General features: G+C 42.8%; 3 protein-coding genes and 3 long non-coding RNA genes across 8 annotated transcripts; 3 read left to right on the forward strand and 3 right to left on the reverse strand.

The window, feature by feature from the left end:
• Positions 1-1,615: 1,615 nt before the first annotated feature.
• Positions 1,616-5,003, reverse strand: LOC116730711 (uncharacterized). Its single transcript, XR_004341395.1, has 2 exons — positions 4,595-5,003; positions 1,616-2,664 (listed from the first exon to the last, which is right to left on the reverse strand). It is a non-coding gene; the product is annotated as an uncharacterized LOC116730711 (long non-coding RNA).
• A 14,805-nt stretch (positions 5,004-19,808) lies between these two features.
• tmem170b (transmembrane protein 170B) lies at positions 19,809-25,500 on the forward strand. The gene is made up of 3 exons (XM_032581679.1): positions 19,809-20,222; positions 22,157-22,327; positions 23,221-25,500. The coding sequence occupies exons 1-3, from the start codon at positions 20,060-20,062 to the stop codon at positions 23,349-23,351; spliced, it is 465 nt and encodes a 154-aa protein (XP_032437570.1). The 5' UTR covers positions 19,809-20,059; the 3' UTR covers positions 23,352-25,500.
• Positions 25,501-40,974: 15,474 nt separating this feature from the next.
• LOC116731762 (uncharacterized) lies at positions 40,975-42,014 on the reverse strand. Its single transcript, XR_004341623.1, has 2 exons — positions 41,897-42,014; positions 40,975-41,818 (listed from the first exon to the last, which is right to left on the reverse strand). It is a non-coding gene; the product is annotated as an uncharacterized LOC116731762 (long non-coding RNA).
• On the forward strand, positions 41,804-80,930 carry hivep1 (HIVEP zinc finger 1). Of its 3 annotated transcripts, none has more exons than XM_032581595.1 (9): positions 41,804-41,916; positions 42,773-42,880; positions 66,541-66,594; positions 68,142-73,771; positions 74,514-74,647; positions 74,728-74,903; positions 77,070-77,171; positions 78,381-78,838; positions 79,707-80,930. In XM_032581595.1, the coding sequence occupies exons 2-9, from the start codon at positions 42,841-42,843 to the stop codon at positions 80,472-80,474; spliced, it is 7,362 nt and encodes a 2,453-aa protein (XP_032437486.1). In that variant the 5' UTR covers positions 41,804-41,916; positions 42,773-42,840; the 3' UTR covers positions 80,475-80,930. The 3 variants fall into 3 exon arrangements, with proteins under 3 accessions (XP_032437486.1, XP_032437487.1, XP_032437488.1); XM_032581596.1 differs by lacking the exon at positions 41,804-41,916 and adding an exon at positions 42,325-42,432 and having other exon boundaries at positions 79,707-80,926; XM_032581597.1 differs by lacking the exon at positions 41,804-41,916 and adding an exon at positions 42,461-42,674.
• LOC116731761 (uncharacterized) lies at positions 60,590-66,123 on the reverse strand. Its single transcript, XR_004341622.1, has 2 exons — positions 65,458-66,123; positions 60,590-62,712 (listed from the first exon to the last, which is right to left on the reverse strand). It is a non-coding gene; the product is annotated as an uncharacterized LOC116731761 (long non-coding RNA).
• A 647-nt stretch (positions 80,931-81,577) lies between the features above and the next one.
• Positions 81,578-88,887, forward strand: edn1 (endothelin 1). The gene is made up of 7 exons (XM_032581411.1): positions 81,578-81,582; positions 83,205-83,315; positions 84,928-85,172; positions 85,292-85,442; positions 86,241-86,375; positions 86,474-86,548; positions 87,767-88,887. The coding sequence occupies exons 1-7, from the start codon at positions 81,578-81,580 to the stop codon at positions 87,876-87,878; spliced, it is 834 nt and encodes a 277-aa protein (XP_032437302.1). The 3' UTR covers positions 87,879-88,887.
• Positions 88,888-127,882: the final 38,995 nt, after the last annotated feature.

The raw sequence follows: 127,882 nt of genomic DNA on the forward strand, positions 1-127,882 counted from the left end.
ATGCTACACATGTGGTGGATGGGAAGGATGGTAAAATGCTGATCCAGTCAGACTGCAGCTGTAGTCAGATGTTTGGCTCAGACACAGAGAAAAGAACCATCACAGCTAAAGCTAACCATGTTTACAGCAAGGAGCTGATTTCACTGACTGTCCAGGGTCTCCACCCTGTGGGACGATCCCAGAAAACCTGCAGGCGGAGGCATCCAGGGTCATGGGGTCATGATAGGGTTTTTCATTCACACGTTTATGCTTCTGTTCTCTTAAAAAAAAGAGTTTAAATTTATCAAACAAGACTAATTTGGGCTTCTATTAACATATTTTTCAGATATTATTTAGCTAAAGTTTGTTGACCTTTGAACCATGAAGTGCTTGTGTACAAAACAAGTCTTCATAGAGTCAAGTATTCCTCCAGCATTAAGCTCGGTGATAAAAATGTCTTAGCTGCACGTTTCTGTTTAATTAGTGGGATTAGTTCTCCCACGCTCCAAACGGGAGGTGTGTGGGAGGCAGACGGTCGGGAAAGGTCGAGGATTAAACGATTTGAGCTGGAGATCCTCCTACAGAACCTCACAGGCCTGAACCTGGAGCGAGCCGCCTTCAGGTGCAGCTGAAAGACGATCTCCCTGCGTGAACCGATGTCTCTGATCCAGGCTGAAGGACAGAGGAGTGTCCGGTTTCTCCGCTCCAGGGTTCTGTGAGAAAACAGGGAACAAAGTGCAGCAGCCGAGAGGAAACCTGAGATTTACCCACTTAAATCACAACAGAGATCAGGTGTCCCCCTCCCAGCTTGTTAAAAGACGTCCTCAGGGACACCAGTGGGGACAGAGTGGGACATCTGCCACCGTCTACCTCACAGAGGTAATGACTCACCTGGCCGAAGAGGAGAAACACTCGTCCTTTAGCCGGTAAAAGGATGACTGCATCCTTTATGACTCACTTACCCATGAAGCATCGCAATCTTTGACATATTACTGGACAAGCACCAGACTGGGCCCCACCGGGTCTGGGCCCCACCAGGTCTGGGCCCCACCGGGTCTGGGCCCCACCAGACTGGGCCCCACCGGGTCTGGGCCCCACCAGGCTTGGGCCCCACCAGATAGACTGGTTTTTGTCATGACTGACAAAAATAAAATGACCAAAATGAAAAAAACCCAACATATTTTAAAACATCAACAGATTCAAAAATATTTTAAAATGCACTAAACTAATGTCACACTTAAAAATGTCACAAAATACCTAGAAAACTTACAAAAAACAGAAACAATGTGCAAAACAAAAAGTAACAACAAAATAACCAAAATGGAAACAATGAAGTTTGACCTCAGTTTCAACTTTCAGGTGAAAAACAAATTTTTCTGTTGCTGCTTTGAAACGTTTTGCAATCAGATTCACAACCAACGATTTTAAATCTGCGACTGACTCATAAGCTGCTATTTTATGACAGAAATAATCATATCTCCCTGCAGGAGGTCACTCTGAGTTGTTTTGGTTAATACATCGGTCTTATAAAGCTGACTCATGGAGATCAAAATCATCATCAAACAGGAACCGGGTCAAATAAGAGGTCCGGCTGGAGTCAGAAATGTGTTGGTATAATGTACGAGGTTGGGTCACAAACTGCAAAACAATGAACTTTATTGTACTTAAAAAACATTTAAATCCATCAGAGTTATAAGCTAACTTATTAACTGATTAGCCAGAACTTTCTGGACACATTTCAGTTATTAAAAGTCTCTCTGCCTCCAAACCCGGCTGCTGCTGGACCGCATTGGACCGCTGAAGGCACGCTGTGGGTTCTGGCTCTGGAAGTTGGGAAGTGGAGCCTCCATGATTAATTCTGGAGAACTTGAAGGCCAAATCAAACCACTTCTGAGGCATTTCTGCAGCAGTTGGTAGGGAGCGTTATCCCACCGGAACGTCTCCATGGAGACCTGGACTGGGTCAGCTACCATGTTCGAATTGGCGCCGCCATTGAAAGTATCATCCACAGGAATGTTGGGCCTTTGGTCCAGCATTGTCCCGATGCCCCTGGTGCCTCTTCTTCTGCCTGTAATAGATCCTGAACTACGACTTGTTTCAGTTTTTCGTCTGATCACCTGGTTCTGGTTAAAGTCGCCTCATTTTTACCGTTTTTTCTGCCTCCACCAAATCTCAACGCTTCCTTTTCCCTTTCCTCTCGACCTCTGCTGTCAGCTCCATGTTGTTTCTGAAGAAGCACCAGAACCTCCCACACTCCGAAGGCTTCATCTGTGGAGCAAACAGTGTCGGTATGCAGCGGTCCCCACTGGGAACACCTCACCCTGCTGTGGAGACCTTGCAGACCCCTTTGACCTCTGACCTCTGCTCTCGACACATATCTGAGTCTGATGCGGTCTTCCGGACCCTCCCAGGAGGCTCTGCCTCAGACGGACTGACAGCGCTGCGTGTTCTCAGAGCTGACAGTGTGCACAGGGAGCGTGTTTTCTCAAGGCCTCGTCTCCTGTTAGAAAAACACTCCATTTGTTGTGCGAGCCGCTGGGGAGTTCAGTCTGTGCTGCTGAAGGTCGGTCAGACCGCTATGAAAGCTGCAGCGGCACGCAGATGTTAAATCTGACACAGATCTGTTGATCGTGAGAGCAGTTTCTGTTTTTCACCGTCCTGCTGAGACGTCCTGCAACAATTTCCCTGGAGAGTTACACAAAGAGAGAGGACTAAATAAGGCAGAATTATGGTTTAGAAAATAAACCTAAGCCCTTAGAATCCTACAAAACATCTGACAGCACATTTACCATCAACAAACATCACCGCAATGCTCTAATCTGAGGATTTACTCAGATTCTTTGGCAGTTGTGAAACATAGAAGACCTGCTTAAGCTCCTGAGATGATTGCATCAATTATCTTCCTCCAACTGTCTGCAGAAGGCGGCTTTACCTCTGCAGAGGAGCAGATGCATGAGTTGGTGTTGACTGCAGAGATGGAGCAGGTTCTGGGAGAAAACAGGATTTTGGAAGTTTCTGAATTCAACTTTTATTTTTCAGTTGTACTCCAGATTGTAGTTTCTTCTTGTATTGATTCACACTTTGTTTCCCCTGCTGGTCCGAACCCGTTGTGCAGGTGTGAGTACACTCAACACACAACCAGATCGAGACCCACTTCATGAGGCCGTCCGCTACCAAACGAACTCTGGTAGGATTTGTTCTGGTGTGAATACAGAACGGCCTTGATCCAAACCAACTACAGGAAATTTATGTGTTTTTGGACTTTACAAGTCTCTGTTGCTGCATCATAGCAAAGACCCTGAACCCTTTAGTGTTGCTGGTACTGGGAGTACTCAGTCTGTTGCGGGTCCGGGGCGCCGAGCTTCGAGTTTCATTCAGCTGCATCACCGTGGTCTCAGACTTGGAGGTTCTGATTCTCATTCCAAATGCTTCCCGCTCAGCAGCGAACTGATTCACTGCAGGTGAACATTCTTCCACTCTGAAGTCATTCCCACGTTGAGGCGCCGGGCAGAGTGCTATCCCACCACAGGAGGATCACACTCTTCAGGTCCATTCGTGGTTCTGGAGAGGAGAATCTGCCAAATGGGCAAGCTTCAGATTCAGGGACAACAGTGTGGTTCTGGTTCTGGTTGTGGAAGACTGGACCAGCTCTGCACCCTCAGCAAGGTCCCGTAGGGTCTATGGGAGTTCACCCAACCGTTGCTTTATGGAGTTGGTGTTCGGCCCGTCCGTCAGGAACTGGGGCCAGGGTCCCTGTGGGGGGCGCTTCAGGAATACGGGTCGTTTTGTTCGACCGGTGTCAGAGTCTGGTCCGCATTGTAGGCAGTAAGTTGGGCATGTTTCTGGTGACAGTTGGACTCCCCAAGTTGCCCTTTGTCACTGAATTTGATCATGACCTTCATGAACAGAGTTTCCAGGTGCAGTTGAGCGGATCCGATTAGGTAGCTTCAGGATCGGGTCTCTGCTTTTTGCAGGTGGTTCTGTTGGCTTCACTACACCATAATCTCCAGCGTTCAGCGGAGCAGAGACCTGAAACAGATAGAGGTAAATCACAGAGCTCCTGGCTGAGATAGTTTATCTGATCTGCCATAACTAAACATCCATCAGTAAATCTGACTCCCACATTCCTCCAGTTATTCGTTGCTGTGGAAACTGTAGAGTCGACGTGTTTTGGTCCTTTATTGTTCACGTTTGTTAGTTTTCCGTTCTCTAAGTAGTGAAATATTTGAGGTGGGTCAGAATTCAGTCAGAATAAAACCGTTTCATTGCTCAAATTCAGATGAGAAGTTTGTTTTTTAATGTCACAGAATCTTTCAAACTCCACCCAGATCTGTTTTCATCCTAATGAGGACAAGAAACTACCAGGAATATCAATATAATTCTGAGATAAAGCCAGAACAAGACAACAGCTTGTACTTTCAGGCAGATTAGCATAGAAAGATTTCAGCTGACCCATTTTAATTACAGATACCTTTTGATACCATCTGACACGACGCTTAAAAAATGTTGAATAGCAGCTGATGAACCATAAAATAAGATGCCATCTTTATTTAATGCTGTTCACATTTTTGCTGCCTGATGTTTTGTGAGTGAAATAAGTTCAGGCATGCGTTACCTCAACATTTTCTCAGTATTTTGTCTTCTGTTTGGAGACGGTGCTGTCATCCAGCAGACGTTACACAAAGACAGTTTATCATTTGACACGAGGCGAGCCGCTGCCTCATCCAGAGCTCTAATGGATGCGTGTTGAAGCCATCGGGGATCTGACACAAAGGCTGCTGAGAGGAGGCGGCAGAGAACTGGGAGAAATATCCAGAGCTGCGGTGTCGGCACCTGTCAGGAGCAGAAAAATGATCTGGAGATGAAAGCAGAGCCTCTTTTCTGTTTCTGCATCATCAGAAATTCCTTTTTCTATTTTAAAGGGGCAGTACTGTGTCTCTTCCAGCCACATATTGTCATTGTATAGCATGATCAAGTTACTATGTTACCTTTAATTGTTAAAAATACTGTATATATAAAATTTTATTTAAAAAACAATTTACTTCCTGATTTAATTCCTTGAAATTGGGTCTCTGTCTCTTTAAGAAGCTCCTGTTCTTTCTGAAGCTCCGCCTCCAGGAAGTCATCCCAACATGGCTCCTCTATTAACCCTTTAACGTTTTTACCAGCGTTGCTCTGAGCAGCAGCTCCACCAGCTGTTTGCTAATTGCTACTGGTTAGTCTGAAGGAGCTGAGTGGGGGAGGAGCTATGTCTCGAAGGCAGGGCTAGGTTCATCCAGGCGTTTTGCAGCTGAATGGTTGCCATGGAGATGAGAGGATTTCTTAAACATGCATGAAAGAATCAAGGCAACCCTCAAGGAAAAAACATGAACACAATAGAAAGCTAAAAAAAGTTAATTTTATATGATACTGCCCCTTTAAATAAATGGCAGTATAGTTCATTCTGACTGGATTTGACTGAATTGTCTATTAAATGGTTGTCAGTTTAATTTGTTGTCTGGCTGTTTCCCCACCTGATGGTCCGGTAGACCTGGTTCTACTGGAACCAGAACTCCATCATCTGCTGTGGTTCTGAGTCAAACCAACCTGTTCCCCTCCTGGCCTGTGGGGGCGCTGCACCAAGAACCACTGAAGGAAACGACACAAAAACCTCTGAAGACACTGAGAGCAACTTCCTGTTTCACCAGATGGAAACAAGATGGAGGCGTCAGATTTTAGTGTTGGAGGATTTCTCTTTAGTCTTTGGCTGAAGACCAGGAGCCATTTCTGGGTGGAGAAATGGAAGCTGGTCAGGTGGGAAGATGGACGGTGCTAAATTCATGTCCGTCCTGGAAGGAAACCTGACAGTCTGTTCCCACGTCCCACAGAAACTTTGAGTCTAGCAGGAGATTCTCTTTGGTTAAGATACTGCCTGCCCATCAGCTCCCTGAAGAACCCTACCTGATGTCATTCCACCGATGGAGAACTCCACCTTCAGACCACCTGCAGGATGATGTCATCAGGCTTACCTGCAGCGTCTGGCTAGGTAGCCATTATTCTGTCTGTTATTACTGCAGAAACCCGACGGGTCGGTCCGAACAGCAGCTCCTCCGTCTGTTTTTTATCCGTGAAAACAGAAAGTGACAAACAGACAGCAAGTCTAAAAATGGACCTGAAATGATAGTTATTTAATTTGTCAGCAGCTCAGTCCTCACTGAGCTCTGCTGGCGTCTCGGTTTGTCCCAAACACAGTGACTCGTTCCTCGTTAGTGATCATGCTAATTAATTAATCACAGTTAATCACATTGTAATCAAAAACCACATAACAACAGAATAAGCAACATTTTAATTCAAAAACCTTGAAAATAAAAAAAACATGAGATTTCTCGTTTTGCACATAATCACTTTGTAAACTCGCTGCTGAACTGCTGCATTTAGTGAAACCTGAATAACAGTACATTTGGATCTCTATCTGCTGATTAACATCATAATTAAAATTTTTCTTCTCTGTATTTAAACCAAGACTTTAAATCGTTTGAGGTCAAAGTTCAATAAACGTCCTTTCCTTTAAGCTTTTTTATGAATATTATCCACCATCTGACCAGATTTTTTGGGCCAGAACCTTTAATGTTTTCATGACTGACTGCAATCCGGTGAAAACGTCGTGCAGGCTTTGCTCGTTGCTGCAGCGGCAGCATCTGTTGGGGTGCAATCTGAATTTAATTTCACACCCGTCTGTGAAGAAGCAACGCTCCGACTCGCAATCAGCGAAGCTTTACTTTGGCACGGATCGGTTAATGAGTTGTCCTCTCGGGGTAAATATTGTTGTCTGGGAGAGAAACTCAGAAATGAAACCAAAAAAAAAAACAAAGAATCTCCAAAGTATTTATTCTGCATCAGCAAAGCTGTGCTGTAATTATTTCCACAATTTGCATTTTTAATTTGTGTCGTGGTGCGGATGGAGGGATTGCTATCTGGTCTGTTTTCTTCCCACCAGAGGATAATCCCAGTTTGTCTCACGCAGAGCAGCATAATGTTATGCAAATGAGTTCATCAGGCTGGGAGACGGAAATGAACTTGATGAGGAGCAGATAGCTGGAATTTCATTCTCAGCGCTTCGACTCATTTAGGAGACGGATGAGTTTTTATTTCAGAGACGATTCCAAATCAGACTCAAACATCGGCTGGTAAATATAGAAATCTGCTGTCAGTGTTTCTGCTCTTCGAGATCAAATTTAATAGAAAGTTTCTTTATAGTTTGATGGAATAATCCAATCACAGAAAGTTAAGAACCACAAATACCTGAGATCTGCTTTTAAAATACTTATAACCGCCTATTTTAATAGTTCAAACACCAAATATGAATCGAAATGCATTAATATTCCAGTGGAAACCGTCTTAACGCTAATGCAGGAGCTAACATCTAACGTGACATAAATACTCCTTTAAAACAAACGTTTTATGCATTTTTTATTCTAACTGTACAACAATATACTAAAAATTTACAATTTTATTTAAATAAACAAAATGCTTTTATAAATCATTGAATATAATTTATAAAAGTCTGATTGTGTCAGCTAGCTGGAACTGATAGCGTTCTTATATGCGTCGATGTTTGTGATTCTGGAAGAAAAATGCAGAAACGTTGTTAATTATTGAGAATCTATTCTTCATGCCTCTTTTGTAATCAAGATCTCATTGATCTATAAAAAAGCTTCCTCAACCAGAAAGTGTCGATCTGCAGCAGCCGCCTGCGTATCGGATTTACTCCATGTGAGACCTGAGGTGGGGCCGCACAGGCTCCTTCAGAGGGCCGCGAATGGCCCCCGAGCCGTACCCTGGACATCCTGCTGTTGTAGCGCTCCTCCAGCTGCGGCGGAGCTGAAGTGACTCGTTCTCTGCTGGACGTCTCATCGACCTCAGGAAGGCAGAGATCAGACGACGAGCCGGCAGAACGCGGTCGGTCTGAAGGTCCGTGACCGCGGAGTCCTCGGCCCACTTTGCTTAGACAAGCGCCACCTGCTGCTTTCAGAACCAAAATAACTCTGGTTCCTGATAAACAGCGACTCAAGGTGTCTCTGCTGTGAGTCCGTCTGGTGTCAACCAGAAACCCGACCAGAACCGGATCCAAACCTCCGGCTTTCATCGTGTCATGCCAGGCGTTCGGTTGGACCTTCCTCCCCATGGTTATCCAATCGCCATCCTGCCACGACCACACGGTCCAGTCAAAGTTTTCCATGGCCCGGGCTGGTCAGAGTGCTGTGGTTTGGGGTTCAGGAGTTGAGAGGTTCTGCTGGGTTGGTGGATCCATGTGGGACGGGTTAGCCTGTTATTACGGCCATCTGGGAAGAGACTTACCGCCGCTGTTCTGGATCAAACACGGATTCTGTTGTCAACCTGGGATCTGTGCAGCTCAGACTCATCAGAGTTAAAGTTTCTGATGAAGAAACGGTCGGTGAGCCCGAACATCTTCTGGTCCTCCAGGTTGAGCCTATGTGCTGCCAAACCAGGAAATACTTACCACTCCTTTAAATTCCTGGATTTTGTCTTTTATTTGCATCCAGGGGTTTGAGGGTAAGAGGAAATATCAGGCCCAGACTAACTCCTGTTAGCACGGCAATAGTTCCTTCCTGCGTCCAATCAGATCGCAGAAGCAGAAATTAACCCCCAATGGGCCGAGAGAAGCGACATTACCAGCTTGTTTTCTTCATCACCATTACATTTTCTTAAACATTATTTCACAAACTGCCATGGTCTTTGGGAATCTGACGCCTTTTCTGGCTCAGATCCTTCGGTTTGCACGTCCAACCATCTTTGTGAGTTTCTCTGTCTGGTTGTCAGAAGGGAAACGTGAGGAGAATCGGTAGATTGGGTTTCTGTCCCTCAGTCTGACTCAGGCCCGCGCGCTGAAGACGACGGCCTCCCTGTGAGTCAGCTGAGCCCAGATCGGGCCTGCATGCCTTCCCCTTGAGCTCAGCACGGATCCAGAACGCACCGAGGTTCTGCTAAATATACCACATGTTGGCGCAGAGAGCCGCTTCCTGGTATGCTGCGCCGCGGCCAAGCCGGCCCGCCGTGCCCACAGCGTGTTGCCGATACTCTCACAGGGAGGCTGGAAAAACTCGGCCTGATCCGGTCGTCTCCGGTCCGGTTTCAGGTTCAGGCTCGACCCGAAGCATCCGGGAGAACTTTGTGCTGTTTAATCATCAAAGACAGAATGAGCCGAGCCGAATGGACCAGACGCCATATTTATATCAAGAAATGGACAAGGAGACAAACAGAGCCTGTTTCAGAGAAAGTTTCACTGTGGAAGTGGAGGGAAAATGTTTCACAGTGAAGTCCGACAGCCTAAATCTGGGCCGTCCAAAGCTCACCTGGAGACTTACTTTGATTCTTTACATGTTTGAGAAATCTTTTAATCTCCATGGCAACCCTTCAGCTATGCAGAACACCTGGGTGGACGTAGCTCCGCCTTCGAGGCGCAGCTCCTCCTCACAGAGCAGCCCTTCCCACTCAGCTCCTTCAGACTAGCCAGCAGCAATTAGCAAACACCTGGTGGAGCTGCATTACATAAAAATGTTGTTAAAGGGTCAATAGAGGAGCCAAGTTGGGATGACTTCCTGAAGGCGGAGTTTCAGAAAGAGCAGGAGCTTCTTAAAGAGACAGAGGCCCAATTTAAAAGAGTTAAATCAGGAAGTAAATTTTCTTTTAAGTCCTTTGATATATACGGCATTTTTTTGATAACTGAAGTTAAGACAGCTACTTGATTGTGCAATAAAATGATATGTGCCTGGAAGATATATGATACTGCCGTTTTCCAAAACTAAAAATCTGTATTAATTAGATCAGGCTTTAGAAGATCTGTGATCCGCCAGGAAACTGCAATCAGTTCAGTGCTTTCAAAAAGCTCCTCATCACTTGTTTGATGACGCGCAGTGGATCAGTGCTGCAGAGGATGTTTTGTTGCATTTTGATGAAGTTCCCTCTGGGTTAATGAAAGGGCAGAAAAAATCGTGTCTTTCTCCAATAAAGTCCTGATGTGTGAGTTTTAATTTACAGCCTTTAGGAAAACTATGCATGACAGATATCCAGGGTTTTAACATCAACCCTGATTTTATTTCATGTTGATGAAGAGACAAAGTTGAAAACATGGAGCTCATAACGCCTCTCTGGGTGTGAACTCTCAGAAAACCCGGTTTTGAGACATGCTGGATCCAAGCTGCTGCTTCTCTGTTTGCGTAGCTTTTGGCTAAATGCTGGCTTGTGCAACGGATCAGTTGTAACTGCCTTAAAAGGAGTCACCTCATGGGGAAGGCTGTCCTGTTAATACTTGCCTCCTGAGGCCTCAAACTCAGCTGAAAGGAGAGGAGATGGATGTGGAAATTTACCCCAGAAGAAGAAAGCAAAAATACCACAAAGACACCAACAGCATCAGATCTCTGAGGTTCTGGGATGTCAGGTGGATCTCAGTCGGTGGATTCTTACCTACGTCCACAGCTGCTTTCTTCCCCTGTTGGTAAATAATTAATCTGAGTTCTTTCTCCATTCTTGCTGGAGTAAATTCCCGGCTCACCTGGAATGACTCCCTGCTTGCACCTGTTAAACTGTCCAGGCATGAAACGAAAGGCGATCAGAGCTCCGCTCAGGAAATGAAATCACTCAGAGGAATGATTTACTGAAACGCCTTCAGCTTTCAGTCACTGCTAAATGGTTTGTTACCAAGGAATTTCTCCACTTTTAGGGGATGAGTCCAGGAAAACATTGTGACACAATGCAGAAGTATTCAAACCTTTTGGATTTTTCCACATTTTGACACTTGAAGCCCAGATTTCAGTGGAAACGCGTGACGTTTTTCAGAACCCAGAAACCCATCGGATCATCGTGGAAAAGTGGATTTCAGGATGACGGCCAGTGTTCAAGATGGCCGTCGTTTTTTTATCCTTTTAAGCCAATCATTGCCATAAAGTGTTTTCTATTTTCATGACTTGGACTTGAACTTTGTGTCACATTATTAGGTTTTGACTTTGGTCATTTTGTTTGTATCACTTCAGGTCCTGAGGAGCCTGAAGAGGTCAGGCTCTGACCTCTGACCTTTGATTGGAGTACAATCAAACTCGAACTCAGATTTGGAGTTTGATTGTAGAGACACCATTTTTTATCAACGCAGAAACTGTTTATTCCCAAACAGATAAAAAGACATCACTAAAAGTCGACTTGTCCACCCAGCCTTTCCTGTTCGAACCACAAAACGTTGCACAACATGAATGAACAAATCTTGTACGTAAGACCTAAACATAGTTAGCGGCTTAGCTAACGCTACCACCAAGAACATCACTGAATGGATTTGGATTATGTGTTCCCAAACACAAAATCTTCCTCCAGGAGCTAACAGGTCACGCGCAGTGCTAACACGAGTTAAACAGCAGCCAGGACGTCGCGTCAACGAACAGGAATACACACCTAGAATAACGCTGGTTGTCACCGTTTTCATCCCTGAACTTTGACTACAAAATCTCTGCAGCAAAAATGTTACGTAACAGTAAAAAAAAGCATAAGGTATAGAGAAAACTGAACGGATTTAAAAATAAAAAGATAACTACACAGGACCAGGAGAGACTGAATTCATCTTTTGTGCAGTCAAAGACAAGATGCCCATGACTCCTTAAAATGTCTTAAATTAATTTTAAATATTGAGTTGTCCTTTAACATGTTGACAAAAAGTCTTAAATTTGTCTTGACAGAACAAATTAACCTCATATATTCTACGTAGTTTTGTTTTTTATCGTGGGATTTTTCTGTCGTGAAAAAGTTTGAGCCACATTTAGACATCTTCATCTGTGAAGGTTGAAGCTACGGCTAACTCACTGCTAACATACCCTTTCTAGCTAGCTGCTAGCTGTTAGCTAGCTGCTAGCTGTTAGCTAGCTGTTAGCTAGCGTTTCACACCTGAGTTCAGCCTCCCAAACAAATGTTACAACTCTGGAAACTTTGGATGCTTTCTCAGCTCGTTTCTTTTTTTTCTCAAGGCATATTTCTTGATTTTGGTCATGGAAATAAAAGTAACTAAGTCAGAGTACAGTGGAAAAGACAAAGTTGTAAACTGGTGTTATATATAGCCTTAATGTGAAAACGTTAATGGTGAGTAAGCAGCAGTGTGTGTGTGTGTTTTCAAGATTTTATGGGTAAAGTCCAGAAGTGTTTGTGTAGGTGACTGATTGTGTCCATGTGTGGTGCAGGAATGAGGAGGCCACATTATGGGAAGAGTGAACAGAAATAGCTCTGCGGGATTCGGGCCTCCGATGACCTCAGCGCTCTGAGTACTACGAGTTCTGTTTAGTCTAAACGCTGCTGCATTTCAGCGTGACTCACACCAGCTTCACCGATTCACAGGAAAACCTCAGCGTGGGTTTGGGGATGATCTTTGCATCGACTCGTACGTTTTGCTCCAGTTAAGGATGAGTGGATGTTGTCTGAGGGCAGGTTCTGTTTCCGGCCCGTTTATCTGTAAGGATTCCTTTTATCCAGGAATGACTCAGGTTGACTAAACACACAAATGATTTACGTTACCTCAAACTGACCTGAGTTCAGCCTGAAGCGAAAGCATTTATCCACTCCTGACAACAGAGAGCGGTCATTTTTATGTACAATAAAGTCTAGATTTCATATTCTGGTAAACAAATATGCTAACCGTTAGAGCTGTGAGATCAGGAAGATGTTGCTCGTTCCTTTTCCAGTCAGCAGTCGGTTGTTTTCTGGGATCTTAATGTTTTCCGTGTGTTTAAACTCCAACATGAAGCGGGATTACGTGAAAATGTCAGTTGTGTTTTGGTTGCTATGCCAGAGGTTTTCCTGTGGGTGGCTTTGTTTGTTTTCTGCTATATTTCTTCCAAAATAAAGTATAAAAATAAACTCAGAGGGCTTGTTTCATAAATTGCATTTGGTCTGTCACGTCTTACCGCGGCACATAACAACGAGGCAAACAACATTCTTTCTGTTGCTAAAATAGCTTCTCGCCACAGATTTTTCTGTTCTGTTGTTTTTTGCAACCAGATCTATATTTTTTTAGTTTTCATTTCAATGTTTCTGTGCATTTATCCAAGAAACTGTCAACTGCACCAAAACGCTGAGCACATTTCTCAGCAGGAGCTGCCATGCAGCCTGCAACACAGAGCTCATTTTATTGCTTCTCGTTCAAAAGAAAGTGAAGAGATTCAGATGTTATGCTAAGCTTGAATAAAAACAATGCTTTTAACGGTTCCTGATGTGAAAATGATGCTAAATTTACTTAAAACGTCTCTTAGTTTATAGAATATTCAACCTTATTTGAAAGTTTGTGAATTTAGTGCTACGTTTACTCAAAACATCTGATTTTATGGAATATTCATACTTATTTTAATGTTTTGAGGCAGAGAAAAAGACAAATGTACGGCTAACTTTAGCCATAGCAGTGGTTTCTAAATTCTAATTTCTAAATCAGAAAACTCAGATCCTGGATGTACAGACGGTTCACGGTGCCAGTCTGTCTCTGTCTGCAGTTTATGGACTCAGTGAGGAGATAAGATGGACAGATTGGAGTTCCTCAGGTGTGTGTCCTCGGTCCCGTCTGAAGCCTCCTTATCTGCAGCTGTTTGGTCAGGATAAGGATCTGGCATCAGCTCATCTGGAGCTGAACGGCAGAGCAGTGTGATGTAAACGTTTGGATCAGGACGAGCAGATCCAGACACCGATAGTTCTGTCAGGACGGACAGCTGTGGCTGCTCCACTGACTCAAAACGTTTCCGTGTTGGACTGGTCTGCATCGGCCGCATAGCGTTGGCGTCTGCTCCTCTGGTTCCCAACTTCCAGACAAATTACCGCAGCGCTGAGATGGATACGGGTCTCCTGGGGGAGCCGGCTGGAATAAGCGAAGTTTCAGATTAGGACCCTTCCACTGGCTGCATTCACTTTCTGCGTTTCTGCTTCTTGCAGCTATGCAACCATTTTGCAGATTTCCTTCATGCTTACTGGAAGCTGGGAGGCCAGAACTTTATCTGTTCTGTTGCTGATTTAATTCAGACTAAAGACTTTTTTCATCCAGTTCAGAAAAATGATAAATTATGCAAATGGAAATTATTGAGCTCGTTTTAATTTATCGTGTGATTAATTGTTTATTAACTGATTTATTGCGACAGGCCTGCCTGTCTGGTTGACATTTGTAGATGCTGTTGCAGTGATCAGTGCAACTAAAGATGGATGAGCTTCTCTAGATCTTGTGGGAAATTCGTCCTTTAATCTTGGAAATGTTCTTCAGGTGATAGAAGGCCGACTTTGCAACCGTCTTTATGTGGCTCTGCAGGTTCAGATCCATCACTAAACCCAGATTTAAGGTTGTTTATAGGATAAAACTCCATCAGAACATCCATGGTCAGGACTGGGTTTACCTCTTAAAGGGTTGAAGAAACAATAAGAACAGGATTTGGGTTATTCTCTTTAAAAATGCTTAAACATATAAAATGTGTTTTAATAAATGAAATAAAAGCAGATTTGGGTTCTTTAAAGTTTGTCTCAAAGTAGAAGTCAGTTGATAAATAAATTTAAGAGATGTTTGTTGAAATACTTTGTGTTATGCTCAATATTTTCCATCGTAGAAACTTTTATTTAGTCAGCAGTAATTTTGTCTCCATCTGCATCACCCACCTGCTGTAGCAGGCCACAAACAATCAGTCAATGGGCCGAAAATGGCCCCCAGCCCACACTTTGGACACCCTTACTGTGGGCCATAATATATCATTTTTAAAACATTTATGCCTTTTAATTGATCTTATGTAAAACATTTTGAGTGGTACTTGTGTGTAAATCTTTGATAAATACAAACTTTAAACCTTCTTGCAGCTGTTTGTTGGATGATCAGGAAAACGTTTGGTTCATATAAATCATTAAAGTCCAGGATAAACAGGAACTTTCTGCCAGCGATGAGGGAATGTAAACTTGTCAGGCATTCGTTTCTGGCCGCATCTGAGCAGCAGCCGCTCATTTCGTTACCACAACATTCTGGTTCTGCTGCTGCCTTCCAATAAAAACCCATCAGAGTAGAACGTTATTAACGAGGACAAGTAAATTACCCGACACAGACCAAAACAGAAACTCTGGGCCCTCAGGGAGCCGCTTTCCTCAATGAGAGAGAGCCGACATGAATCAGCTCGTCCTCTCCTGACTGGAGGAGCTGAAGCTCATCATCATCATCATCATCGGTCACTTCTTCAAAGAGACGTCTTCCCTTTAATCAGGCAACTGCTCGCTGCAGCAGATTACCGCCTCCACTCGCTGCTTCCCAGAGAAACTGGGACGGTTTTCCAGGCGAGCAGCTCCAGATCAACCTGCTGGTTGTGGTCGGGCCCTGCCCTGGTTTTTTACCTCCGTTTGCTTCAAATGGAGCCGGGTTTGTTATGAACACCTGCCGTTAGAGAAGCCTTCAAAGCGAGCAGAAACCCCCGGCGTGTGATCCTGCAGCCGCTCAAAGGAAACCGCAGACTCCGCCCCGCTGAACCCCAGCAGCAAACCTCCTCTGTTCACCTGTCAGTCAGAGCAAAAGCATTCATAGAACCAGCCTCTAGCGTCCCAGTCCGCTCCAACTGGGATTCCAGGGATAGAAACTGGTTAATAATCTAAAGTGAGCACCAATAGCTGGTTTCAACCCAGATTAAACAAAATGTCACAGAGCAACATTCTTCATGTCTCTGTTTCATCACACCTGATCACCTGTTTAACACCTGCTGAACCAAACCAGCGGTTTTGTCCTGTGGGTTTTAGATGTTTTCTGGTTCTGACCCACCTGAATGTAATGAATGGTTCAGTACTGGACCTCCGCAGAACTTCATGGCTGTTGAGGAGGTGATTGGCCATGAACATCAGGGACATGTCTAAAGCATGAAGGACAAATACCATGTTAATGCAGCACATTGACTTGGCTTCCGCTAAATACCACGTTAATATAGTGCTTTAGCATTAGCTTCCGCTAAATACCACACTGATATAGCGCTTTAGCATTAGCTTCTGCTAAATACCACGTTAATATAGTGCTTTAGCATTAGCTTCCGCTAAATACCACGTTAATATAGTGCTTTAGCATTAGCTTCCGCTAAATACCACACTGATATAGCGCTTTAGCATTAGCTTCTGCTAAATACCACGTTAATATAGTGCTTTAGCATTAGCTTCCGCTAAATACCACACTGATATAGCACTTTAGCATTAGCTTCTGCTAAATACCACATTAATATAAAGCATTACCTTCCGCATTAGCTTCCGCTAAATACCACACTGATATAGCGCTTTAGCATTAGCTTCTGCTAAATACCATGTTAATATAAAGCATTAGCTTCTGCTATTGTAGGATAGCATTTTAGCATTAGCTTCTGCTAAATACCATGTTAGCATAGTGCACTTGTGTCAAACTGAAGGCCCGCGGGCCAAATCCGACCCACTACACGTTTTTATGTGGCCCTGCAGACTCTAGTTTACAACATATATAGAACTGTAAAGATAAAGGTTGCGTGCTTAAATATTATTAATAATATTATTATTAATCAGTTTTTATCTGTAAACTGCCAAATTACAACAATGTGAAAACATGTTCAATATTATTTAACTTCAGAAAGTATTAATCAAAAGCAGAGAGAGAAATTTATTAATATGTGATCATTTTTTAATGTTTGGTTTTATCGGCCTCCTGCTCCACAGGAGTTCTGGTCACCGTGGCAACCGCTGGACTGAAGGGAACCAGTTCAAGACGCCAGTTTGAGGCAATCAGAGATGTTCTGACCCGGTCAGATCATATTGTTGCTGCTGTGATGATTCTGATGACTCACCTGAGAGGAGACACACCTGTCTGAGGGGGGAGGGGGCGGGGCATCAGGGAGACAAAGAGGAAGACGTCAGGGGCAGGGGGGGACGAGAGGGCGGGGCATCCGGGGGGCAAGAGGGGAGGGGGCGGGGCATCAGGGAGACAAAGAGGAAGACGTCAGGGGCAGGGGAGACGAGAGGGCGGGGCATCCGGGGGGCAAGAGGGGAGGGGGTGGGGCATCAGGGAGACAAAGAGGAAGACGTCAGGGGCAGGGGGGGACGAGAGGGCGGGGCATCCGGGGGGCAAGAGGGGAGGGGGTGGGGCATCAGGGAGACAAAGAGGAAGACGTCAGGACTCTCTGATGTTCCTCTCAGCTCAGATTCAGTTACAGAAAAAAAGAAACACAAAAAGATGAAAATATGTGAGCTGAAGAGAAAAGCTTTGTGAACCGGTTCCAAAGAGCCGCAGGTCCGAACAGAACCTGACTGATTCCCGCTGGGATCCGGTTACCACTAAAATCCCCACGACCCAGAGCCACACAGAACCAGAACCAGTTTTCCTCTGTGGAAACGTTTCCTTGGAAAACAAGGAGAAGGAATCCACCTGCTGGCCGAGCCGGGGAATCGCTCCGACCCGAGGAGTGGGACGGAGAACCCATCAGAACCACGGATACTTCTGGGCTTTCATTACAGTTTAGTTTTATTTCATTGGGACTTTTTGTCTAATTCAGTGAGTTTTTTAGAGTTTTTGCTCATTTTATTAGTTAGTATAAGTTAAATATTGTTTAGGTTTTATTGGTTATAGCAGTTTTAGTTTTTTCATATTTGGTAAATTTTAGGTTCAGATTTCAAGGATATTTGACTTGGTTGGTAAACAACAGTCAGCAGCAGATCCCATTCTTAAAATATGGATTCAGTTATTGTTCACTATTGTGATAAACTATAATGTTGCTGTTTTGACACAATTTTCCAGTATTATAATGGTAATTATGGCATAATAATGCAAGAACACATTCTGAAATTCATAAACTTTAAATTGTAATGAATACTTAACACTGAAAGACATTTTAAATATCCAAAATAAATCAACAAAACGACAGAAACGAGTCATAAAGTCTGTAAACAAAATTATCCTTAAAAAACGAAGCCAGTTGAGACCAAAACACCAAACTGAAAACTTTTATCACCCAGTTTTTGGTAGAAAGAGAGAAATGAGAAAAACAGTAAATCATGCAAATTGAACTTATCGGGCGATTAATTGATTTATTGATTATTGTGACAGGCCTCATCATTTCTGGCTGCACTGTAAGGAACGTACCAAAGAAAGACAAGGAAGAAACTTAAAAATGAAGAAACGAAGGAGGAAAGGAGCCTAGGAAAGAAGAAAGGAACAAGGAAAGGAAGGAAGTAACCTTCCTGTTTTCAGGTCACCAGGTGTTAAAGGTCATGGGGTCAGCAGATGTGAGCTGGAGGTCAATCTGGTTTGAAACAGGAGTAAATTTTCTCTGCAAAGCGAAGTGCTGCCGGTTTCCCAGAATCCTCCCCGTCCTCAGAAACATCCAGCTGGTTTCCTGCAGTGAAAACCGAACTCACAGTTTTCCTCGTTAAAGACTCGCCTGTAAACTCAGGACGGTTCTTTCTGTGATCCTGAATAATCTATCATCTAAAACAGGTTCTGGATTCTGACTGGGTTTTTCCAGACGCTGACTCCGGAGCAGCAGAACCTGAAGCTGAACTCTGCCGTGTCGATCTAAACGGTGTCGGGTGTCAGACGTTTCTTTGTACCCGTACGTCTGAACTGGGTCAGCTCTTCTTAAAATACTCGTCGCTCCTCAGAGAAATGTTCCAGAACATCACCGATCTACGTAGCAGCCAGGTTTCCTCTCCGCTTCCCACCGGCTGCAGGAGAAACAGCAGAACGCTGTGAAACTCTGTTCTACAGCAGGACTCTTCACCGGTCCGGTCCGGTCCAGTCCGGTCCGGTCCGGTCCGGTCTGCCTCATTCATCTGTTTATTCAAATAACATATTATTATTTACATCCATCTGCAAAACTGGGTAGAACCTAAAAGTTCAAAATGTGGAAGATGTGTAGGTTGAATCTTTTATTAAATGTTTTAATTTTCTGAATTGACAGAATCGCTTTGGTAAAACAAACTAAAGAAAGAAAAAGAAAACAAAACTGCAGCATCTCCTCGTCTCCAGCTGCTGTGGTTTCTCTGTTAAACCAACCAAACCCTTGGAGCAACCTGTTCACATTTACCATTCTTTATAGATAATATATCTTAGATATTCCTATCTAATTACTAAAACACATGAAGTATAAGAAATTGGTATAACTATAATTAATAGCAAAATATATAAACCAAAGAACAGCTACATAAATAAAATAAACCAGGGTTTATTCTGAGCTAAGAAAGATTACAGTGGCTGTATTATTATTATTATTGTTATTATTATTTCTTTTTAAGATTTACAGAGTATTGAAAATTCATTTTTAATGCCTTTGTGAAACAGCATTTATGAAGGTAAAATTTGGCAAACAATGTAATATTATTTATCAACTATTGAACTTTTTTATTCCTTATTTAAATTCCATATTTGATCCGTTTCAAAATAAAAAATCCCTTCCAAACATTAACTTCACACTCAAAAACCAAATGATCTGTTGATTCCAACGATAATTTACAAAAATTACATTTATTCATTTCTGTTCTGAATGACGTCATCAGATCTAAAAGAACCGTAAAATGGTGACTCAGCAGCCAATCAGGGAGCGCCTGCATCTACCTGTCGTCAAGGGCAACGCTAAAGCGGCAGCTAACGCGAAATGTTAATCAGAAAAGATCAAATAAACGCAGATTTACAGAGTCTGTGTGGGATTTAGCTCATTATTTATTGTACACTTTGACCCTCTGATATGTTTTGATTAATATTTGTCAGATACGTCGCTTTTTACGTCCTTGCGTCGCGCTTGCACACCGAGTCCCATTCACAGAGCGGTTTACGGCAGCGCGGATGTTAGAGCGGAAGCCCGGATCCGTCAGAGGGCTGCTGGCCCTTTAAGGATGATGCAGCGGGACCAGCCGATGTAGGACGAGCTGACCGTCGGTGCGCCCGCCCGCCTGCCGCCGCTGCTCCGCATCATGGCCTCCGCACCGCCGAGGACCAACCGACCACCCCGCGGCCCTGCCCTTCCCGCAGCGGAGACGGACGTCAAGCCGAAGCAGCGGCACCGGTAGAGGCGAGCCGCTCCGCCCCCCCTCCGCCCCGGTCTCCTCCATGCCTCCGTCCAAAGCCAAGTTCAGCTATCCGATAAAGAGGGCTGCGAACCCGGGCGACGGCGGCGGCGGCGGAACCATGAGCCGGGATTATTCCGTGAACCTGTCGGTGCAGCAGGTGCTGAGCCTCTGGGTCCACGGCGCCACCCTGAAAGACTTCACAGGTAGGACCCGCGGGGAGGCGGGCGGCTGGCCGGAGGGGGCAGCGAGCGCCGCGGCCGCCGCCTGCTGCCGCCTGCCGCGCCGCCGCGAGCGGCACCGCGTCCATTTTAAAGCAGAAAATAAACCAGGGAACGGTGAGCCAGGAGGAGTCTGTAAAAACCAGGGATGCAAAACCTCCTGATCCTCCCTTTGTCTGCAGAGTCCGACAGGAACCTGAGCTCCGGGTCACATGAGGCCATTAGAGTCAAATCATTTTTTATTTCGCATTAAGTCAAACGACGCAGACTCCCATCTGCATGAATCCGCTGCTGCAGAAGCATCAGCGATTTTATCTGCAGGAAGGCCGGCTCTCCATCTGCAGCGCGGAGTCATGGTTGGTGTGTCATGTAAACAGAAGATTGCAGCAGCAGAAGCGGAAATGTGCTCACACCATCTCCATCCTGAGTGGAGAAACACTCAAAGCGTGCGACGCTGACTCAGCAACAAGCGCATCTCAGAAGTTTGCAGTCCCGCTGCTGCACGCATGCATGATCCGCTCCGGCCGACCAGCCGCAGCGGCCCGCTGGGAGCAGAGGCACGGCATGCGGCCAGCGAAGAACAAGAAGCAGCAGCTTATTGAGCTGCAGGCCTTCAGCTTAAACAAATCAGTTTCCTGTTTATGAGATGTGCGGTGGAGCAGTTTCACTTCAGCAAACCATGAATAGAATAAATGTAAATACTGAGACTTCCGGAGCTCAGACGGTCCAGTAAGGTCTGGAGGAAACATGGCGCGTTTGGAGATTTTTAGAAATCAATTCTCCAAGAAAGAGAAAATAAATAGTCATTTAAGTGACTAACTCCCACCTGTAGGTGGCAGTATTCTCACTTTCACTCCATTGCTGTCTCAGGTTTACTTGATGTCAAGAAACAAAAAGTCACATTTACCGTCATACTTTAAGCACAAATACTGAAAATTTCTTACAATATTTCCAAATTAGCGCCACAAAATCACGGCTTTTGGTCACAGAAACAATCGCAGACGCTGGAGGGACCGATAAAGGAAAACATATTTAATATTTAATGTCAAGAAGTTTTCACTGAATCCAGAGATTTATTTACCATATTAATATTTTAACAGTTTGTTCATCAGTTTTATCAATACATAGTTCCCATGAGTCTGAACAGGAAGTGAACCGCCATCTTGGTAGGCAATCGCAGCGCAAAGCGTAGATGAACAAACAGGAAGTACACTGACCCTCTTGACACATGAACAAAATCTCTGCTGCTGGGATCTACTCATATGAGACAGAGAATATGGATTGTTTATTGTTGCTATAGCAACTGCCATGAGTTAGTTACAGATACCTACCAAGATGGCTGTCTGCTACAAAGTTCCCTGAAGTGTGACATCACAGAAAACTGTATTTATAAAAAAATATTGTTCTAGATTTTATTCCTCATTTTTAAAAGTTCGTTCCTTTATTCCTTTACTTTCCTTCTTTCTTTGATTTCCTTCCTTCATTTTTGTTTTCCTTCCTTTCCTCCTTGTGGTTCTAAAGTAACCAGTATAATAATATTTCTGCTCCTTGACATTAGAAACAGGTTAATGTTAGATGGTGTTGTTTTGGTTCTGACCCGTTCTTCCTCTCCGTTCTTCCTCTCCGTTCTTCCTCTCCGTTCTTCCTCTCCGTTCTCCCTCTCCGTTCTCCCTCTCCGTTCTTCCTCTCCGTTCTCCCTCTCCGTTCTCCCTCTCCGTTCTCCCTCTCCGTTCTTCCTCTCCGTTCTTCCTCTCCGTTCTCCCTCTCCGTTCTTCCTCTCCGTTCTTCCTCTCCGTTCTCCCTCTCCGTTCTCCCTCTCCGTTCTTCCTCTCCGTTCTTCCTCTCCGTTCTCCCTCTCCGTTCTTCCTCTCCGTTCTTCCTCTCCGTTCTCCCTCTCCGTTCTTCCTCTCCTCCTCCAGAGATGTGGTACTGGGTCTTCCTGTGGTGTCTGTTCTCCTCGCTGTTCGTCCACGGCGCCGGCGGTCTGCTGATGTTGGTCATGCTGCAGCGCCACAGGTGGGGCCGCCTCATCACGCTGGTTCTGGTCAGCGTCGGCTTCCTGGCCTCCCTCTCTGGAGCCGTCATCACAAGTAAGTGAAGCACGGTGGGGGCAGCATGGGGCTGCGGGCTGCAGGAGGCCCTTCCTGTGTGATTCAGTTCAGGGCCCCGTGTTGCTATGGAGACCAGAAGACTCTAGAGTTCAGTCTAGAGAAAGAATTTAATCATCATTTTCTAAGAGTTGGTTCCTTGTTCCCTCCTTTCCTTTTTCCTTCCTTCCTTCCATCCCAGAATATTCAGCCTCTTCATTATTAATGTGCAGGGGGGGTGATGAAGAGGAGGAAGATGAAGGAAATGTCAGTGTGGAGGGAAAAGGTCAGAGATCCGGGTTTCAGTTTCCTGAGGATGACCTTGTTCTGATCCAAACAGAACGGTTCAGATGGCCTTCAGAACTTCAGGATTTTAAACCTTCAGGTCCAGTTTCTCCAGAACCAGAGAGTGGGCATGTCTCTCTGCTCTCTGATTGGTCAGAAAACAGGAAGTCCTGTAGCAGCAGGAGACGGAAACATCTCTGATTGGATGGAGAACCTGGTAGAATCCAGAAGGTCCTGAAGATTGCACCGGGTCAGAACCATCATGACGCTCTGAGCTGATGGTTCCCTGAGAAAAACCCTCAAAGATAAACTGGGATTGTTGGAAAAACTGGAAACAGGATCAGAATTTTAACTGGGTCGGAAAAAGTCCAACTTCCTGTGACCCGATTAGAGTCTGAGCGTCGGTTCTGATGGGAAGGAAACCGAGTCAGATGAATCCACCAAAGATTTTTCAGAAAGCAGGAAAAATAAGGATCCAGGAATAGTAATGAAAAGTTGAGTGGAGGGAAAAAGTAGAAAATCTTTTAAAAGCTACATTTGTTTTTATGTGAGATCATCAGCATCCTGACTGAGTTGGATCAGAACTTCGTGTGTGTGTGTGTGCGCTGCAGGTGCGGCGGTGGCCGGTGTGTACCGCGTGGCGGGGAAGGGCATGGCGCCGCTGGAGGCTCTGGTGTTCGGCGCGGGCCAGACCTCGCTCTCCATCATCATCTCCTTCTCCCGCATCCTGGCCACGCTGTGAGGACAAGGGGCGGAGCCCAGCGCCGACCCGAAGGCGAGGAGGAGGAGCGCTCATGCTGGCCGCAGCACAGGGCGCCCCCTGCTGACTCTGGAGCGCTACTGCAGCCATCCCTGGTCCAGATGGAGACTTATCAGGGAGCCATGGTTCTGAGGTTCTGGTGCCAAAATCCAGCTGCTGCTGCTGCTGATCAGAGAAGAAGAGGAAGAAGTTTCAGCACTTTTATGTTCATGAGGAGGAGCAGAAACCAGCAAACACTGGATCAGACTGAAGGTTCGTCAGCAGGAGTTTCTTTTTCTGGACCAGTTCTCCCGTTCTGGTCCCAGTTCTCCCAGTTCTGGTCCCAGTTCTCCCGTTCTGGTCCCAGTTCTCCCAGTTCTGGTCCCAGTTCTCCCAGTTCTTAGTCCCAGGTCATGGAGATGTGGACAGACATTCCTGGAGTTCAAGGACCACAGTGACCAATCAGAAACACATCCTGATACGATGCAACATGACATTGATACGTCAGGATGTCGGCCATGTTGTGAGGGGCAAGTCTGCTGTGAAACTGGCTCTACATGAACAGCTGAGATGATCGTCGTTGATGGTAATGAAACAAAACCTGCTGAATAAATACAAAAAAAAATCTAGATTTAAAGAACCTCTGAAGAACAGAAAACCAGCAGCACTCCATGTCAGGGGTTTTGCACGTCTATGCTACAAGGTTTTCAAAGCTTTTTTTAATGTTTGTTTTTAATCTTCAAACTGTCTTATTTATTATTCATTTGAACAGTGGAGGATTTATTACTGAATACAGAAGGAAAGATGTTTATAAATTATTCATCTTTGCAGATTTTTACTGATTTAATGTGAAACTGATGAGCTGCTGCCCATTTCTTGTACGTCTCAACAAACGCCCCTCACAATATGGCGGCGCATCACATGACCAGAAGCTTCTTCAGCATTAAACCCATTTCTGCAGTTAATAAGCAAACAGCGCCCCCTGGTGGAAGCAGGAACCGATCGCCCAATAGAAGGAAAGTCGTCTGTTGGTGTTCAGTGTTTTAATGAATGTAGAAATCTAAAAAGTGCGGCATGCTTTTTTTGTTAGGGTCTTCTGGAGGTTTTGTTCCAGAACCGTTCTGGGTTTGGCTCCATCCAGCCTCCTCGTCCCACAGCATGATGCTGCCAGCACCGTTTCTCATTACAGTCTATAATTTATTAATGATAATTAATAAATATTAATTATCATTTATGTGCAGCTGATTCTCCCGCCTGACCTGGACTGCTGTTATTTAGGGGCATCAGAGTAAAGGGGGATGGATACATTTGATTGCAACAGATTTTTATGTGCAGAGAAACTTTTTCTTCTTCTTGGTTTGTCAAATAAAATCCTGTCAAGTTTTATGGTTTCAAGCAGGAAGTTTAAGGAGCCGTTGCCGTGGAAACGTGTGAATGAATCCCAGATTTTCCAGACATCCCATTGTTCAGGTCACCCAGGCCATCTGAACACGGTTCCGTTTCCTCCGGGCCGGTCCGGTTCTGGATCAGAGTCGTCCCGTTCGGGTCCCAGAACCAGAACTTCTCTCCTCGGCTCCTGGAGGCGTTTCCCTCAGCGACTCGTTTGTAAACTTTTACGTTCAATCTGCCTCGTTCTGGGCCGCTCTTCAGGTTACACCGGGGGTCAAAGGTCACAATGCCAAAGCTTTATTCATCCCGTTTCAGCTGGACTCTGCAGACAGTTCTGAGTTTAATCTGAGGAGGTTCTGCTGGCTCTGCGCAAAGTAATGGACCGTCAGTACCGGCTCTGGTCACCAGGGGGCAGCATCGCCCCATCGTGCAGCAGCAGCAGCCGGTGCTGCAGCGTTCTGACCAGAACTCTCTCCGAGGACGTTCTGAATGATGTTGCTGGTTCTGCCGACCTCTGCAGCAGGAACGGCCATGACTGAGGCACGGCTAGGGGTCAAAGGTCACCTGCAGGAGGCCTTCTGCTCAGACAGACAGACAACCAGAGACAGAGAGCAAGCCGTGTTCATACTGTAAAATATTCCCTTTTTTAATTTTATACCAGCCAGACCTCTGATATTTATAACTACTGCCTATTTATGTACAAACTGATCTGTACTGTAAAAACTCTACAGTCGTTGAAATAAAAACCTTTTGCAATATGAAAGCTGTTAATAATCTGAGTTTGATTTTTAAACTTCTGCAGCTCCCAGAAAACATCATTTTTACAGGTAAAGTAGAAAAACAATAAAATTAAATGTATTTTTTCACAACAATTTGAAGACATTTTATAAAAATACGATAAATTGACTGAAACTCATCTGTTTTATTTGACCAGTGTTAAAAAATACTTTCAATTATGTTATTCACGCTGGGCTTTCATTTCTTTATTAAAATGATAATAAACTGAACCATCCAGTTTGATTCGGCTCTAATTTAACATTAACCAGATTTGACTTTTATTTCATTAATTAATTTTTTTAATTGGTGTGCATCCAGACTTTAAGTTCCAGACGGAACCTTTGTATTCATGTGTTTCTGGTACGTCCGTAATTCAGACGCACATCTGCTAACAACAGCGACGATCGGACAAAAAATTCCCTCGGCCCACTGAGGTTTAATTTCTGCTTGTAAGCGATCTGATTGGACGCTAGGAAAGATTATTGCTCTGTTCAAGTTGTGCTAAAAGGAGTTAGCCTACCTGAGAAGCTATGCTAGGTTAAGATAGCATCTCAGTGCTAAACACGTAGCTAATGCTAACGTCAGCATCCACAGCCCACATTTCTGATGGTTGAAAAACCTGAAGAAAATATTAAAAACTATAAATATCTTTGTTGTCGAGGTCATGTGTCAATTTATTCCTTAATTTAGCAGCAAAATAATTTCTGAAGTGAAAATGTTGCTTGTTTTATTGATATATGATTTTCAATTTTAATTAATTACACACTCTGGAATTTACTTGATTAAAAGCTTTATTTTAGTCCCACATTAAACACATTTTTAATAAACCTCTGCAGCTTAAGGAGTTTAAGCTCCTTGTAAAAGGAGGTGGCAGTGTCATGCTGTGGGGTTGAAAAAATATAATGTGGAAATATTGAAACAACGTCTGAAGACATGAAACAGGAAGTAGACGTTTGGTCTCTTAAAGGGACGGTACCTGTCCGTGGTTCGGAGGGCGGAAGCCATTTTAAACATGGAGGACGTGATTCTGGACTCAAACGCTGCGTCTCACATCCGATGTGACCTTTGGTCTCGGGCCTGAATGGACCGCCCGGGGTTTCGCTCCCGACCTCGGCAGCGGGAAAGCAGGTCGCCACTTATCAGCCTGTTTTTTGTTATTTTGTTCTTTAACAGCGAACACAGCATGTGACGGCGGCGGCTTTGGTCCAATCAGAGGCCAGGCTGAGGCGCGCTGATAAGCGGCCGGCGGCCCCGGCCGGGCAGGAAGTGTTTCATAAGAGGCCAGAATGTGGCGGAGGAATTTCTGCGTGTTTGATGGATGTTTGGTGAGCTGAGCAGCAGAAACAAAGATGTTTTCCCTCCGATCCGAACATTAATCACAGAAACGCTGCAGCGGGCATCGACTGGGAAATCTGATTACTCAGACGGGGAAAATGTGGGAATTCCTTCCCAGCTCTCTGACTGGAATGTTGTTTTTCAATAGTTTTCTCACACAGGAAGATTGTTTGCTCTGCAGATACTTTCACAGCCTTTCTACCAAATTACCAGCATCAGGAAATGTTTTTAAACTAATTTCCAGCTAATATTTACTCCATGTTTCTCTATTGAGATGCTGAGTCACATTTCCGGGAATAAATCAGTTCCTCCTCATACATGGGACCACAAAGTGTTTGGTGTTTATAATAAACATAGTTTTTATTGATCCTAAAGGAAAAGCCTGCTAGCTAAATACTTTAGCTAGAAGCTAAATATTTACCTTCAAATTAAATATCTAACTTGCAAACTAAATATTTAGCTTACTAATTGGTATTATATTATTGCTAATTAAGTATTTGGCCCACTAGCTAAGTATTTATCTTGCTAACTACATGTTTAGTTTGAAGCTAAGTATTTATCTTGCTAACTGTGTAACTATAAACGGCTCCCTGTTTCCTCCTGTTTGTTCTGATCTGTTTGGTTCTGTCCATCCTGGTCCATCGTCTCGTCTGTCCAGAGGACATTGTCCCCGTAGTTTTGTCCTCCGTTCAGGTTCAGCTCTGCTAACCTCGGTCCGGCAGCCATCTTGTTTCCAGGCTTTCTCCTTCATCCCTTCCAAGCAGCCATGGTGGTTTAGTGAAAGTTGGCAGCTGAGATGTTTTCCTGTTTTCTCATTAATTATTTCATTAATACCATGACAGAAGCTGGTTTCAGCTCCAGTTTATATGAAAATACAGAAAGTTTTGTAACGTTCTGGCGGTGATGTAAAGCCCTCCTGATCTCCTTCAGCTGCCTGACGCTGCTGACCTGCAGCTTCAGGCCGGCTCCCAGCCGCTGGCTGCTATTGTTTCCTGGGCAGGAAATACTCCAGAGTTGAGCTTGAGTGCAGACGAGGCGACGGCTGCATGCCTGCTCAGAAATAACAGCCCCCGACCCCAAACCCCCCTAAAACCCCAACAATGGCTGGCTGGCGGCCGAGCCTTTGACCCAGCAGGTCGCTCCGCCGAGTCGGCCGTGTCTTTGTGCTGCAGCTGTTCATAAAGTGCAGTACATAAAGATCAGACGGCGCACAAAGAGTCAGGACTCGGTCCGATCAGCGCCGGCCGTCTGGACCGAACCGAACCCAGATCTTTGGGTCAGAACCGAACCCAGATCTTTGGGTCAGAACCGAACCCAGACCTTTGGGTCAGAACCAAACCCAGACCTTTGGGATCCAACATGTTGACTCAGGAATGACAGAAATACTCTGTTCCTTTGTCGATGTTCCTGATTTGATCTCATTTTGGTCCAAACCGTCACATCATCCTCCGGCTGTTTGATCCATCCGTCTGACCAGCATGATGCTGCCACCACCATGTCTCGCAGTGGGGAAGGTGTGATCAGAAGAGCGGTGGGAATATTTTATTACCTCACAGTTCGATTGAAAATTATCTTTCATAAAGATTTGTGCTTCATCTGTTGGTGAGAAAATGATCCTCATGATCTGCTTCGCATCGCAGAATAGAGACGTTAAAGAGTCGTTTTCATGTTTAGTAAGTTTTAAATGTTTATCTCTCCTCTTTTCCTCCATTTTGCTTTTACGAAGCGGTTGCACTTTCCTGCAGCGTCTCCTCCATGAAAGGCAACGTTGAATTTTCCATCCTAAAATTTTTAGCAACTTGAATCTTTGTGAAAAATTATCCAGAATTTTTTATTACATCGGCTGAACGATTCGTATTCATGTCACCTGCGGGTACAAAACCCAGTGGAAGCAAAATATCAACATTTCTGCGTGGAAGACGAACACAAACGTCTGACCAATCACGGCGTAGTGAAGCTTTCAGACGCTTGGAGGAATCGAGTTGACTGGGAACTTTTTAACAGCTGAAAAAATCTTCCCTGAAATCCACAAAGTTTGCATCTATTTGCTTAATTATATATTATTAAGCTACATAATTCAGCTGTATCATGTTCTATTGTGTTTTTCTTAATTCCTCGCTTTAAGTTGTGAACTCAGCTGCTTTTCATACTTTGCATATGAAAAACATTTTTGGCCTTCTTGGTGTTCCATACTGGGGGAGCAGAAACGTCTAAGTGCAGCGAGTTTTAGCAAGCGAGTCTAAAATACAAAATAACACCATAAGTTATGATTGTTTGCATGAATATATCAGTTTCACAGAAATGTGCAGTTAGATCCTGAATGGAGGCGAATTTGTTTTATTTTTTACATTTATTTTTGACATTTTAGGTCAATTCTGAGTGAAAATCCTCGCTGTGACTTTCACGTCCCAGTCGCTCTGCAGCTCCTCCATCCTCTCTCCAGGTCCAGATGACGGATTGATCAGAACTCTGGCAGATGTTGGCAAACCTTCACATCTGGATTTAACCTCCTGGAGAATCTGCTTTGTGTCGTTTTGTCGCATTAAAGACGTTAAAGTTTGTGGCTGGAAGGTGAAGAAGTTCAGGGGTGACTGACCGTCCTCTGGATAATCCTGAGTTCTCGACCTGATCCTGTCTGATGATGATGATGATGATGATGATGATGATGATGAGAGCAGCCTCTCTTTGTTCTCTCAGTAACGACCCGTCTCAGTTCGCTGCGGTTTGTTTCTCCTGAACTTTTGTCCCGACCCGCAGCGGTCGCGTGCGAAAACAAAGATACGTAAACAACGATCAGCAGACAGGAAGGCCTTTAACCTTTAACCTCTGAAGACCAGGAAACCCTAAAAGCACTGAGAATAGCAACAAAAGCCTCGGCGTGTTTACCTTCCTCTGACCTGCAGTCCCAGTTTGTCCCTCAGTTTTCTTCACTCTGAAGATCTGAAACTTCTTACTGGTCATCTTAAAACTATTTATTTTTTCTGCTCAGTACATCTGAATATTGAAATGTCCTGAAGCGTACTGATGGAAAGTTAAGTGGAAGAAAAAAGTGGACAGAAACTTGTTGAGGTGATGTTTCTACAGTGAGTAAAATCTGGAAAACATCTGAGCATTTTCTCATTCTGGACTGATTTTTACCTGCTGCAGTTGATCCTGCAGGCGTTTCTTCTTCTCTGTTCATTTTAAATCAGTAAAAACCAGTAAGTCCTCCAGAGGGGGGCGCTATAATCCCAATCTGAAACTTTTTATTCTCTTTACGCATCCCTTCATCAGATTTCTAAACCATACATAAAGAAACAGCACAACGGTCTGCATTACATTTTTTCTACATTGATATTTGTTTCTAATGTTTGTAAACATTTAATTATTGTTTTAATCCACATACTGAATGCATTCTAATAATTACTGATTAATTAAAGGGCTTTAACTAGTTAAACAAGTTTCACCAAAGAAAATACATTTTTGATGATAAATAAAGAGCAATAAAATAAATGAGGTGAGCCTCCATAGATTATGGAAAGTAGATTATGAATATTTTATAAAATATGTTTCCAAATGCAGATTTCTAGGATAGAATAAATCCCGGGTGTACTTCCCTATAAAAACCACCAGATGGCAGCATCACACGGCTCAGTTTTCATGTCCAGGTTCTGAAAAGCCTGTTGCTCACATAACCACAAATACTAGATTAAACAAAAGAATAAAATAATAGTAAAAATTAAATAACTTCAGTTTAAAAGTTGCTTGTGCAGGAACCGACCCGGTGGAGTCCATCGCCAAACCGGGTCGGGATCCGAGCCTGGCGCTGATGATCCAGAGACTCTGAGGAAAAGCATTTATTCTGTTTATTATAAATATTGAGCTTTAAAACAGCCGTGATCCAGAGATCAGGGAAACGATCAGTCAGAAAAGTGGAGATCATTAATCACCAAAGAACCGGACCGGTCCAGACTGAAGGGAACAACTTTTACAGGTCAAAGGTCAGGACAAGGGCAGCCAGCATCTCTGCAGGTCCCACACAGATCCACAGGAGTTCCACCTTTTCTTCTTCTTTTGCAAAAAATTATGTAGACATAAAAGTAATTGTTTATATCTACCTGATATCAAATGTTTGAACCAGAACTCCACCATCTGCTCCACCTCCAGCTGCTGTGGTTCTGAGTCAAACCAACCTGTTCCCCTCCTGGCCTGTGGGGGCGCTGCACCAAGAACCACTGAAGGAAACGACACAAAAACCTCTGAAGACACTGAGAGCAACTTCCTTCTTCACCAGATGGAAACAAGATGGAGGCGTCAGATTTTAGTGTTGGAGGATTTCTCTTTAGTCTTTGGCTGAAGACCAGGAGCCATTTCTGCTGCTAGCGCTAGGCTAGCATGTTAGCTTTGGTTGGATTTACCCAGAATGCCCTGCGCTGTAGTCCACTTCCTGCTTTTGGAGCGGTCTCCGGTTCGCTTGCTTTTCACAAATCGAACCAGAGTTCACTTCAACAGAACCCAGACCGAGGTTTGGAGGAGGTCAGTTAGCATTCACACCTCACCAACTGAACCGGACTTTGACTAGACAAACTGACTGGAGTTGGGTTAACATGGACTGAACAGAGCTGGTGGGAATGACGCGAACTTCTGGTCACTGTGTGGTCCGGTAAGTACTTCTGTAGCTCTGAGTCCAGTTAGACAACAGCGGTTTAGAGTCTGAACTTTGTTCGGTGTCATAGTGGTTTCACAGTACCGGTGTTCTAGCTCCGTTAGCATTTCCAGCAGTAATAGCTCCACTAACGCTGCTTGTCTTTGATGTTTCTCCCAGCGGCTGTAGCGCTGTGTCCGGTTCGGCATCAGCTGTGCTGTGTAGAGTCCGGTGCGGTGGTAACAGCAACCCAGGACTTAGTTACCACCGACCCGGACCTCCATGTATCCGGTGGAACGGTGAAGTCAGTACAAAGACAGTATAGCTCCTGTTAGCATGTCAAAGAGCGTCCAGCTCTGCCCGTCTCAGCGCAGCATTTATTTTTAGCTCGTTAGGGTTTCGATCACCTGTCAGAGCTTTCTTGGTTCTGCTGGTATAAATGGCTCAAAGTGTTGTGGAGAAATGTCCAGGGTCCAGATTAGGTCCTTTGTTGTTGTTCCACTCCGGCTCTCGCACTGCGAATTATCCAGATTCACCTCAATTTTTATTTTTTAAATTACAGCCGATAGTGACACAGTGTGGCATTAAAATGACACCAGTCAAACGCAATATGATAAACAACTACTGGGGTAAAGTTAGCCTTCCTGTGTTTGTAGAGTCCAGTTCAGAATGGACCTGATGACGTCATCAACCCATCGGTGAAAAAATGGCGACCTCCCTGGGTGAAAAATATAACAAAAGATGTACATTTTTTAAATAATTATGAGTTTTGGTGTATCACAAATAGCAATTTTTAGGTAATCAGAAATTTGCAGCATTTTTAGGCCAAAATGTTCAACTAGTCCTGGATCACTTTAAGATGTTTTCATTTTATTTTGATTCTAAAAATTCAGGTCATCATGAAAATCATCAGTTTTTCTCTCAAGCTTCAGTTTTTTTCTCTCAGCCGGAAACGACTCGGCGTGTTTCCCAGTGCAGAGGGATTCCTGGCTCTCTGCTGCTGCGTTACGTAACGGCGTGTAGCTGCAGCGCCGGCTGCTGCTCCTTAATGGACCCATGCAGAGAAAATGTTCCGTCTTCTGCAGTCTAACGAACGGTTGCATAAGAGCAGAGGAGGTTCAGGGAGTCCAGGAGGGGGCAAAGGTCATTCAGGGGGGCAAACATGTCGAACTGCCTCAAAGGTTCATTATTATTATTATTATTATTATTATTATTATTATTATTTCCTCACATCGATAAACAGCCTCAGTCTGATGTTTTCTCTTTAATTCTGAATTTTTTGGTCGATTTGTCTGATTTTAAGCAATTTTTCTTTGATTTGTGGATAAATTGGAATTTTTCTCTTTGTCACTTTTTGTTGTTCTTATTCACCATAAACTTCGCTGCTTCTCCTGGCATCAGCACCAGATTCTTTCTGGTTCTGTTTCAGTCGGTTTGAAATCATTTTGAATCGCCTGGTTGTTTTTCAGGGTTTTTTTCCTTGTGGAAAATTAGCTCTTCTTTCCCTCTTGTTTCTCAGGTTGCATCCATTGTTGTGTTCTGTTGTGGTGGTGTTGATGTGGCTCCCCACCCAGGACGCCCGTCTATCGAGGGGCGGCTCGTATTTCTGTTTTTAAAGTTGTGATTAACACATTTAACATCTTTTTCTTAAATTCTGTTACCTATAAATGAATCTCTGTAACCTGCAAAACACAATTACTGAAAAAAAACATTTGAAGGTCTATTAATGTTATTTCTAAGTCTTTTATTGTGAAGGGCGGTTGTGTGTTGGTTTGATGCTTGTGTAACTGCTTCCTGTCGTCTAAGCCTGCGGTTGGCACTAATAGTGATGTAATTGTGGTTTGTTTTGCAGTTTTTCTCTCTTTCTGCAGACGTCTACTCGACTTCTTTCTCCCTTTATTTTCTGTGTTTCTTTACGTTGGAAATAAACTCAAAGAAATTTCTAAAGAGGTCAATCGAGCGGGGCATCATGATGAAAGCTGTAATGTTCGTCTTGTGAAGTAAATTTGTTGGGCCTCGCCCTGAGACTCGGTCAGATTGGACGTTAAAAGATCTAATTAACAGTCCGTATGAGGTAGCAGTGTGTTTCATTCAGAGTCGGAGAAATCAACTGGACCTTTCAAAATGGCCACCGCTTGCACCATCATCAGGGAGCTGTGGAAGAAACGAGTTTATTTTACAAACTTGTAAGAATGTGTCTAAAATCAAAGCTGCATATCAGAAGTGATGTTTGGTTACAGAAAGAAAAGTTTAAAACGACGTGACGTCGCTATGTTCCAATCCCGACTTCTCCATCCACGTCAACTGAACTGGTCTGCATACAAAAGCACACCACACTTTTCAGATTTACCCTCCACTTCTGTTATGCTTTACTTTGCTGATTAGCCACATAGAATCCTTAAAAAACAGATTAAATTCACTGTTTTTATGAAAAGGTGAAATTTAAGTATTTTTTTGCTCTTTTTTCCTTATTTTCTTTTCTGCAGAGGATTTTATTATTCTGATTTCATTCTAATTTCCATCCTGGCTCTGTTTGTGTGGATGAAGCAGCGCAGAGGGAAAACCTTCACGCCAACATTTCAGTGTTTTTGTTCTCCATCTTCTGTTCTTGTTGTTCTGACGAGAAGGCGGTGGGCGGCGGATGGTGGGGTAAAAATAAAGAGCAACCAGAATGAGTCACGGCTCCCTGAATCCCAGTCTGGATAAAAATACTTCCTCAGACACGCGTGCAAACATACGCTGCTCCACGCGCGCCGCGCGTTACATAAGCTGCAGCGTGGGAGGCGGGATGCGAGGCGTGCATAATTCATCGACGTGGGGAGGCTCCCGAACACGCAGAGGCTCGGTTCTGCCTAGACGGACCGGGGAGAGTGAAACCGGATCAGAACCAGATCAGAACCAGACGGGAAGCAGGAAAAACTTCATTCACCAAAAACAACGTTAGCAGAAGGAGTTGTAATGTACTGTAGGGCTGCGACATTTAATCGATTGTTCTAACGATTAATCGTTCTACAGAATTTTAAACCAATACTGCAGAGATTAAAAGATGCAAATAATTAATTCAGTTCCTTTTCTGATTGAGGAACATAATTCCTTTTATTAAACCTGAGCCTGTTGAAGATAAAGTGACGTCACTTCAGGAGTTTTGGCTGAAATATGTTTACAGAAAAATGTGTTTTAGCTTAAATGTTTATTTTTATACAATTTTAGCTCAATTACTGCTCTGAATATTTTAGTGTTTTTTTCAGTAAATGACCTTTTCTGAGTCTGAATACTCCAGTTAACGATTAATCAATTACTAAATTAGTTGATGATTATTTCAATAATATGATTAATCATGATTAATCGTTTCATCTCTGCTGAAGTAAAGCAGGAGGAAAAATCTCCATCAGCTGTGAGAGAATAAAATGTCCTGCAGCAGTTTAACGGGATCGGCTTCAAACGGATCCGTTCCTGGAAAACCTGCAGCCGAGCCCAACTTCTGTTTGATCCCACCGGTTCGGCTCAGATCCGGTTCGGTTCTGTTTGGTTCTGGAAAAACTAAGTGTGGATGTTGGCCAGCGAGTTTCCAGGGAAAACCTGCAGACTTTCATGGTGTCAACCTTTCCAGTGACGCAATCCGGAGGGAAAGTCCTGACTGAAGCTAATGAGGGAAACTTTAAACTTATGAAACCAGAGACCAGAGAGCAGGAGGAGAAAATATACTAAAATAAAAATAGAAATAATGTTTAACATGGGAATAATCAGGAGAAAACTAAAAAATCCACCTTATAAAACTATTTACTGAAACCATCCGTCTGTGCAGGTTTTCCACTGAATTCTTCCAAACCTTCATAAATTTTCTAATTTTATTTAAAATTGCTATAAAATTAACAGATGAATTTATCTGGACTGGAGTTTAAGATTGGAAACGTTAAAATTTTTTGAAAAGAAGACAGGAACCCTGGAACCTTTGTTAATGGGATTCGACCTTTGACCTTATCTGACTTGAGCCAGAATGCTTCCTCTGGCTGTGTGTGTGTGTGTGTGTGTGTGTACTGGTTTATCTATCCTAATTAGGACTGTTTCTGTCAGATTTGCTGATCTGTGCATTATGGGGACCGGAGCCCGACAGTGATCCAGATTATTAATGTCTGTTTGGCATTCAGTTTGTTTAAATTCAGTTCTTAAAAGGAATGTTAGTCACTGAAGGCCATAACTCAGATTGTTTGCATGTGAACAGTGTAGTGAATATTTAATGCGTTTACATAACTAACTGGTGTTTTCAGATATTTTCCCTCCGTTCTCGAACCGGTTCCGTCAACATCTGGGATCCGGATCAGTCCTGTGGTCGGAGAACGTTCCGTCTGGCCCCGACTTTGCTTGTTTAAACGTGAGTGAGACTGAAAGGTGTGGTGGTGGGAGGATATCTTGGTGTTTCCATGGCAACAGCCTCAGTTATGCAACAACCAACATAACTGATTGCTGGTTGTTGCAATCAGTTACTGCAACTGATTGCAACAATCAGTTGTTGCAAGCGGTGCGGTTACACCACAACACTTGTTTACACAGCGGTGTGGTGTAAACAAATCATCCACCTTTCATCAGATTTGTGATCGATTCAGGAAAACTGAGTTTGATCTGGATTTATCTGCAGCCTGCGGTCTTCAGGGTCCGTGGAGGTTCTGCAAACAGAACAACATGAATGAAAACATAAATGCTGGAGCAGCGCCGGTCTTCACCAGACTCCCCGGTGAATGCTGCCTTTCTCTGGATCTGGGCCTGTCCTGAGCAGACAGCGCCAGGAAACCCTGCGGACTCGGGTCGAAGCGGGACAGAGGATCCGATTGTTCCGGTTCGGCTCTGCTGGGCAGCTGCGCTGGTAACCCGTGGTACCACGGAACCGAACCGCCGCAGGGTCCAATCAGGAAGTCCGCTTTGACTCACGTCTGCAAAGTTACAGTCAAAAATTAATTGGATTATTTAAACTGAGACAAACATGGTGGTTCATTTATATCAAAGATTTACTGAGCCAGACTAAATATTTACTAACTAAATATTTAGTTAGTTAGTAAAATATTTAGCTCTCAGACAGGTAAATTTACTAACCTAGTTTACCAGCTAGTTTAATACCTAGTTCACCAACTAAATGCTCAGCATTAACTAAATATAAAAAAGCTACTTACGAGCTAATGATTTAGCAAATATTAAAATTTATTTGCATAGAAGAGGAAAATATTAATGATAGCGTTGACATGAAGAGATTTGAAAGCAGAAGTTTATAAGAAATTCCCAAGATGCAGCTTTTATTTTCATAAAAATACTTATCTGAGTTGAATAGCTTCAAACTAAATATTTAGTTGGTTTATTAAATACTTAGCTTGCAAGAGTTTTGAAGAAGTTTAGTGAGGAAAAACAATTTCAAAAATCCTTGAGATTATTCTTAAAGAAGCACCACAAAATCTAAACCATCCTGGAGCGGCGGCCAGAATTCATTCAAACAGCGCTTCTTTATTTAGTGAAATTATAATATATTTGCAACAAACTTATGGGCCCCATAAGGACCAGTCGGTCCCCACAACGTAGTGTGTGTGAGGAAAATGGTCCTTACAATACATCAAATACAAGGCCACACACACACACACACACACACACACGCACACCCACACCCACACACACACACACACACACACACCGTCCTGCATTTTCCACCCTGAGCTGTAAAAACTATAAATCTGCTTTTATAAATGCAGCTGCTGTTAATTGTCACACAGGGAGCTCTGTCCTCCACCTCCCTGCCGCACCAATCAGATCTCTGCCACGGCTGCTTCCTGCTCAGTAAAAAGTTTCGATATTCAAATGTAGCATTTAAAGTTGCTGCAGTTGGCAGAGGTGAGTCATAAAGTCCCACTCTGCTGTCTGCAGGAAGCCGTGGAAGTGGGCGGCTGTCACATGCCGACTTCTTAACGGGGACATTTTCCTTCACTGCAACAAACTTTCTCCAGGTGACGCTGGCTTTTTCTCACACACTTTATTCAGCTGCTACAGTGGCCAAAAAAAACGAAACACGGATCAGGGTTTAAAATGTAGCTTAACTTCTCCATCATCAATACGTCACAATGTTCTGCAAAACTCGGATTTTCTCTGGTGAAAATAGCATTTTGTTAAAAACTCCCTCAGAAGCATCATTTACAGATTTAAGTTGGTAACTAAATATTGTTTACAGTGTATTATATGACATTAAAATGAAAAACCTGGAGATGTGACAGAAAGTAGTGCCACTTTCCACCAGCTTGAAAAGAAACTTCCCCACAGCATGAAGCTGCCACCACCATGCTTCACCATGGTGAAGCTCCATTCAATTTCACTGAATTACACAGATTTTAACGTGCTAAAAATGGTAATTTTTCAATGTACGCACAAAACCTAGAGGCGGAACCTTTGTATTTGTTTCTGGTACGCTGTTAAATTTGACGCACACGCACCGTCCGCTAACAGCAGCAACGAAGTGGTTAATTTCTACTTCTTTTTTTTTTTTTTTTTTACCCCTCCAGGGTCTTTTGTGGGCTCTAGTGTCCCTTATATGACAGCAGGCTGACAGGAAACAGGGAAGGAGAGGGGGGAAGACATGTGGCAAATGTCGTCGGGTCCGGGAGTCGAACCCGCGACGGCCGCGTCGAGGACTCAAGGCCTCCAAATACGGGTCGCGCTAACCGCTACGCCACCACGGCACGTCCCGTTAATTTCTACTTCTAACTGATCTGATTGGACCCTGGAAAAGATCCAATCAGATCACAACTAGCTGTGCTAAAAAGAGTTAGCCTATCAGCGAAGCTGTGCTAGTGCTAACATGTTGCTAATGCTAATGTTCACATCCAATTCTAAAGAAGCTCCATGAATAGCACTTTAAGGTTTCTCCAATCTGATGGTTGAACCTGAAGAACAGATTCAAACGGAACGTTTTTATTTTACATGAGTGCATCTAAAATCCATGCTACATGTAGCGCCTGCAACTCTAAACTGAATAAATTAAAATTGATGTTTGAGTTTGGAGAGTAAAGCTTAAAACAATGTTCATAAGAGTTCCTGCGAATAATGTTTACTCAGCTGTCGCCATGGTGAAATCCCGAATTCTCTGACTTCGTTAACTGGAACGATGTTAACGAAGGTAAATGGAGTGCAGCATAAAGGGGTCTGAGTACAAAGCACACCGCACTTTTCAGATGTACCAGTTTTCTTTCACGTCAGTTTTGCTCTACTTTGCGTTGATAAAATCTCAGAAGTAGAGTTTAAATGTGTTATTTTATGAAAAGAAACATAAAAGGTAAGTAAGTATTTTTGCAAATAAAGAATATCTTATGTTTTGCATATTATGGGCTCTTAGAAAAAGCATATTTTAACCATAAATAACGACCTCTAAGCAGACATTAACCACACGGAGCCCAAGATTCTGTATTAAAATGTTTTCTCATTGGTCTGATATAATATTTGAATCTAATTTTAATATTTAAAATAACTGTGATGATGTTTATCAGAGGGAATTTTGCAGAATTCAGCATAAGATCCAAACCTTCTAGCCTGGGCTAGCAGCTTTTATTTTGAAGGTCGAGGGTTTCCCATTTAATTTCGTCCTGTTTTTTGGAGCAGGTTATGTAATCTGAATGTGACTTTTCTCACAGCGATCAGAAGAAGCTGAGTGTGAGACAGTTTCCCAGCATGCAGCCGGTTTCTCCTCCTATCAGAGCTGAAACGGTTTATTATGATGAGCCTGCAGTGGAAAGTGTGAGGCGCAGTAGTGAGAGTGTGAACTCAAAGGTCAACGCAAACAGTCAGACGGCTGGGAGGAGTCTGACCTCTGATGTGCAAATTAGATTTAACCCCTGAAACTGGTTTAGATGGATTTTACCCTGTAATTGACACAAAATATGTCATAAAACAGGATTTCTATGCGTCATTATTTGCTGCAGCTTCCTCCCATTGGAAAACAACTGCTGGGGTCAAAGGGCGAAGGGGCATGATTACAGCGTAATTATATTCCAGGTAGCTCAAAAATTGTCTTAAATTTTCATTTCAAACTGAAAAAAATTATAATTTTTGCTCTCAAGAGAAATGCAATTGAATTTGCAGAAGTTGAATCTGATACATTTCCTATATAAAATACATTTAGGATCTATAATTGGAATTATGACCAGTCAGAATCAGAGTGAGATATCTCAAATTTATTTTGACTAGACCTTATTGTTGATATCTGAAATATGTGTTTCACATAGTAATTTATTGTAAATATGTAGAATTCAAGCCTTTGTACATCTTAATGGTAAATATGACATAATTTAGTCAGAATGTAATTAGATATCTGAAATAGCTATTTTATTTAGTGAAATTACAATATATTTGTAACAAACCAATTTGATATGACAAATCTGATATGTCTTAGCATAAAAGCTAACGGTGTTGCTAACATTAGCGTTGGTTTTTGTTGTGTTTTCGAGCTGAAGTTAGCATGAGGATTGTAGCTTCTGATTGGCCATCTGACTGAAGGGAACATACTGCGTTGGTAGCCCTAAATCAGATACTAACTTCATTGTATTCTGAACCTTTACAGATATTATTTTATATTTATTTAAGCTAATAGCAACTTAACAGTGTTTCTGGTGTCTGCAGGTTAAATAACTACTAAATAACAACACTAGGGTGGTTGTATATATACTGTATATATATATATACTGTATATATACAGTATATATATATATATTGTTCTACATGCTGCCCTTCCAAATATATTTAACAAAAATACTTTATTCAAATATTTATCACTTTATTATTATTAGTTGAATGAAAATGTAGAAAAAATTCTGCCCAGATTAAGGTTTAATATTCTCAGTTGGAAAAACATAATGTAGATCCTCATTGAGTGAAACCTGAGCCTGACGCTCTACTTAAACACAGTGGTGGCAGAGTGATGCTGTGTTGCTGCAGTGGTGACATTGGACAATATATCAAATCATCATCATAATATCAGTGTGTGCAATAATCATCGTACAAAAGGCTGCTTGGAGTAATAATTGTTGGCTGATGTATTCCAAGTGTTATGAACTGAAGACATTATCCTGAATCCCAATAATGGTTTAAATGATCTTTTCTGTTCAGAGCTTAAGAGTCCTCAGCTGCAAACTTTCTGATTCGGCTTTTTAAAGTCTGTTTTATAATATTGTGTTTTTCTTAATATTTTGCATTTGAAAATTATTTAATGTGTCTCAATCCACTCCAAGTTATTTTTTCTGTCCCTTATTTTGTCTCCTTCCTGCTTCGTTTTTAATTTAACATCAAAGATGGGAAAGTAAAATGCCGACCCATGAATATGAAAACTAGTGGTGGGACTCAATTAATTTTTTTTAATCCAGTTAATTTCAGGGCATCTAATTAATTAACTACACATGACTAAAACACGTCAACAACATAAGAAACATTTTCTATTCAAAACCCTTTTTACTTTTTAAATGATTGAATAGACATGCGATCAACAATATTTATAGTTTTTAAACTGTTATTCAGATTTTTAAGCCATCAGCTTAGAAAACATTACATGTAGATAAATGTGGAGGAAACAATTTGATGGAGAAAAATTGGAGAGGTAAAAAAATCTAAAATGGCTGATGAAGTAAATATACCAACATCAGTTGTGTAAATAATTATATTAAAGAGTCACTTTATAAAAAACTAAAAAGGGGGAAATCATTTAAAATTTTATTTTAATAATCACATTAAAACAAAAATACATTTTAAGTGCTAGATCTAAATATTAATATCAACCTGTATCACGTTTTTTTCTAAAGATAAAAATAAAACCAGTTTTGTTGTTTTTGTTTAATTTGTGAGTTCAGTCAGCACAGTGATCTATTTCTGTTTATTCTTGGTTTTTGCATGTTTGGTCCTCCATACTCCGGATCTACTCTGTTGTTTGTGGAAGTAAATTCATCGCGGTGTTCCTTGGAAAAGCAGAGAAGGGGATTTCCTGGATGTTTTGGACCGGGAGAGGCCTGCGTTCTCCGGGCGCCGCCCCGGAACCCGTCCCGGCTGTTGGGCCCCTGCTGCGGGGCCGTGTGCAGGGGAAGCCCGGTCGGTGGCGGCGGAGGGCTACAACGTGACCTGACAACAAGGAACCTCCGGGAAAACCGTCAGTCCTGAACTCTGAGCCGAGCCGAGGCCGGCGGGGCCCGGCAGGGGGGTTCCCGCCGGGCGCCCGGGCCCTGGAAGCGGGCAGATCCTGCCGGATCGGCGGCCGTCTGGAGCCCCCTCGCGGCGCAGAGCGCCCCCTCGCGTCTGGGAGGCGGAGACGGGACCCCCCTGACGTCAGAGGGCCTGTCTGAAAGTGAGGTAGAAGGTGAAGCAGAACCAGAACTGACCCCCGCCCCCCGCTCCGCGGTACTGGAAGCCGCCGAACCTCTAGCGCTAACCGGCCCGGTGAGTACGACCCGGCCGTCCGCCGCTCCGCTCGCCGTTTCCCGGGCCGCCGCGGCGGGTCGAGCCGCCGCTGCGGCAGCGCCGGTAACGGGTCACCCTGTGTGAAGTCTCAGGGCCGCCGAGGAGTCTGCGCGCTGCCCGGGCCGTGTTTGCGTGGTTCTGCGTGGTGTCCACGGACTCCCACGGAGTTGTCCGCGTTCATGAGACGCGGTGCTTGTGCGCGTGCGTGCCGCAGGCTTGCAGGAGCAGGAAGGCGTCCCGGCTGTTGCAGAGGGGTTTTCCCTGACTCCGCCCCTCGCTGCCAGGGCGTTCACGTGTTGCCACAGAATCCACGCTGTCCACGCGCACGCGCCCTGTCGTGTTTTCGTGTCAGGACCGCGCCTCCTCTCTGCCCCCCTCTCCGCTTTTCCGCTGAGCCTCCCCAGGTGTGCGTCACCTGTTAGGACGCGGCGTTCCCTGCGAATGCGCAGACGGGCAGTGCGCATGTCCGTCCAGCCCGGACCGCGCTGGCTGCAGGTGAGCGTCCAGGCGTGTTTGTGTCATGCGTGTTTTTTTGTTGCTGGTGGAGCCGCAGGACGGTGATGTCATAGCGGAGTGGAGACCAACCATCAGCCGGTAGTAAGAGTTATGCAACCTGGAGACAAAGCGGGTTCTGCTGCAGCGGATCGGATGGTTCCGATCCAGATTCTGATCGGTTCGGAACGGAGCCGCGTCTATCTGCAGCATCTCCATCAGATTATCCTCCTGTTGCTCCTCAGGTTGCTGGTTGCTGCAACATTAAACTCTGTGAGTTTTATGGATGTTTTCCTGCTAACCGTGTGTGGGTGTGTGTGTGTGTGTGTGTGTGTTCCTGCAGATGCACCCCGGAGTCCCTGCGAGGTGAGGAGGATAAAGTGAAGATGCAGCAGTGAGTGGAGGCTGAAGATGCCACGCACCAAGCAGAACAACCCCAGGAACCTGAAAGGTGAGCGCCTACTTCCTGCAGGTGGATTCCCGGCAGGTCCATGATTTTCTGCAGCTTTTCTGCTCAGATCCATTTCATTCCTTTGTGTTTTTCAGTTTTTCTGCGTTTGGCCTCCAGTAGTTGATTAACAGAACGTCTGAATTATGCGTTTTAGTTGCCGTTGTGTTGGAAGTAAATTCCTTTTTAGGAAGTTTTTGGTGGAAAACTTTGGCTCTGAGCGTCTGGGATTCTCGGCTTCTTCCGACTCTCCACTCCATTAATCCCACAAAATCTTCAGCGGTTACAACGTCACAGCTAATTGGTCGGTAATTGAAACCAGAAATTTCCCCCTCTGTCGTTTTTCACCTGTTAGCTGTTGACTGAATCCTGAAAAAATCCTTTTTTCCTGTTTTTGCTGTTCATTGAATGCACCAAAGCAGACTTTATGGCCTGTAAATGGAGCAGAAAACAGCTTGGTGTTTAAGGAGGAACTAAACACCAAACCAACTTTTTGTTGCAGAAGAAACCCTTCTCTGGGTTTCTGTGCAAATTTTCTTCATTTTGTGTGAATTTGTTTGATTTTCAACATTTTTGCCTGAATCTGTCTCAGTGCTGCCCTCTTTGGGTTGAACAGTGGTCCTGCAGGTGAATTTTCCTATTGGTCAACAGTACAGACACTGTTCTGGTGTAAAATCAGACAGACACCCCCTGGTGGCGAGTCAGGAGTTGGCACAGCGAGCGTTGATGGTCGGTGTTTCTCTGCTATGAACATGTTTGATTCATTTGCATCGTGGAAACGGAGTGGAGTGGAAACGGGGGGGGGGGGGTCGCGCGCGTTGTCAGTGTCGACTCCGATGCTGTTGGGGGCGCCGCAGCGCTCCAATGTTGTTTTGTTACTCATTCTGCTACAAGTTGGCTCAATTTTGACGCGCAAGACGTAACCTGTAAAATCCGGTTTAGGATTTTCAAAATAAAAGATCCGGAAGTAGTTCATTATTTCTTGCGCGGACCGGTACCAATTGGTCCGCGGACCAGTGGTTGGGGACCACTGGTCCAGAGGGTTGATCAGAGCTCTGTGAGGTCATGGTGGTCATCTTAGTGTTTATAAATAAATAGTGACAATCTGCATCGTCTCCAGTCTGTGTGTTTGTGAGGAAGCAGCAGATTGGACTCGGAGCGGCGCGTCCTGCGGTGTGAACGCCGACCGGCCCGACGGATTTCCTGTCGAGTCGCCAGCAGACGGCGGCGCCTCACAGATGGTGAATGTGAGGCGCCGCCCGGCGAGTGTGATCGGCAGAACGCAGCGCCGCACAAACAGAACCTGGTCCAAACAGAACCCGGCCCGAACAGAACCCGGTCCAAACAGAACCCGGCCCGAACAGAACCCGGTCCGAACAGAACCCGGCCCGAACAGAACCCGGCCCAAACAGAACCCGGCCCAAACAGAACCCGGTCCAAACAGAACCCGGCCCAAACAGAACCTGGCCCAAACAGAACCCGGTCCAAACAGAACCTGGCCCAAACAGAACCTGGCCCAAACAGAACCCGGTCCAAACAGAACCCGGCCAAACAGGTGAAGGTCCAGCTGTTGATTCTTCACCTGTTGATTCTAATAGAGGCTGGTTCTGGTTCTGGTTGATGTGTGCTGGGCCAGAGGTTCTAGAACTGGTCCTGATGGTTCTGATTAACGACCCGTCCTGCAAAAACACAAAGTCTCACCAAGTGTTTCTGATCCAGTTTCCAGATGAAGGAGTTTAAATAAAAAACTCCTCAACATCTTTTGTTTCACTTCTAACACGTCAAATATCTTTCATTAAGTGAAATAATCTGTTAAAGTTAGTAAATTAGTTTTGTCTTATTTCAGGTGAACTAAGATATTTGTAGTAGAAACTAAACTTGGTTAGATTTAGTGTTTTTACAGTGCAGCTGCTGCTGGAGACTTTAAATGAGTAAAATCTGATCAGCATGAGGCTCGTCTGGAAGCAGAGTTTATGTCAGGAGTAGAGCTGGATCGATTATCACGATTAATCACGATTAATCACGATTAATCACCATTAATCACGATTAATCACGATTAATCACCATTAATCACGATTAATCACGATTAATCACCATTACCGAAACAATTTAGTAATTGATTAATCAATAATCATTGAATCTGATCGTTTGATTTAGGGGTGAAACATGAAACAGATTAAATCTGATTAATCGATTGCTGAAATAATCATAAACTAATTTAGTAATCAATTAATCATTTAAGAACAACACAGAGCAATAATTAAGTCAAATGTGTACAAAAATATAAACTTTTAAATTTTAGTTAAAAAAGTCTGTAAATAGTCCTGTCACAATAATCAATAAATCAATTATAAACCACATAATAAATTAAAAGGAGTTCAATAACTTCCATTTTTTCTCTTTCTACCAGAAACTGGATGATAAAAACCTGAAGCTTCTCCTCAACTGAACCTTTGGTTCATTTTATCTGATGTTTAAAATGTTTCTGTTCCAGATGTGAATGTTCAATAGAATCTAAAGTTTATTGATCTTTGAGAACGAGTTCCTGCATTATTATTATTATATTACCTGAAAATGGTTTCAAAACATCAATATTATGGTTTATGGCGATCACCTTTCTCAGCCAGCTGGTTCTGCTGGGTGTCAGGTGAGCAGCAGCAGGTCCAGGTGTTTGTAGGAACAACCAATCGGCAGGAAGGAGCCGTGACTCGGCTCCGTCTCCACCGGGAGTTTTAATCCGCGTCCTTCCAGACTCCCAGTCAGTAAACGGCAGCAGAGGAATCGTCCGGCCTGCGCGTCGCCCCCTTGGCCTGCGCGTCGCCCCCTTGGCCTGCGCGTCGCCCCCTTGGCCTGCGCGTCGCCCCCTTGGCCTGCGCGTCGCCCCCTTGGCCTGCGCCGCCCTGTAGACACGTGTGCAGCTGGTGACGCAGTCTGCGGTCAGAGAAGCAGGAAGTCCTGAGTTTCTGTTTGCGTTGCCGCCAGCTGGTCTCCCAGCAGCGGTTTTCCACAAACATTCACTCCGCGAGTCAAAGCCGCAGCGCTCTGGAGAAACTCCTGCTTCTGCAACTAACGATTATATTAGCAATCAATTATTCACACGATTAATTGATTAATCAGAAATAATTTCTTTCACATTCTGCAGGTTTTTATTTACCACTTAAGCTTATTTTATAGCATATTGAAAATACATTTAAAAATACATTTAAATAATTTAAATCCTTTTTTAAAGTAAGAAAAATAAACATTTTATTGCCTAAAATACAAAAACAAATAAAAATGATTCCTTTAGTGAATACTTGATCATTTGTAGAGTCATTGATTAATTTTTGAATAAATTGCTTGATAATTAGGTAATTAAATGTGATTAGTAGATTTATTTATAGATTTTGCAGCAGGTGAAGCTGAAACTGCTCCTGCTGGAGTAAAACAGACAAATGTTTTTATTTTAAATGAAAAATGTCTATTTTTTGTACAGTTTTGGCTTAATTACTGAACTGCATAAATACAGATAATCAAAAGCTTTTTAAAATTAAAAATAAACATTTTATGCAATAAAATAAAAAAAACATGTAATTCCTTTAGTGATTCGTTGACTAATATTTGATGTATTTTTTAACTGATTAATAGCAAAAGGTGCTTGATAAATTTATTTTACAGAATTTGAACCAAAGTTAAAACTGAGCTGAACAGATTCACAAAGTTTTTAATAAATGTAAAATGTTTTGTTTTTATAGTTTTGACTAAATTACCGCTTTGTTTGTTCTTTCAGAAAATGTTTTTTAACAATTAATCAATTACTAAATTAGTTGGCGATTATTTCAACAAACGATTAATCATAATTAATCGTTTCAGCCCTTAATCAAATACAGTCAGATTTAGTGATTATTGATCAGACATTTTACTAACAAACAGTTTAATATCATGTCCAGCTGGAGGATCGTCTCGACAGCCGGACCCGTCAGTCGGTGCTTCCCCATAAACTCCTGTTATAAACTGGGAGTTTTAATGGTTCCAGTACCATTAAAACTATTCATAAACTAATAGTTTATGACACAGTATGCGGACAGACATGCATACAGTTTGGCTTAAAACATGCAGTTTAATATTTAGGTTATTCTTCCCTGTGAAGCACATCTCGACAGACCAGAACACGTCATCAGCAATAAATAAATACTGAAATATCAAAGTTTAGGGAAACTAAAACCTTTATTTTATAAAAAATTTACATAAATTATAACAGAAACAAAGTACAGTGCATCCAGGAAGTTCTCACAGCACTTCTGTTTTTCCATATTTTGTTACGTCCAGGCCTGAAATGATTAACTGGACAAATCAGATTAATCGATCATTCAAATAATCAACTAATTTGGTATTTATTTAATCGTTAACTGGAGCACACACACTCAAAAAAGTCAATTTGCTGAAATAACACATTCAGAGCAGCGATGAAGCCAAAACTACAAAAAATGTACATTTTGCATTTAAAATGAAAAAACAAACAAACGACTAAACCTTTTAGTAAATCTGTTGTACACAAAACTCAAGTCCAGTTTTTTCTGCCCAATTATTAATGTGTTCATTGAGCATTTAGTCATCAGATGATGTTTAAGCTGAAAGGTTTGAGCTTTTCACATGTTGACGTTTGGATTATCTGCAGATTCAATCTTTGCTGCAAATGATTCATGAAATGTTTATTTTCTCATTTAAAAAGGAATTAAGAAGTTTATTTACATATTTTTAATATTTTGTAAAAATTGTTTAATGAAAAATTTGCAGAATGATCATTTTTTATCTGATTAATTGTCAGAATTATTGATTAATTGATAATTCTGCTGAATAATCGATAACTGAATAAACTGCTAGTTGTATTGAGACGTTTTGTGTGTGTTCTGTTAGATTAGGCATTATAAGCTGGAGGGAATCTCTAGTATCCATGGTTTTTATCTCTTTACCAGCAGTTATAAAATATGAGTTTTATAAAGAAAACTTGTTTTCTCACTCAAGTCTTTTTTTTTTTTTAGCATTTTTTAAAAGGAAAAACTAGAAATTTGAAGACAACTATAAAAAAAAAAGGCATCATGAAACAATGTCGTGACATATTAATTTGTAGAGATGATGGATTAGGATCTGACCTCGTTAACCTCGTTAACCTTTGTGTTGGCAACTGTGCCAGCAGTTAGTTTAGTAAACACTAAAGCAGCTCAGAAAGGGTTAACTCCCTCGCTGGGTTCCTGCTTGTTGTGTCAAACTCAGGCAGCCAAACCAGTGCTTACATGCCGGCCCCTTAAATTACAGCGCGCTCCTTCACACAAAGGGAACTTCTCTCCCCGGGGCGGATCGAGCCGGGCTTTAGCAACCGTAGCTACAACAGACGGGCCGAGACTCGTCCGCGGCCGGCGCGTTGACTCGCTGTAACCTCCGGGAAGCTTTCATTTTCTCAGCGGCAGAGCAGGGAGGTTCCCAGTTCATGACCAAAACATTCAATCAGTGGAAAACTGCTGTTCACTTTCTGCCCTGGACGGTTTAGCCCTTGTTTTTATGACGCTGGCTTAAACTTATAATTCAGTTATTTCTCTGAACTTGTTTTCTACTCAGACACAGAAAAGTGAAAGTTTGATGACTGCAGAGATCTTCCAGTTGTTTCATGAGGTTTCACTCTGCGGGGTTCAGTGGTTTAGTGGTTTAGTGGACGGTTGTTTCCTCCTGACGAAGCTTTGGAGACGTTCGCTTCCATTATCGATTAACCTGAGTTACTAACTTCAGTAGTGTGAAGCTTTCAGAGCTATGCAATAACATTTGTTTTCAATTAAATAAGAGTATAAACTAAAGAATTTAACTGAAATTTTCTGATTTTTATGTAGCCAGTTTATTTTGAATCGTTTTCGCTGAATCATTCCCTCCAAGCAATTATAACACAAAAAAACACAACATATGTCTAAATTTAACCAGCTGCAGAGAAAAGCGTAATAAATCATTTACAAAACCAAAATATTGGAGACATTTTTGATGTCGACGAGGCGATGCAGCCCAGGGTTGTGATGTTTGACTGAAGCAGGAAAGTGATGCAGGCGCAGTGGTTGGTTTGTGTCATGGTGTTAAAAAGGTTGAGAAATAAATAATATATCCAATATCGGTAATCGGCCCAAATATCGGTAGTGGGAATGATCTGTTAAACTTTGTCAAACAGAAACTATGTTTCAATCCAGTTGCTATGAATATTCAGTAAACTTGTAAGATGTTGCAGAAAAAGAAAATGTGAATCAGTTTCCATGTGGTTTGGAGCGAACCAATCAGCCATCGGTTGTCGTCACATAAGAGGTTCAGTGAACCAGCGCAGAGATTCCTTCGCTCCAAGCTGGAGGTTTGGACTTTTCCGGGTTTTTGATCTTATTTCTCTCTCTAAATTCTGTGGATTGGTTTCTGTCTGTTTCTTCACCAATAAACTCGTTTTCTCTCGATGCTGCTGCTGTTCTCATGTTAACCATCACACACATTTTCCTCCAGCCTCTTGGCTGATGTTCGTCTCGCCGCCTGAACGCCTCGCCGCCGCCTGAACGCCTCACCTCTAAAGGTCGGGTTCATGTTGCTTCGTGAGTTCGGAGAGAGCCGGATGTTTTCTTCTTCATAAATGATTTAAAGGGATCCTATTAGGGAAAATTCACTTTTTGCACATATTTATTCTTCCCTTTGTGTGAATAGTGGTTCTAAAAACAGCCCGGCTGGTTTTGGGGAATAATTTAACGGTTTCCAGTTTCTGTAAAATGAGCCATTACAAAAACTTCCCTCCCTTTTTGAGTCAATGCACTGTGCCATTACCTAGCAACCCCAGCTGAGTCCCAGCACATTTGGTCAGCTGGTTTTGCCCTGTATAACGGCTGCTGGAAAACACAAGTATTTTGTTGTTGATTTTCCATCCAGAAAACACTTCCTGCATTCTTCCTGGTTGTGCAGGAGGCTCTGCTAATGCTTTTCAAAGATGTACGGTTAAATAATTACACATCTGTTTGCAGACATTTTCACATGCGAACATGGAGTTGGGGGCGTGGCCAGCAGAGGCTTATTAGGATTTAAAATGACAGAGGCCCTAAAAATGAACTAAACAGACTAAAATCTGATTATTTAAGAATCATTTTGTGTGAAAATGTAGTGAACATGTTTTGTATAGACCATAGATCCATCCTAGCCTGCTCATAAAGTCTAATAGGTCACCGTCAAGCTGTGGGCCTGAGCCTGTTTCTGTGTTTTCCACTCATAAAATCCTCCTGCCGCCTCATCAGTCTGCTTATTGGGCGTAAACTTTTCAAGGCGAAGTGTTGCTGAAGCTCTGAGGAGCTGAAGGTAAATTGGAGCTAACGAACGGTGACCTCCCTGGGTTTCCTGAAAGCATGCGCCGCCACGCAGGCCGGCTCTGCCTGATGCTGCCTGCGGTGGCGGAGACGCACTGATGACACGGCGAAGAGGAGGAGAGATGAAGAACACTCCAGAGGAAACGTGTCATCTGCAGGGGGTGGGGGGTGACGCGATGGAGCCTCTAAATAAACTGAAGAATCCTTCATGGAGGCAGCGCAGGGCTGAGCCCTGAAAGGCCGGCTGTGTGGGGGCAGCGCGGCCCGATGCAGCGGTTGCCAGGGAAACTGAGCGGGATGAATGCGGGTCTGCAGGTGCTGTTCTGGTGGCCGACTGCTGGAGCCTCCTACGAGCGCGGAGGGCAGGAAACGGGTCGGGACCGCGGAGAAACGCTGGAACATGTTCAAACTCAGATCTTATCTGATCTCAGCTCCTCACTTTCACTTTATTTAACCTGTAAATCGTCGTTTCCCAAACTCTGCCAGGCTGAGAATCACTTCACCGTTTAACAAACTCACAAACCACCGAGCTTCAAACAGACATCTGAATATAACCTGACAATATCAGTCTGTCAGCTCATTTCTTTGTTCATCCTGCTGAGCTGTTTTGTAGATGTTACCGAGTCGTTCACAGATTCTGAAGGTGTGGATTTTAAGCTTGGTTTTCTTTCAGCCCGACGTAAATAATTATTTTTGGTGTTCAGATGCAGTTAGTGAGCGCGGGGCTCAGGCCCGGTTCTGCATGTATCGTAATAGAGCTCTGAAAACAAACGCTGTGCAACTCACCCTGAGGAACAGAAAAACATTCAGACATGAACTCCTCAGATCATATAAGTTCACCTGACGTCGTTTTCTTCCCAACAGTTACTTTAGCTTTTATTTTGAGTGACCCGGTCTTAAGGTACTTATTCATTATTATTTCTAAACATAATCCTTTGTTAAGATAACTGCAGGTGTCGCACTTTAAGTTCACGCAGATAAACATTTGTTTAGGTGCAGTACCTTGCTGACCACCAGGGGGACCACAGAGACTTCCTTAAAGACATGAGGCTTAAATCTTTGTCATGAAATATTTCTCTGTGGTTTGGAATAAACTTAGAAGTCGTCTTCTTCTGTGGTTTTTAGTCAGGGAAAAGTGTTTATTTACATGATTTGCATCGGCAGATTCATGTGGTTCTGGAGCAAATTGGTTCTGATTCTGATGCAGTTCGAGTATCGAATGTGTTTTTGTTGGATTAGGGTTAACCCTGCAAATTTGATCTTTCCACTTTTAGATCTATTGCATGTTTATGGTTCTGGTCCATTTAACCATGCTGCACTGGCTGACTAGAACCTGAATCTAAGGCTCGGTTTGCTGCCGGGAAAGGCTTGGATTAGGTCTGCAGCTAACGATTAATCATTTATTCTGACGATTAATCATTTATTATGATGATTAATAGGAGTAGATTCCAATTAATCATCAGCACATTTTGAAGATTCCTCTTTTTATTGATGTTTGCAAAAGCAAGAACATATTAACAGTGTAATATTCAAATATTTGTAACCTTTATTGTTACATTTGTCCCGGAATAAAGAGTCACAAAAACTAAAACAGAAATAAGGAAAATGTGAATTTCAGCACGTTTCCATTTACTGGTTTGGAACAAATTGAACGGACTTCCAAAGTATGATTTTGCCAGATGTTGACGCTACATATGGCTGTAATAAACAGGAAGTAGAGGTTGCTAACTAGCATAGACCTTCAACACATCCCAGGGAATTGATCAGATTTTATGATTGATTAGATCGCATCAGATTTTAAAATGTGCATTTAAATATGTTGAAACACAGTAACTAAAATCCTCCAACCACATGAAATAAAATAGGCTGCAGACTCCCTCCAGACCACTTGGGCAAAATGAAAAGGGTGTAGCGTCAGAACTTGACACTTTTCCCAGTTTTGTGCCTGTGGTAAGGCAGAGACCCGCCAGTGGAAGGTTACGTCACCACGTCAGATCTTATTTGGGAAATGTGTTTCCATCTTCCCTTTCACACATCGACTGTGTTTTGGAAAAGCCAAACACCACCTCGCCTGAGCAAAAAAAATGTTTTCACCAAATTTGGGAAACTTTGAATGCTCCGGTTTCCATTTTCTAACTCGATACTTCAAAATGCGCATGGAAGAAAAAACATTGATGAATCTAGATTACTAACAAAATGTCATAGCTGCAGAAAAAAATGCAGCAGTTAAACGAAATAAAAGAAAGAAAAAAAGCAAAAATAGTAATCATAAATCGCTGCTAACTCACTCCAGGCCACTAGAGGGAGTCGACCACCAAGTGGTTTGGGACCAGACTGTCGGTAAGGACGAAACGTCCAACAGACAGTTGGAGGAAGAAAATATGCGTCAGACTTCATATCTTTATCGATATTAAAGAACAGCAGCATATTTATGTATATAATACCAGACGCCCCCTAGTGGTCTGGAGGACTTTGTTTTATTTATTTGTGGTATTTTCTTTCTACTTTTGTTTTCTGTGGTTGGAGGATTTTTCTGTTGGGTTTGTTTTTTGTGTTTGTGTGTTTTGTAGTTTCATGTGTGCATATTTCACGGTTTGCTGAACAGTTTAGTTTAGAAATGTGTTATTTTTCCTAAAGGGAATCCACTCCTTCGTGCAGAACCCCCTCTGACCCAGGGGTAAATGTCCAGAGGGTTCATGTGGAAATATCTGCAGGAGGAGGAAGAGGAGGGCGCTGCCTGCTGGCTGAGCTTCCTCCTCTTGCGTAACTCTGGACGTCTTTTCTTCATCTGCTGTTGCCATGGGTAGGGATCCTGGAGGGGGGGTCTGAGCTCAGTGCCACTCGGGTGGGAAAATCTCAGAGGAATTCTGCTCCGGCTGACGTTCTTCCTCGCTTTGCTGCTCAGTGAGGAGGAGGAGGAGGAGGAGGAGGAGGAGGATGCCGGTGATTGGCTGCAGCGCTGCAGACCTTCCTCCTGTAAGTAACAGCCTGTAACTGTACAAGAGGAGCTGCGCGGCTGCAGGGCGTCGGCGCGAGTCACAGCGAGCTTCAGGTGTAAAACAGATTCCTCACTGCAGTCAGAGATTCGGCTTCCCCTGCAGGCCTGAAGCGATTAGCTCAAATATTCGGATGTCAAATTAAAATGTAACAAAATTATCAGCCACATAAAAAAGTCAAACAGTCTTTTCTCTTCCGCTGTGGAAACGAAGCGTTGGAAGCCTCTGATTATGTCGCAGAGTTTCAACACAAAAACTTTCTACAAATCCCACATAATTTTAACTGAAATCTGGAGATATTTCCCTCCAGAAAGGATCTAAAGTCCCTCCAGCAGCAGGCGGCTCGGCATCGGGGAACCCAGCTCAGAGGAAGGGATTAGCTGGTTCTGCAGAAGCCCGTTAATAACTGCTGGTTGTAAATCAGGTGCAGGCAGAGCGTTAGGAAGCCGTGTTCACTCAGGGTTTAATTAGGAAAGCATCGCTGGACCTGCTGGGTCTTGTTGGATTTATAGTGAAAAATGGCAGAAGAAGAAAGTTGAAACAGGAGGAGGCTGAGGATGAATCCCTGAGGAACACCGAGAAACGTTAGAGGAGGTAACGTTTTACTAAAACAGGTTTTTAAATTCTGCATATTTTGATTAAAAAATGGAAGAAATACATTCAAATGACTTGAATGCTTTTTTACTCCCAGTAAAATTCACTCTCCTAACATTATAGCCTTTATATTTTATTATTTTTAGTTGATAAGTAATAAGATTGATGTAATTATTGGCGTTAGTTTGGGCAGAGGTGCAGTTGAAGGCGTGATTGAAGGAACATGAAAACCTGCCGCACATCAGGAGATTTTTACTGTTTATGCTAATGAGCTAATAGCAGAGCTAATTTTTCATGCAGGCGTTTGCTAACTTTGGAAACATTTAGTGCACTTCAGTTTAATATTTACAGATGAATGCTAAGACGCTAATTTCCTTGGCAGTTTTGTAAACTTTCAGTTGAATAAAGTTTGACGTCTGTTGAAGTTTTGATCACCGACGGCTAAAATTTTTCAAGTAGTTTATAGTTTATAGTAGTTAGCTGTTTATATCTGTGCTTTTATTTTGAAGACTGTTTATGCAGCAGTTCATTTTCCTCTCCTTATATTTTCGCTCCATGATGCGGTGCAACAAATTGTTTATTCTGGTGCACAAAAAATGTCTTAATGTTGAAATATTCGTGTTTTGGGGAAAGTCGGCCATTTTACACTTTTTATGAACCCTGTGATGCTGTGAGTTCTGGTGAAGCCAAGAACAAAAACAAATCTTCTTCCTCCGACTACTTCCGGTCTTCTTCTTCTTCTTCTTCATAGTTTTCGCCAGTAGTAGCATCCGCCTATTGATCACATGACGAGTGTTTCATCTGGCTGAAAAACCACTCTAACTTTTTCTTGAAAAAATTGGTGTATTTGCATCAAGCAAATTTATTTTCGTAATTTAAATTTTTGCAGTTTTCTGGTTCATGGAAGCAGCTGCTTCCTCCAGACCGGATCCGGATCGGCCGGAGTGTTTCTGTCGCTGCGGCTCCACGTCTTCATGCAGCCTGCAGCGGGCGGATCAATGCTACATCAGGTTGATGGGTATTTATATCCCACTCGCCCTGCAGCTAATCTCATGTTCAAAGTGTGTGAGGATTTAAAGAGCTGCGGCGTTTTTAGGGCTTCATCCTGCTTTGTTTGGCTTTTTATAGCAGGAGGCGCCGCGCCGCTCGGGGAAGTCGGAGCAGGGAGGGCTTTCCCAGATTTACAGAAAGGATTAAAAAAACAGAGCAGAGGGAGGAGAGAAGGAGGGCTGCAGTGACGGAGGAGAAAACAGGCAGAGAGGGAAAGGAGAGCTCAGAGGACGGACGCTCGTCTCGGTCGGTCGGCTGTAATTTGGGATTGTTTGGGTCAGGAATGTCAGGGGTTTCCCGGTGAGCGGCCCAGCAGGGAGTCTTCCTCTTCTCCTCTTCATCATATCAGGTACAGCAGCTCGGCTTTGTGTTTGTGTCTCTGTTCGTCGCTGAGGTAAAGTTTCTCCTCGGTTCCGGCTGATCCGCGACCCGGACACCTGTCGGCCCAAAGTCCTCAGGCTGAAGTTTCTGTTCCGGTTCAGAGGTTTGACAAGTGAAGAAAACAGAAAAACAGCGCAGACTTTAAAACCTGGACCAAGGTTCTGGTTTTTCCTTCAGAATCTGATGGAGGGTTGAGATCCTCAGGCTGAGGCTCTTTGGATATTAAAAAAATCAAATGAATTCAGAGGGAAACACTGAAGACCAGAGAAATGCTGGGAGACGGTTTGTTCAGATTCCCAAACAGAAACGCACCGATCCATCAGCCACAGACTGGAATGGGCAGATTCTTCCCTGATCAGCTCTGATCGGTGATCAAAGATCAGATCGCCTTTGATCAGCAGCCAATTATTGACCAATCAACTTGTTTCTACGTGTTAATTGGGTCACGATCAGATTGTGCCATTGATCATAAATGGCTCTGATTGGTGATCAGATTGTGATCGGCTCGGACCGGCAGCCAATTATTGACCAATCAACGTGTTTCTGTTTATTAAACCATCCATCCCACGCAGCCAACAGTTTATGGTTTGATAAAGTTTTATAATTGAATAAAAATGAGAAGCAGGTGAGGGAAATGGAAATGTTTCATTTCGGTTAATTTTTTTCTTTTTGTGTTTTAGTTCTTAGAAAAAAAGATTTAAAGAGAAAAATAGAAAATTGTCAACTGAAAAAATCAGACCAGTGCATTTGATCCAGCTTTTGTTCTCCAGCAGCACTTTGATAATTTAATAACGATATTTTTATTCATGTTGTATTGATGGTCAGGAGAGGAAGGACGAAGGTTGAGGCCAGAGAGGCGAGGAAGAGGAGGATGGAAACGTAAAGAGGAAGAGGCGCGGTTATGTAACGTCTCCTGCAGAGCGGCGCAGCAGTGAAGGAGGTGAAGGTGGGCGGCAGCTTCAAAATCACAAAACAGAGACAGAAAACATCCGATTTCAGTCCAACTGGAGCCTCTGGGCTCAAAGCGGCTGAATTAACAGACCTGATGATGGATTAATAATCTCAGATTACAGAATATTTCCACCAAACCGCCACAGATGAAACCCAGACAAACCCACTGATAATCTGTGGAAACAATCCATCTCTGCTGCCGGCTCCCAGCGCTAACTAGAAATAACCAATCAGAGCCAGGAGGCGGGCGGGGCTTAGCGCTGTCACTCACCCTCCATTTGGCGCTGCTCATCCTGCTCTCTTCCTCCCTGTTTGGGTTTTTGAAGACAGTTTTTATGATGCTAATATTTGATGCTTTTAGGTGTCGTTATTTCATCTGTTGTGTGTTTAGCATTTATTTTTATTTGTTTGGTGAATTTCTCAGTAGCAGCTCCAGGAGGATCTTTACAGATTATCTGTCTCATAAACTGAGACAATTTTAACAAAAATATCAAAACATTTCTTTAAAAGTTACACACTGCAGCTTTAATTCATCACAGTAAACAAATTTAGATGCAACCGATCAGGAGGAAACACACAAAGTCCCAAAGTTACGCAAAACAGTCGGCATCAACGTGACGCAACAAGGCGTCATGGCAACGATGCACTGGACCAGCAACTGCAACAGTTGCAGCAACGTGCAATCTGAGTAGGATGCAACCAACAAACTGTAAAAACAAGAATCATCATTTTAATGAGCTGAAGCAGAACTCCAAGATGAAGCAAATGATAATAATAATAATAGTAATAATAATTACCGGTTGGTACCAAACCAGAAAATTCAGAAACAAACACAACAAGCTGACAAACTAAACATATTTACAGAAGGGTCCAAAGTGTGGCTCTGGGGCCGTCTGTGGCCCCTGGAACAGTGCTGTTCGGCCCCTGACTTCGATTCCTGCAGACTGACAGTCAGTCATTTCCTGGGAAGGATTTAAAATTAGGGGTGATATATCGGTATTGCATCGGTAACGCATCGGTATCGGCTGATAAGTGAAACTGGGCCGATATGAATAACCGATATTTATCTCCAGCTTGTTGCTGTTTGATTATGGAGATGAAGGGATGAGCTGCTGATGTGATGCAGCATCAACGATTATTCTGATTAATAATGATTAACTAATTATTGAAATAATTATCAGCTAATTATTCAATGATCGATTAATCATTCATTAAATAATTATCAGCTAATTTACTGATCGATTAATCGCTCATTGAAGCATTCAGACGCAAAAACAAGCATTTTGCTGAAAGAACAACAAACTCAGAGCAGAAATTAAATCAAAACAGTAAAAAAATAAACATTTTGCATTTAATATAATTAAACAAAAACTTTGTCCAGAACTCCTCAAGTGGCGTTTTTAGCTTCACAATAAAATGTTTCTTACTTAAAAAAGAAATTGAATTATGTATTTGAATATTTTGTCTGTACATATTTTAACATGATATAAAAAAGGTTTAAGTGGTTAAATGTAAAATTTGGCTTTTTTAATCAGATTAAGTGATTAATCGTCAGAATAGTTGCTGCAGCCCCAGCAGGAGTTTAATATTGATAAATATCGTTTCTCAGCCAAAGCAGCACCACTAATATCGGATATCGCTATTGGCCCAAATGTTCATGTCAGTGCATCATTAATCCCCATAAAATGTAAAATATTAGAGGAGAAAGTTTTCCTCTTTTTATCAAACATTCCAGGTTTATGAAAACTGGAACCATAATTTACTGAATTACAACTTTCCTGAAGAAAGTCAGACTCTTTAATTCATTCCAGTGAAAAGAGATGAAAATTCAAACTTTAAGGAATTGCTTTGTTTTCTTTCAAAGAGCAAACGAGACTTTAATTTACAGATCAGTTTTCTACTAGAATCTGACTCGATTGTTTGCTTCACTAAACTATTACATGTAATTTGTTTCTGAACAGATAAAAATGAAGAATCTGTTTAGTATTTTTAATTGAAGTAATAAATAAATCTAGTTGAACTCGACTGATTTGCTTTAACGTTTTGATTGCCTCTGATTTTCTGACTCATTGCAGTCATAAGGCAAAAATGCATGAAAACAAACGAGTCACTAGAAGTGGTTCAGTTTGTAAAGTGCCGGAACGAGTCGGGGAAGAAACGCGGCGACTTGCGTCAACATCGACGTGTCGGGACGACGTTTCCCTTCCTCAGCTCCAAACCAGAACATTTAACTGTTAACATTTAGTCTGAAAATGTTTTCACCAGGTTTTAATATTATATTTATGGCAGTTTGGACAAAACAAACGGCTCCACATTATTAATCAAATGCAGAGAATCAGAAAGAGAAAGTAAAACAGGAAACAGAAAAGTTGTGATTTTAGTTTTAGTCAAACATTTTGCTGCAGCTGAGTTTTGTTCCTCTGTCCTTTTAAAGCTGCAGTTTGTAACTTTTATTAATATTTGTTAAAAATGACAGTTTGATATGAGACAATCTGTGAAAATAATCAATCTCCTCCCTGAACTGCTACTGCTGTCTGGAGAAATGCCCCCAAAACAACCAATCAGAGCCAGGAGGTGGGGCTTAGTGCTGGCAGTCAACCTTGTGTATGCGCTACTCAATGTGCTAATGTTGGAAAAACAATTTACCGTTACAGGAAAAACATTTTTCTGCCATCATCAGTGGCTATGCTAACCAGCATTAGCATTTGTAGCAGGCTATGTTGTGAACTAGCTGTAGCTTAGCAAAGAGCAAGCAGGAGAGGGTGAATACAAGAGTGATTGACAGTGCTAAGTCCCGCCTCCTGGCTCTGATTGGTTGTTTTTAGTTAGAACAAGAGGCAGAGATTGATTTTTTTTCACAGATTATTTGTCTTGTATTAAACTGTCACAACATAATGATCATTTTAACAAATGTGTGAAAATATTTTTTATAAAAGTCACAACCTGCGGCTTTCAGCCTCAGATGACAGTTTAGCTTCTCTAACCTGATGAAATATTAGAAGCTGCAGCATCAGGATGCTTCAGGCTGCAGCAACAGAAAACAAACGGATCGCCTGGATTCTCCGTCCAGATGATTCAGGAACGTTTCAGGAACAACTTTGTTCCTGCAGCAGCAGCAGAATCAGCTGCTGGCTTCCTGTTCTCTTCCTCTCAATCCTCAGATCTAATTAAGACTCGTCTCTTTTCCTGGAAGGCTCGCCGGCTGCCGCGGCGACATGGGCGCCGTGGTGACAAACGAAGCCACAGCGGCCGGTTGGCTTCAAACTGAATCCTGTCAGATTCCTGCGTTTGTGCATCACAGTCGTGTCTCTTGTGGCGAAACAGCATCTAAAAACTTTCCAGGAAGTTTTGATCTTTTCATTAAAGTCGGGCCGAGTGGCTGACAGAGAGGAGACAAATGATTTCCTGAAAATCAGACATTGTTATTGTTAAGGTCCAGACCAAAGTCGGACTCAATTAATTAATCGTGATTAACTAAAAATAATCGTCAACTAATTTAGTAACAAATTAACGGGAGTATACCGATTCAAAAAAGGACTTTAGCTGAAAGAACAACAAAGAGCAGTAATTAAACCAAACTACACAAAATATGAACATTTTCACTAAGACAAAAACATTCTTCATCTGTGGATCTGTTGTAACCAGAACTCGTCTAGAATCAGATTTAGATCCAGTTCAGATAAATGAGTTCTGAACCGCAGATGCATTTATTGTGATGTTTTTATTTGTCTAATTCATTTAGTTTTAATTAGTTTTTGGGGAATGTTTGCTAGTTATTAGTAGACTATTGTTTAGTTTTAGTTTAGTTTTTATTAGTTATAGCAGTTTTAGTTTTTCATTCTTGTAGATCATTTTTAGGTGCAGTATTTAAAAAGATCAAAGGTAATGAATACTCAACAGAAAATGTTATTTTCTTGTGTGTAATTTAACTTGGTGGCATTACGTTTTATTCCAGTCAGATCCAACAGATTTTAGCACTAATAAACTTTATTTACAACCAATAAATGTCACCATTTGATTGGTTTACCAGATTAGAGCATAAGCTAATTCTCGTCTGAAGTCCGATTTGTATGGAATGGTCCGATTCTGACCCATAAACGAACCTGTAGATCATGATGTTCATTTGAGTCTGACTCACATTCATTGAGCTAGCTAAATGTTTAGCTTGTAAACTAAATATTTAGCTAGCTCCAAGCTAGCTAAATAAATGTGTCTGAGCTAGCTAAATATTTAGTTAACAAGCTAAACATTTAGCTAGCTCAGAGCAAATTAAATGATGCATCGTTTAGCTGAGGATCCGTTGGTAAACATCGCAGTGCCTTTAAAACGGCTCATCTTTTGTTTTCAGGGCAAATGTTTTTCAAGAAAAAAAAATGACAGGAAGTGATTCGAAATCAGGAGTTCATAAAAACCAAGCTTTTATTTTGGTAGCCCACTTCCAGTTATTGGCAAGTGAATTTGGATATTAGCTAAATATTTAGCTCCGACCAAAATATTCAGCCTGAGCTCCATATTTAGCTTCATTTGCTAACTGAATATTTAGCGTGAAACGTCAACCTAAACCTGTCGGTCAGTCGACTGAACCGGTTTCTGTTCGTGTGGAAAAAGTCGGAGCAGAAAGCATTCCCAACCATCTGGCCTGGTTTTGGTCTGGCTTTGGTCCCGGTTTTGGTCTGGTCCTGGCCTGGTTCTGGTTTTGATCCCGGTTTTGGTTCTGGTTTTGGTCCTGGCCTGGTTCTGGACTCTGCTGAGTCCAGGGAGCTGAATGAGTGTGACCCTGACGGAGCGGCTGGACTCCCTCAGCGCGGCTCAGCCGTCATTAGCCGCTGCGCTGACTCAGCGCTAAGCTGCTGGATGAGTCACGGCCCGGTTCTCCTGCTGACCCGGCTCTGCTGCTTGATTACAGAGCGGGACGATGATCCACACAGTCAGCAGTCGCCGTGTGTGGCGTAAATATTTAGCTTCTCTGGAACTAAACGGCTAAACAACCCAGAAATCCCGTCAATGGATTCAGGATGTAAACAAACTGTGCTGCAGGTCCAACCGGGTCCAGGATGTTCTGATCCAAACACTGGGTCAGTGTTTTTCTAAATGCTCTGTCATGACCTTTAACCTTTAACCTGCTAATAGAGGCCTAGAAACTGACAGCAGTGGGCATATTTTTGCTAATCTGCTAATAGCAGACATTATGTCTTGTTTAGCATTTTTGCTAACTTTTAAAACATTTAGCACACTTAGCTTTCCTTAAATTAATTTTTCAGAATAAATTCTAATTTACTTGGCTATTTTCTAAACTTTCAGTGGAATAAAGTTCAACATCTGTTGAGTCGTTAGATGCTTATATCCATGCTCTTATTTTGAAGTCTGTTTACGCAGCAGCAACGTTTCCTCTCCTCAGTTGCTACCTTGTTAATATTGTTAATATTATTTTGGTCTAATCTTCAGTCACTGCCGTCGTCTTTCTGCCTCGGCGTTGTGATCACGCTCATCAGTGAGTTTTTCACTCTGATATCGATCGGTTGTCAGATGCATCGGATCAGCAGAACCCGGCCGATACTGTCTTTAGGTGTTTCAGCGGTACAGTTCTGCTGTGACCCAGAACCAGTCACGGCCCGGTTCGTGCAGCTCTGCTGTAATCCTCCAACTATGTGCAAATGTTGCAAAGTTTGTTTTGTAACTTTACAGCAGCGTGATGATGACCCAGAGATGATTCATCTGCTCTGGCCCGGTTCTGGCCAGATCGGGCCGGTTGCATAATCAAGAAAACTCTGAGTTGTGCAGCTGAGCGGGAAGTGAAAGCAGCAGGCCCGGCCGTGGATCCTCCTGCAGCAGAGGGAGGAGGAGGAGGAGGAGGAGGAAGAGGAGGATCCCCTGGAGGTGCCTCAGCCGCTCTCAGTGACGTTGCGGGTCGGGTTCTGCCGGGCCCGCCCCCCTCTCACCGCGGGCCTTACAGGAATTCCCCTCATCGTCACTCAGAGGAAACCGCGCGGCGCCGCCTCAGCTGATAGGCAGGAAACACACACACACAGAGCGGGTCGGTCCCGGGACCGAGTCCAGAACCCAGAGGAAGAGGTTCTGCTCTGCACTGGCTGATTCTGCATGTTGGTTCCTGTTGGAGTTTCTGGGACGGTTCTGCTTCAGGGCCCGGTTCTGGTCCGATCGGTGGAGGTAAGGTTCTGAACAAAGACAGGAAGCAGGCGGTGCTGTCGCAGCGGGTCGGCGGAGCCCCACAGCTCCCACAGCTCCCACTTTGTTCTGTCCCACTGGTTCTGGTTCCAATGGAGTGGGCCGGGTCCAAAGCTGCTGCAGCTCTTCGACCCGTTGGACCTGTTTGTTCTGGAAGCTGCAGGGTCCGGTCCGGTCCAGTCCGGTTCAGTTCAGCGACTGCTACGGCTTTTTATTTTGCACTTGAAGGGAAAGTAAAATTTGACAGTTGACGGTTTTAATGGGTAAACTGGGAGGCCATTTCCTGAAACGGGACCTTTATACTTCCTACTGGTTGCCTAGCAACAGCTCCCTGCAGAAACAAAAACACAGCAGATAAAATCTACCTTTACTGCAGGTCGGCTGTTTCTGAACACCTGAAAAATCCTGCAGGTCCAGAGAAACGTTTGTTCTGGTTCTGACTGCAACACAAGATCAATCAGGTTAATCATGACCAATCAGTAATCGATTAACCATTAACTGGTTTAGGCAAAAAAAAAAACATATAAAGTCAAATCTGTACAAAATTATATTTTGCATTTAAGATAAAAGCAAAATGTCTGTAAATGTTTTACCCAGAATGTCTGGAGTTTATTTACATCCACACTGTTCAGGTTGGTTCTGGTGGAACCGCATGTTGCTCCTAGCAGGGGTCCGGTTTGGGTTCTGGTGGAACCGCATGTTGCTCCCAGCAGGGGTCCGGTTTGGGTTCTGGTGGAACCGCATGTTGCTCCCAGCAGGGGTCCAGTTTGGGTTCTGGTGGAACCGCATGTTGCTCCTAGCAGGGGTCCGGTTTGGGTTCTGGTGGAACCGCATGTTGCTCCTAGCAGGGGTCCGGTTTGGGTTCTGGTGGAACCGCATGTTGCTCCCAGCAGGGGTCCGGTTTGGGTTCTGGTGGAACCGCATGTTGCTCCCAGTAGGGGTCCGGTTTGGGTTCTGGTGGAACCGCATGTTGCTCCCAGTAGGGGTCTGGTTTGGGTTCTGGTTCTGGTGGACGTTCTGGTTTCCTGTTTCTCTCCACTGTCGCCTCATGCTTGGCATCCGGTTGATGATCAGGTTGGGTGGGGTCACTCCATCGCTGCGTCCTCCATTTTGTTTTTACGAAGAGAGCGCCACCTTCCTGCAGGCCTCCTCAGAGAACAACGTTACAGTTTAAGTTTCTATTTCGAAGTTTTCAGCTGTTTGACAGAAGCAGGAAAATTTGAGGACAGGAAACCGAACTGCTGCCCTGACAGACTTCAAAATAAGAGCATGAATATAAACACCAAACTACTGAAGAACTCTTCCGTTGGTGACCAAAACCCAAATATTTATTACTTTATTCAGCAGGAACTTTACAAAACAGCCGAATAAATTAATTAGTGCTTTCAATTTATCTGGAATAATTTATTTAGGAGAATTTAAATGTTTGCAAAAGTTTTTCTCTATTAGTGGAAGTTTGTGAACCTTTTAGCCAATCATTAGTGAGGGTGTATGCTTAGTTCTGACCCTACCTGGATCAGTGACCATCCAGAATATAATAATAATAATAACAATAATAATAATAATAATAATATATACACAGATATTTCTATACATGGTTGCTGTTGCAGGTTTTAATGGTTCCACAGATTCAGGCTGATCACTGCTGGAAATCCTGTTGTCTGCTGGAGGATATAAAGATTTATTTATTACTTCAGGGTGGAAAACTAATCCACCTTTCTGCTCTCACATTCAGGCAGAAATGCTCTGACCTGTTAGCTGCAGTCAAGCTACAACAGCAGCTCCTCTACAAATGTTTCATAATTGTGGCAGCTGCAGTCAGAGGGAGCTGGAGGAGTTGATTTTCATATTCTTCCCCCACACACTCCTAGCCGCCCGCTCCGCTTCTCGTTATTTCAGGTTTTAACTGGGAGCCCACGCGGCCCCATAATCAGAGGCCTGCAGCTTCCTGCGGGGGCAGCAGCAAACCTCTGCAGAGGAGCCACTACCAGATGCCTTCTTCTTCTTCTTCTTCTTCTTCTGCTGCTGCTGCTGATCGGGGCGCCGCCCGGACCCGGACCCGCCTCTCGCTCTCCTTATGCATTATTGAGAGCTGCAGGTTTGGGCCGGCGCTCGGCATTCTGTTCACGTTCTCACCGCAGAGCAAGATCGGCTCCAACTCCAGCGCTCCACTTTTTATTCTCATTTTACATTTGTTCCCACCTCCTCTCTAAATTATTTAACAAATCTCATCTTGCAGCCGTACCTGACGGGAAAAATCGAGTCCAAATAAACAAAGATGAGGAGCTGCAGATAAATCAGATTAGCTTCCAGTTTTTAATCTGTTATGATCTGCAGTTTAATCCGTTCTTCAGCTTCTTCCTAACGGCTTCAGCTTGGCTCTTTGAACGTCGTGACCTTTGACCTCTAGCCTGCTAACTGAGGCCTGTAGAGTCTGATTTGCAGCTGTGGGGTTTCAGCTCATTTCTCTGAGCTTCACGCTCTGACGTTGGGCTGAATCTTCTGGGCAGGTTTGGATGTTTCCCTCTTGTCCTTCCAGCCCGGCGTTGTGTTTCCACACCTGCTGGTAGAGAAATGATCCCCGATGGTTCTGATCTGCAGAACCAGCCCGGTTCTTATTCCAGGTCCAACATGGAGCCAACAAAAACTCCATGCAGACGGGGAAATGTGCATGAATCTGGTTTTTGAATTTTAAACTCCTTTTGTCTCAGAAGTTTTCTCACATTTTGTCTTTTTGATTATTTTCTTATCCAGAGGATCTTTGGTTAAAGGAGCAGATCTGCAGATCTGTTTTAGGGATCCGCTGTGTGTTTTAGGGATCCGCTGTGTGTTTTAGGGATCCGCTGTGTGTTTTAGGGATCCGCTGTGTATCAGATCTCTGCAGCAGCAGCTTCCTGTTGTCGCTGCGTTTTGTAAACAAATGCTGGTCGCTGGTTTTCTGCTGACAGCAAGCCTTTGTTTTGCAGCGCAGGGTGGGGACGGCGTTATGTAATCGCTGGAGAGAGAGACGGAGGAGGGTGTGCCTGTAGTAACATACACACACACACACACACACAGGATGACATAATCCACTGACCTCCTCCACTCCAGAGTTTCCTGGCATGGATCTGGGAACATCCTGCTTTCTTCCCTCTTGTTGGTGTTTGTGTGTTTCTGTTCCAGGATGTTTTCAGGGTTTCCTGGTTGGAGAAGAAAATTTTTCTCTTTTCTGAAAATTTTCAGATTTAAATGAAAAGGGGACAAATTGTTTCTGTTTTTTCCTGCAGAACTGATCCAATTCTGAACCCAAACTAACACCAGCGTAGGTTCCTAGAACCTCTGTTGGGTTTGTCGGTACTTCATGAGTCGGGTTGTCAGAACCGGTCCAGTTTAACAACATTCATCACTTTAATGAGTTCAAATATCCAACACTCCTCCAGAAAATATCCAGGTTCAGATTTCATGTTTTACAGAAACAATGAAGTTCAGACGGTTCTGGTTCTACAGAACCTACAGATAGAACCCGAGAACAGAGGAAGAACAGATGGAGGATAAACGAGTGTAAGATGAAAAGATCTAAGCGTGGATGGAGCGATGGTTTAGATTCTTGCCGTAACGGGTCGCGCTTCCTGTCGGAGCGTGTTGCACTTCCTGTTGGAATGGTTGAACTTCCTGTTGGAATGGTTGAACTTCCTGTTGGAATGGTTGAACTTCCTGTTGGAGCGTGTTGCACTTCCTGTTGGAATGGAGGCGCTGGTTCTGGTTCTGCTACCTGATCTGCATCTGGACCAGCTGAGAGTTTGAGCTTTATGGTACCAGTGCTGGTTAGTATCACCAGAACCAGAACCAGTTCAGAACCACACATTACAGCAATGGAAGACCTGGAGCAGAACTTCTGAACTGGGCTGGTTCATCCATACCCGGTTGGATCAGAACCGCTTAGTGGACATTAAAGTTTTCAGCCCCTGGTTCCTTTTTGCACCTCACATCAATAATTCCAGCAGTGGTCGGTGCATCGGTCCGTTTGGGTCAGACAGAACCAGGCTGCTGACCTGCTGCGTCCTGGAACCAGGCAGAACCAGAACCAGAACCAGAGCTGGGTGTTTCCCAGCATGAAGCAGCAGCAGCAGCATCGTCTCTGCAGCGATGCTGAAAACGTGTCTCTGCTTCTCTGTTGCAGATAAAATCGAAGAGGCGCAGAAGGAGCTGAAGGATCCGAATGGTTCACAGGAAGGTAAGAACCGACTCGACCGGTTCTGTCCGGGCGGACTGGAGAGTTTCCACACCCAGCAGGAGGAATCTGAGGAGCTAAACATGTTTCTGCAGCAGCAACTGGTCCCAGTTTGTTTTCCTGTAGTCCCACTGATCTGCAGCTGAGTGGACTCCAGTGCTCCCAGTTTGTTTTCCTGTTGGGCTCTGTGGGTGTAGCCTGAGGGCTTAACTGGTTTCCAGTAAGAGAAGCTTTAGCCTCATCCGAGAGGTTTAATATTCTGATGGTACTGAACCTAAAGCAGCGCAGCTCCTGTCCTACTTATTCAATAAATTAGCAGCAAAAACAAGTTTTGAATTGTTTTACAGTTTACAGTAAACTACAGTAAACTGTAGTAAACTGTAGTAAACTAAAGTTTTTTTTCCCTTTAACATCATAAAGAGACGGACAGGAAACATCCAGCGACTTTTCACACTAAAACTTACTTGGACCAGAGAAATCTTGAAATGTTTTGGAGAAAGGTTTTGTTGATGAAAACATTTTATAGACCAAAATAAATGAATAGATAGAAAACTTTGACCCAAATCAGGAACCTGCATATTCATTATTCTTCCAGTGAGGTTCAAGTTTTTAGAAACAGTTGGTAGCAGCAGCTGCTGCTGAGGGACAAACAACCAGTTATTAGCTTTAGGGGGTGAATACTTTTCCACACAAGGGCAGGTTGGTTAGGACAGATTTATTCCTCTTTTGAAAGCTGCTTTTTCAATTTCTACAGTAAATGTTTGAGTTTGAAAAAAAAGTTTTTTTATTTGATCATCTAATATTTATTATTTCCTCACTTCCTGAACAAACTGTTTTCCTTCATGTTTAGACTTGGTTTGTAAAAGAAAGCAGCTATGGGATGTTAATCTGCAGTAAAACACTGACAGACATTTTCTCTTTGATTGGTGATAAAACCATTAAAACCATTAAAACCAGTCCTATTGGTCGACGCAGGCAGATGAAGACCAGGAGATGTTTGGAGACATCCGGTTTCCTGCCTGATGCTCCTGTTTTGTGTCTGAAACCGTTTCAGAGACGGTGTTTATCTGTTGCTGAGGGTTCCTGCACAGCTTGCCTGAAGAACAGATTAAGTTAGAGAAGATCAGGCAATCCTTAATCTAATTATGTCTACAGAACTTAATGGCCCCTGAGCTCATCCTGGGAAACACCATCACAGGCCAGGAAACTGTGACGGATCACAGTGAGCGTTACGTAACCGTGTCCTGAAAAACCCCGGCCCGGTCCGGTGCTGAGGCTGCAGGGTTCTGATCAGCTGCTTCACAGAACCAAAACGAGTGTTAGACACGACAGAAACTTTAATAAATCTTTAAAGAGTCTTCTTATGAAAAACTCTTTGTCAGATTTTGTAACAAATTAGTCGAGTCGAAGGAAAGGACATCGGTTATAATGCTGATCGGGAGGTGATTTTCAGCTGACAAAGCGTATTTTTGTTTTCTGGTCAGGACTATAAAACACTGAATGATAGTTGACCTTCTGAACCAACGATGTGTTTGTTTCTGTCTCCACAGGTGTGTCTGAGAGCAGTCAGAGGGCTGCAGACAGCATAAAAGGCCTGAAGAGGAAAAAAGTTGTTGGAGAAAATCAGCTGAAGAAAAATCCCAAATCTCCTGTGAAGAAGCCCCTGAAGTCAAAATCATGTGAAGCTGCAGCCCACGACTCGTCACCTAAAGACACGAAACCTTCCTCCTTCCCCACCCGCCCCTCCAGCAATCCACCAACGTCTCCAAACAGAAAAGAAGACCCAGAAAATGTTGTACAAACTGCAGCATCCCTCGAGGAGGGGTCCTATTTTTCTGATGCTGAGAAGGTGAAGCAAGAGTCTTCTAGGCCTCCGTCACGTGAGCCCTCGGACAGCAAGGAGAGCCCGCAGGTTACTGCCGAAGAGCCTCTTGCCAAAGACAGCAAGAGCCCAGAGCACGGCTTCGTGGGAGAGTCGTACCGCAGCAGCGACCCTCTGGACGTCCTGCTGAAGGCGATGGAGCCTGACTTCAGCACGCTGACTGAGAGGAAAAGCCCCTCGCAGGCCATGGCCATCAATAAACCACCTGCTACTCTCTATTCTCAGCTCAGAGGGGGAGTAACTCCTCTCCCTGCAGTCAACCTAGGTCTCCAGACGCAGCCTCCCCACATGCAGACCTATTACATTGACAAACAGGGGAACGTCATTGGCATTGCAGCAGCTCTGCAGGGAAATCTGCAGACATCTCAGCAGGGAGCACCACAGTTTATGCCAGTTGCTTCAAATTCAGAAAAACCCAGTTTGCACATGAACTTTAGCACCGGACCACCAGCTCCAATGGGCACCAATGCTTTGCCCCAAAGCCAACCCCCAGTAGCACAAACATGCCAGTCTATTCCTGCCAGTGTTCCCAGCACCATTCAGGTTCCAGTAACGCCGAGCAGCAACCAGATGCAAATGACCACTGTCATGAACTTCGGTGCTGAGCAGGTCGCCAAGGACCAAAAACTTAAAAAGCCCGGAAAGTATGTATGTGAATACTGCAGCCGGGCATGTGCAAAACCCAGCGTGCTGCTCAAACACATCAGGTCTCACACAGGAGAGCGACCATATCCCTGCGTCACCTGCGGCTTTTCCTTCAAAACCAAGAGCAACTTATACAAGCACAAGAAATCCCACGCTCACGCTATAAAGCTGGGGCTCATGGCACGCTCTGAATCCGGAGGTGGATCGTTGTCTCAAGAATCGGACAAAGCTGCTGGTACACACTCAGAGGCAGAGGAGAGTGCTGACAGTGATGAAGAAGGTAGCACCGCCGACCTGGATCCAGATTCTACGCAGAGCTGCACAGCTGCTTCCTCTGAAAACAGTTTGCAAGGTGCAGGCATTACACCCTTAGAGTTGAACTCACCAGTAAGATCCTCCCCAAGTCGGAGGGCCCACGAACCTAAAGTGACGGCAGCTCTTCCAAAAGTTGTTGTGTATCCAGTTAACGCATCTCCTCTGAGGGCAGATAGTCCAAGAGTTACAGGTGCTGCACCTGAGCAAGCTGCTGCTCAAAGGCAAAGAGACTTTCAGGCTACAAATCTGAGACCAGGCATTCTGTCCTCCCTGAAGGAGGTGGAAGGTACAAATCCCTCACTGGACACTGTAAGTGAGGATGAAGACCAGCAGTGCAAGTCTCCCCTGTTGGGCGGGCATGCTCAACTTCAGCGGCAGCAAGCTACAGACTTCTCTCAGCAGCAGCAGCCCAAGTGTTTGCTCAGTCCCCGCAGTTTAGGAAGCACAGATTCTGGTTACTTCTCTCGCTCTGAAAGCGCCGACCAGGCCATGAGCCCCACAAGTCCTTTTGTGAAGATAATCCCCCCAGTAGACCTTGACATTTCCAAGAATCCACTTCCCAGCATCCCTGCCTTGGCTGCAACTTTAATGCATGTAGCTGAGCAAAAACCACGACCCCCAGAAAGACAAATGCGCCCACCACTGGAAGCCACTGCCCGCTCCCTGGAAGAGCGCATTTCAAAGCTGATATCCGACAATGAAGCAGTGGTGGATAACAAACAGCTGGACAGCGTTAAGCCACGGAGGACCTCTCTGTCCAGAAGAGGCAGCATTGACTCCCCCAAATCATACATCTTCAAAGACTCATTTCAGTTTGATTTAAAACCAATGGGAAGGCGGTCGAGTTCCAGCTCAGACATCCCTAAATCCCCATTCACCCCCACAGACAAGTCAAAGCCAGTGTTTCTGCTCTCCGTTCCTTCCCCCTACCCTCCAATGGACTGTCTGCCAATAACACGAAGTAACTCCATGCCCACCACGCCTGGACATTCAGCCCTACCTGTCAACGTTGCTCCCATCCCCCACCCTCTGAGGGTCTGTCAATCCTTTGATGATAAAATTGGTTCCCTAAATGATGAGGTATTCTCATCAGCACCACCAACTCCAAACCCTGCCATGCATTCTCGCACTTTGGTCAGACAGGTAGCAGTGGAAGATTTTTCCACAAGTGAGGGTCATGGCCTCCCTTCTGTTCGCTCCATGGATGAGGGCCATCATGGCCCGAGCATCTCCGCTGACTTAATGCAGAGGAGCAAGTCATTTGAACACGGTCAGGACAGAAACAAGAAGCCACAACAAAACAAAGGCACGATGTATGAATGTGAAACCTGTCGGAATCGGTACAGGAAGTTGGAGAACTTCGAAACTCATAAGAAATTCTACTGCTCAGAGCTTCGTGCCCCAAAGAACAAGCCAGTGGTTGTTAAAGAAAGTGATCAAGATGTTTTTCACGTCGGCATACAACACCCAATCATCCCGAGGTCAACAATCGGCTCAGGGATACTGGATCAACAGACATCAATCAGGAAGAGGCGGAAAATGAAAAGTGTTGGTGATGAGGATGATCAGTCTCCAACTGACACCATCCCACCATGCTCAGTTAGTTTTGAGTCTCCAATAGATCCTACCAACAGGACGTTCTCTCGACATTCTCTAATAGTAGAGGTCCAGCCCAAAAACAACCAGCCAAAGCTACCTCAGATCCAACTTGTAGCACGAGGGATGAATACAGATTCTAGACTGTCGCCCATTAGAGAAACCCAGAACAGCAGCTCGGTGAAGGGAGAGCTACCTAGGCAGGGCAGTGGGACGTCAGTGATTAAACACACCAACTCTCTTACCAGCCACAGCTCATTTGAGGCGGACTCTGTGGATAGGGTCTCTCCAGTTATAACCATGGAGAAGGACTCCCTGAGTGAAGCCAACATAGAAGGAGCAGCAGCTGGCTCCGCCGAGACCTACCATGAAAAAATGACCAAATCCTCCAGTACTGAATATGTAAACCAAAAAAACGAGCAAAGCAATGATGGCAGGCTTAGTGTTAACTCCACGCCTGTCCAGTCTCGTCTTGTTCGCCAAAGCAACATCCAGGTCCCTGAGATTTTAGTCACAGAGGATTCAGACAGGGAGCATGAGACCCAGGCTGCCGAACCAGCAGACAAGCCTCCAGATCAGTTCAACTGGCCTCAGAGAAGCGAGAGCTTATCAAAGTTACCGGCAGAGAAACTTCCTCCAAAAAAGAAAAGGATTCGGTTGGCTCAGATGGATCACTCCTCAGGGGAATCCAGCTTTGAGTCTACTCTCTCACGCAGCCTCAGCAGGGATAGCAGTCTCTCTCGTTGTTCCAGCATCTCTGCCTCTTTCGACAGAGATGAGCTCTCTCGATCTGAAAGTCCATCCAGAGGCGAGAGTTCTGGCAAAGCCCCCGATACCCAAAGTCTGTCAGCAGCTTTCAACACCCTTGGTGTGCCTGGAATCATGAGGCGTGCCGCATCTGAGCAAATCACCTGTACACAGCCCTCTGTGGAGATTTCAAGTGATTATCGTAGCAAGTCCTTTGATTGTGGAAATGTGTCTCCCAGCAGGTCTCTGTCACCTGTTGCTCAGCCAAAGACTGGACAACTCTCCCAGGTACCGCTTATCGAAAGGAGGCGAGGGCCACTGGTTCGACAGATGTCTTTAAAGATTGGCCCAGAAAGCCAGCAGCCTGTGCGGAAAACCGTCATCCCTGCAGACAAAGCTCCCATCACAAACGTCAGCTCTTTTCCACAGAACAGATCCCAGCAGATTCACATATCCAGTAGACGCCCCGCATCTCAGCCATTCATACTTCATCCTACAGAGGCACCCCTGCAAAAGAATGAGCAAATAGTGCAAAGTATTAATCTAGGAAGTCCGACTCAGCTGCCACAGGTCCATGGTCTTCCACACCCTTGGCATCAAACGTCAAGGGTTAAAATTACCCAGAAGATCCAGCAGCCGCTCAGCCAGATCACAGTGGGTCGGGAAAGTGTCCAAAACAAGACTTCCGTCTTTGAAGACAAGAAATGTTTCGTTCCCAAATATCAACTTCAGTGCCCTCAGAGATCAAGCCAAACATTCTCCTTCTCTTGTGCACAGGGGACTCAGATCGCGTTGCCAATTTTAACTATTCCAATAGCCAATCCCATGCTGAGTATTCCCAAATCATCAGATGTAATACAGAATGTTTTTGTTGCCAGTCAGCAAGCCTCTGAGATCAAGACCAAGACAGTTGTCTTGGCAGCCGAGCAGCAGAAGAATCAACCAGGACCTGTTCCACTGCCGCAGATCCTGATTACTCATGAGCAGATGCACCCTTCTTCCTCCCTGTCCAATAAAAGCATCCCGTCATCGTCTCACAGCATTGTCGAGACCACCCCTCAGGTTGTGTTGACAGCAAAGAAAGACGTTCCTCCAAATCACCCAGACCAGGTCCCTTCTTTCTGCACTCAGAAACTGGCTTCAGTAACACTTTGCCCCCAGCAGGAACCCACTGCTTCCAGTAAGCGCATGCTTTCCCCTGCCAACAGTCTGGACATTTACATGGAGAAGCACCAGAAACGGGCCAAGGATGAGCATGGGGTGGCTTGTCTGACAGATGGAAGATCACTCAGTTACCTCAATTCAAAGATGTCTGAGGTGACACGACAGAGGAAACTGATGCTCGTTCGGCAGGTTTGCACAACAGAACCGGCGGACAGCCCCATCGAGACCGAAGCGCCTCCTCTGCCTGACGTCAAGACAGCTTCTGAGAAGGACTCGGAGGCAACAGATGATGTGAAACCCATGTCACCTGATGGTTCTGGACTGGAAAAAGACAAGAGAAGTGTGATTCCGGAAGAGTCTGTTCTCACTATTATGAAAGGGAGTCAGGACACCTCTGTGCCCAACACCTCCCTAAAGCCCCACGAAAAAACAGAGGAGCAGAGATGGTCCCCGGCCAAATCCCTGATCCGACCTGCTAGTTTCCATTCCGGACAGGGGAAACTGACCACATCGGTATCGATGGTGAACACCAAGGACACCCACCGCCTGTCTTTTCCCAGCTTAAAGACCACTACCACCTTCACATGGTGTTTCCTGATGAAGAGAAAACCTCTGCATGTCCAGCAGATTGGCCTGAAGACATCAGCTTATACTTCCTGGACTGTAAACCCTAACAATCCCAACCCCCTGGGGCTACCCACCAAGATGGTGATGTCTCTTTTTGACTCCAAGCAGAGCTCCAAGAAAATCCACTACACCTCTGCTATAAAGACGAGTGGGAAGTCGGACATCCTGTCGTACTCAGGCAAACTGAAGGACATCATGCCCCGGGTGAGTCCCTTTTTAAAATATCTCACACTTCCACTAATAGCATAGCTAAGCTTTTGTTTAGCGCTTGTGGTAACTTTGAAAATGTTTATTCAAATTATTGTTAACAAAACAGCAAAGTAAAGTATTCTAAAATTCAACATCTGTGCTATTTATCCACTGTTATTTCTTATAGTAATAAGACGTTTATATTCATGTTGTTATTTTGTTTACGCAGGAGTTCAATTTCCTCTCGTCACTTTCTTCTTTTGTAAAGAAAGGAACAAATTAATGTAAAAATTAACACACATGAACTGCTTTGAACTGTTTCTGTTAATATTCCTCATGTTCTCCAACGATGATGCAGTTCAGAAAATGTTTGTTCTGTACCCAGCATGCACCAGTAAACACATTAAAATCTACTGATGTCCTGCATACTTTCTGACCATTACGCAAAATCAGCAACAGAGTTAGCAATACTAAACAACTATAAAACTCAAATTATGAGTGAAAGGTCTGTTCCAAAGAATCACTTCCTGAAGAGCAAACCATACAGGTAGATGTATCAATGAAACATGAATGATTGAAATTAGCGCATTATCCATTAGCTTCCAATAAATACTCTGTTGGTGTAACACTTTGGTGTTAGCGATGCTAACGTTTATGATTAGTACTTCAGGGTTAGCATAGCAAGCTTTGTAGCTTGTGGTACCCACCATTGATTTTATTCAATTGCATAAATTTATGACTTTACTTTCTCCTTCAGGTTCTGGCTGCCCAGAAGTCTGTGTCAACAGAACCGAGAGGTAAACTACAACCAGAACCTCAAACCAGTAACGATTCAGACAAGGAAGTGACCCCTTCAGCAGAACCACGGCGCGTCAAAATTTTTGACGGCGGGTAAGACTTGCTCTGTGATTATCTTCGCAGAGGTTTTTTTGTCGCCTCATGGATTTCAAAGTGACCCTGCAAACCCACAGATACAAATCTAACGAGGAGTATGTGTACGTGCGTGGCCGTGGACGAGGAAAATACATCTGCGAGGAGTGCGGCATTCGCTGCAAGAAGCCCAGCATGCTGCGCAAACACATCCGCACCCACTCGGATGTGCGGCCGTACCACTGTGTCCACTGCAACTTCTCCTTTAAGACGAAAGGTAAGAGGCCTCAGCCTGATTAGAAGATAAATGTTTGTCTGGGTTTCACCTTTTTCTACTTGTTAGCAAAGCAGATTCTCAGAAAATAGGTTCATATGTCAGACCCATAAAACAATTTTTTATATATTTATTTTTTAAGGTTTTATTGGCTCTATTTTATTAGAGAGTGGTCAGACAGGAAAGTGGACAATAAGAGAGGTGGAAGACATGCGGGTCATCAGGCCAGGACTTGAACCTGTGACAGCCACGTCAAGGCCTGGGCTGGCCTTTTACACGGCGCCACTGCAGCACCCCACAAAACAGATTTTTATTTCAGAAATGCTCTGGAGAAGAGAGTCAGTTACAGCTTCTACAAGGAGGATTAACTACAAAAGGCCATTGTTAAAGACGCTTGTTGTTCAGAGTTCTGTATTCAAACAAGGTAATAAGTTGTTTACGAAAATACATCCATATTACAGGCATAAATTCATTTTGTCTGAAAAAAATTAAAATGATCTGACATGTTGATTGATGTGTTTCTAGTTTAACCTTGCAAATATTTTATGTCACATATAATATGTATTATAAATATATTGCCATTAAAAAACTCCTGAAAACTTCAGCGCTCTCCATGTAACAAATCTGCTGCATTTGTGATTAAAAAAACGGAAGAATTATTTTGCTGATGTCGCACGTGTCCGACAACCTTGTGACCAAAGTCTGCGGTAGTTGTTTCGGTCTTGGAGCAGAGACTTCAGGTGACAGATGGGAGCTGAATCATTTAGGATTTAAAACCATTTCCATGGTAACAACTTTCCTCAGCAGGTCTGTGTATGACTTCACATCATGTTACGGATTGTGGCACAGAGGTAGAAACGAAGCAGAACAAACAAGAGTTTGAATTAATAGCGTTATTTATTAGCGCTCGTCAGACATTTGAGTGAGTTTTAATTTAGTGCGTCACATTTAAAATATTTAAAGATGCTAATGCCTGAATTTTGTTTATATTAAATGCAAACTTCAGACTCCTAGGCAGGGGCGTATTCAGGAAGTTTTTCAAGCGGGTTATGTGATGATCTTTGGGTGTTACCAAAATAAAACCCAGACAAGAAGCAGAGCTGGAATAAACTTTGTAAAAGTGAGAGACTCAAAATATGAAGGTCATAAACATAAATAATTCTGACTAATTTAAGCTTTTTATCTTCTTAAAGGGGCAGTATTTATTGAGCTTTACATCATGTTATAATTTTATTTCCTGGACTGTTGCCTCGATTATTTCATGCATGTTTGAGAAATTCTTTAATCTCCATTCAGCTGCAAAACGTCTGGGTGGACCTAGCCCCGCCTTCGAGGCGCATCTCCTCCTCACAGAGGAGCCCTCCCCTACAACTCAGCTCCTTCAGACTAGCCAGCACCAATTAGCAAACGCCTGGAGGAACTAACTGCTGCTCAGAGTAACGCTGATAAAAACCCTAAAGGGTTATTAGAGGAGCCATGTTGGGATGACTTCCTGGAGGCGGAGCTTCAGAAAGAACAGGAGCTTCTTAAAGAGACAGAGACACAATTTCAAGGCGTTAAAATAAGGAAGTAAACTTTCTTTAAGACATATTTGATAGTTTTTAAAGCAACTGGAGATAACATAGTTAGTTGATTGTGCTATAAAATGGCACTATGTGCCAGAAACATACAGAATACTAAACCTTTAAGTTGTTATTCACTAAAAAATATTCATTTTTGAAACAGTCAATTTTAGACCATAAATTAGTTTAAATTTATGTCCAACAGTTTCAGGTGTACATAAAGCTGTCGAAAAGAAGCTTTTATGTTTGTTGCTGCTGCAAACTCCTCAGATCTGAATTAGATTGGTTTCGATGAGAAAGCTGCACTGAGCATGTGCAGCAGGAGCCGTGCATGGCCGTCACATTTACTTTAACGGAGCGACTCCAGCTCTTCCCAACTGTTGCAGGCTGTAAAAATGAAAGATGTGGTTCCACCGTCTCCAGCTATGATTCATCGGTCCTGATCAAACTTCCCACGCTCCGCTGCAGAACAGAACCCAGAGTCAGCAGCCCACGTTCTTTTAAAAATGTCTTCATCAGTTCCTCAGCTTTCCCAAACAGAGCGCCCCATTATGTAAGCTCCTTTCCAGCTCTTCCACCTGTAACCTCTCTCTGGCTCTGTCTACAGGGAACCTGACCAAGCACATGAAGTCCAAGGCCCACAGTAAGAAGTGCATGGAGATGGGGGTGCCAGCCGGGGCGGTGGAGGACCCGGACGCAGAGGACTCTGGTACGAAGCTCCGCTGGATGACTTAATGTTCAAACCCCATGACTGGCTTCTCTAGCAGAACGCTCAGCAGGACTGAGAGGCGGCTGGTGTTGCTATGCGGATCAATAGTTTTGCCTCCGTCTAATTAGGAACTCTAAAAGCAGCTTCTTCCTCTGGTAACTCGGAGGCCATGTGGGCGGCAAGCACAGTGCTCAGAAAGAGGAAATTGCGGCGTCTAAATTTAGAAAAGGAGAGCGAGCTGCCTGAGAGCGTTCTCTGGTCCGAGTTTGTTTTTCCTCTCCTGCCTGTAATGGAGCCGAGGGGCTTCCTCCTTCCAATCCTAACCCCGACCCTAAATCCTTCCTTACAGTTTATTTACGGTTTTATTTAGGCTGAGGTGGTGTTATACCACAGGTGCAGCAGTCATAAAGCCAGATAAGATGCTGAGTCACTTGTTGCTATGGTTATCTTTCCAGGGGAAACTGCAGCCCCAACATCATCGCTTGTGCAAAGTCTCAACCTTTTTTTCAGTCAGATTTTCATAGTTTATGAAGTTTTACTGCCTGATAGTCTTGGTTAGATTGGAACCAAAATTGCAACATTTGTTACATTTTGTGTTAAATGATCCTGTTCCCCTCCTGGCCTGTGGGGGCGCTGCACCAAGAACCACGGAAGGAAACGACACAAAAACCTCTGAAGACGCTGAGAGCAACTTCCTTCTTCACCAAATGGAAACAAGATGGAGGCGTCAGATTTTAGCGGTTGGAGGATTTCTCTTCAGTCTCTGGCTGAAGATCAAGAGCTATTTCTGCTGCTAGCGCTAGGCTAGCACGTTAGCTTTGGTTGTATTTACCCAGAATGCCCTGTGCTGTAGTCCACTTCCTGCTTTTGGAGCGGTCTCATGTTCATGTTCAAACTGAACCGGAGTTCACTTCAACAGAACCCAGACCGAGGTTTGGAAGACCAGAGGTCAGAGGTCGGTTAGCGTTCACACCTCATAAACTGAATCAGACTTTCTTGGGAAACAGACTGCCGTTGGGTTGAAGTGGACTGAACAGGGCTAGTATGATAAAACCTTGAGGTTCTACGCTGCCTGAGTGGCCCGGTCGGTTCCTCCGGTTCAGGACTGGAATATTGTAATTTTTACCATAAAATAATCAGACACTGTTTGCAACATTTGACAGGAAACATTCAGCGTTGATGTCGACTCATGAGGTTTTTCTGCTTCAGGTGACCGAAGTCATTTGAGCAGCACCGACCGCCAGGACTCGGATGGCGATGACTCGGACGGGCCTGACGATGAGGAGAACGACGATGAGGAAGAGGAGGACAGCCAGGCGGAGTCGGGCCTGTCCACCAACCCCTCGGTGTCCGCCAGCCCACAGCATGCCTCCTCCAAGGAGGCTGACGTCCCGCCCAGCGCGCTGCTCGCCCAGATGTCCATCAGCGTCGTGTCTCTCCCCTCGAAGCCCCTCGAACCCTCAGACTGCGTCCTAGTGACCTGCCCCGCCCCCCTGGTCCTCTCCCCACCGCCCGTCACCGCCACCGCAGACTGCTGCCCCTCCGACTCGGACTCGGTGCACATGATGAGCCCGGTGTCGCCCTGCAGGCAGATGTCCATCGACTACCCGGACTTTGACGGACCCGTTAGTCCACCGGCGCCGAGCCGCGGCTCCAGACCGCTGCAGGTGAGATGCTCATGCTCCCTCCTTCCTCTCCTTTCCTTCCCTCTCCCCCCTGTGACTCCTGCATGCAAGGCGCCGCCACAGACCTCCTGTCCGGCTGCACCAGGTATCAAACCCTCCACCTCAGCGCTCCGTATGGAGAAGCATTAGTGCCAAAAGTAAGACAACTTCACCGGAGCAAGAGGCTACATCTATGCTGATCTGATATCCCGGTATCGGTAGCCAGGATGTTTGCACATCTTTAAAAAGTCTTAAATTTATGTTAAAAAGTAAGTTGGTGTGTAATTAATCACAGGTTTTAAAGTTTTTCTTTAATCTCGTATATTTGACGTATTTTTCTCTTCTACCAGACTTTCTCTGTCAGCCAAAAGTTTGAGTCGTACTCCTCAAATGTTCTGTGACCCAAGGTGGTTGAGGCTACTGTTAAATCACTGCTAACACACACTAGCTATCTAGGTAGTTTTATTTCGTCTATCATGAGAAAGTGAAAATTTAGTTTGTACATTTCTGTGGAGATATACGTCTTAAATTTTATTTTCCCTGGGTAACAAGCGCAGCCTCACTAGCGTTAGCCCTGGATAGGCTAACAACTAGCATGCCTACACTGGTCACTCACTGGTTTTTCTTCTTTCTCTGCTGTTCATTAGCACAGATATGTTAGCATTAGCCTTGTATAGGCTAGTACATCTATCTGTGCTAGGAATGCTCGTTAGCCTACCCAAGGCTAATGCTGGTAAGTATAGGGAATGCATGTAGCCTCCTGCTACAGGGAAGTAGCCGCCCCTGGGGGAGCATTAGTATTAATTTTGGCGTTTCATTGATCTGAATGAACTCTGACCCCACAGCTGACCTTGGTTCTGATTCTCCACAGAATTCTGGACCTGCAGCGGTGAACAGTGAGTCCAGCACTCCGGTGGACCGCAGCACCCAGACGTCCTACACGCCTCAGCTGCAGCTCCCCCTGCAGGCGGCTGCAGAGACTCACCTGTTCAGCCACCTGCCGCTGCACTCGCAGCAGCCGGCCCGGTCGCCCTACAGCATGGTGCCGGTCGGGGGGATCCAGCTGGTTCCGGCTGGTGTGACTGCCTTCGTACCGCTGCAGGCCGGGCCGGTCCAGCTGACCATCCCGGCGGTGGGGGTCATCCACCGGGCTGCCAGCCCGCTGCCGGCGCCGAGCTCCCCGGGTCAGGCGGAGGGCGGGCCGGCGGCGCTGGGCGGCGTGGTACCGTGCTTCCCGCTGGGCCCGGTGACGGGCCTGGAGACACTGAACCTGATGGGGCTGGCCAACGCGCCGGGTCTGACGCTCAACGCCGCGCTGGGCCTGCAGGTCCTGACGTCCGGCCCGGCTCCGCAAGGCGCCGCCCAGAGCCCGGTGCCGGGCCTGCAGATTGTCAACATCGCACTGCCGGCCATCATCCCATCGCTGTCCGCCCTCAGCCCGCTGCCGCCCGGCGCCGACGCCCAGCCGCCAGCGACACCGGAGCTGCCAGCGGAGAAGGAGGAGGGACGGATCCCCCCCCGGCAGAACCCAGGACCCGGCGCCGACAGACCAGAACCGCCGGCTGGCCCAACCAAGCTGACGGACGAATACAACGAGGCGTCCAGCGACGACGAAGACCGACTCGTCATCGCCACCTGAGGCCGCCGCCTCTTCTTCTTCTCTTCTGTTTTTGTACTCGTCACTTTTAAGGACTGAAACACTCGAGCCGCGGCTCTCCTTCCAAAGCACAGATGCTGATGTTGTTACGTGCAATCATTGTCCGACGACCAACCGTTTGTTTTGTACATGCTGTAAAGACGATTGTGCCTTTTTGGAGTTCCATGTAAATAATCCGCTGGTTGTTTGTGTTTATTTCAGATTTATTTTGGAAAATTTGACCCGTAAACGTCGACGGACTTCTTCATGTTTGAGTGAATCTCTATGGATTATGGGGCAAAAATGTTTGTGTACAGATGTTGTGTTCAGCTATTTATTAAAAATCCATCTAGTGCACATTTTGATCCATAAGTCTATATAGGTATGTGCATTATGGTAGCTTTACATTGCTGTATGAATATTCTTAACTGTATCAGTAAATATTTGTTTATGAAGCTTTTTGACATCTTGCTGCATCTTTTAGAAGAAACTGAACAAAACAATCATATTTCACTATTCACTGTGAATTTAAAAAGTAGATAAATCCAGTTTTATAGCATTTAGCTAAAAATAAACCATACATTTAAATTTAATATACAAGTACATATACAGCTGTGAAAAAGTATTTACACCCTTATAAAAGTGTTGAACCACATTTTTTGATTTAGTTTCATCAGCCACACAGAGACCTGATCTATGGAAAACCGTTTCATTCAAAATCAAAGAAATATTCCTTAAAATAAAACATATTTAAAGAAATGTTTACCTTATTTTATAAATTATTCATTCCATAATGGTGTTTTTATTTTCTGACTTTTATCTAGTAAAGCAACTTATTGCATTGGCTTTAGTGAAATGGAGCCAAAAACTAAAAGTCTATGAAAGATTTACAAAATAAAACACCATTATGGAATTAATAACAAATAAATACTGAAATAAAAATATAATCTTTTAACATTCTATATTGTTAAAATATTGATAAATATTCAATGAAATATTAAATATTTATCAGTAACAGTGTTTGATTTTGAATAAAACTGCTTTCCATAGGTTCCTACTAGGCCTCTGGATTCCAGCATTAACCCAAACAGAACCAGTCTGACGACATGAAGTAGGCTGCCTCAGTAGGTTGTTTTTGGAGTGGCCTAGTCAAAGTATGGACTTCAATCTAATCAATGTGCTGCAGTATAAGAGGTTGTTCCTGCTGGAAAACTCTCCAAAGTGTCTGATTTAGTTCTGCAGGTCAAAGTTCATCCTGAAACAGAAAAGACTTCATCGATGCCAGCCTCTGAACACTAGGGGGGGTAATTACTTTTTCACATCGCACTCATTGCGTTTGGATCACTTACTTAGTTAAATCGGCATTTAAAAACAGATTTCTGTTTTTCTTTGGCTTATTTTTGATTTAAACATTTAAATATGACTAAAAATCTGAACCAGGAGAAACCTGTAAGGGTGTAAATACTTTTTCCAGCCTTACATTTCAATAAAATTATTCTGAATGATAACTGGTCCATCACCATCGAGACAATTAGTGAAAATGGTTTTAAGGTTTACAGAAATGAACTCCTACCGTGAAGCATGGTGGTGGCAGCATCATGCTGTGGGGACGTTTTACTCCACTCAGACTTCTCCCACAGTATCAACCTGTGGGTGTAAATACTTAACAGCTTCATTAAAATGTTTCTGGTGAGAAATGAGAACAGATTTTTAAAAAGCTGCTTTTTGCCTGTTCACTAGGGGGCGCCATGCAACAAAACACTGAAAACAGTATTTGGTAAAAAGTAGTGAGTAACTATCAAATGTTTAATATTTAAAAATTACATCAGCAGGGGGCGCGCCGTGGTGGCGTAGTGGTTAGCGCGACCCGTATTTGGAGGCCTTGCGTCCTCGACGCGGTCGTCGCAGGTTCGACTCCCGGACCCGACGACATTTGCTGCATGTCTTCCCCCCTCTCCTTCCCCGTTTCCTGTCAGCCTGCTGTCATATAAGGGACACTAGAGCCACAAAAGACCCCCTGGAGGGGTAAAAAAAAAATTTACATCAGCAGACGGATCAAAATATAAAGGAAATATATGGAAATTTTGGTATTTTAGAATGAAAATAATTATATGAATTACATAAAATCAGACAAAAGAAAAAAATCTATTTCTGTCTATATAAAACTTATTTAACTTTCACACAATTTGGTGAATTTTTGGTTTAAAAAGTTTGAAAATTACTCAACAAAATTAAAACGCAAAACGTAGTAAAAATAATCCTAAAGTAATTTCGTCCAAAAAAGTGGGAATAAATAAAATGCAACACCAGCTTCTGTTTATGAGGTGGATGGGTCAGGTAGGTAAAGCTACGGCAGGCCAAGTTACCATAAAATCACTTCCGTCTGACTACCTGTTATGACATTGCAGACATCTAAAAATGAGTTTTGACTCGACACGATCACATTCTGACTCTTCTGAACGGTAATTAAAGATATCATCAATCACATACTGATGAATAAAAATTCCTTTCAAGATGGCGTCACCTGCTTCATTATGTGACGAATCACACATCCGTAAAAACAATTCAAGTTAACTCAAACTTAATTATGACATTTTTAGAAATCTGAATTTCTAAAAACTCCGAGTTAGCATTTCTAAAAATCTAAATATTTCAGGAAAATCTGTGAAATTCTGATTTTCCTGATTTGTTTAGGTTCTGCAGCTGACCTTTGACCTCTCTGCGTTGCTTCAGGTCCAACAGCTCAGAAGATTGCTTACAGCTGATTGGCTCGTTCTGCGGTGACTCATCCATCCAGAGCCAAACCCAACAGCGACCCCCGCAGGAGGACATGTGTCACTGCAGGTGACAATCTGAAGAAAACAGCAGCAGAATCAGAAATTAGCAACAATTTCTCACTTTAATCACACATTAAACCCTTCAGGACAGTTTAAAAGCTCACAAATAACATTAAATGAAACAAGTTTTCATGGTTGTGTTTGTCTTTAGTCATCGTTTTGTAAACTTCATAGTTTAACTGCTGCTAACAACCAGCCTTCACAATCCCATCACAGGCAGGGGGCGCACTCCTTAAAAACACCTTTATACACAGAAACTAGCATCAAATCCAGCAGCAACTTCATCCATCAACACAGAGTCTCCTGTGACAAATGGAAACTCTCCCAAATCTAATTTACAACCTTTTAAATGTTTTTTTCCCAAAATTGTTTTTAAAATAATTATTAAATTAGAAATAATTCATTAATTTAATTAAACATTAAATTATTTTTTTAATAAAATCTTTTTAAAAATTTAAAAAGTTAAATATTAAACTTCCAGGAAATAAAGAAACATTTCTGTCAGCCACGGTTGTTGCATTTCTTTCTAAGCCTTTTGAAGGTTGAGGAAGGACGGACTCTTTAGCTGAGAGCGCCCCCTGCAGGACAGCCAGAATAAAACGGACTCTTTTAAATAGAAACCAGCAGGAAAAGCTGTAAGTGTAAAGAGGATCCATGTCTGATGTTCTGCTGGTTTGTTCGCAGAGTCGTTTCCTGCAGTGTGACGTTGAAGTTTAGATCAAACAATCACAGATAAATGGATTAAACCAAACTGGTTTCAGTGGTTTTACCCCAGTAAGGATGAAACTGGTCAGCCTGCTGCTGTTTGTCCTGCAGTTTTCACATGAATCCATGTTTTAACTGAACCAAACGAATGATCTGCAAAAACACAAAATATTATCAAATATTTTAGTCTAGTTTCCAATCCAAATATCTTATTACACCTACAATAAGACAAAAACTAATTTACAAGTAACTTTTCAGTAAGATATAGTATTATATTGATGAAACGGTGGCAGACTTTGTGTTTTTGCAGTGTGATCCAGATGCATGTAAAAGCTGCAGAGAACAGAAACTGTGTGTTCATACATATTTTATTTTTAGTATTCATTTGTACTTTTTGCACCAGAGGAATGTTCTATTCTGTGAACTTGTTTACTGGGAATGGCAATAACATTGGCACTTATGGTTTACATCAGGGGTCTCAAACTCCAGGCCTCGAGGGCCGCAGTCCTGCAGTTTTTAGATGTACCACAGGTACAAAACACTGGAATGAAATGGCTTAATGACCTCCTCCTGGTGTAGATCAGTTCTCCAGAACCTTAATGACCTAATTATTCTGTTCAGGTGCTGCAGCAGAGGCTCATCTAAAAGTCGCAGGACTGCGGCCCTGAGGACTGGAGTTTGAGACCCCTGGTTTACATAGTGAAGAACAGAGTAGTTTTTTTCTAGTTTTTACTTTTTTTATATACTTTTTTGTTCTCAATCTTTTCTAAATGATGTTTGAGAGTGAAATCAGTTTCGTTTCAGTTTTTCATTCCATCTCCTTAACATAAATCCACAGTTTTTAGGCTAAATGGCCCAGAATGAAGCCTGTAGGTTCATAAAGTCTCTGATTTTGACCTCGTTTTTTGGGTCAGTGACAGTGCGCCGCCTGCTGGGTGGAAGCTGCAGCGCAGTGGAAACCCCACAGGGACAAACAAACTTCAGAGGGAGGAGGAGGAAGAGGAGGAAGAGGCTGCTTATAAAGCCACCGCGCTGCACATGTGGAGCCACAGAAACAGGATTCATGCTCAGCTCAGGTTCCTCTGCGGATTATTCCTCATTTCACAAAAGATGGATTTTAAACTCTGGATCTCCGCGCTGTGCGTGACGCTCTGCGCAGGTAACTGGCTCCCACTGAGCATGCTCAGTAAACCGAGCGGGTTCGGACGGCTGAAACGGTTCCGACACGCAGAAAGCAACAAAACAAAACCTCACGCCGTCTCTCTGCTTTCCTTCCAGCTCTGTGTGCGCCAGCCTCAGAGACGCGCTCCGCGGCACCTGCCAGCGCGCAGCGCCATGTGCGCAACAAGCGCTGCTCCTGCGCAACGTTCCTGGACAAGGAGTGCGTCTACTTCTGCCACCTGGACATCATCTGGGTCAACACACCTGAGTGAGTGCAGCTGGAGGTTCGGACCGGGTTGCATCCAAACCAACCTGACGCTGTTTGCGCAAAACTCTGCTGCGGCACTTTGAGCTGAAAGCTCCAGACTAAGTTTCTGTTTTTGAACCGAACTTCCATCGGAACATCTCAGCTTCTCAGTTAAACAATAATAAACAAAGTGGATCAAGTGATGAACAAAATGATTTTGATTTCTATTTTAGAAGCTGAATTAAATACTTCATACTTTTAAAAACGTAATTATTATTATTTAGTCAGACTCTTTATATGACCGCAGTAAGTAAAGAAACTATTTCGCTGTAATTTTCCTCCTATTTCCTTTTTTCCCATTTCATACCCGGAAAAAGCTTCGTGCTTTCATCTGATTTCCTTTATAATTGCGCTTTTCGAGAAATATGAAAATGACCATTAAATTATTTAAATCTCAAGTATTTTTAGTAACTGGATTTTAATTTATTACGATTTTATAATGTCCGTCATTTGGTTCTGATCCGGTCAAATTTGATAGAATTTTAGGCTCCGATTGAAAACAAAACAAAGAAATAAATGATTTTGGTAGAAAATTATTATTATTACCATTTTATTTTTTATATAAATGTGATGATAGAAATTTACTTTAAATCATGAGCTCTCAATGATGGCAATAAAACGTCAAAAACTACAAAATAACCCAGACATGTTTGGGGTATTACGCATGCGCAGGAATGTTTGTGGCGCACTAATAAGAAGCAGATTTATTCCTTTGTGTTTGTTTATTTCATTTTAATCTGAAATCTTCTCTCCTTCCAGGCGCGTGGTCTCCTACGGACTCGGGAACGCGCCTCGGGCCAAGCGCGACCTGTCGGTCTCCACGGCATCCACGCGCGCGCCCAGATGTCGATGTCTGCATGGAAATGACAGCAGCTGCGTGAACTTCTGCCTCAGGTGTGTAAAAAAAAAAATCACCACTCAGGCACCTGCGTGACCATGGTAACTGGTTTGTGCGCGTGACGCTCACTGTAATGTGATCTCGTGCAATGCAGGTCAGAGATGACGACGGGCGCGCGCATTCGTTCCCCAGGTCACGCGCGGACAGACCACACGGGCGAACCCGACAGGTGAGTCAAACAAAACACAGGTGGATCGGGAACATCCGGGAACAGCTGATGTTCCTGCAGAACTTCCGGGTTCTTCCCGGATGTTCCCTGCAGCTCATTCCTGGGGAACCTTCATGTTCCGTCATGTCCGCACGTCAGTTCCGGTTCGTTCAGGGAATCTGGATCCAACCAGAACTTTACCCGCCTCCCGGTTCTGGTCTCTAACATCCATCCATCACGTGACTCTCATGACGACATAAAGAGGAATAAACACTTAAATCTTAGTGAAAAACATAAGTTACCAAATCTGAGTCCTTCTGAACCGAACATCACCCCGTCTATAAATATACAGAAAACTCTAAGAATCTGGAAAATTCAGAAGAAAACTAAAGAAATTCATAAAAATAGTAAATTCTGGGTAATTAATTTTTTTTTTCCAGAATCAACAAAGAAAAACAATGTGTTTTGTACCATAAATCATACATATTTTTCTGATCTTGTGTTTTCTTTTTGTGATGGACATTTTTCAAAATGGCCGCCATGGTTTAATAGAGAATATATATTTGCGCTGAAATCGGCAGTAGCTTTTTGGTTAGCCACAGCTAACCAATAGTTAATTCGGTTACCTGCTAATTTGTTAAATAAGAATTTAACTCCACCAACGCTAAACGACTAGACACAAAAAATCAGTAGAAGCTAATGCTAAACCGCTAAACACACACAAAATAGGTAAGCTAACGCTAACCATTAAGACGAATGTCTGCGTCTCATCTTCACCTCCTGTCACTTGGTTGTCTGAGACTCACTAACAGCAAAGTCCTCATTTCTGATTCTTGTACATAAATTCACTTTAAAGTTGCATGAATGTTATGAGCAAAGGAAAAAACTTGATGTAACATGAACTTCATCCAAGACATGAAAATGAGGAACATTATATGGCAAGAATTGGTTTAAAAGGCTCAAAAGTGGCAGCCATCTTGAAAAATGGTCATCACCCTGAAATTCAACCATTTGAGGGGAAAAAAGAAAAATCATAGAACCTGAATTTTCTGCTTGTATCCATAGTTAAAAGATTTTTCCTGTAGTTTGCTTCATTAGAACAGAGAGAATGAAAAACTGAACTCCCTGAGGATCCAGTCTTCCTGACCTGGTTCCTGTTTGGTTTAGTGGGCGGAGCTTAGACTTTGTGCACTCTAAAGTTTCTGGTTCTGGTTTCTGATGACTGTTGTTCCTCTGCAGGCCTGAGGGCGTGTTCGGAGCGGTCCGGCGGATCCGCCTGCTGCTGGAGAAATGGCCGGCGCGGCGGCGTCACCGGGCCGGAGCGTGGCAGGGCGAGAGCGCCGCATCCTAAACGGGACGCGTCTCCTCAGAGTTCAGACTGAAACACGCGGCAGCAGAGCCGTAACTGGAGCTGAGCGGCGCCAGGGGCCGGGGGCAGACACCTGGGCTGCAGCGGAAAACACCTGGACCCGATTCCCAGAGCGCGAACAGAGACTCACACCTTCAGGGATTCCAGCTGCAGTCTCACGGGAAACACGGAAGAGTCGCAAAACCTCAATATTTCCTGGTCAGACACAAATGGTCGGTTTTTTATGACTCGAAACAGGAGCTGCATCCCATGTAGGATGCAAAGAAATTGAGATTCAGAGAAGAAAATCTGATTTTCATCCTGGAAGCTTTTTTTCATCTACTTGTTATTTTTACAGCCTGAATTATGTTAGAAGTTTAGATAGTTTGTATTTTTAAAACAAAAACTGTTTATTTGGTCAGTAAGATTTTCATTTTGTCTGAAATGTATTTAAAGTCTAAAAAATGTAAAGTAACTAAAGTGTTTAAGTCTAAAATATGATGGAAACTGTTCCACATTTTCCCGATCCGCTCCATGTTTTCCCGATCCGCTCCATGTTTACCCGATCCGCTCCATGTTTTCCTGATCCGTTCCATGTTTTTCCTGATCGGCTCCATGTTTTCCCGATCCGCTCCATGTTTTCCTGATCCGTTCCATGTTTTTCTGATCCGCTCCATGTTTTCCGTTTTGAGGCCGTTTTTATCTGGAAAACGACTCGGTCTCGGACTCGGAGTCAGAGTGGGACTCTGAGAGAAACATTTTTAAAAAAACGCGAGGAAGAGGAGCTGAGGTGATGATGATGATGTCAGTGAAGGTGCTCCGGTTTTCCTCGGACTCGACTGAAACCAGAACCGCTGGACTTTTTTTCTCTTCACTCCTGTTATTTATGTTTTCCTCTCTGATTTATTTATTAATTCCTGCGGAGGCCATATTGGTCCGTCTCATGTTTGTCGGGTTCATTTCTGTGAAATGGTGCCGAATTCTGGCCAATAAAATTTATTTATCACTAACAGACCGTCTCCATGGTTACTGCCGCATGTGTTTCCATCTGGCTGTGGATCCAAACAGGGAAAATCTGAGCAGAACTTCACTAAATTATCATCAGAAACCAAAAAAACATCCAGAAGGATTCAAGCTCTGAAAAGCTCAAAGTCTTCATGAAAACAAGTCAGAAAATTCCTTCAATCACAAAACAATAAAAAAAAATCCATAAATAAGACTTTAGATGATGAGAAATCAAGATGAGCATAAAACAAAAACAGCTAAAAATATAAAACGATGCTGATGATATTCCAGACAATTAGGAGGAACAGAAAACAGCTGCGACACGTTTTACCTGGGAGTCAGACTCTCTGAGGCAGAAAAATCCAAAATAAAAGACAGAAAATACTGAGCAAACATCACCACACGTCTCCACTGAGCCCCGTCTGATGGAAACAAACATTACCCGCCATATTTAACCTGTACAGAACCAAGACAGGCCGGTTCGGTACCTCCAGTACCGTCCCAGAGTTAGAATCAGTTCTAGGAGAGAAACCTGAACGTTTCAGGAACAAAGACGGTTAGTTCTGGAAAAATAAAAAACTTTTGTGGGTTTTCTTCATCAAAAGTAAGCAGCAGATTCTACGAATGAAACCTGAAGGTTTCAGGAAAGTTCGTCTAAATAATAAACCTTCCAAGTCCAAGTAACAGAATAAGTAACAGGATATTCTGGAAAAGTAATCTGTAAGTTTCAGAAATGCAACCTGTATCATCTAGGAATCTGGTCTGTGGATTTGAGAAAAGTAACTTAGAATTTCCTAAAACTCACAAATTTCCGTAAAGTGAGCTGAACGTTATGTGAAGGTACGCTGAATATTTTATAAAGGTAGCTTGTAAGTTTCAGGAAATTAAGTTTTTAAAAAATATACAAGAAATTCTGGAAAGTAGCTTGTAATTTAACATAAAGTAACAGCGTGCTACATGGCTTTCATCCTCTTTAAATTTGTAACCTGTTTTATTTTATTTGCTTTTTATCTCTTTGATGAAGAAGCTTGTTAATGTGTCAGAACATCGACTGCATCCTGACGGGCTGCAGATGGAAACTTTAACTCCGACATATGATGGGATGTACAGTACATTGTCTCCTTTGAAATAAATAACAACATATAATTTTTGAAGAGAAACCTGGAAGTTTCAGGAATGTTCTGTTTACGTTCCAGAAAAGCAACCTAGAATTTCCAAAATTAACTAATTTAAGCAACAGGCAAGTTTCAGAAATGCAACCTTAACATTAAAGTATGCGGCCAGGAAACAGGGAAAAGTAATTTGCAGTTTTAAAAAAGTAAACCGTAAATTACTGTAATGTAAACTGTACAATCTGGGAATGTATCCTGAATATTATAAGAAGGCAACCTGTAACTTTGAGGAATGTTAGCTGTACTGCTATAAAAGAAGGAAGTTATTCTCGTTCAGTGCTGCTGATGACGCTTCTTGTTATGCAACTAATAATCTGTTAATGTTCCTAATGCTGCCACTAACTCTGTGGTTACAACGAGTCCAGACGTGTTTATTTCAGGATTTATTTCACCTCCAGATCAGAGATGAAGCAGCAAAACCAAAAGTGAGAGTTGAAGTTTGTGGAGAAGAAGATCAGGGTGCCGAGCGACGAGTCGCCGCCGCTCTTTAATCTCAGAACCAAATCGGAGTAAACAGATCGTCATGATCCAGGAGCGGATTCTGTCAGCAGGCCGGATTTAAACACACATCCAGCTCTGTTTGTTTCCACCCTGTAATGATCCTCAGAAAAACTCAGCAGTTATTTTCTCAGATCCAGGTCAGCAGCTGACTGCCTCATCGCTTCCCCACAAACCGACTCGGCTTCAGATCAGTGTGAAGGTGACCAACGATGCTTCTTCAGATCTACGGCCTAAACAAACACGTTCACTTCGTTCTTAAAATCATTCTTACATTCAGAATTCCCAGGACTAGAAGTTACGATTCAGGAACGGAGCGTCTTCAGTCGGAGGCTTCTTCAAATTTGTTGCAACACAGGCCGCTACAGGAGAGCATTCCTGCTAATTAAATGAGCTACAACAATATTTCACTGCAAAAAAGTACCTTTGGATTTGGATACAGCGATAAAATCAGCTGACCAAACATGCTGGACCTCAGCTTGGGTTGCTAGATGACGGCCTGGCCTTTGCTGGGGTTGCTAGGTAACGAGCAGTGCCTGCTGATTTGTGACGTTACATCTGGAAGGATTTTGAAACATTTTCCTGTCACCAAAAACTTTAACTTAGGAAATTAAGGTATGAACTTCTTTTTAAACGCTTGGGTTGCTTTTAGAAGCAGATGAGACTCATGTGGAAGTATGAAAAGGTGCAAAATGTGAATTTTCATTACAGGTCCCATTTTAAGTCAGTCATCTTATCCGTCCTGCGGTGCAGCAGCTCCTAAACGCTCCCTGACAAGTCCGGACGCGGCGCAGATTAACGCGTGCCGGGTCTTTTTGGCTCTGGGTTGTGATGTTTTAAGGAGCAGCGTGAATCTGTCCCTCCCGGTTAATGACTGTCATACAAGCTGTTTTTGGGCTCGGTTCAAACGCCGACACGCCTGAGTCTTGCAGCCGTCACTCATCGGGGATCTGCTGCGACTGGCAGCGGAAAACTATCTGCCGCTGAGAGCTTCTAATCTGTCCGGCCCATTTAGCAAACAAATCTGCGGAGGATTGTGCGCCGCGGGCGTTATCGTGACAAACGCTGCAGCCTCAGAGCCTAAACATAATACTGAGGTCATGTTTCCCCGGCAGAGCCGCTGTTTGTTTGCGGAGCAGCTTGAAGACATGTCTGCCGCAGGAGACAATCAAGCTGCAAACGCTGCCTTCACAGACAGAAATGTGCCGACGCATGCAGCAACACAACACAGCAAAGTTACTCAAACACTTCAATATTTACTTTTCCACCACAGTTTAAGAGTTTAAGCTTCATTTGAAAGCAAATGAAAGTTTGCACTGCGTGAGCTTTTGCAACGCTGAGATTTTGTACGCATCATAACTCAGGTGTAAAACCCACCTCAGATTAGCAACAACTCTACGGTTCGTTCTGTTTGGTCTAAAAATCGAAACCAAACCTCAGAAAACTGCGAGCATCCTCACCGATTCCACAGAAACTAAAAATAAAGAAACAGCCACTGCTGATCAAGGCCACTTTGATAAGAGCAGTCATCTTTTCAGCCAATCCCAAGGTGGAGAGACATTAGCAATAATCCAGTTATTAAACAACGGTTATAAGGTCATTTCGAAACAAAGTCAAACATTTAGCTCCAAGTCTCTGTGCAAAGCTCAGAGAAAACACAAAAACTCAGAGGTTAAAGGCTAAAACTGCAGTTATTCTTGACCATGTCCTTTCTGATCACCTGTGCTGAAAACATGAAGATCTGAATGTGAGAAAAATAAGGCGATTTTGTAGACCTTTGAAATTTGCATCATCTGATGAGCTCCAGTTCGTGTGTTGGGACTGAGGGTTTGGCCTTCAGTGTCCCGCTGCGTCAGGAAAAACTGTTTCAATGTTCTGAGTCCTGAAATCGTAAACACATCGGCTGAATCACTCAGAAACTACAGCGCTGTGTCAGTTTGATGTTTTTTACACAAGTATTTCTTTTTTTTTTTTCAATTTTTTTTCTCCGAAGAGTTTTTGCGGCGCTAGTAGCTCGTATTTTTTAGACAGTAGGCAGACAGGAAGGAGGGTGAGGAGAGGGCGGAAGACATGCGGCAAAGGTCGTCGGGACCGGGAGTCGAACCCGCGACGTCCGCGTCGAGGACTAAGGCCTCCAAACGTGGGGCGTGCTAACCCCCTGCGCCACCTCAGCACGCCCCCTTACACAAGTATTTCTAAATTAAACAAGAAAAACGTCTTTGCTGCAAATAAACTTTGCTCAAAAAGTTTTGTATTTTTCTTTTAATGCATCTTTAAAAATAAACTTGATACCACCAGAAAATCTATTTATTTACCATTAAATGTGCCACATTTACACAGAAAAAATACCTGCGGTGATTGTTCAGAGGCGCAGACCGAGAGACTGCTGGGTTTTGCATGAGAATACAGAATGTCTAACTTCTGTTTTGTTTTTGCATCTGCTCTGTGTTCAGGTTCTGCTGGAGGTTTTCTTTCTGCTAACGGAGAGTTTTTGCTCTCCACTGTCGCCACATGCATGCTCGGTGTGAGGGCTTGTCTGCTGTCGCTACATCCAGGACCGAATGCTGCAAGTCAACAACTCTGTGCTTTGATGGGTTAAATTAGAAAGAAGTTTTTAAATCTAAATTAAATAATAAGCTGAACTTAATGCTCTGATTGGTAACTAGGATAAATCAGGATATAATTAAACGGAAATTAAGTTTTTGTACATGAAACTAAATGAAATTTATTTTAAACAAGTAAAATGTCAGAGAAAAAATTAAATAATTAAGAAGAAAATTATAACATCATAAAAACATAAAAACAGAACTTCCATATCCATTTTGAAAAGAAAGAAGACAGAGTTCATTAACTCCCATCACAGCGGTCTCTTCTAAATGTCCTACATTATTTACCTTTCCAGATGATATTATATAATAAATGTATTATTATGCGTTTCTGGATGATAAATTGTTCCAGAAGTTATTGTGATAAAAGTTTTGAGGCCATTTTCCAGTAACATAAGGATAATGTCATAATAATCCAGGCACTCATTGTCACAGATCCATAAACTTTAAATTCTAACCAACATTTAAACACTGGAACCGGAAAACATTTTAAATATCCAAAATTAATTACAAAAAACAACAGAAACAACAAATGAAATGAATCATGAAGAATCTGTAAACAAAACTGAGCTTCAAAAAAAGAAAGAAACTGAAGAGTTTCCATCCAGACAGAAACGATAAATCATGTAGATCTAAATAATTGAATTTGTTTTAATTGATCATATGATTGGTTGATGTATTGATGAACTGGTCCTGCTCCACTCTGCCTCCAGGTCAGGTCTGGCCTACCTGGCCTCTCAGCCCAACAACGCTCCCTCTGTGCTGAATCGTCCCAAGCAGGAGGCAAAACCAGCGCCAACATAACAGCTCGTTACCCGGCGAGGAATCTCCTCGACTCGCCGGGAATTCCTCGGCTCAGGAACAATAGGAGGCTGTGAGAGGAACGTCTGGGCGTGGCCGGCGGCCTGGGCCTCTGACGTCCAACCAGCCCGGCTCTCCCTCCGCACGCCCTGTTTTCCAGCCAGCACTCCCAGGTGTGCCCAAGCATCTCACGAAAGCCAGCCTCGGCCCGGCGGGGGCATTAATCACGACTTGGAGTCCGGCCGGGCGGAGTCGGCCCGCCAGAGGTCCGACTCTGGCAATCTGTCGCCACGAAAACCCAAAAGCCTCTCAGGAAAATCTCAGAGATATTCAGAAAATGCTGCGCTCTGACAGGCGCGCGCTGCAGGTGGGGAATGTTCAGAATGTGAGAAATTATCCCCGCAGCTTCAGAAAGAAAAATTAACTCCCATGATGAAAGCAAAACGCCTGCAGAAACACAGACAGCTCCAAACGCACGGCCGCTCAGAACCGCTGCAGAACCGCTGCAGAACCGCTGCAGAACTGCACTTCAAAAACACTAAATATTACCAGGAATTCATCTCCAGTTTCTACTGCTGACATATTATTACACTTCAACTGAGACAAAACTAAAAGTAACATTTCAGCAAGAAACAAGAAGGTTTAACGCAATAATTCCTAAATATATGAAATACAGCAATATTTTACTACATATTTCCACAATATTTGTATTTATTTAAGATACCAAAGTGGGGCGTGCCGTGGTGGCGTAGCGGTTAGCGCGACCCGTATTTGGAGGCCTTGAGTCCTCGGCGCGGCCGTCGCGGGTTCGACTCCCGGACCTGACGACGTTTGCCGCGTGTCTTCCCCGTTTCCTGTCAGCCCACTGTCATATAAGGGACACTAGAGCCACAAAAGACCCTGGAGGGGTAAAAAAAAAAAAAAAAAAAAAAAGATACCAAAGTGAAAAAGGTAAATACTGCTGTAAATAAACCTTGAAAAAAGAAGCAAAAGTAGAATTTTTATTTGATTTTAATGCATCTTCACAATAAATCCAATACAATAAGAAAGTATAACATTTGGACTGAAAACATAACACAACCACACACTGCAAAAACAAAATTTTAAATATTTATGTCTAGTTTCTACTGCACATATCCCAGTATGCTTCAAATAAGACAAAATAAACTTACAAATAACTTTTAGCAAGAATTGGAAAATAATCTGCCAAAACCAGCTCCTGCTTCTTGCTGAAAAGTTTTCTGTAAGTTAGTTTTGTCTTATTTCAAGTGTAATAAAATATTCGCACTGGAAACAACCAAAAATACTTGGTAAGATTTAGAGTTTTTGCAGTGCTGATGCCGTCCCGCAGCAGTGTGTGACCACGCCGGTGACCTGAAGTATCAGCACCACTGAGGCTCCTGGTTGTTGTCCAGAGGTTCTGTTGGAGATTACAGCTGTTCAGCGCCGGATCGGATCGGCTCTGCCTCAAACCTTCCTCCTGTCCAGAGGACAAGCCGGAGTGACTCCTACTTTCCACTGGATTCTGTGTGAGGCGTGTTCTGCTAGTCAAGCAAAACCGGGTCACTTTTTGTTCCACGAGGATTTGTTGAACAGCGGATTAAACGGATTTCTGCAGTTTCAGTGTTCCAGTGAACCGGTCGGTACCAAACAGAGAGGTCCTCCTCCTCGTCACCGTGTGAAGCGTCAGCGTTTGTTTTCCTCACTGTTTGCTTCCATCGCTACGCAGGAGACGAAACCCTCCGCGTCCCGCTCAGAGGGAAGCGTGAATGTTGACGGACGTCAGCGGCGTGTGAAGGAGACGCTGCGACTCGATAAAAGACGTTTCACCACAGATTAACTTCAGCCTGTTTTCATTTGCAATTAAACCGTCTGATGTTTAAATGCAGCAGCAGCTTCTGCCGGTTTGTTTTCATTTTCTCCAAGTCAGATCTCAGGTCAAACGAGTCAGAATCTACATCACATTTAAATTATTACAGAAACATTTAATAATCGTCTTTAATATTAGGCATGTAATGTTTCATTTACCGTCCAAAAAAGATGACTTATATGATTCTTGCATAAATCAGACTGGAATTACCTGACTGTTGCTTGGAAACGGGGAACTGATTATTTCCCATCATAGGTTTGGTCATTTTTAAGATTATTTTAGTTATTTTAGGTATGAAATAAAGTTCATGGTTTGTGCAAACAGAAATATTCACAAATTTAAATTAAAACCTTTCTCCCATCTCAGTTTCAGCCAATAGCTGCGATTCTGTTACAAATGTTTGTAAAACTTTGTAGATTTTTCACTAATGTGAAACAACAACATCACAATTTCACAATTGCGATGTTTCCATTAAGTAGGAAACGCAAATAAGATCCCCTCACATCATCCTCCAACCATTTCCTGTTGTCGTCTTTGTCGTTTCTGCCAGTAGTAACATCCGGTTGTTGATCGTGTGACTCGAGTGATACAAAAAAAAGTGTTTATATCGCAATTTTACAAAAAAAGAAAGTATTTTGATACGACCAAAAGAAAACACTTCATCATAGCATCAAAACCTGAGTTTTTTCAAAATGTCAGGGTTTCCATTAAGCTAATTTATTTTGAAAAGTCAAATCATCCAGTTATATGGTCAATGGAGACGCAGCTGGTGTTCTGCGCTAATTAAACGCCTCACGTGGAACAGAAACATCGGCTTCACTGAGCATCAAAACTAAACACAACAAGGTGTGGAAAATAAATCTGGAGAAATCAGGAATCTCTGATCACCTCAGCTGCTAACCGTCATCAGATCAGATGATCTAAAAGGATCTAAAAGGATCTGCCGAACCCCGACCGGCACCGAACTCTCAGCACCGCTGCAGACAGGTTCTGCGACAGGCCCGGTTCTGATCCGGACAGACTCCAGGGAAATGGCTGCAGGCCGTGGCGTCTGCACAGAAACGTGGAGCGACTAAAAATACCAAACAAAAACTTCTCCTCCTCCTCGCTGCAATAAAGCAAAACAAAAACAGTCGTTCTGCTTGTTTCCATGCCGATCCCTTCATCAGTTTTATCTCTGAGATAAACGCCGAGCTATCGCCGCTTGTTTAGCCTGGTTTCAAACCAAAGTTTTTAAACACAAGTTTATATGTTAGGACAATATGATCTCTTTAAAGAGAAGATTGTCACATTAGTCAAAATTTTCTTTTTCTAAACTTCGACCTGGATAATCAGGAACCACTTGGCAGCTTCAGCTGAGGGAAATTTATTCGCTATTGACGAACTGATCAGGTTATTTAAACGTTTGATCCATGATGATTTTAGCATTTAGAAGAAACAAAAACAGTATTTTTACAACAGCAATCATTTCCCCCAGGATTCCTGCAGTAAGCAGCGATTAAATATTCATATTAGGAGCAAAGGGGACGTCACACTGTGTGAGAGAAAGTCATAAACCTGTAATAGAAGAACGAGTGTTTCAAAATGAAAAATATTTAGTTAGTTTCTGTATGAGAGTCTCATGTCTGTCATGATACGCTAACGGCTCAATAAAAGGATCTGAATGAGACCATCAGCTGTTAGCTAGCACTGCTAATCCACCTCCTTTGCTTTTGCTGCTTCTCTCTGTCTGGCTGTATGGTCAGAAAGCCGGGTAGAGAGATGCTAGAGTAGGGGATAAGATCCTGCAGACGTGTTTCTCTAAATGATGTAATGCATGTAATAATCGTTTCACTCCTCTGGGATTACGGGTCGTAGTTCAGGTACTATTTCAGCTTTAGAGCATATTAGCTGCCCTTAGTTGTAAAAACGTAGTTGCCACGGTGACGCATCATCAGAACTGTCTCAAAGTAAAAAAGTAAGAGTAGAAATCTTTCCAGCTCCACAGCATCAAGAAGCAGAGTGAGTATCTGACAGCAGCAGTTCAACCAGAAAGAGATGAAGGGAATCAGGAGCAACGCAGCAGAGCTGCTCCGACTCGCTGCATCATGAGCGCCGCTCAATCTGAATAAATGTCTTTGTCACTTTAACCTTAGTTCTGAGAAGAGTAAAAGGAGCTTAATTTTTTTAAATTTAGCTCAGCAACTTTTCAGTATTTCATTCAAACCTCCAGTTATCTGCTTGAAGGGTCGCTCTCTCTCGCTCTCTGACAGCCAGAAGGAACCAAAGGCTTTACTTCACATTCATTTAAAGATTCATTTATCAATTTCTGCTTCATCTGACTTCATCTTCTCACACTTAGATGACACCAAAGAGTGTGAGATAAGCTTAATTTCCGGATCATGTTGTAGTAGCGCTAGCATGGGGCTAAACATGCTAAAGATTCTGGCCACCAGCTGCATTCTGAAGCACGGTGGTGGGGGATGACGATCTGGGCCTGTTTCAGATACTGAATGGGCCGATCAGTTGAATGAGCTGAAGCTTGGATAACGACTCCAAACAGGGCAGCTATTCACAACAGAGAGACTGAAAAAGAAACCTGAAACCTAGTCAAAGTACACACCTCAATTTAAATAAATGAAGTATTTCAATAAAGTATTTTTGAATTTGAAACTGTAGGTTTGTGTGTAGAATCAAATGATTGGCAGAAAGTCTGGTTCAGACAGAGTGTGGGTGTTAATTTTGTGTTTTTTAGTGAAAGTCTGCAGCTTCTCTGCCACGATTTGGCAGAATTTCTGTAAACATTTATCACTTTTATCCAGTTTAGTTCTGTTTGGACCGGGCCGAGTTCTACTCAACGGAGCGTTGGCGGAAAAATCCAGCAGGGAGCCTGAAAAATACGAGTTCCAGTTCACTGTTTGTCTGTGTTTATGCTAACGTCCATCTCCTGGTGAAATCGGAGGCCTGCAATTAGGCGGCTGCTGCCTTTCTGTTTACAGCTTCTACTGCCGCAGCGCCGCATGCCGCCGCAGCGCCGCATGCCGCCGCAGCGCCGCATGCCGCCGCAGCGCCGCAGCGCCGCATGCCGCCGCAGCGCCGCATGCCGCCGCAGCGCCGCATGCAGCGCCTCCGGCTCCCCACTTCCGCATGTCGCTCTGCCCCGCTGCAGAATGCGCTGCCTTCCTCGCCGCTTCGCTACTATCTGTGTGAAACCAAACAAGATTGTGAGCAGCTGCAGCCGAGATGACGAAGCTGTTCCCAAACAAAACTCCAACTCTGTCAACAGAGAGCGAGCGAGAGGGACAACCCAAACACGGAGACGCGTTATCGCGGTCAGAGGTGAACTTCAGCCTAATATGATGCGTCAGTCAGGAAGACAGCAGGGGGCGACGGGGGAAGGGTTATGATGTAACACCGAGATGCTAAAATACAGAATCTTCTGTTCCTGAGAGAAAATTCTGTTTTAGTTCCTGCTCCATTTCTACCAATCATTCACAAAGCAAAAGGAAACAACGACACACCGGTTCAGACCCAACACACCGGTTTCTCCCATCACTTTCATTTCAATCAGTGTAAACAAACATTTGGATTCGCTGTTTAGGACGTCAAGGACCATCAAGCCCGTTCTGTGCACAGATTGCCATTAAAATATTGACTTTGATTGAATATAATGTGCAGGAGAACTACAACCTGCAACTGTTAAATAAATCCCTTTCCCAGGACTCCTGAACTGAACGAGGCTGCTGACCTCTGACCTCCAGGAAGGGCTGGCAAAACTATAACAAAACACATTTACAGTAAAATGTTTTTAACATTTTCTTGCATAAAATCAAAAATCTAAAAGATAATCTTTTGACGTAGCGTTTAGGCTAAAGAACATTTCTGAACAAATTCTGTGGTCTTGTTTCAAGCGTAACATCTGTTTATTAAGCATTTATTAAGCATCTAAGCACTTACTAATGAATAATACTTATTAAATGTTTAAGCATTTATTAGGTACTAAGCATTTTAAAGCATTTATTAAGGGTTTATTAAGTGATTAAGCATTTAATAAGTAACTATAAAGCTTTTATTTAGCAAAAGAATTTTAAAGCTGAGTTCTAAGCATTTATCAAGCTTTGATTAAGCCTTTATTATGCATTTAACCATTTTAAAGGATTTATTAAGCTTTTATTAGGCATTAAGCCGTTATTAATAAAAAGCTAAATGTTTATTAAGAATCTGTCAAGAATTTATCAAGCATTTATTATCTGTTTATTCAGCATTTATTATCTGTTTAAGCATAATGATAATCTTCCAGCAGGCGCTAAACAGTAAAACATAATTTAACGAAGCTTCGAAGCAAATAATTAGCCTCAAGGAATTTTAATGAGATTCTTTTAAACGTTACACTGCCAGTTTAACCTGGACCGCTCCCTCTTAGTAGCTTCTGCCATCGTTTCAGCTGACCTTTGACCTGTTGGCAGAAGTAAGGCTGTTTTTGGATTTTGTTTCCACTTATTTTAGGACATAAATGTTCACCAGGTTTGAGGCTGAAGGTTTGGTGAGACGATTCCAGATGTTTGTTGCTTCATCCAGAACCGGTCTGGATCTGTGTTTGGGTTCATGGTTCTGTTGGACCCAACTGGGTCCAAGTTTCATCCATCTATCGGCTCATTTCAGGGGAAGTTAAAGAACTTAGAGGCGTCTGTTTTATTCCATTCACTCCGTTGCCACCGGCTGTAAAACGTAGCATGATGCTGCCACCACCATGCTCTAGAGTTGGATCAGCCAACCTTGAATGTTTCTGTTGTTTGTGTCCAAACAGCTCAATTTTTATCAAACGTTCCTGCAGAAGAGCTTTAACTCCCCATGTGAACTTTAAATTATGATGAATCTATTTTAGTGAAATATTCTGAGGCTCATCCAGGTGGAGCAGCTGCTCAATCTGCACATGGTGACCTCTGAACTCTGGATTATCTGACATGACCGGAGATCTAATAAATTAAGAGCAGCTTATCACTCAAACGGTTTCTGTTTGGACCTGGAAGTAAAGGGAGAAGTACTCAAATCTTGTTTGATGGCTGTAGTAAAGTTCAGGATGAAAGAAGCACATGGCTCGTTATCGGCGACACTTTCTGCACCAAAACACGGCTCTTCTGGATAAGGATCCAAAATAAACTCACTTCTTGTCAAGTGTAAACACTGACCAGCTTGTTCCCCGGTAATCAGGTTGTTTCCACTGATGTTGTGTACACACCCAGCATCTATTTCCAGAAGGATATCAGTGAATAAATAGAAAACAAAACCAGGCTGCAGCAGCATCACAGAGACGATGCTAACATACAGAGACGCTGATTTATTTCTCTGAATTCAGGTGTTTCACCTCAGCATCACCTTGTTAGGACAATTAGTGCAGTCGGGGAATTTTATTCAACAATAAATAGCTGAGGTAGGATCAAGTTATTGTTTTTTGCAAATCTCCAATCTTTATCCTCAAGTCAGAGTCTGAAACTTGGAACTGCAAGTTTTGAAGCAAAATCACAGTCACATGTAAATGTAAATAATCTGTGTTCTTTTTAAACCTGAATTTATCTCAAATTGAGATGAAACTTGTGGAGCTGAACTTACAAGGAATTTAAAAAGTAATTCAATTAAAATTGAACCTCAATATTGTTTAGCTGCATTAAATTTAGCTGGAAGAAAATCATTCAGAGATTTATGATCCTGCACATAACAGTCAAATAATGCGCCAATTTTTCCACATATTTACATTAATATGATTCTCAACCAACATCAAAATGTGTTTTATCAACTTTATATTTTTTAAAAGTAGTTAACTTTTAGAAATGCAATCTTAACATTAAAGTATGCGGCCAGGAAACAGGAAAAAGTAATTTGCAGTTTTAAAAAAGTAAACCGTAAATTACTGTAACGTAAAAACTGCACAATCTGGGAATGTATCCTGAATATTATAAGAAGGCAACCTGTAGTAGGGTACATTTTGGAAACACAGAAGTTTCTCTGCATTACATTCCCAATGAACATTTACATTTTGTTTTACACTTTAAGCTTTTCCTCAATGCTGTGACCAGAAACAGTAAAGCAGCATTAAGTCTCAGATTACAGATTTAAAAATACTTAGAGCTGGATTCCTCTGCCTCACCCTCAGAGGCACCTGAAGTCATCCAGCTCGTCTAACTGGTAATAAAGAGCAGCTTTACAGACGAGATTCCTCTGTGTTTAACTCTGACTCCAGATCAGAAAATTGAGATTTAGTTTTCCTTAAAAAAACAACAAAAAAACAACAAAGAAAAAACAAAGCAAAACTGAAAACAGCTTTAGAGAAAAACTGGAAAAACTAAGAAAAACACTCATGTTTGACCTCATGAGTTTCACATCGAGTTCAGTTTTTATTTCCTAAACTAAACCAGTAACAGGTTTAAATTGGTCTGACTGGCCTTTATAGCTCCGCCTCCAAGCTGTGATGTCATCTGAAAGCATTTAAAAACAAATGTTTGATACTGCTGCACATTTAAATGAAAGACAAATTATCAAATTACCAGGCTGGTTTCATGAATTGCATTTCTCTTATTGAAGTTTAGATGATTTTTGATATTTCAGATCAAACTTTAGGTCAGATTCAGTCGGAAAACTATTACAAGTCATTTAAGTTCAAAGGAAGACAATGAAATTGTGCAGATAAAGAATATAAGCCCAAATTCAATAATTTTTTTATGTATTCAAATCAATTTAAGTTCATTTTAATGCGGTTTAATCTTCAAAAACCAAAAACTTGATGAGTTGATCAAATCAATTTATCGCCCAGCCAGTTTGTGCTTCATGAAGCTTTAAATCAAAAGTGTTTTTTTTTATTTAGCATAAATCTGCTGCAGCTCCAGCTCTCCTCACGTGAAGTTTCCCCGTGTTTAGCTCAGTTTGGGATCAGTGTTGGTTTTACTGGGCAGCTGGTGGAACAAATGGATGGATCTTAAAGTTTCTGGTCCATAAAACCAAAACAAAGAGGTTAAACTTTCTCTGGATTCTGCAGAATCTGGTTCATCAGTGAGTCATTCCTCATCAGGCACAACCAATCAATCAACGCTCAAAATAAAAACGTCTGGATTTAGAGGCTTTGACATGATGCAACTACGTATTAAATTGGGCAGAAAGTTGCAGAAATCATTCACCACGCTCCATTAAACTCTGTCTGTGTGTTTTTATTAGCGTTTGGACAACAGCGGCTGCAGGGAGAAAACCTGAACACTAAACCTCCAGCAGGGAGAGACTGCGCCAGTTTTTACAGAAATAAACATGAAGCTAAACTTCTGTCAAACATTTTCAGGTGTCAGTAATAGTGGGAATGTCTCTGCACAGGAAGTGGCTCCAGTGCATTTCTCTGCCTTAAACTATTGTGCTGCATGTTTGTTGGTCACTGAACCTGAAAAGAGCGGCGGGTCCTGAAAGGCCAGAGGAAGACGAGAGCCGGGGACAAAAGACTGAAAGGAGGACAAAGGGAAGGTTAGAGAGCAGAGAGCCAGGAGGAGGCCTGCAGGACGTCCCACATGGAGACAGCGTCCCCAGCAACCAGGACACGTCCCAAAAACCTTCACATCACCACATATTCGGCCTGCCTTTACAGCAAAAACAGCTGGAAGGTTTAGAAAATAATTTTTAAAGCTTTGAAAACCAAATGTGTCCAATTCATAAACGCTTCCAATTTTTCAAACTTCAGGAGGAAGAAAACTTACCAGGAATCATTCAGATATGACTAAAGTTCAACTTCTAACCGTTTTCAGCACATTGGTCCTTTTACGAAGCTGATTCTGCTGGAACAGACGACTCAGCTATGGTCATGGTGCACAAAATATCTTATCAATACGATGAGCTGAAATCAGTGATGAAACAAGATGAACTGGTTTTCTCCAAACTAACATTAGAACTGAACTTCTTCATCTGAATCGCTACGTCAGAGAACATCGTTTTGTTGAAAAACTTCGCCTGTTTTCAAAAGAATCTGCAGTTTGGAGTAAAAACATTTCTACAAAAACTCAAGAGGATTCAAGCGCCACTAAGAATCAAACGCTTCCTGCGTATTTTAATACTTAAAACACCAAAAATATACCTGAATGTGCATCGATACGCCCAGTGGGAACCGTCTCAGCGCTAACACACATGCTAACATTATCATCATTATCAGGGATCAGCCAATCAGCACCAAGGAAAACGAGTGACGCTCCTGGATTGGCTGCTTTCCATACGCCAACCAACAGCAAGTCAGCTAGCATAGATGCTTTTATTGTCCTAAAATGCATTTTCTTTGGAATATTTCAGATATGCAGATATGCTGCATGGCTGCAGGTTAAGATTCAAACCTCCAGCAGATGGATTTGATGCAGAGGAACGTTTTCTGTTCGTTTTTAAGATCTTCCTAAATGTTCAGTAAAACACAAAATATTTTTTCTTTTATTAGCCACGTTTATTACTCGGGTTTTAGTATCACTGAAGTTGTGCCGCAAACATCCAGGAACTGTTTACTCAACAAACTCTGGCACCCAGTGATTAAACTTGGCTAAAGATGGAAAGGAGTTTACAGTTCTCATTTCTGTTGCTGAGATTGAGAATAAAAAACATTTTTTACACAACAAAATATAAAACAAAAAGTTAGAAACCCATACATCTTTCTTTTATGACGAAAACATCTGAAGAAATTCTATAAATTGTTCTTTTCTACTTTGTTTTATGGAAACATTGCATGTGTAAATCATAAAGATTTAAAATAAGAATTTTTTATTAGAATAAAAATGGCCACTGAGTGTTTTCAGCTTGGAGATTCTGAGGTGTTTGTTTCTTTTCCACTGACCCTCAATGCTGGTTGTATTTCAACACCTCGGTGATGCTATCAATACCTTGCAGTGAATTGTGGGTAAAGTCTCACCTGATGTGCAGATAAACCTGCGGTAACGCCAGAGGATGCCGACAGTATCGGATGAAACTGTTACCCTGAAGCGAGTCTCAATCCAAACACACCCTGGAAAAACACTTTAGAGTAAACATCGGCGCTGCAGGAATCATTCCATTCGTGCTGATCTGAGCTCCCGATGATCCGACTTTTACTGACACAGAAAATACCTTAAAGTCGCAGCTAATCTAGAACGCTGCACGCATTTAATTCCCTGAGCTTTACTCATTCTGGCTCATTTGGTTTGCTGAATGGCAGCTAATGCAGGGTTTGTTCACAGCAGTTCACCTGCAGAAGGTGTGAAGGGCTGCGCCTCCAACATCACTTTGTTTGTTAGAAACCGTCGAGCAGCTGAGAGGGAACACGCAGCGTTTCCACCGCAGCGTTTCCACCGCAGCGTTTCCACCGCAGCACGAATCCCACATGCTGTTCCTGCTGCAGGACGGGGAACACGGAAAAACTCTGCCTCATTTTCACAACTTCATCTGATTACAAAATAAAATCAAAATAAGTCAATATTTATAACACGCAGATGATTTCAGTCACACACACAGAGGAACAATCTAGAGAGCAGCTTCAGTTATTACAGCTGGAAACCAGAGATCAGCTGAAATCTGGGTTTGGACCTTCAGAGCCACAGAAATAGTTACAAAGTCGGCCTTCTATCATCTAAAAAACATTTCCAGGTTTAAAGGACTAATGTCTCTGCAACTCAAACATCTTTAGGAGCATTGATTACTGCAACAGTGTCTTCTCAGGTCTGAATAAAAAAATTCTCCGACTGGAGCTGATCCAGAATGCTGCTGCTGTCGTTCTGACTAAAACCAGGAAGACAAAGCACATCACCCAGTTCTACAGTCCTTCACTTTAAACTACTGCTGGTGGTTTAGAAATCACTGAAAGGTTTAGCACCACAAACATTAAGATCTGCATCCCCAGAAGCAGCTGAATGCTGATCCAAACCTTCCAAAAATCTGGAACGAACCTCCAGAAAACTGCAAAACAGCTGAAACACTGAGTTCCTTTAAATCAAGACTAAAAACCCACCTGGTTGGCGTTTCTTACCCCAACCTGGACAAACTGATCAGGACCAGTTCTTGCAATGGCTTCAAGAAAAAAAAGAACCAAAATATATTGTTTTTGTAATGTAGCACCAGAATTAGCTTAAATGTTGTTCTGGTTCACCTTCAGCTATGTTAGCTAATGTTTAAATAAAGATTTTTATGAGAAACAGCTGCAGAAGTTTTCAGTTTGAATAAAAGCATTGGCGCCGTGTTTTGTGATGTTTTTACAGAAAGTTTTCACACCCTCACGATCTCGCCGTCTTTCCTGCCTTCCTGACTCCGAGCCATGAAACATCTGAACACGCGTGTCCGTTCTGGTTCTGCATCATTTTTCATTTACAAGCAGAGTTATCCACATTCCTCCTCTGATGCTGGTTTCACTGGCAGCCTCCTCACCCCCCAGTCCTCCCAGTCCCCCCCTCCCTGATGTAATGGGCTGTGGGGAAGCCTCACTGAGCATGAAATATCTTGGCACAGCTCTGCTGTTACCTCCAGTTTGTAAAACTAGCACCTTCTAATTCCTGACCTGTCACTTAGAGACCGCCTGGCAACAGGATCCTGGTCAGAGGTGAACCCAGGGGTCAGAGGTCAGACCCCCGGCAGGCTGATTAAAGCATGAAAGACGCAGCGGAACAACAGGAGCGCCATAAACTTGTGCTGCTGCCGAACCGCGGAGAAGACGAGTCACTTCCAAAGGCCGCAGGCGTCGAGCGACGGCTTCTTCTCATGGTGGGCTCAAGGGGGGTTCTGTGTTCTGATGATGACCCAGTTTGGACCCAGGTGTCAAATAGATGGACTCATACTCAACTGTAGAAGACCTAGCGTTAAATCAGTAGCAGAGTTAGTAATACCCAACAACTATAAAATTGAAACCATGAATGAAAGAATAATTTCCTGAAGCATAAATGTGTGTAATAACAAATGTGATCCTGTTGAGGGCGACATACTGTGTTGTAGCACGTCTCATTGAAACAGACTGACACTTAGCATTAGCTTCTGCTAAATATCCTGCTGGTTTAGAAGTTTAGAGTTAGTGAACGTATTTATGATTAGTGTTATAGGGTTAGCACAGCTAACTGTTTGTTAGCGGTGTCCACCGTTGGCTTTGACCCGCTAACTGAGGCCTGTAGAGTCTGAGTCTTGGGGTTTAGATCATTTTTGTGACCTCTGACCTTAGGCTGAATGCCATGTGACACTGACTCCAGAGAAGGTTTGTGAATAATGATGAACGATGGACTTCAAATAGTAAATAAAAGTTGGACTTGAAGCAGGACAACAGCGTGTAGAGAAGTGGACCTGATGCGGCTGGTCGGAGCGGGTCCAGCTGGGTTCTGTCTGTCGGCACCACAGCAGGAGCAGCATCCTCTTCCTCAGCCACCATCATCATGTTTTCTGCTTTCAGCTGAAATCAGAGCCTCCTGTTTGACTCTTTCAGGATATTTTACACCTATTTAGTCTAAACCCAAAATGTGATTGTTTGGTTCTGTTATTTGGCTCAACAGTAAAATAAACTTGGAATATTTTCAAAAAACTTATTTCTGTAGGACTGAAATTTGCAGGTTTGCATAGTTAAAGATAAAGTCCAGTTTGCAAATTTTAAGATGAATACTTTGTGTTCATTTAGATTAAATAAAACTAATTAAAACTAAAATAAAATCAACCTCCTGTTCTGCTGGACCAAATCTGCACACTTTTAAAAATCAGCAGGTTTCGGACACGCCTGGTTCAAATTGTCCCATTTATCATCATCTTAGTGTTTCATAATTCATCCCAGGGCTGCCTGACTCATCCTCATGAAATAATAATAATAATAATAATCCTCTGAAGTCATTACATGTACAGCTAACACGCTCCCAGGCACCTGGAGAAGGATTATGGGAAAACATTCCCTCCGTTCGTGGAGTGTGACCTCTTGGTTCACACACCAGCATTCCTGAGGTTCTGCTGGGGGGAAAAAACTCAACAATTTCTTTGACTAATGCAACAATCCTGAGTCTTTGTTCTGCTCGCATTCCTCCGACACATGGAGCAGATTTTCCTAACGATGCTCCGACATCTGCAGCGGGAGATTCGACCCGCAGCATCGTTAGGAGAGAAGATCTCAGCTGAGAACCCATCAGACCTGCAGGACCATTCCAGCGTTTTATTTTAGGCCTTTTATTGTAGTTTTCAGTACAAATATCTTAGCACCATTCAACTAAGACAAAACTAACTTAGAAGTAACTTTCCAGGAATAAATTTGAGCTTGTTTTAACTCAGTTTAACGAAAAGTTCTGGTTTCCACTTATGGGGAAAATGTCTGGCTATAAGTGGAATAATCTCCCAGTAAAAATCCAACTTTCTATTAATATTAAGGAATTATTAACATAAAAAAAGTCTTTATATCTTGCTAAATGGTTACTTTTAAATGAGTTTTGTTGAATTTCAACTTTACTAAGATATTTTCTCTAGGAGCCAAACTGAAATACTTGGTTAGATTTAGTTTTTACAGTGCAGGCATCTCATCCGGATTTAAAAGTTTTTTAGTTGCAATGTGACAAAACTTGTGAATATTTATGCAAATACACAATTTGACCCAGTTTCAGTTTTTCCTTTTGATTTTCAACCAAAACCATGTTCATCCGGACCCGGATGAGCGTTTCCGATCTGTCAACGCGTTGGACCAGAACATGACCCACCAGAACCCGCCGGAACCGGCCCGCTCCAGGTGGTTCCGGCCCGCTCCGGAGACCCTGCCACATGTCGTGGTTTGTTTTGGGTCGGGATGTCTGAGCGAAGCTGCAGGAGGTCTGAGCTCTGAGCCGGGCCCAGACCGGAGAGGTTCCACCTGGAAGCACTTCTCCAGGGGTCAGAGGTCAATGCTATTGAACCTGAGTGACAACGTGTTCGTGTCAACAGAGTGCGCCGAGCGTAATGAGAGAAATGTGAGCAGAAACAAAGGAACCGGTTTTCCTTTTGTCACAGAGTTCAGACTCTTTGCCTCCATCCAACACGTGGCGTTTTACAAAAATATGAAAACATTTACAACAAACATGTTTTATTAGGTGAGGGAAGGTAATTTTATTTAAATAGCACATTTTCAGCAACAACTCAAAGTGATTGGCAATTCATAATTGCATTAAAATAGGCAATAGTTTTTCACTAGCAATAAACGATATTGCTATTTAAACAATAAACAATAAACAATCAGACACACATGGTTCATGTTTAACCATAAAGACGCCACCAGTACAGAGCTGGGTCAGCGGTTCTGATCATCCAGGATTCACAGATCCAAACAGCCTGAAGGTTCTGCTGCCGCCGTGTTTCTGGTCGGGAAACACGAAACGCTTTAATATCAGAGGAGGCGTATCGGCCAATGAGGTTTATCACGGCGGTGAGAGCAGAAAACCGACAGCAACATGAAGGCCTTGGTCAGCAGAGAACACTGCAAAAACATCAAACCTTACCAGCTGTTTTTGTTCTACTACACTTGAAATAATTAAGTTTAAGTTTCACATTAAGTTGTTCTTAAATGTCTCTGTTCTCTCAGATTCAACTTTAAAGGGAACCTATTATGGAAAATTCATATTTTTAAATTTCCATTTTTGTTTCTACTGGTTCTTAAAAAAACAAGCACTTAAAAAAACTAGTTAATGTAAGTTAATGTTTTTTTTATGTTTGGAAAATGAGTCATTTCAAAAACCTGCCAATTGTTAAGTCACATTTGACTGGCACTGCATTGTTACCTAGCAACTAGCAGCCCCCCCCCCCCCCCCCCCCCCCCCCCCCCCCCCCCCCCCCCCCCTTTACCTAGCAACTGCAGACCATTACCTATCAAGAAAAGTTACATAAAGGTAACCTTTCAGTGTGTTATAGAAGTTTTAGGTAAATAATTATTGAATGTTGCCAGATTATTTCACTTATAAAATGGGAAAATTAGATCTAGAACTTTTTCATCAGTATTATGCAATAATTGACTTAAATAAGTTCCTACATCTGTTTGAAGAAGTTAGTTTTGTCTTATTTCAGACATTTGCACTGGAAACTAAACCAAAGTTTCCTTGGTTAGATTTTGTGTTTTGCAGTGTAATAGGTGTCTGTTAGTGCAGCAGGACGATGCCACTAACTGGACCAACTGGGCCGAGATCTCAGCGCACAGCAACACCAGAACCGGTTCTCCTGAGTTTATTTAATCCAAACAGGGAGAATTTAAGACGTGTCAGATAAACTCCTGTTTATGAAGGAGGTCGAGATGCTTTCTGCGCTTTTTAGCCAAAAGAATCAGCAGAACTGTGACACACATACAACACGAGTCCTGATTGGACCAAGGTCAGGGCAGCATCTCTGAGTATTTAGTCTGTTGGCGGACCGTTCTTCATAACATCCACGGCGGGTTCACAGTCGTCGTGTCTCTGCTTATCGGAGCATGCCAGACATTCCCGCTGCTGCGGGTGAATGGATGCGCGGACGTGTTTGTGTTTGTGCGTGCATGTTCTGACCTGTGCGCCGCCAAGCTCAGCATGTGAATTCGCCTCCTCTGAATTCCTGACACTTGTAGCGACCACGAGCCAAAACAAGGGATGGTTTCCTGTTTTGTTCTTGGGCCACCCTTTGAAAGGAGAGACTCCCACCGTTTCCACCATCCACCTCACACACACACACACACCCACACACACCCCACTCAGTGTTGCGTTTCTGCAGGATGGAAAGTCCAGGGAGGAAGGCTGGAAAGCTTTCAGAGTCACCAGTGGAGAAGTAGTTTTCCATCTCAGACCATTTACCTTCACAGCTTTTGTTTCTTATCTTTCCCTGACAAAAGGCTGACAGCTACCTGCGGCCCATCCCAGAGTGATCAGATCCAGACTAGAACCGGATCAGTAACGGCTGACTGGCTGCAGCTACAGAGACGTCTTTAAAGACTTTAATCTCCTGTTGAAGGGAACGATTCTTCTTCTTGGTCCCCATCGAGTTTTTCACCAACAGTTTCACTTAAATGCATCTGTTCAGTTCTTCAGACTCAACTTTAAAGGAAATCTGTTATGCAAAATTCTGCACATTTTTATGCCTCCATTTGGGTTTAAACTGCTTCTAAAATCAGACCAAGCACAAAAAAATAAAATAAAATAATTTTAAAAAAACACCCAGCCAGTTATTTAGAAGTAACTTAATGTTTCCTGGTGTCTGGAAAACTAGTCGTTTCAAAAACCTCAAAGTTATTAGGTTGCATTCAACTGGCACTCCGCCGTTACCTGGCAGCCCCAGGGAAGCCCAACCCTGTTACCTAGCAACCAAAGATGAGCTCCAGCACATTTGGTCAGCTGGTTTTACTGCTGTATGTGCTGCACAATGGCTGCTGGAAAAGTGTTTTGTTGTTGACTTACTATCCAGAAACCACTTGATGCATTCTGGTTGGTTGTACAGGAGGCTCTACTAACGCTTCTCGAAGATGTATGGTTGTATAACTGCGTATCTGTTTGCGACTATTTTCAAGTATGCGTGTAATTCTTGCCTTGGGAGGCGTGGCCAACAGCAGCTTGTTTGGATTTGAAGTGACAGAGATCCTAAAACATTTCAGAAAAGGCAGAACTGAGCTGACTGAAATCTCATTATCTAAGGCTGAATTTGTGCAAACCGTAGACCTATCCTAACATGTTCAGGAAAACATAAGTCAAATTTAACAACAGCCATGGATTTCCAATCGGTTTAGCGTCAGAGTTTCGGAAAATCCAGGAAGCCTGATGTTATGCTACGCTTGTTTGGGTTTGTTTTGATTTTCTAACTGTTGATTTGAGGTGAAGAATTCAGAGCTGGTCTTCCTCTTTCGTACTTTGTGCAAAGCACCAGTAGCTGTGGCACTGAAACAGACCCACAGCATGATGCTACCACTGCCATGTTCCATTGCAGGCATAGCATGCTCAGTGGTCTGGTACGTAGTTTGGTTTGATTTGTTTTCAGTTGAATAAAGATCTTTCTTATTTTTAATATATATGTAAGTTTTGCATTTCTTTTTCTATAAATCTGTTTTACTCAGAACTCAAGAGCAGTTTTAGCTTCACCTGGTTCACAATCTGTAAAAAACTCCTTTATCCATGTCCCAATGAGCAATTTTACAGCAAGTCACAATAAAAACAACAACTTACCAACAGTTAATATTTAACTCAAGATTGTGGCTCTAAACTCTCCTGCTTAAAAAACACAAAACTTGTTGATCAAGAACACACAGATGTTGGCATGACTAAAAAAGTGAGCAATGAATAAACCAATAAATACACAATGCCCAAAAAATATTAATCTCTCAATAAGAGAAAACAAACCACTAACACCTTTTGCATCCCATTATTGATGAGTTAATCTGACAAATAATCACCAGACCAGCGTTGCTCTGTTTCATGTTCAGTCCAGCAGATGAATAATCTAGAGTTTACTAAAGGAATGCTGCATTCTGGGTAATAAGACGTTTTCTGATTAAAAAAGGAGATTAATTTTTTTTTTGCATCTTTTAATGCATTTCTAATGTTGTATAAAAGAAATTTAAATAAAAAATCTGCAGAATATTAACATTTTTAATCAGATTAATCATCAGAATGATAAATAAATGACTAAAATAATAATTATCTTCATGCATACTTCAAACAGGCTTTTACATAATCGAGCAGCAGGTCAACATGTTTTGGTGCGGAGTGATGGTGGAGGTGCTTCCTGTCCCAGTGCAGACTGAGGATCTGATGCTGCCGTAAATAAACGGCGGGGGAGGCGTCTGCAGCACCGGCTTTTATTGGCAAGTTTGATTGTTCTCAGAGTCAAAACAACGACGCTAAAGCCACTGCGGACTGGCATTGTAATAACAAACAATCCTTATTCTGTGCCATCTGAATGCCGAGGCGGCGGGAAGGAGCGGCAGCGCGGAGCTGCAACAACAGGAACCGCTCAGCGGCCCCTGCGGCGCTGCAGATAAGAGCCCCGCTGAATGAGGGCCCCAGGCCTTTGCGCGCGCCGGCCGTGAATAAGGCTGGAAACATTCTGCCGCTCAGGACAATGCAGAGCCTGGAATGTGACGCAGCCCGGCCAACGTCAAAACTGACGCCGACACCTTGATGAGGAATATTTGTCTCAATAATCAGCAGGAATTTGTCCTATTTTTATCCCCAGACGGCTGTGAGGTCATGGAAAAGGTAAAACTGGAATGCCGATGCTTCACAGACCCAACAGAGATGAGCCGTATCTACAGAGTCATCGCACAGCGTCAGCTATTACAGCTAGAGACCAGAGATCAGGCTGAAATCTGGGTTTTTGTTATGCAATTTAATTAATTTTCAACAAGTGGAACAGAGAATCCGGGTCCCATCACACATCAGGCAGATGAACACGTCTAACTTTTTCTCTGCAGTGACTAAAACCACTGACGGTGACACCACTGATTAACCTCATGAAACAATGAAAACGACTCCAGTTGAATTGTAAACGGCTGCTCAGCCTCCCGGTTCGCATCTGGAGGAGAAATCTGCACTAGAGTTTAGATCGGCCCTAAAAAGTCCAACCAGACCCGGACAGAGCAAACAGACACTGTGTCCAAACCGACTGATTAACTTTAATTAGAAGCTTGAGGCTGAATTTAAACAGATATTACTTTTATCAGGCTACTACTGCTTAAGCGGAGTAACTTCTCTCGTTTTTAGCTTTTGTTTAACGTCTTCTGGCTCCATTTTGTCGCTTGTTGTGACTGCAGGATGAATCAGGTGCAATTCTTCTGGGATGTGTGACTGATGGGAGCGGAGTAGGGCGGAGCCGCGTATGTATTTAATGTGCAGCGCACTGCGGTTGTTACCGTCTAATTAAAGTCTGCACCTTTCTTTCCTCAACAAGCTGCCTACTCCTCTATTCAGACTATAAATAGATCAGCATTCCCTCTAGTTTTCTCTGCTCTGTTTGTGCTGTAGGATTATTAAAATCATCACTTCAGCCAAACGTTGTCAGCTCCCAGTTAACAAGATTCATTCAGTGTTCATGTCAGAGATAATATTCAGACAGGATTTTTTATAATGAATGTTTTAGCTGCCTCTGTGATTTACTCTGTGCGTAAAGTCTAAAATGTCTGCGCCTCTGCACCAGGTACAGGTAGAAACTGAAATCTGTCAAAATGGCAGACAGGTTTCAGATTTTTCTATCATTTAAGAAAAAATAAAAGGCCAAATACAGAAAATACTTCTGATTTAAAAACTACTTTTTTAAGGCGTCTCTCATCTCATTTTAACATACATTGATGTTCCCCAATAACTAAAAAGTTAGCTATGCTAAACCTAAACTGCTAGTCATAAACATTAGCTCTGCTAATGCTAACGCGCTACACCAACACTGTATTTCGCATAAGCTAATGCTAAATCGCTATGCAATCAGGATATTTAGCAGAAGCTAATATTGAACTGAAACACCAACATGATATTTAGCGGAAGCTAATTCACGAGCGCTAACTTTAACTCACAACTTCCCATGAAAAACCACATCCCTCGAGCACCAAGATAATTTTGACATTATAATTTACATACACACATACAAAATTTACACACACGTGATGCGTAAACAGTCTTCACCCACTTCAAAATAAAAGCAAGAATATAAGCTTTTAATTACTTGACAAATTCTTAACTGTCCAAAACCAAAACTTCAACACAGATGTCGAACTTTAATCAACTGAAAGTTTACAAAACAGCCAAGTAAATTAATGTAGGGGATGCTAAGTGAGCTGAACGTTTTCAACATTAGCAATAGCTAAAATAACAATTAGCTTGGCTATTAGCGCTAGTAGAAGAATGCAAACCATCGAGTTTAATGATCTGAAGCATTCAAATAGAAAAACAAGAAATCTGTGAGGGGGGGAAAATAAGTTCTTATGGCACTACCTGGAGCCCCAGAACCACCAAACTAAGATGATGGTTCTGGTTACTTTCTATCAGAACCAGCATCAAGCCAATCAGCAGTTTGGTTGATGATTGACTGCTACCAACTTCATGTCCATCCAGGTACTGAACCTCCTCTGAACGGATCCAAACGGTCCCGGAAGAACTCAGTTTGAGAACTCAGCTCTGATCAATCATGCTAAAATTTTTATTTTTACTGCTTCCAGCAGTCATCTCTCATGCACCAAAATGTTCCCTTCCTAACCACCAGCAGGCACTATGATGAAGAGGTGATCACTCTTAATGTGCTTTATTTTAATTTTTATCTGGTTAAAAGCTGTTTTCTCAATTTATTTGAGAGCATCGAGGACCAAATGGAGACAATCCAGGGACCTCCTCCAGCCCTCGGACCTTATGTTGTCCATCCCAGATCTAGGACAGCCTTCAGTGAATGTCTTGGCTGCTGGATGCTCTGAAGGAAAATATTTGGAAAATCCTAACCCATATTTCAGAAACAAACAGGCGAATCAGTTTTTATCGTCAGCAAGCAGAGAGGCCCGATTGGCAGACCTTCCTTCCTCCCATGTTTCCAGTTATGTAATTACAATAAAGATTTGCTCTACACTTTATGTCTTGTTTTGTGAACAACAAAAGCAGGAATGTAGACACCACAGTGAAATGGACTGGTTCCTCTGGAGGGTGAACTGGGAGAAACAAACCTGTGGTTTTGATCCAAGCTACGTCTCAAGGCTTCACAATCATCCTAAACTTAGATTAATCAGTTCAAACAGAGATACAGCCTGCAGAACACAAAACTCCTCATGATGGAGGTGGAACAAACCAGCGGCAGAGAAAAGGAGGATACAGCAGTTTATCTGAAAATTACAGGAATCTGACGGTAAACATTCATTAAAATAGAATCTCAGCTAAATCGGAGATTTGTGTGGATAAGAGATGAAGCAGAGGAGACATGGAACTGCAGGTCTGACTATAAATCACAGATAGATGCTGCTGCTAAGTGGGTTTGCAACATACGTGTTAAATGAGGGATAATTGCTCCTCTGATAGCAGCAGGGAAACAAGTTGAGACTAAACGAAGCTGAGTGATGGTTGGATTGTGCAAACCTGGCATGAGAATCGTTTCACGGTACAGAACGGCTGTTTGATGTTCTCACCAAAGACGAAGCTTCTTCACCAATTCTCTGCTTAATTCTGCTAAGCTGTTTAGAAAGAAGCAGAAGACTTCTGGAACGATGGATTGGACCAAAGCAGAAAGTCAAAAGAGTTCAAACTCCTCACATAACTGCAGCATATAAATCTAAATCCCATGTATAAACCGTCATTATCAGCATATAAAGGAACTGCAGTTTGTTTCTGTCTGACTGGGTTAAAAACTCATCGACTTTTACTTAAACTAACATTATTATAGTCAACGAAAACTGAAATAGAGAAAACATTTTCATTACCTGAAATGAGTAACAATGGTAATCAATGGGGTGAAACTATAACTGCAGCTATATTGTGCATTTAAAACTAACTCAAACAATAATGAAATTATACAAATATCCTTTGTTTTATGAATCTATTTTTGTAGCTTTTCGAACTGATGTGAAATTAGTTTTTTCTCCACGGTTTACGTCGGCTGGCGGCAAATTACGGCGTTACATTCTCCGCCTGGCGGCAGAAAAAGCAGTCAGCTGGTTGTTCAACAACTGAAAACTTCTTATTAAAATGGTAATAAATAAATAATGACTACTCATTACCCAATCCATGAATCCTTCGACCGTTTAAATTCTGCACCTAAAAATAAACCAAAGTATGAAAAAACTAAACTACTAATAAAAACAAAAACTAAACAATATTTATCTAATAAAAACGAACACGCTCTAAAAACTAAATACTGAATTAGACAAAAAGTCACAACAAAATAAAACTAAATAAATGAAAAACCTAAAACTATCCTAGCCCTGATTTCAACACGTTGCAGGTCAAATTTAAGTGCTGATCATTATTGCACAATAACGGCTGTTCTTTATATTTAATGAAGTTTTATTAACTTCATTAAATATTTAAATTGAGTCCAGCGGCTGGTAAAAGCAGACCTGAGCTCAACAGTGCAGCCTGAACACAGATTTCCTGGGAACACTAAGCAGCGTGTGACCTTCAAAACGTCTTTCCAGACTTTCTAATGACACATCTGTTGACTGCAGAGTGAAGCTGCTGAAGCATCAGGCGGGCGCTGGGCTTTGACTGGACGCCTGCAGGCTTCAGGTGTTTCTTTCCGCTCCACATGAGGAGCAGCTGAGTTCAGATCCAGCTAGGAGGAACAACAGCTCCACCTGGAATAATTTGGTTAAAACCAAGTATTATTCGTGGAATTTGGTTCCTCTGTGATATTTAAAAACAAACGTCTGTGTAATTGTTTGTCTGTGAGTCAGGCTGAGCTGGAACCTCCCCAGAAAGGACGAGGAAGTTCAGCAGGTTGTTATGGCGGGCGGACAGGTTCTGTAGCGCTTTGATCTGAGAGCTACCGTATTTCTGATTCGGACTGGTGCTGCACGAAGGACAAAAAATAATGTTGCCATGGGCCAAATGGGCCAAATGGTTTTCACAACAAAACACTCCCTGTTCCTGTTCCTGCTGTTCCTGAGTCACCGAGGGCTGAGGGCCGGGAGCCGAGGGCCGGGGCCTTTTCTGCTCAACGTCTCATAGAAACTCAGCGATAAATCAGTCGAGTAAAATCAATAAAATTAGACCTCAGGCTGCAGAAAACAACAAAGTTTACTTCATATATAGAGTCGAGTCGGACGGAGAAGCCAAAGTAGAAATTTTTATTGATAGTAAGTAAAACATGTCATTAGCATCTGAAGCTAGCTGACAGAGTCTACCTGAAATGAAAGTGAAATTCAGCAGAAAACAGGCAGCATCTGATTTTCTGAAGGACCAGAAACCGGTTACCATGGCAGCTTCAAACTGGGCCGGACGCTTCATTACTTACGGTTCTTACAGACCAAAAGATTCAGGCTCCAAAAATCCATTTTCCATTTCAAAATATCAAATATTTCCAAGACTTTCTGAATGTTTGCTAACAAAACCGCTGTGAAAGAAAGCAGGTGATCCACAAAAACGTTCAACTCAAATCAACACATTCACAAATGAAAGCTCAAAATTATTTAAAGAAAACAGAAAACTTTCAGATTTAGAAAAACATCCAGATCATCCAAAAGGATTTTACTGGAGCCTCATAACTGCACCACAAATATGGAATGCTAACAGTGCCAAAATACCGAAATCTAAACATTTTATAAACATAAATACATTAAAAAAATAAAAAAGTAAAATAAAATCTGCTCGACTGTATTGTGCCATAATATTCTTCTGACCCAAAGTCGTAGATCCAGATCAAAACAAACCTATAAAATCAGTTCAGCAGATGTGGGAGGGATGAAGAGCCACAAATATAGTGTTGGTTTGAACAGATTCTGATGAACATCTGAAGTAAAATCATAAATCGGTAAAACATTACTTTACAAAATATATATATATATATATATATATATTTATATATGTAATGTTAATTTAAAATTAAACAAAGAAAAAAGAAAAACTCACCAGAATTATTTTACTGTTGTAGGCAGATAAAAACATGTAATTTTACATGCAGTTATTTACTACTGAAGCAACAATAAGCTGCTTTGAACAAATGACAAATATCAAAAATGATAAATATCAAAAGCAACAAAGAAATGAGAAATGAGCAGCTCTGTTAAAGTCTGTTCATCTAAAGTAATATGAAACAATGTGGAGGTTTGGGTGATTAGATCAAATCTGATCTTCAAGCATGAAAAAAGCTAAAATCCACATAAAATTCCAATCAGATGCAATAATTTCAGAAGCTGCTGTGTTTTTTTTATCTGTGATACTTTGAGCAATAAAAAGCTGCTCAATCAGAACCATGAAGATATAAATCAAACAGATTAGATTGTTACACCGAAAAGACAAAACGCAGCATCAGTCGGGTTTATGCTGCAATGATCTGAACAAAACACTTCAGAGATACGATTAGAAAGAAACCAAACTGTTTTCTGCTCAGGTTTGGACAAGTTGTTTGGTTTGAGAAGACCGAGTGGATCCTCTGCTCCCTCTGAGATAAGACATGACTTCCTGTGATTGTCCCTCCCTAAATTGTTCCAAAGTGGCTCAAACGGGTCGAGTTTAAGGAGATGTTTGGGCCTGGAGAGCGTAAGGGAGGACACCTGAGCATTCCTGGTGCAGCGTTGTTTGTGTGTTTGGGGATCTGTCGTGTAGGGGTTCTGTCAGATAACGACCTGATCTCCAGAAAACCCGAGGATTACCACACCCCGACAGGCCGAGGCATCCGGCGTGCCATCTGATACGCTTCAGCCAAACGGCGTGAAATCTGCGCAGCGTGAGAAGCTGTGGGCTCAATCTCCAAGTGGGAAGAGTCACGAAACAAACAAACCTGAGAAATAACGGTTTGGGTCTGAACTTCAGCAGGTCGGAGGAAACATGAGAGTCTCAGTGTTTACCGGCGGAGGCGTGGCGAGAGCATGACGGAAACATGATGGAAAATTTAGAACGTGATGAAAATGTGATGGAACATGATGAAAACATGACAATATGACAAAAAAGGATGAAAACATGACAAACATTACGAAGATGAAAACATGACAAAACATGATGTCACAGATCGCCACCGCCATCCGTAAAAACTTTCTGCTCAACTCTACAAGCATTTCTACCCCCACAGATGTTCACAAGTGATTGATTTCAAATCCAAGTCACATCTGAAGTCAAATAAAATGAATTAATAGTTAGTGTGAAAAAGGATAAATGAATTTAGATCATTTATATCTGTTTTGGTCACATTAGCAGATAAATGAGCCTGCAGCTGCAGGCGGCAAACTAAACCGGCAGAAATCAGAAGAGCAGCAGACTGAACGGCTGCATTAAGAATAAAAACTCCCACATGCAGCTTTACGCCTGGCGAACAGAGTGACCTGCACTGTGTGCTGTTAATAACTTTACTAGCAAAAACGTAAACAGTTTAAAGGGGATAAATTATTCTTACAGCGGGTGCTGAGGCAGAGTGATAATCTCTCTACGGTGGAATGAACAGCAGGCAGAGGAGACAGGAAACACAAACAATAAAAATTAAAGATTGTTCACAAGTTTTAAACTTTTCTTAAACCGTGAGTCCGACTCCAGTCTGAAGTCACTGTTTATGGGACTCAAACGAGTCTCAGTCTCTGCCTCCTCCGCTGCAGCTTCGACTCCCATAACGGGACAGGGACGGAGTGTTTCAGGAGGAAACGACTCGTTAAGCTGATCAGCATCTCTACAAGTCGTTGCGCTTCCTGATTTCCTGGAGAGACGCAGCGACGCAGGAAGCAGCAGCGAACGCCTTCCTCCCAGGCGAGCCGCCGCTTTCCTTCCCCGTTTCCCCAAAGTGAAAGTTTGTCCGAAGCCGACGGATGAACGCTGAGCCGCTGCAGGAATGTTGTTGTACAACAAACAGGGAGCAGCGATTACAGGCTTTCTCTCTCTGCTGGAGGGAAAATCTCCAGGGAGTTCCTCAGGGTTTTAGCGCTCTTTAGCTGAGTGTTTTCAGCCAAGCATCACAACAAACATTTCCTGGGAGGTCTGAGTTGTTCCAGCACAAAACCTCAAACTTTACTGGTGGAACCGCAACATGACTGGTTATAAGCAGAGACGTTAACTGGTGCAGGAGCTCAAAATAAAAACTACAACAATCTAAATTAGCAATAATATGCAACACAAGTCACATAAAAACACACAGCCAAAGCAAAGGTCATCCTAACGACATTAGCTTTGATTCACTGTAACGTCAAGATGGTCGTCCCATCAAGGGAGAAAGCATCCATTAATATGGATTATCAGTAAAGAATGCATATAGTTTAGTTTCCCCCTGAAGCAGCAGGTAGCTGGTAAATATGTCCATAATAATGTTAGTCAGCTGCTGGGTCATTTTTAGAATAAATTCAATATTCTTTACAGGGAAATTCAGGTTCCAACAAGCTGAAAAAAGATGGAAGCATTGAGATTCAAACTAACATAAAATCAGGAGACTGAACAGTAAGAGCAAATTTACAACAAAAATACTAAAGAAACAGTAAAACCTGTTAAAAAAGGTGCAGCTGAGTGGGATGATTTAATAAAATGCTGTAGATGTTTATATTTGTGCATAAAAAAGACTATTTAAAATAAATACCAGCAGTGATGGAAACACAAACAGTTCTCATGTGATGTCACACCGGGAACTTTGTATCCGACAGCCATCTTGGTAGGCAGTTGGTATGGAGTTGCTATGACAACAATAAACAAACCACAACCTTAAAACCATCTCTCGCCTTGTTCCTAACTTATAAACAATATAAGTACATTACAACTATCTACTGTAGTAATTACTGCCAAACAAGCAACATTAGCTGGGCTAATGTAGCTTTTATTTGCTAGCTAGACAGACATGTAGCCTGTGTGTTACTCTGCCGGTCAACAAAATTTATTCACATAAAGAGTTTGCACATCCTTTACAAGTCCGTTTAAATATTGATTGTATGTATTCATAGATTTCAGGTGAAGCTCCTCCATGGTGGATAAACTCTTCATATTCACTAGTTAACTGCATCATAATCAGAGGCAGCTTGTCCACATCGTCTGACACGTTTCATTACTTTGCATATTGGTCAATGACGTCAACCTATTTTCTATTTGTCGGTCTGGAAGCCATATATGGTTTATGCTGCGCTTGCCTACCAAGATGGCGGCTGAGTGGCGTGGATCATTTCCAGTTCAGAGTTGTGGGATTTATGTTCTGGTTTGTTTGGATCCGCTGCTGAGAGGAAGGATCTGTGGTAACGCTCCTTTGTGCAGCTGGGACGCAGCAGGACATCACATCTATGGAAAGCTAAAAAACCGCTAACATGTTTTACCTTGTGAAGCGCTGCATGGATTCCTACGCCGTGTCAGAGCGCAGAGGTGAAAGGGTGCAGGATGATCTCACTGCATGAAACACTCAGTGGGGTCAAAGTTCATAACAGCTGAAAGATTTATTTACTTCATTTTGCTTTGGGTCAAAATAAATCAAGCCTTTAATTATAAGTTTTCTTAAAGGAACGGGTTGGGGAGAATGTGATTCAACAAGCTGGTTCACCACTGGAGGTCCTTAACGCACAAACTTTCAGTTTTAATTAACACAAAACTATGACTCACACTTTAAAAGATGTTTATAAAACTATTAAGGCATTCATTTTCTAATCAAGCTTTCAGCTTTCCCTCTGATTTCCTGACAAAGTCCCTTTAATTTTACTACAAAGCAGATTTTGGTTCATCCAAACCTGCATTTATTTACTTTATTAAAACTTAGAAAAAGTGACTTGAATCCTGTTATTAATCATGAGAATAAACTAAATCTTCCTTCAATCAAGCCCAACAGAATCAGAGAACTGGACGCTAAAACATGCAAAACCGTCTTAAAGTTATGATCTATTATAATTCATATAAAAATATCTGATTAATTTATCTGTTTAATTAAAATATTTCATGCTTACTTTATTATCTGTTAAAAAAAAAGACCCCATAAGTCCTTCAGGCTACGTTCTCACCGCAGTTCTTTATGCTCAATTCTGATTTTTTGCTGAAATCAGATTTTTTTTCTCTTCCTGTTTCTGTGTGAACGGTTCACGACCCAAAGCGACCGCTGATGTTTACAGAAGTAATAAAAGCCGGATTGGATTTTAGAATCAGAATCAATCAAAAGATTAACAATCAGAAAAATATTAATTGGATTTGGGTTCATTAGCCTCTGATTTGATGGTTTTAGAGTAAAGATGTTTGAGTGCAAATGCAAGCCACACTTTTCAGATTTTTATTTGTAAACAAATCTATTCCGGTTCTGTCCGGTAAACAGGTTCTGAACCCAAACACTTGAAACTCCCTCTGATTAGCAGTGGCCTGCAAACGGACGCCAGGAACATCCAGACCCGAGCCAAGCGGGCCGCTCCGCCGGTACTGCCGCACTGTTTCCCCGTCGCCGTGGCAACCAGCGTGGAAGATGGAGCCGCGCGCTGCAGGAAGCGGCGCGAGGACAACAGGATGTGCCCTGGCTCCGTCGCCGGGGGTCGAAGAATTAAAGGAAGTTCTTGTGCTTTGTGGAATGGGCTCAGGAATGCGCGGCGTCTGCTGCATGTTTTCTGTTTCTAACGGGCCGAGCCGGACCGAGCCGGACCGCGAGTCGGAACCAACGGGCTTTGAAGGCGATGTTTGGACCTGGAGCTGCAGGGAGCCAGTCACTCACCTCCAGATTCTTCTGCGCCGGTCCAGACAGGTCGCCTGGGAAACGGAACCAGATTTCAGATCAGATGAACATCAGGAGAAATAAAATTATTCAAACGTTTTAAACTAAATGATGTTTAAAAAAAAAAACTTCAAAGAATCTTTATCATCAATATTTTCAAAAAGTGCTGAAGGATTCCTCCAATCCATCAACATAAAAAACTAACAGCTGTTCTTTCAGTTTCCCTAGAAATGCACCGATCTGAAAATCTGGGCCGATATTGATATCCAATATTAATATTGTTATTGCCAACTAGGCTGAACCGACTGCAGTTTTCTGGCCAATTTCCGAGCTTTAAAAAGCCTGACCTGCTGATTCCAATTTTGACCGAAACCCTTTTTTTTGTCTGAAATGTTGCTAAACATAGTAAGAAAGTGTCTGAGCTGGTAACAGACATGCAGATCGGGCCTGGTGGGCCGGTCTGCCAGTAGAACCTCTCACTGCAGAGCAGAAGAGGACAGAGGCCGATGCTCAGACCTTCACTGAGGAAGATAAAATTGGCTTCACATGTCAACATCAGCCAATCACAGAATTAAGAAAACTGGCAACGACAAATCGGTCCCAACAATTAATATTTATTGCTACATGTTGGCCTGTCATGATTACACATTTTGCTGGATAAATTGTCCCAGAAGTTATTGCGATAAACGATAATATCGTACTATTGACTATTTCCAAGAAACATAATGGTAATAATAATGCAAGAACACATTCTCAAATATCAATAAACTTTAAATTCTAATGAACTGGGAGACATTTTAAATATACAAAAGAAATACAATCAGAAACACCTGCAAGGTTTTTAGCAGCAGTAAAAAAAAACAAGAAAAATGTAAATTCTGCGTAACAGAATTTAAGGTGAGAAAATGTCTGTCTTTGTCTGATTAATCCAAACTTCTTGATGGAGTTAATAATAATATAATAACATCCTAAATCATTGAATGGATCTGTAATGCTCAACCTTTAAAACAGGGGTGGGCAACTCCAGGCCCGGAGGGCCGGCCTGCAACTTTTAGATGTATCTCTACTTCAACACACCTGAGTCAAATAATGAGATCATTAGCAGAACTCTGGAGAACCTGACTGCACTTAGGAGGTGATTCAGCTGTTGGATTCAAGTGTGTTGGACCAGAGAGACGTCTAAGAGTTGCAGGACACCGAACCTCCAGGACCAGGACCAGGACCAGGACTGCCCACCCCTGCTTTAAAAGGATAAAGATTTTTATATTTTCTATCTATTTTTAAAGTTATTCCAGTAGCTCTGATGGTGAGAATGATAAAGACGCGTCAGTTCTGTCGGGTCGGGTCGGATCGTTGCTTTTTGACGGTAATCTGTTCTTTAACCAGTGAACCTTTAACAAATCTGAGCCTTTGACCTCTGACCCCTCCCTGCAGCAGTCCGACACGCTAAACACGCGCTGCAGAGTTCTGGACGTTTCTGCCGTGCCGAGCCGTGTCCCCGACACGTGGAGAGAGCCGCAGGTCAGAGGTCAGCGGGGGTCGCAGGTTGGCACCACAAACAGGAAGTCCCTGCAGCCTGGAGGTCGGAGGCTTCACTTTCAGGCCCATCAGCGCCTCGGACACCTGGAGGACGGTCCAGGTGGACGTCCGTCCCCCGTCTCTGCTGCGTCTCTTCACAGGAAAACGCGATGGAGGGAAACGTGCTGCGACGCTAATGGGGGAGAAACGGCTGAGTTGATGAAAGCTGCAGGATCAGGGAGCGCCTCTGCAACCTGATGATGGCTCTTCAACGCCGGGGTTAACAAGTTTGACCTTCAGCCCCCCAGCAGGTCTGAAGGTCGAAGACAGACACACAAACACACAGGAAACACATGAATGGAGCTGAACACAGCCGGTTCACCATCCAGGTTTGTTTCACTGACGCTTAAATCTGCAGGAAACACAAACCTGAATCTGCTGCACGTTTTAAAGTCGGTTTAAATTTAACATCATAGTGTGATTAAAAAGGTAAGGAAGCCCATTAGGGCCGCTAGACAAAAAAGGAGGAGGAGTTTTTAACAAAAATAAAACTCCTCCTCTGAGATTATTCTTCAGAGATTGGAGATTAATTTGTTTCAAGATTTTTTCTAGAAAAAACTTGTAAAATTTCCAAAAGTTTGAAAAGTTTTTTCTTAAAAACTTCTGAGATTAATTTCAGAAATTTGAGGGGTTTTTTTAACCAAAATTATTTTTTTCTAAGAAAATTTCTGAATTTAATCTCAATTTCTCTTTTTTTTGGCGGATTCTTACTTCTTTGTGTTTTTTCTATTGACTGAGCTCTAACTCACCGTCGCATAAAGATGATTATCAAATTCTGTGTTTAAATTTAACGTGTTCAAATCTGATTAAACTCAATTCAATATGAAGATTTGCAGCAAATATTTAAATAAATTAAGATGTTGTAACTAAACTCACTGAATCTACAACGAAGTACTAGGGCCAAAGGAGAAAAAGTTTGTAAAAAAAAAAACAAAAAACTCAGAAATTACTAGATGAATCTTAGAAATTTTCTAGGAAAAACTTGGAAAGTTTCCATGTTTTGCTCCAGAATATTTCTGAGATAAATCTCAAAATTTCTGTTTTTGAACAGAAATTTACTCTTTTCTCAACATCTAGAATGAGCCCTAATATGCCGTCATACAAAGCTGATTCTTAAATTCTGCAAAAAGTGATTAAATTTGATTAAATTCAAATCAATTCACAGCAAATATCTTTTAAATAGATTCAGATATTATAACTAAACTCACTGAATGTGATTTAACTGAGTTAAAATTATTTAGTATGGAGCCGTTTGTAACATAATATTTAGCTCTGAGCTAACTCCTTAGCTCTGAGCTAACTGTTTAGCTGAAGGCAGCTGGTTGCACTAGATCAGGGGTATCAAAGTCCAGTCCTGGAGGCCCGCTGTCCTGCAACTTTTAGATGAGCCTCTGCTGCAGCACCTGAACAGAATAATCAGGTCATTAAGGTTCTGGAGAACTGATCTACACCAGGAGGAGGTGATGAAGTCGTTTCATTCCAGTGTTTTGTACCTGTGGCTCATCTAAAAACTGCAGGACAGCGACTGGAGGCCTGGAGTTTGACTCCTGTGCACTAGATATATTTTTTTAAAGGGTGTCAGACGAAAATGAGCTAAATTTACACTTTTCAGTTATTTTTTACATAATATTTTTAAAATCCACTTATGACTGATCCAACTTTATGATTCTGTACTTTATTATGAAGGTCTTCCACAAAACATAAAATATATTCAATCTGATGCTGTAATGAAATAAAACACTAACATAAGGAGTAGGAAAACATTTGCCTCCTTAGATAATATCAATTTAATAGAACCTAAATATTTTTGGAGAAAAGCAGAGTGAATGACAGAAAGTAAACAATTATGTTCCACTTTCATATTTACTGAATTAAAAGCATTAAAACATGCCACCAATCAGCCGACATGATAATTACCTAAGCTGCCGTGCAGACCGATAAACGTTTGATTTATGATGACAGGAGGAACATTACCTGGTTACCTGGTTGATCAGGTGCATCAAGCTGCTGGAAGCCAAGATACTTTCTTTATTCACTGGAGTATTTTATTAAAAATAACAATAATATTAATAATAAAAAAGTTTTCCTGTTTTTTCAGATGTGATGGCCTGATCTTTTGGCTGAATGATAACAAGTGTTTCTCAATAGAGACCCACCTTTATAAGCATGCTCAGACTAACTGAGCGTGCTCAGTAGCTGCAGAGTGGGACTGGGTCGACCCAGCTGATGCAGCGCTGCAGCTGCTGCAGCTTTAATGAGCTGGGAAACAGGTTGGATCAAGCCTGAACCGGCAGTCAGTGATTCAGCACCAGACCAAGAATAGAGAGGTCCAAACAAGCTGCCTGGAACAACACAACGCCACCCTGAGCCTCTGCCGCCCTCTACTGGGAGGATGGAGTAAAACAGGACTGCGGAAAGCTTTACATGTTCACTTTATCCTGTTTGTACTTAAAATAAAATTTAATCTCTTTTGTAATACTCTGCATTTCACAAACCTTTTTTCTCCCTTTTCTCTGTTTACATTATATCAAGTATTTGCATGTCGATTCAAGTGGGATATTAAAATGCAACACTTAAGTAATACCAGAGAAATGTGAATAAAGTAACATGCAGTTAGTCATGTAATTCAATATACTGAATAAGGCTGGATGATATGATTTTTTTTTCATACCAGATTTTGATTTTAATCGATTCCTCAATTTCTATAAAAAAATAATTACCGAAAATACTTTCAAAAAGTGCCTTTGAGTCATCTCTTCTGTAAGTTGTATAAGGGAGCATTTTGGCCAGGTTACAAGAATTTTTAATTACGAGTATGCAGTCATCATAACAGAATAAAGATGCAATTTTATAACAATGTCTTAAAATTAAAAGAAGTCATTTTTCCATAAAAGCTGCACCTGGTCTGGTGTTCTGATTGGCTGTGGTTTCTTCCTGGAAAAGGGCATTGGCTGACATCACCTAAACGTTCTCCCTCTCCTTTTCACGTTCATGAACATAGAAAGTTCTCCTGATTGTTGACCTGTTGTGTCTCTGCTCCGATTTCTCTCAGCTCCAGTGAGTCGTGGCTGATGGCTGCTGGTACTGAGCTCAGTTCTGGTTCTGCTGTTGGTTTGCTCCTGTTAGAGGGGAGTTCTTCCTCTGCTCTGTCACTACATGCATGCTTAGTATGAGGGACTGCTGTTAAGTCAACATCTCAACACAAGCGATTTGCTGTCGCCCCCTGTTGGTCAGGAGGAGTGAATGACATAAGTAAAGACTCCATACAATCTGCTGGGT

Source organism: Xiphophorus hellerii, chromosome 13 (genome assembly GCF_003331165.1).
Source record: "Xiphophorus hellerii strain 12219 chromosome 13, Xiphophorus_hellerii-4.1, whole genome shotgun sequence".
NCBI classification, from domain to species: domain Eukaryota; kingdom Metazoa; phylum Chordata; class Actinopteri; order Cyprinodontiformes; family Poeciliidae; genus Xiphophorus; species Xiphophorus hellerii.

What these genes read in the sequence shown, in the direction of transcription:
- tmem170b (XM_032581679.1), top strand. Translation starts at nt 20,060, where the DNA reads ATGCCTCCGTCCAAAGCCAAGTTCAGCTATCCGATAAAGAGGGCTGCG. An exon ending in CACCCTGAAAGACTTCACAG is followed by an intron (nt 20,223 to 22,156) that starts GTAGGACCCGCG and finishes CTCCTCCTCCAG; the next exon opens with AGATGTGGTACTGGGTCTTC. An exon ending in CTCTGGAGCCGTCATCACAA is followed by an intron (nt 22,328 to 23,220) that starts GTAAGTGAAGCA and finishes TGTGCGCTGCAG; the next exon opens with GTGCGGCGGTGGCCGGTGTG.
- hivep1 (XM_032581595.1), top strand. Translation starts at nt 42,841, where the DNA reads ATGCCACGCACCAAGCAGAACAACCCCAGGAACCTGAAAG. An exon ending in TCCGAATGGTTCACAGGAAG is followed by an intron (nt 66,595 to 68,141) that starts GTAAGAACCGAC and finishes CTGTCTCCACAG; the next exon opens with GTGTGTCTGAGAGCAGTCAG. An exon ending in CCCGGACGCAGAGGACTCTG is followed by an intron (nt 77,172 to 78,380) that starts GTACGAAGCTCC and finishes TTTCTGCTTCAG; the next exon opens with GTGACCGAAGTCATTTGAGC.
- edn1 (XM_032581411.1), top strand. An exon ending in GTGCGTGACGCTCTGCGCAG is followed by an intron (nt 85,173 to 85,291) that starts GTAACTGGCTCC and finishes CTTTCCTTCCAG; the next exon opens with CTCTGTGTGCGCCAGCCTCA. An exon ending in ATCTGGGTCAACACACCTGA is followed by an intron (nt 85,443 to 86,240) that starts GTGAGTGCAGCT and finishes CTCTCCTTCCAG; the next exon opens with GCGCGTGGTCTCCTACGGAC.